The sequence below is a fragment of the Hordeum vulgare genome, chromosome 7H (genome assembly GCF_904849725.1).
Source record: "Hordeum vulgare subsp. vulgare chromosome 7H, MorexV3_pseudomolecules_assembly, whole genome shotgun sequence".
In the NCBI taxonomy this organism is placed as follows: Eukaryota; Viridiplantae; Streptophyta; class Magnoliopsida; order Poales; family Poaceae; genus Hordeum; species Hordeum vulgare.
Window position 1 is genome coordinate 582,857,995 of NC_058524.1, and position 144,179 is coordinate 583,002,173.

Consider the following 144,179-nt stretch of genomic DNA (forward strand, 5'->3'; position numbering starts at 1 on the left):
GCAATTATACAACCCACGACAAACTTGCCCGGCAAATTGCATTTAAGAACCTCAAGTTCCTTAGCTATGCATATTATCTCATGAGCTTGTTCCAATACAGAACGGTTGTCAACCATCTTGTAATCGTGGAACTGCTCCATAACATACATCTGACTCCCAGCATCGGTGGCCCCAAATTTAGATTCGAGCGCCTCCCACAAGTCCTTGGCAACATGCATATGTAAATATGCATCAACCAGCTTATCTCCGATCACACTAATGACTGCTCCAAGGAATAGGACGGTGGCCTCCTTAAACATCTTCTCCTGTTCAGGAGTGATAGTTTCCGTAGGAGTGACACCGGCTACCCAGAACACGTTCATAGCCGTGAGCCATAAGGTGGTTCTCGTTTGCCAACGCTTGAAAAAAGTACCGGTAAACTTATCCGGTTTCAGTGCAGCAGCAAAACCATTACTCGAAAAATTCCTACAGACATTAGGTTTTTGGATTGTTGAGTAAATAGGCAATTTTCCGAGTAGATTAATCCATGAAATAATTACTAACATGGCATTGACTAGGTTCATGACATACTGATCACGGAGTATACTAGCAAGTACTACACATATAGGCAGTATTACTAGTGCAGACAGAAACATGAGAGAGGTACACATATCATACCCTCCGATCGGCCAGAGCAGCGGCGGCAGTATCCTCTGCCGTCTTCCTTGCGGAGACGGTCAGCTTCGCTTGGTGAAGACATGGCGATGACGAAGCAGACGGACGGAGGCGAGCAGTCGCGTGATCGCTCCCCAAAAACCTAATCGCCCCTCTCCCGTACACGAACCGGAGAGGCGGGGTTTCAGAGGCCTGCTCTCCCGTCGACCGTGTACGCGGTAAACGGGACGGAGTCAACCCACGAGGCGAGGCGAGGCGAGGCGAGGCGTGGCGTGGCGGGCGGCGGAGGAGGAGTGCGCGAGGGCACCTTCTCTTCTCACTCTCCAATAGCATGTGGAAGAGAGACCCTTATAAAGGGGTCCAAACTCTCCTCCACTAGCGGGGTGGGACTAAACTCCCACCACCTTGTCATGCCACCACCTACATGGGCCCTTGGAGATTTTTCTGAAATTCTCTAATGGGCCTAAAGCCCACCTCCAAATTTCAACAAAAAATACTTATCTGCAATTTGCAGACATCTTGTCGATGCTCTACTAGCCAGGAAGAGAACCTAGGGGGAATGCAGCTATGGTATAGACCGGAAACAAGCCACCAATGACCAGTGGCGTAGCTAGGGGGTGGTCCGGGTGGTCCATGGACCACCCTGAGATTACTCTACAGCCTATATATTATAACAAAACATGAGTAAAATCTAATTTGAGTAATTAAATACAAATGAAAGTTTTACTATTGGACCATCCTGGATTATTGAACTGGCTACGCTACTGCCAATGACCCATGAGAAGTGGTAGCTTCATCACTGTACCACTACATCACAGAGACCAACCCAACTAGAGGATCGACATCTCAGGCTATAGAATATGTAAGCAATGGTACCATTGTAGACTTGTAATCCCGCCTACTATCATTCATCTTAAGGATGTACCATCCATGATGAAACCATGTATAAACTATATCTAGAAATATGTTCTCATGCAAAATCAAAAACGTGTTCAACAACCTGCATACAAGTTTAAACCCCGTTGGTCATATGTAGCTCTTGTAAAGGGTATTCATATGATTACATATAAAGCAAGGCGATTTTCCGTAAAAAAAACTTATCACGTCGGCACTTGACAGGCAGACCCCGTCGGTCAGATACACCGTCAATACACCGGTTTTAGTTTTTTGCAACATATCGCCCCAGACTTGGTACTGACCGGTAAAAATTACCAATCTTGGTACCAATCTGCTTCTAATGCCCTAATTGTGATACTTCTGTGCAATTTACTCGTGGGGTATCATCCTTTTTTGTCCAATTCGTTTTTTTAAACCTTCAAATTCGATCTATGAAGTTCATTCTTGAGCTTTATCTGTATTCCAAGTCTTCTTTAGTCCATACATGAAACAACTACCCCCAGGTTTGTTTTTCTACCTCTGATTCATGCTGAGTATCGATTGAGCACGGTTATAATGCAGACAGTTTCTGGTATAACAACGCCAGTGTAAGAAAGTCTTTTCAGTGTTCTCTTTTCTGCAGCCTGATGAAAGGAGTTTTTTTTGTGAGCATCATGAAAGGAGTTCCAGTGAATGGAAGTTACACCCTTGCAATAATATTATGAACTGAAGCAAACTAGAGTTCAACTAAACTACTATTTCCACTCACTCAGTTATTTCAAAAAAGCATACACAACATGAACCCATTTATTTTTTTTGTGACTACAACATGAAACCTAGCTGCTATGTTTATTCAGCCAAAAGCTAAAACTTTAAACTATACACAACACGTATGTAAATTCACTGCCCCATGAGAAAGCATGCTCATATCTTCTTCAGCCTAATTTGAGCACCGTGCTGCGGCTGCAGGGTTATCACGGTGTACGGCGCGTGGATGTAGGACGGCGAGAGCTCGAACGAGAAGCGCTGGAGGATGGTACTCAGAGCCATCTTTGCTTCCTGCAACGCAAAGTTCTGGCCGATGCAGATTCGAGGCCCCCCTCCAAACGGAAAGAACGCCGCCGGATGCTTTGCCGCATTCGAGATGCCATCAGCAAATCTCTCTGGATTGAATTCTCTTGCATCTTTTCCCCAAATATCGGGATCATGGTGGATAAAGAGAATGGGCAACATAAGGTTCACTCCTGCCGGATATTTGATGCCACCAAGTTCCATTGCCTTGTATGTTCTTCTCGTAAGGAAGGTTATTGGCGGGTACAATCGAAGAACCTCATAAAAAATCATTGTTACCTGCAAAACAACAGTATACAAGATCAAGAACATTACTCGGACCATTCTAGACTTAAGACATCACATCATCCTGTTTTGCTCCAGAAAATCATTTTAATTCATGAGTATTTGTTTTCACTCACATGCATATGCAGACATGTACTAGTAGAATGTAGTGCAATTTTTAATGGCATGGGAACCTGATAGGTTTTATTCTTGGACTCTTATTATGTCATTTTGGTTATTGGGGGTGGGGGTTAATTTAATTAATTTTATCCTTCAATATGTGCACAAGGCATCAATTTTGCACTTACAATCTTCAGGCGACTCAAGCTCTCAAAATCTGGTGTGGTTCTTCCAAAGTAATGCAATACTTCCTCCCTTGCCTTCTCTTGCCACTCTGGGTGCATGCATAGCACAATTAGTGTCCATGTGAGCAAGACTGATGTTGTCTCCATACCTGCAAAGTAAAATAGCTTGCATTCCTGAATAATATCTTCAATACTCAGTCCTAGATCCGCCTTCCCATTTGATTGTTGCATATTTGACTCCAAGAGCAGTCCTAGCAAGTCATCACTGCTAGCTTCACCATTTTTAATAGCTCTTTCCTTTTTGCCAATAATGCCTCGCAGAATCATGCGGATCTCACGATCAATTGCTCTCATCCTTCTATTGTTCTTTGTTGGGAAAAACCTGAAAATGTTCTGATATGTTAGCATTGAAAAAAAAATCTTGATTGCTACTCCCTCCGTCCCATAATATAAGAGCCTTTTGGGATAGAGGGAGTACTATTTAACTTTACCAAAAAGAAAGGTCCTCTGATCAGCCTATTATTTTCTTCGGTGAACTCTTTTAAAAAATTAAGTCTAGTATTTTCCATTCAAATTCCATTTGATCGCCTCTAAGCGGAATTAAACTTCATGTGCCTAAAATACCCATTATTTGTCAAATGCCACAGACCATCACTACTCCATTTACTAGCAACGTGATGACCTTGTGATATAATTTTTGTAAGTACTCATGTATCCAAATCAAAGTTTTTTTTTTTTTTTTTTGTGCACGAGAAGAACTTACCAATAGCCTGGGATGAAAAGTGTCTGAAACGCCTGTATTAGCCGTTCACTTAACTCCCCTTGTAGCTGGAATATCTTCATGCCCTCCTGAAAATTGCTACCAAATGCTGTTCTCGAGATGACATCTCCGGTAAGATTCTGGAACTCTGGACAGACGTCGACCTCACACAATCCTTGAGCGGACATCGAATTCTCCCATCTTGTAATCATCTCTTCGCAGCAGGCAGAAAAAACTGGCAGCATCCTCTGCAAACGGAACATTACTTTATCAGCCTATGCAGAGGGCGCATTATTATCCTGGATTAAACCCATGCATGTTTCGATTCAAATTGAGAAAATAATGGAAGGCACTAGGAATTTTCATTGAACAGGCACCTTTATCTTCTCATGGTGAAAGGCAGGGTTGAGGATTCTTCGGTGCTTTGCCCATTTCTCTCCTTCATGATTTGCAAGCCCGTTGGCCAGCAGCCGTCCGATACGGGTGCTCCTTTGTTTCCCGAAGTGGCCAAACTTGTTGGACAGGATTTCTCTAACTAACTCCGGGTCTGGAACCATCACCCTTGGTGTTGGGCCAAACCAAGTGAAGGACACTTTCCCTGCATTCGTAAAAAGATAGTATTTCGTTAGAAAAGATTGCGAGTAGGATATTTTGTGATATAACAATTGAAGTGCATGATGTAGCTTGTTAGTAGCTCCTGTCTAAAAAGATGCATGCCCACCAATATCCCACACATATGACTTTTGTCTTTCATACTGAGCATTATGTATATCAGCTCAGAGCATATCCCTGGAAGAAAAGAAAAAAAAGAAATTGCACAACTACACTAGTTTTTTTTGTCTTGCGACAAACAAGTACACTAATTTTTAGGGTTGTGTTGAACCACAAAACCACAACTCTTGGACTAGTAAGAGCATGGTTAATAGTATAGCCAACTGCCGGCTATAAGCCATCTTATAGCTCATCTTATAACTATCTTGTATAATATTTAGCTATAAAAGAGTACTATTTTTATCATATATGACCTATCTTTCATTATCACAAAGCACCTGGGAGCACGTGCTAGAGCTAGCCCGCTTCCCTTCTCTCCTCTCTTCTCTCATCCAACTCAGCAAAAATATAGTATTTTAATTCTTACAGCCTGCTGACTGTACCTTATTTTACTTGCTCTAACAAAAAAAAATGTTTTCATTAGTCATCAGTTATTAAGTAGACTTGAGACATGGGGTCCCATGTTGACTGACTCTAGCGATGGCATGGCTTGAGCACATGTTTTTCTATGAGAAGAAGTTCAGAGTTCCGACAACTGTGAACTGTTGGTCTGCAACCCAGCTTAGTTAATCTCCAAACAAACGCGAAGTGACGCTGGATCAAAGCGCAAGCACTACTCGTTCTGACGTAACAGAAACGAAGAACTTCTCGATTTCGGGACTGAAGAACTTACCGTGCTCCTTAATGGCGTTGGTGAACATGGGCAGCACGCGAGGGGTGATGTGGTGGGAGCCGGGCGGCATGGGCTGCGACCGGGCCTCCGCGTTGAACCGGGAGTTCTCCGGTATGTCGCCGGTGAAGAGCCGGTACCGGGTGCCGCCGATGCCCTGGGCCCGCAGGGCCCGGCCCAGCCGCCGCGGCGTCCACCACGCCCACTCCAGGACCCAGGCGGCGAACCACAGCAGCGCCACGGCCGCCGCGGCGCCGGAGACGCTCCACGGCGAGGCGTCCGCCAGCAGCAGCATCCGGAGGCCGCCTTCAGTCGCCATCACTGGAGAGGAAAACCAACCAGGGGAGGGGAGGCACGCACGGGCCGCTCGTAGCACATGTGTGGACTGCGGCGGTCGGGGTTAAATACACGTCGGCTGGCGTGACACGTACTACCACTACTACTATTCTACCAGTTGATTACAATTATCCTTCTAGAATCCAGAGGCGTTGAAATTTGAAGCGCTGAGCTGAGCTGAGCTGAGCTAGCAGTGCCGGTGTGGTCTGTCGATCAAATCTACAATAATCCGGCGGGTCTCATTCATGCGGTCACGCGTTACGTCAAGGGAGGCACCGGGCCAAGGGGAAGCTCGCCTTGGCCTGAAAGTTCTCCGCGGGGATGATGGGTGCGCATGCGTAAGACGGGAAGACCTCCTTGTTGTCCTGTTATATGTCTTGTCGAGCTCGTTGGTGGCGCATAACACAACCGTTCATGTACGTACCTGAGAAACGCTTCGATACCATGTTTGCATTTACAAATACGTAATGTATACGGTCATGCATATGCCAGCCGATTAGGGTTATCACGACCGAACCTCGCTTATAATGTTAATGTAAGAAATTTAGGGTTTATGGTCTATCCCTTATTTTCTGTGCTTATCTGAGGTGCCGTTCACGATTCACATATCTGAAGCTAGGGGTAGGGACCTTCCGTCTTTTCAAAGAGTCTATCTCTTATACAGAAAAGATTCGTAGTCTTTTAACTAATTTTCTAAGATAGAGTCATGATCAAATTATCAACCACGATCATATTTATTTTTAACGGAATCTACCCGTTATGTTCGTGGAGCACACGCTTGTGAGCAACGCGTCATATTAAAATGTAAATTACTCTAATTATGTAGATCAATATTAGGACCATAATCTAATTATATGATCTAGCTCCTTTCAATCATCAGTGTATCCGGATAGTCTTTTTAATATAAATAGTACTCCCTCCGTCCCAAAATAACTGTCTCAACTTTGTACTAGCTCTAGTATAAAGTTATACTAAGCTTGAGACACTTATTTTGAGACGGAGGAAGTATATTGTATTCCACCGATGATCGATCAGCTTCCTTAAGTATATAACTTAAGTATGTAAAGTAATTCCACGTGTGTGTATATATATATATATATATATATATATATATATATATATATATATATATATATATATATATATATATGTATAATTTCATAATAAGGTATTTCGAATATTAGTAATTCTTATTATTTAAATATAGTTGTAGGACACATAATTCCAACAGTCACGACGACTAGTGCCTGCCCACGAGCCATCTGGTCTGCTTCCCTCACCTCCACGCCTCCCTAGCCGAAGCGTTGTAGCGCCATTGACAGTTTTTTCAGATACAGGCTCGGCCTAGCTAGTGTAATTTGCACTACAGAGAGGATGCGAGTTGAGCTTGATGCAGTCAATCAAATGACATGCAGATGCAGATGAAACATGCTCCACTGGCCAGGCTCCCTCGAAAAAGTAACCAAATGTGTCCTGAACATCTAATAAGCAAAGTAGTAGACTTCTCTTAGAGTTTGACAAGGGTCCTTGATTTTACCGGCCCGGCCGTGGAGCCAATGCACCCCGTCACCGCCATCCTTTTTGCCGTTCTTTCTGTCATCCATGGAGAACTTTCAGGAAAGGTGAGCTTCCTTTGGCTTGGGGTTTCCCATGACGTAACCCGTGACCGCATGCATGAGACCGGTCGAATTATTATCGTCGTGATGGTTCAACCTCCTCGCAAGAAAGAAAAAAAACATCGCACGATCCCACCTTTCCTTCGTTCGACCTCCTCTTCTCACGCCCACGTAAAGAAAATCTTTACTAATAAAGAAGGATCTGCCGTCGTCGTGATGGTTCAACCTCCTCACAAGAAAGAAAAAAAAAACATCGCACGATCCCACCTTTCCTTCGTTCGACCTCCTCTTCCCACGCCCACGTAAAGAAAAACGGTAAGAAAGAAAATAAAAACTTCGTCGACCTCCTCCTCCCACGTCACACGTCCCTCTCCCAGTCTCCCCCACCTCTCGCCCCAGATCCGTCCTCTCTCTCGATCCTCTCTCCCAGGCGGTCCACGCCGAGCAGTTCCTCATCGCCAACGCCACTGCCGCCGGGGAGCCCGCGCTCCGCGTCATCGCCGTCTCCCACATGCCCTGCGGCCACTGCCCGCAGTTCCTACAGGAGATCTGCGGCGCCACCGGGATCCCCATCCTGGTGACCTCCGACGCCGTCGACGGCTGCGCGGCCGAGTGGCGTACGCTGGCGTCGCTCCTGCCCCGCCCCTTCGGCCCCCACGACCTCCTCCCCAAGGACGCTCCCCTCGTCCTCGAGCCACACGACAACCGCCTCGGCGATCCCGTCGACGCCGTCGCCAATGGCTTCGCCGTCGGCGACCTAGAGGGGTGCTTGAAGGACGCCGCGGAGGCTGCGGTGCACGCGCCGTACAGCGGGTGCCCGTCGAGGTTCGCGTAACATAGCAAAGCTATTTGAATCACCGCGACACGGGGCTGCTGCCTGCTGGACTGCCGGTGCTCCCCATTCTCCAATTCGCCACGAGGCGCGCATGGAGGACTTCCCCACCGCACCGCCACCGCGGCACCGGGCGCGGAGGCACCGGAGGAAGGCGTTGGACTCGGCCACGTACGGGGACGTGTTCGGCGGGGGCCCGCGGTTCTCGCCCCCTCTCGCAGGGGCCCCGGCGGATTACGCGGACGTGTTCGGCGGCGTCGCGGCTTCCTGCTCCATCCCGTACCTCGACCTTCCCCCGGCGCCCGCCGAAACCAACGGCGGCGCGGGGAGGTATGGCGAGATCTTCACGCGGGTCGGCTTCGGGGAGTACGTGTCGCCGTACGAGGACATGTTCGCGGAGGCGGAGGGAATGGCGGACGAGATCGAGTCGTGGAGCGCGAGCTCGAGGTATGGATTCTGTGCCCATTCTAGGATTTTGCCCTTTCTTCTTCTCCATATGACCCTCGTTGTGCCACTGTTGCGTGCTCAGTGTTTTGGGGGATAAGAATGCTGCCCTCCCACGCCATTTTTAGGCCATGTGTTTGCTCGTGGTTTAGAGGCGACGAGCCGTGGGATGGACACTAGACAGCATAAAGCCATTCCTCGTGTAATGTATCCCCTCAATGTTTCCTACGCAATATATGACGCGTCAATGCCACCGTTTTTAGGATAAATGTTGCTATACCTACACATGACCACTTCGTAGCTTTATTTTTCCTTTATAAGATTTTATTCAATTTCTGCTGGTCTTTCGGTGAGTGTGGTGGCATGTCATTTGCGAGCTACGTGTACTGTAATGTGACTCTGCTGGGTAGGAATGCTAACTTTTGTCACCATTTAAGCTCCATGCATGTCGTGGAACTATGCGATTGGATAGCTTAGCTACGCTATGTACCTCTGTTTGTTTTGGATGCAATTCTTTTGCAGAAAGGTGATTCCTTTTGGGCCAAGTGGTGCCTTTTCTCCTCACCTTTCCAGTTGGTTTGAACTAGAAGAATTTGGGTGGTTACCCAGAAACCCATAACTCCACCTTCAGATCTTATTTCAGATGCTCTTGTTCAGGGTTTATTATACTGGTTTCTAGATACGAGTGATTAACCTCTCCAGTAATCCCCAGCAACTGAGACAGGGTTTCTTTGGTGTAAACTAATTGTCCCCATTTCTTGTCCTGCAGGGTATTGGTATTTCTTAAAAGGTGAGCTCCTTCCCTATGGGTTTTCCTTATGACAACTAAGGATATTCTACGAACGGATTTTCTCATGCCAAAGTCATTCATCAAAGTGGTGGGAAGCTCTCAAAATGATTGCTAGAAGCCTAGATCATATTGTGGAATTATTACTTTTTGAAGTGAAATATGTTAAACTGGTCTTCTTTTTGCTGCATATAATAATCCTAAAGGAAATCAACATGCACTAATTGTTCAGATTCCTAAGGTTGCAGGTTCATTGCCAGTTTTCTTTTACTCTCAGTGTGCTCCCTCCTTCCTACTAGGTCACCCTGAGATGACGCTACATACTCCTTTTGTTGTAATATAAAGACCAGAGTTGGTAATGTGATAGTTTCCTTTATTGCCTAATATAGCAAGCAACTACCAGTGGTTTCATATTCATGATTCTTACTTTCTATAATATTGGTTTCCCAATGGCAGAATATGCTTCTGGAGTAATGTGAATTGTTGCTTGTGTTACTCAGTGCCTTCAATGCTTGGTTCATCACCAAGGGGGTCATTTGCACAATTTCATCTTTGTAGTTTCAGTTGTTGCTGCTCTACAAGAATTTCAACTGGTAAGATATAACTTCACTACATTAAGCGAGTGAAATGTGGATCTATTTTGTGCTTTGTGTTTATGAGTTAATGCACAATATGCTTCTGGCAACGTGCAACATTTCAGAGGTCTATTCTTTGCTTAGTTCTTTCGGCGGATATTCGTATGCTCGACTGATGGTCAAGACATCAATTTGAAAATTACTATCTTATCCTATTTTGCTGATGCATGCGATGTTAGAACTACCACTTTTTCTTTTAATAAAAAATGTGTAGGGTAGTAATAAGATTTTTTTTAGGAATGTAAAACTAATAAGCATATTAATCTAGCATGGCAGCTATCTCTACTATTAAAGGGGATCTGCCGTCGTGATGGTTCGACCACCCCCACGCTATCGATACCTCCTCCCACCCCCGTCGCCCAGTGGTTTTTTCAATACCCTCCAAAAACCAACGACAATTAAACCGACAATTAATCCTTCGATACCTCCTCCCACCCCTGTCGCCCCACTAGATCCTGATCCCCTCCATCCTCGTGACGCACCCACGATCTCCACTCTCTTGTGCCCACGATCTTCCATCAAGGAGCAAGAAACCGGAATCGAGGCAGAAGGGATGCGCGGGCGCAGATCTCGCGGCCCGGCGGCTCACCTTGTCCTGCACGCAGGCTTTGGCGGCGGCGTCCTCCGCAGCGACGACCTCGGTGGCCTCGTCGTGCTCGTCGTCCTCGAGGAAGGCGAGCGGGGTGTCCGGGCTGGCGACGCCCTCGCTCCTGCCGCTATCATCATCGACCGCCGCGGCGGGCTTCTCGGCCGGCGGGGACGTGGGGGCCCTCCGCGGCCGGCGCCGGCCCCACGAGGGGATCTCCAGCCGTGCATTCTGCTTCTGCTGCTGGCGGTGGCGGCAGTTCCTGTTGGGGAACGTCGCATGGGAAACAAAAAATTTCCTACGCGCACGAAGACCTATCATGGTGATGTCCATCTACGAGAGGGGATGAGTGATCTACGTACCCTTGTAGATCGTACAGCAGAAGCGTTAGTGAACGTGGTTGATGTAGTGGAACGTCCTCACGTCCCTCGATCCGCCCCGCGAACAATCCCGCGATCAGTCCCACGATCTAGTACCGAACGGACGGCACCTCCGCGTTCAGCACAAGTATAGCTCGACGATGATATCGGCCTTCTTGATCCAGCAAGAGAGACGGAGAGGTAGAAGAGTTCTCCGGCAGCGTGACGGCGCTCCGGAGGTTGGTGATGACCTTGTCTCAGCAGGGCTCCGCCCGAGCTCCACAGAAACGCGATCTAGAGGAAAAATCGTGGAGGTATGTGGTTGGGCTGCCGTGGAAAAGTCGTCTCAAATCAGCCCTAAAACCTCCGTATATATAGGTGGGAGGGAGGGGACCTTGCCTTGGGGCTCAAGGAGCCCCAAGGGGGTCGGCCGAGTCCAAGGGGGGAGGACTCCCCCCCCCCAAACCGAGTTGGACTTGGTTTGGTGGGAGGGAGTCCCCCTTCCTTCCCACCTCCTCCTTTTTTTCTTCTGTTCTCTTGATTTTCTCTTCTTGGCGCATAGAGCCCTTTTGGGCTGTCCCACCAGCCCACTAAGGGCTGGTGTGCCACCCTCAAGGCCTATGGGCTTCCCCGGGGTGGGTTGCCCCCCCGGTGAACTCCCGGAACCCATTCGTCATTCCCGGTACATTCCCGGTAACTCCGAAAACCTTCCGGTAATCAAATGAGGTCATCCTATATATCAATCTTCGTTTCCGGACTATTCCGGAAACCCTCGTGATGTCCGTGATCTCATCTGGGACTCCGAACAACATTCGGTAACCAACCATATAACTCAAATACGCATAAAACAACGTCGAACCTTAAGTGTGCAGACCCTGCGGGTTCGAGAACTTTGTAGACATGACCCGAGAGACTCCTCGGTCAATATCCAATAGCGGGACCTGGACGCCCATATTGGATCCTACATATTCTACGAAGATCTTATCGTTTGAACCTCAGTGCCAAGGATTCATATAATCCCGTATGTCATTCCCTTTGTCCTTCGGTATGTTACTTGCCCGAGATTCGATCGTCAGTATCCGTATACCTATTTCAATCTCGTTTACCGGCAAGTCTCTTTACTCGTTCCGTAATACAAGATCCCGCAACTTACACTAAGTTACATTGCTTGCAAGGCTTGTGTGTGATGTTGTATTACTGAGTGGGCCCCGAGATACCTCTCCGTTCACACGGAGTGACAAATCCCAGTCTTGATCCATACAAACTCAACTAACACCTTCGGAGATACCTGTAGAGCATCTTTATAGTCACCCAGTTACGTTGCGACGTTTGATACACACAAAGCATTCCTCCGGTGTCAGTGAGTTATATGATCTCATGGTCATAGGAATAAATACTTGACACGCAGAAAACAGTAGCAACAAAATGACACGATCAACATGCTACGTCTATTAGTTTGGGTCTAGTCCATCACGTGATTCTCCTAATGACGTGATCCAGTTATCAAGCAACAACACCTTGTTCATAATCAGAAGACATTGACTATCTTTGATCAACTGGCTAGCCAACTAGAGGCTTGCTAGGGACGGTGTTTTGTCTATGTATCCACACATGTAAATGAGTCTTCATTCAATACAATTATAGCATGGATAATAAACGATTATCTTGATACAGGAATTATAATAATAACTATATTTATTATTGCTTCTAGGGCATAATTCCAACAGTCTCCCACTTGCACTAGAGTCAATAATCTAGCCCTCACATCACCATGTGAATTACATTGTAATAAATCTAACACCCATACAGTTCTGGTGTTGATCATGCTTTGGCCGTGGAAGAGGTTTAGTCAGCGGGTCCGCTACATTCAGATCCGTGTGCACTTTGCATATATTCACGTCCTCTCCCTCGACGTAGTCGCAGATGAGGTTGAAGCGTCGTTTGATGTGTCTGGTCTTCTTGTGAAACCGTGGTTCCTTTGCTAAGGCAATGGCACCAGTGTTGTCACAGAACAAGGTTATTGGATTCAGTGCGCTTGGCACCACTCCAAGATCCGTCATGAACTGCTTCATCCAGACACCCTCCTTAGCCGCCTCCGAGGCAGCCATGTACTCCGCTTCACATGTAGAATCTGCTACGACGCTTTGCTTGGAACTGCACCAGCTTACTGCACCCCCATTAAGAATAAATACGTATCCGGTTTGCGACTTAGAGTCGTCCGGATCTGTGTCAAAGCTTGCATCGACGTAACCTTTTACGGCGAGCTCTTCGTCACCTCCATACACGAGAAACATCTCCTTAGTCCTTTTCAGGTACTTCAGGATATTCTTGACCGATGTCCAGTGATCCACTCCTGGATTACTCTGGAACCTACCTGCCATACTTATGGCCAGGCTAACATCCGGTCTAGTGCACAGCATCGCATACATGATAGAACCTATGGCTGAAGCATAGGGGACGGAGCGCATATGCTCTCTATCTTCATCAGTCGCTGGGCACTGAGTCTTACTCAATCTCGTACCTTGTAGAACTGGCAAGAACCCTTTCTTGGACTATTCCATTTTGAACCTCTTCAAAACTTTATCAAGGTATGTGCTTTGTGAAAGTCCTATCAGGCGTTTTGATCTATCCCTATAGATCTTAATGCCTAGAATGTAAGCAGCTTCTCCTAGGTCCTTCATAGAGAAACTTTTATTCAAGTAATCCTTTATGCTCTCTAAAAACTCTACGTTGTTTCCAATCAGTAATATGTCATCCACATATAATATTAGAAACACCACAGAGCTCCCACTCACTTTCTTGTAAATACAAGATTCTCCAACCACTTGTATAAACCCAAATGCTTTGATCACCTCATCAAAGCGTTTGTTCCAACTCCGAGATGCTTGCACCAGTCCATAAATGGATCGCTGGAGCTTGCACACCTTGTTAGCATTCTTAGGATCGACAAAACCTTCGGGTTGTATCATATACAACTCTTCCTTAAGGAAACCGTTAAGGAACGCCGTTTTGACATCCATCTGCCAGATTTCATAATCGAAAAATGCAGCTATTGCTAACATGATTCTGACGGACTTAAGCATCGCTACGGGTGAGAAAGTCTCATCGTAGTCAACTCCTTGAACTTGTGAAAAACCCTTTGCCACAAGTCGAGCTTTATAAACGGTCACATTACCGTCAGCGTCCGTCTTCCTCTTAAAGATCCATTTGTTCTGAATGGCCTTGCGGCCCTCAGGCAGTACCTCCAAAGTCCACACTTTGTTCTCATACATGGATCCTATCTCGGACTTCATGGCTTCCAGCCATTTGTTGGAATCTGGGCCCACCATTGCTTCTTCATAATTCGCAGGTTCATTGTTGTCTAACAACATGATTGATAAGACGGGATTACCGTACCACTCTGGAGCAGCACGTGGTCTCGTCGACCTGCGTGGTTCGATAGAAACTTGAACTGGAGTTTCATGATCATCATCATTAACTTCCTCCTCAACCGGCGTCGCAATGACAGAGGTTTCCCCTTGCCCTGCGCCACGATCCAGAGGGATGAGAGGTTCGACAACCTCGTCAAGTTCTATCTTCCTCCCACTCAATTCTCTCGAGAGAAACTCCTTCTCGAGAAAAGCTCCGTTTTTAGCAACAAACACTTTTCCCTCGGATTGAGATAGAAGGTGTACCCAACTGTCTCTTTTGAGTAACCTATGAAGACGCACTTTTCCGCTTTGGGTTCCAGCTTTTCAGGCTGAAGCTTTTTGACATAAGCATCACATCCCCAAACTTTAAGAAACGACAACTTTGGCCTCTTGCCATACCACAGTTCGTATGGTGTCGTCTCAACGGATTTTGATGGTGCCCTATTTAAAGTGAATGCAGCTGTTTCTAATGCATAGCCCCAAAATGATAACGGCAAATCAGTAAGAGACATCATAGATCGCACCATCTCTAATAGAATACGATTACGACGTTCGGACACACCATTACGCTGTGGTGTTCCAGGCGGTGTTAACTGTGAAACAATTCCACATTGTCTTAAGTGAGCACCAAACTCGAAACTCAGATATTCACCCCCACGATCAGACCGTAGGAACTTGATCTTCTTGTTATGATGATTTTCCACTTCACTCTGAAATTGCTTGAACTTTTCAAATGTTTCAGACTTGTGCTTCATCAAGTAGACATAACCATATCTACTTAAATCGTCAGTGAAGGTGAGAAAATAACGATATCCGCCGCGTGCCTCCACGCTCATCGGACCACACACATCGGTATGTATGATTTCCAACAAGTCACTTGCACGCTCCATTGTTCCTGAGAACGGAGTCTTAGTCATCTTTCCCATGAGGCATGGTTCGCACGTGTCAAGTGAATCAAAGTCAAGTGACTCCAAAAGTCCATCAACATGGAGTTTCTTCATGCGCTTTACACCAATATGACCTAAGCGGCAGTGCCACAAAAATATGGCGCTATCATTGTTAACTCTAACTCTTTTGGTCTCAATGTTATGTATATGCGTATCGTTATCAAGATTCAATATGAACAATCCTCTCACATTCAGTGCATGACCATAAAAGATGTTACTCATAGAAATAGAACAACCATTATTCTCTGACTTAAAAGAGTAACCGTCTCACAATAAACAAGATCCAGATATAATGTTCATGCTCAACGCAGGCACTAAATAACAATGATTTAAGTTCATCACTATTCCTGACGGTAACTGAAGTGACACTGTGCCGACGGCGATTGCATCAACCTTGGAACCATTTCCTACGCGCATCGTCACTTCATCTTTCGCCAGCCTTCGCCTATTCCGCAGTTCCTGTTTCGAGTTGCAAATATGAGCAACAGAACCGGTATCGAATACCCAGGCACTACTACGAGAGCCGGTTAAGTACACATCAATAACATGTATATCAAATATACCTGATTTTTCTTTGCCCGCCTTCTTATCTGCCAGATACTTGGGGCAATTGCGCTTCTAGTGACCCATACCCTTGCAATAGTAACACTCCGTTTCCGGCTTAGGTCCAGCTTTGGGTTTCTTCGTCGGATTGGCAACAGGCTTGCCGCTCTTCTTCGAATTGCCCTTCTTGTCTTTGCCGTTTCTCTTGAAACTAGTGGTCTTATTCACCATCAACACTTGATGCTCTTTACGGAGTTCAGACTCTGCGACTTTCAGCATCGCAAACAACTCGCCGGGAGACTTGTTCATCCCTTGCATGTTGTAGTTCAACACAAAGCCTTTATAGCTTGGCGGAAGTGATAGAAGGATTCTGTCAGTGATAGCTTCTTGCGGGAGTTCAATCCCCAGCTCAGCTAGACGGTTTGAGTACCCAGACATTTTGAGCACATGTTCACTGACAGATGAGTTTTCCTCCATCTTGCAAGCATAGAATTTATCGGAGGTCTCATACCTCTCGATCCGGGCGTTCTTCTGAAAGATAAACTCCAACTCCTGGAACATCTCAAATGCTCCATGACGCTCAAAGCGACGTTGAAGTCCCGGTTCTAAGCCATACAAGACTGCACATTGAACTATTAAGTAGTCCTCCTTACGTGCTAACCAAGCGTTCTTAACATCCTGATCAGCCGTAGCGGGTGGTTCATTTCCTAACGCAGCATTAAGGGCATAATCCTTCTTCCCAGCTTGTAAGATTAGCTTAAGATTACGAGCCCAGACTACAAAGTTGCTTCCATCATCTTTCAACTTAGCTTTCTCTAGGAACGTATTAAAATTCAGGATGACTGTCGCGTGAGCCATGATCTACAACACAAATATATTCAAAGTGGACTTAGACTATGTTCAAGATAATTAGAGTTTAACTTAATCAAATTATTCGCTAAACTCCCACTCAAAAAGTACATCTCTCTAGTTATTTGAGTGGTTCATGATCCACTTACACTAGCTCAAGTCCGATCATCACGTGAGTTTAGTATAGTTTCAGTGGTAAGCATCCCTATGCTAATCATATCATCTATATGATTCATGATCGACCTTTCGGTCTCATGTGTTCCGAGGCCATGTCTGCACATGCTAGGATCGTCAAGCTTAACCCGAGTGTTCCGCGTGCGCAACTGTTTTGCACCCGTTGTATGTGAACGTTGAGTCTATCACACCCGATCATCACGTGGTGTCTCGAAACGACGAACTGTAGCAACGGTGCACAGTCGGGGAGAACACAATTTCGTCTTGAAATTTTAGTGAGAGATCACCTCATAATGCTACCGTCGTTCTAAGCAAAATAAGGTGCATAAAAGGATTAACATCACATGCAATTCATAAGTGACATGATATGGCCATCATCACGTGCTTCTTGATCTCCATCACCAAAGCACCGACACGATCTTCTTGTCACCGGCGCCACACCATGATCTCCATCAACGTGTTGCCATCGGGGTTGTCGTGCTACTCATGCTATTACTACTAAAGCTACATCCTAGCAAAATAGTAAACACATCTGCAAGCACACACGTTAGTATAAAGACAACCCTATGGCTCCTGCCGGTTGCCGTACCATCGACGTGCAAGTCGATATTTCTATTACAACATGATCATCTCATACATCCAATATATCACATCACATCATTGGCCATATCACATCACAAGCATACCCTGCAAAAACAAGTTAGACGTCCTCTAATTTTGTTGTTGCATGTTTTACGTGGTGACCATGGGTATCTAGTAGGATCGCATCTTACTTACGCAAACACCACAACGGAGATATATGAGTTGCTATTTAACCTCATCCAAGGACCTCCTAGGTCAAATCCGATTCAACTAAAGTTGGAGAAACCGACACTTGCCAGTCATCTTTGAGCAACGGAGTTACTCGTAATGATGAAACCAGTCTCTCGTAAGCGTACAAGTAATGTCGGTCCAAGCCGCTTCAATCCAACAATACCGCGGAATAAGGAAAAGACTAAGGAGGGCAGCAAAACGCACATCACCGCCCACAAAAACTTTTCTGTTCTACTTGAGAAGACATCTACGCATGAACCTAGCTCATGATGCCACTGTTGGGGAACGTCGCATGGGAAACAAAAATTTTCCTACGCGCACGAAGACCTATCATGGTGATGTCCATCTACGAGAGGGGATGAGTGATCTACGTACCCTTGTAGATCGTACAGCAGAAGCGTTAGTGAACGCGGTTGATGTAGTGGAACGTCCTCACGTCCCTCGATCCGCCCCGCGAACAATCCCATGATCAGTCCCACGATCTAGTACCGAACGGACGGCACCTCCGCGTTCAGCACACCTACAGCTCGACGATGATCTCGGCCTTCTTGATCCAGCAAGAGAGACGGAGAGGTAGAAGAGTTCTCCGGCAGTGTGACGGCGCTCCGGAGGTTGGTGATGACCTTTTCTCAGCAGGGCTCCGCCCGAGCTCCGCAGAAACGCGATCTAGAGGAAAAACCGTGGAGGTATGTGGTCGGGCTGCCGTGGAAAAGTCGTCTCAAATCAGCCCTAAAACCTCCGTATATATAGGTGGGAGGGAGGGGACCTTGCCTTGGGGCTCAAGGAGCCCCAAGGGGGTCGGCCGAGTCCAAGGGGGGAGGACTCCCCCCCCAAACCGTATTGGACTTGGTTTGGTGGGAGGGAGTTCCCCTTCCTTCCCACCTCCTCCTTTTTTTTTCTCTTGATTTTCTCTTCTTGGCGCATAGAGCCCTTTTGGGCTGTCCCACCAGCCCACTAAGGGCTGGTGTGCCACCCTCAAGGCCTATGGGCTTCCCCGGGGTGGGTTGCCCCCCCCCGGTGAACTCCCGGAACCCATTCGTCATTCCCGGTACATTCCCGGTAACTCCAAAAACCTTCCGGTAATCAAATGAGGTCATCCTATATATCAATCTTCGTTTCTGGACTATTCCGGAAACCCTCGTGACGTCCGTGATCTCATCCGGGACTCCGAACAACATTCGGTAACCAACCATATAACTCAAATACGCATAAAACAACGTCGAACCTTAAGTGTGCAGACCCTGCGGGTTCGAGAACTATGTAGACATGACCCGAGAGACTCCTTGGTCAATATCCAATAGCGGGACCTGGATGCCCATATTGGATCCTACATATTCTACGAAGATCTTATCGTTTGAACCTCAGTGCCAAGGATTCATATAATCCCGTATGTCATTCCCTTTGTCCTTCGGTATGTTACTTGCCCGAGATTTGATCGTCAGTATCCGTATACCTATTTCAATCTCGTTTACTGGCAAGTCTCTTTACTCGTTCCGTAATACAAGATCCCGCAACTTACACTAAGTTACATTGCTTGCAAGGCTTGTGTGTGATGTTGTATTACCGAGTGGGCCCCGAGATACCTCTCCGTTCACACGGAGTGACAAATCCCAGTCTTGATCTATACAAACTCAACTAACACCTTCGGAGATACCTGTAGAGCATCTTTATAGTCACCCAGTTACGTTGCGACGTTTGATACACACAAAGCATTCCTCCGGTGTCAGTGAGTTATATGATCTCATGGTCATAGGAATAAATACTTGACACGCAGAAAACAGTAGCAACAAAATGACACGATCAACATGCTACGTCTATTAGTTTGGGTCTAGTCCATCACGTGATTCTCCTAATGACCTGATCCAGTTATCAAGCAACCACACCTTGTTCATAATCAGAAGACACTGACTATCTTTGATCAACTGGCTAGCCAACTAGAGGCTTGCTAGGGACGGTGTTTTGTCTATGTATCCACACATATAAATGAGTCTTCATTCAATACAATTATAGCATGGATAATAAACGATTATCTTGATACAGGAATTATAATAATAACTATATTTATTATTGCCTCTAGGGCATAATTCCAACAGTTGCAGGCCCGCACGATGGACGACAGGTCGGCGAGATTGGCGGCCACCTCGAGCTTGCGCTCGCCGAACCCCTCCTCCGCCCGTGCCGGCACGCCCCCGCCCGTCACGTCCGCCATGGATCTCGGCGAGCGAGGGATTGGGCAGGGTTCTGCATGCGGAAATCCACTTGCTCCAAGACGTCTTCCGCGGCCGGCGGTTTCCAAGACGTCTTCTTCGCAGGCGGCTACGGCAAGGACGTGCGGCGGAGCAGATGGGGTATGAGGATGCATGGAAGACCAACAGCTCGGACTTCGACGCCCTTTTCCTTTGTCAAGGACATTGTCGGAGGTGCGTAGATCTCCATCTTTTCCTTCGTTGTCGTCGTCTTCATGCCCGTGCAAACCAATATTCTACCTGTCCGGTGCTTTTGGTCGATGGCAAAACGAACACAGCAAACCCGGCTTGCCTTCAGATGTATTGAATCAACTATAACAAGTTAACAACGCAGCTAGCTAGCTTTCTCTCTAGATAGATCGGATCAGTGGATTGATTGATCGACTAGATGGTGGATTTTATTGATCGACTAACTAGCAACACGCGCACAAACAATGGCATCTAAAGCATTTGCTTATATACCTTTTCAACTCACGATGATAATGTACAACCTAGGAGCTACATGTATCACCTGACTAAGTAGATTTAGGATTTCTATACACCGGCATCTAAAGCATTTGCTTATATACTTTTTCAACTCACGATGATACTGTACAACCTAGGAGCTACATGTATCACCTGGCTAAGTAGATTTATGATTTCTATACTACTTGGACATGAATCGTTGCTCAACTCTTACAATCTGTTCCAGTTGTCAGTCAGCTTGAGTAGTAATTATTTTTATTGTCCCAGTTGTTATTTGTTTCATATAGTCTACCTTGCTATGCCGTATATATAACAACATCATGTTAATCAAGTTGTCATGTTATTTTCCCTGCTTCAAAATGCCCCCTGAGGTGTTAGTTAACAGTTTTTTAACAGAATTTGACTATTTCTGCACCATATATATAACCTCTCCTTAACTTGCCTAACAAAAATGACGGTACCAAAATTAGTTTTAGGAGGATAATACTAAGACTGTTGTGCCATTTAAAACGAAACTATTGTGCAATTTTTATTTATTGTGTAGTGCAAGCGAAAAATAATAATTAATTCACCACATGGAGAACCCAACAAGAACAATTGTTTTCGACTTCTGTGGTACTCTCAAGTGAGGGGTCTTTTTGTGGCCTTGCTGATATATATAAACAATAACCATATTTTGTATAATTGTCAACATCCTTGGTGTGGAAGACAGTAACTGCATAATGAAGTTTAAATCATACTTCATTTGCTTGTTTCAGCGATGAGCTTTCCTTTTATTTATTTCTTTGATCAGTTTGGAACCAGCCTTTTGGATCAGAGTAATTGAAAATTGATGTGTAATGTCAGGTCTGTCGCCGCAATGTAAAAAATGGGCTTATTTTATTTGACTCTTGTCGTATAAATGTGTATTTATAATTTTATAAATGCCCTTATCTTATGAATCATGAACAAATGTGGTTCAGGTATTTTAAAGTGGGATGCGCTATTGTTGTTTCGTTCTTTTTTAGTTGTTTGCCACATCATTTGTTTCAGGATGAGATAATACCTAAGAATCATTTTTTCTTGTAGGTACCAATACCAATGCCACCAAGTGCACCCATATTGACGATTTGCCAGTGAAATATCCTTGCAGAATGGACTACAATAAAACATAGCAAGCATTATGGCGTGCCTAGATATGATTGAAAGCATGCTTGCTATGTACTGTTACTACACCAGCCGAAGTACGAATGTACAATTCCTCCTGAATTTAGACACTACTAGCTTTTGCAATTGACTCTGCCTATCGAGAGGCTGGCAACAAGATCTGATGTTCAATAACTAGAGGAGCAACACTCTGACCAAGGAAACTATGAGCATGCGTATCATCAAGTTAGCTCGGTTCCACATTTTACTCTTTAGCCAACTATCTACTTCCTGTTGGAACTAATTAATCTGGTTGTTAGTGTTAGGTTCAGATTATTTCTTGTTTTTAGAGTCATGCATGCAGCTTAGATCACCATAGGTTTAGTCATGCCAAGTTGTGTATGCGCATGATGTCTTGAATGTGTGTGTGTGCCATTGAATTAGGAAGTAGTCTACCACATGGATGAATATGTGTTAGTCAGCAGCTGCATGCGTCCATATAATGCGGAGCTGGAGCAGCCGAGTCGCGTTGACAGATCAGTATGGAGCAAGAATCGGGAGCCATTAGTTGTGACTTGGTCCTCAACATGGGCATTCAAAGGTTCTGCAGACTTGGTTGTCACTCAAGTTGTACATGCATCCAGCGGTTAGTGGAGGGTTTAGTGGGTTAAGTAGTTAGTGCCTTGACCATTTGTATGTGCATGCAGTTAGTGGGTGAGTGACTACCTGATGGCCGTGTATCTCTGGCTACTTAAGCCCATGTCGTTGCATTGTCATTTGAGACGAGAGAAAAGAGTAAGAGAAAAGACATAGGTGCGTTGCCGGAAAACTTTGTCTGCTTTTGTGTCCAATATGTACTGTGTGAGAGTCTTCTAATACTCTAGCATGCAATTAATTAACTTCCCAAAAAACAACATGGAAGGGAAATATGTTTGATTGGTTTTGAATTGATTGCAATAAATACATCTATAGTACCCACAACTCTGTTCTCGAAACATATATGCATGGAATTATATTTGGTTCCTTTTTATCAATCTCTCATTTTAAGTTTATTATTTCGTGGCAATAGCTTCCACCAAGGTATGTGCTCTTTTTATTCATTTTCAGATCTATTTTTCACATGGGCATCAGTAAAAAGTTGGGATCAACAAATTTATCGCTGGAAGTACTGAGCATACATATTCTTTCTTATGCTTCAAGGCTGGAAACATGGTTTTGTTATCAGCACAAGGGATTTTTGGTGGTCAAGGTCAACCCATTACCTGTCAGCCAATGCCCTCATGAACTGCAGGTGTACTTGCACGTTTTTTCGGATGAAGGCAGTAGCACTGCTTTAATGAGAAGATTTACAAAATTTGAGTTGCTTACACTTGATCTATGCATCTTTGCCCAGATTTGAATAACTTTGAGTCTGTGACCATCGCAATTGGCATCTTTTCTGATGTATTATTTGTGTTGTTAGGTCAAGCAGTACCTGTGAAAAGACTTTGGGAATGTGATGGTTCACCGGGGTAATTAGCGGTAGCACCTCATCCTAGACATGGAGTGTGAGAGGTATGAATTTTCAGCTTGTTAATCACGGTCAAGTGGAATACAACATAAATATTCTTTGCATGACGAGTCACAACTGATCGCCACGTCCACTTAATACATTTTATCCATGTTTAGTTCCTTAGATTGCTTACCCTGTATTATTCGAGTGGTAAAATTGCATCGCTAATCGCTTCAAAGGACAAGTGAATATGTAGGTTGTATCCCTCTTAGTTTGTAAACAATCTGTTCACCGACTCGCTACTCCATCTAATAAGACACATAGATAAAGGTCAAGAATTTATCATCTGTAGTTATCCCTTCTTAATTATGATGAACTTGCTTTCTTCTCTCAGCATTTTAGAAATATCATTTTATTCAGTTGATTTCTCATCCTGTTACCCCATGTACGTATAGGTTCTGGAAGATCGTTCACTGTCCCATGTCTTCCGCCCGTCGAGAAAGAGGGAGAGCTAGGAGAGAGGGAGGAGCGCAACGGCACTGCTGGAACTAATCGCCCATAGAGAAAGATGTGGCGGCGAGGTAGTCGCTGGCGGCGGTGCCTCCGGTGACCAGTGAGCGGGCAAGGCGGCGAGCTCCTGTTGAGGCGGCGGGGCTCGGTGCGTGCTGGTTCCTCGGGATCGAGTCTTGGCTCTCCCTAAGCGGGCGGTTGCGAGCTTGGATCTGGATGATCCCGATGGAGAGCTGGGTGGCGACGCTAGGTTCCAGGCGCCTCCAGAGTCCTACATCCCCGAGCTCGACAAGATTGCTAGCCACCTTTTGAGGTCCTCAGCACTCGGCGGGCTTCTCATCTTGTTCAGGTTTTCTTCCATGTTATGGGGTTGTGCTCCGGCGGCGACATACGATCAAGGAGGACGGGGGTATGATGCAGTGAGTCCAATCTGTTCCGGAGGACAAGTGATGTGTATGGCGTGGTGCAAATTTGCCGTTCTGGACAGATTCCCAATTTCCAAAATCTGGTATGCGTATGCCTGAGTTGCTTCTTGGCCCTGTTTTTTGCTTCTTTTTGTTGATTGACCGTGAAGTCTAAAGTTCCAAATGACACGTCTACTGTCTACTTCTCTAGATTCAGTCTACTTCTCTAAATCCAGGATCTGCATATATAACGTGATTCCCATCTACTGCATTTGCTTGGCTGCTCAACTAGAGAACCGCAAGTTTATCTATGTTTAGAAAGTACTTAAATTTCAGTCGAGTAATCATCAAATCATTTGCTTATCTTGTTGGTACTACCTCTTCTAACGTACTAAATTTTTAGCTTGCTACTACCTCTTCTTCTATTACCTGTTCACTTGCTAATACATGTTCTACTTCTGTGCTATTTTTTTAGTGAAGACAGAGAATATGCGTGCTTGTAAGTCTCCAACTGTGCTATCTTGTCTTGGTTCGATCTCCCTGTTCTGGTGGATGCCAAGCCTTCAGCTGCAGGGTAAACTAGATCGTTGCATGTACTGAAGCCCTGCCATGACTCCGACCATGTCTCCGGCAAGGCGGAGACTACAATACCAGAGCACCACCCTACGTGACCTCTGCAATGACGAAAGGCGCAAACCAAAGGCCTCCTGGAGGGTGGAGGGCTCGCTGGAGATTTGTTGGTACGCTAGATACAGAAATGAAACTGAATATTTTTGCGTAAAAATAGTTGCAGCCTCTTGGACATGTAATTGTACTACCTACTCACGAGGAATCTCTTATTTTATGATTAGTACCACAATAACCTTTTAGAAGATCTGATTACTAGAAATATGGAATTTCCTAGAAGATATTTGGAAAGGAGAGTTCATGAAAACAAAAGTCAGTCCTTTTATTTTCTGAAAAGCTCTCTTCATTATTTTTCTCGTCTATTCTTACTGCTTGAGAATTGTTGCAGTCCGTACCATGCATCCATTGTTCCCTAATCAGAGTGTTCCTATGCTAAAAATTGTTATTTTGTCCTTTGCAGTATTTTTCTATGAGATTTATGCATTCTAAATAGTATTTTATTAGTTTTCTGGAAGGATGCAAAAGTCATACCGGGCTTCCTGTGTATAGTGAATGCTAAAGGATGCAATATTATTTGTACAGTCGGGAAGTGTCATTCTCTATGTTTACCAACTGGACTCACCCTCTTGAGAGATCTAACCCTTGTCACCGTAAGGAAAAAAGCAAAGAGTATTATGAGGCCATAAAGTTTGAATTCAGAGAAGCATATGCTAAAGAACACCAGAATTAGTCTTCATGAACCATTATCGCCTTGTTGATGATGCTTCACATGTAAGTTTTTGGTCCATTGAGACAAGGTCTTTTAATTATTCAGAAGCGATGTCAAATGGTACGTACCACTGTTTATTTAAAAAAAAACAATATTAAGTTGAGAACGTATTATTGCATTTCCATTTGGGAAAAGGAGAGGAGAAAATGATGGATTGGAGCTTTGGCGGAACATTATTACTGTCTTGAAAATTCATGGCAATAAGGCCAATGGTTGAACATATAAATCTTTTTGAATACATTCTTTTGTATCTCTCAATCAGTACTACATTGTCGATTTTATAATTAGAGGACCAGAGGGCAAAATCCAATGCAAGGCCCTACACATACCTGCCCATCTAGCGCATGGATGTGATTTGAGCAATTTTAGGCCATTAAGCATCATCTTCGTGCAGTCCCTACCCAAAAGGAGCAACTATATTTTGTTTTCTCGAATGTGATATAGTGATATGTATTCACATATTGACAGGTGCATTGATGTATTTGTATATATCTAATTCAAAAACCACAAAATTAATCTAGAATAAGTTAATTTTGTGTTTATAATCGTGCATCCATCTCGGAAATTACTTTTCCATTCACGATGAATGAGTCTTCCATTGGGAAAGGCAGAGTCTCATTCTTAAGCCTCGCGGGAGGGTGTAGGCATTTTTCTCTCCCGTTGCAACGCATGGGCCTTTTTGTCCGTGTGACAATCTTTATAGAAGCTATAAAGATTTTTTCTTAAAATTTGATACTATACAATCAAATTAGATTTCATCGTAAATTTTAATCTCTCGCGAGACACAGGAATTGAAGATTTCCTCTCGAGAACAGGGAGGGGAGAGGATGACGATGAGATGTATTTATCTACCATTTTAAGACCATGAAATATCATATGTGCATAGTCTATTCCTCATCTTATATTACATTTTTCTTGATACACACATTTTGTTATCCCGTGGCAATGCACGGGTACTATACTGGTAGTACTACTAGCAGAGTTGATGGGTTGACGAGTGCGACCATACTAGTGAGCTGATCAGCTCATTGCTTCGTAGCCGGCACCGCCGGTGCATGGGCCCAACCAAATCTGAGCAGCGGTCATGCAAGGAAATCTTCAGGGTGCCACGCAAGTTCCTGCGTGACCGTGATCGCCAGGGCCGCTCGGTTCTGGCTTCTAGTAGAACGATAATACCCTCTCCATTCTTAGATATTTTATTTTTAAAAGTTTTATTAAAAGACTATATACGGATATATATAGATATATTTTAAAATGCAAATTTACTCATTTTACTTCGTATGTAGCCCTTTAATAAAAAAATTTAAAATTATATTTGAAAACGAAGGGAGTAATCAGCTGTAGCATGGCTACGCGCCGCGTCAAGCTAACCGGTCTGTATGTGCTTAACTCCAACCACAGTCCACACATGGACGCCTGGCTTTCCTCTCCTTCACTGCGCTGGATGATGGCGATCCGAGGTCTTCGGATGCTGCTGGGGGACGCCTCTCCGTCGAACATCGCCGGCACCGCGGCGGCAGTGACGCTGCTGTGGTTAGCCGCCTGGGTTATTGAGTGGGCCTGATGGACGCCTCGACGGCTGGGCCGGGCTCTACGGGCCCAGGGCCTCCGTGGCACCCGGCACCGCCTCTTCACCGGCGACGTGCCGGAGAAGGCCCGGCTCAGCAGAGAGGCCCGATTGCAGCCCATGCCGCGCGGCTCCCACGACATCACCCCTCGTGTGCAGCCCATGTTCTGCAACAAGGAGCACGGTAAGTTCTTCCGGAAAATCCTATTTGCCGCTTTGTGCGAGGCAGTGTCGAGGCTTCACACAGAGCTGGCGGGATATCGGGCTGGCTCAGGTAGCGAGGGTGCAGTGCCCGGTTTTGGAAACCTTCTAGAGGTTCCAACCGGCTTTGGGAAACTTCTAGAAGGTTCCTGAACCGTTTTTTTTCTTTTTCATTTTCTGTTTTTCTTTTTGTTTTTTTCGTTTCTGTTTTAAAATTGTTCTGGAATTAAAAAAATGTTCTAGAATTTGAAAAAATGTTCAAGATTTTGAAAAAATGTTTCGGAATTTGTAACAATGTTCGGAATTTTGAAAAAATGTTTCGGAATTTGAAACTTGTTTTCAGAAATTAAAAAATGTTCCAGAATTTAAAAAATGTTCTGGAATTTAAGAAATGTTCCGGAATTTTCAAAAATGTTTCTAAACTTGATTTTTTTTCATGAATTTGAAAATATGTTCCTAAATTTTAAAAAATGTTTTGGAATTCGAAAAAATGTTCTAGAATTTTGAAAAATGTTCTGGAATTTGAAAACATGTTCCGAAATTTGAAAACATGTTCTGGAATTTTTATCTAAATGTTTTGGGTTTTTCATAAAAATATTCTGAAATTTTACAAAATATTACGGAATTCGAAAACATGTAGAATTTTCGAAATCGTGAAAACCGTTTTGAAATATACAAATAAGTTTTGAAAACATAACATTTTTCAAGTTGTGAATAAATTTTATTATCTCTAATAGTTCAAAACAGCAGACGAAACTGCAGAAACGCGCGCGCGGCTCATAAAGCTCGTCAGACAGGGACGATTCTGGGGGGGGGGGGCTAGACCCCCCTAACAAATTGATTTTTCTACTATAATAGTGGTTGTTGTAGCTAATTTTTTTACTTCATATGAACTTTGTCCCCCTTCATGAACAAACTTGCCCCCCCTATGCTTGCATGTTGGCTTCGTCCCTGCCGTCAGGGACACGCCTCTGTGCGAAAGGGTAGCAACTTGACGCACAACGCGTCATATAGGAGCTCCCAGTTCTTCCATGGCGACTTCTTCATTTTTGTCTCAACTTGTTTTGAGACGCTTCCAGCTTTGTCTTTCTTCTGGGGAGTGGGGATGTGCTCTTAATAATCTCTGATGCACAGCATGTTTTTTCTTGTTCTTTTGAGAGGATAGGTACACATGTTCGGTATACAAATCAAAAGTTGAATGTGCGGGATATTTGTCGAACTGTGGGCATGTATCTTGCTAGACAGGAACATGCACTTCACTTGGTTTGGCCCAACGCCAAGGGTGATGATTCCTGACCCGGAATTGGTGAGAGAAATTCTGTCCAACAAGTTTGGACACTACGGGAAATAAAGGAGTAGCCGTTTTGGGTAGCTGCGAGCCGACGGAGTTGCAAGTCACCAAGGCGAGAAATGGGCAAAGCACCGAAGAATCCTCAATCCTGCATTTCACCATGACAAGATAAAGGTACCTGTTCAATGAAATTTTCTCGTGGCTATTTTTCATTTTAAATCGCAGCGCCATGGGTGATGTGGGATAATGCACTCTTTGTATTTTCATTAATTAAAGTAAAGTTATATACTCCTTTCGTTCCTAAATACTTGTCTTTTTAGAGATTTCACTATGAACTACATACAGATGTATATAGACATAACTTAGAATATAAATTCATTCATTTTGTTTTGTATGTAGTCCATAGTTGAATCTCTAAAAAGACAAATATTTAGGAACGGAGAGAGTACAGAACAAAAGAAAACATGACTCTTTGTATAGATCGATAAGTAATGTTTCATTTGCAGAGGATGTTGCCTGTTTCTTCTACCTGTTGTGAAGAAATGATTACACGATGGGAGAATTCCATGTCCACTGAAGGATCATCTGACATTGACGTCTGCCCTGAGTTCCAGAATCTTACTGGAGATGTCATCTCGAGAACAGCATTTGGTAGCAATTACGAGGAGGGGATGAAAATATTCCAGCTGCAACGGGAGTTGGGTGAACGCCTAATACAGGCTTTTCAGACACTTTTTATTCCAGGCTATTGGTAAGTTCTTTTCTTACACAAGGTCATATTATTTCAAGCAAATGAGTAGTGCAGTACATACATGGTCTCTGACATTTGAGTATTTGAAGAAAAATAGATATTTTAGGCACATGCAGTTTAACTGCTTAGAGGTGATTAGATGGAATTTGAAAGGAAAATACTAGACTTCTTTTAAAAGAATGAAGGAGTTTATTGACGAAAATAGTAGGCTAATCAAAGAAACTTTTGCCTTTTCGATGGTAAACTTAAACAGTAGCAATCAAGATTATCTTTCCTATGCTGACATGTCAAAATATTTGCAGGTTCTTACCAACAAAAAACAACAGAAGGATCAGAGCAATTGATCGTGATATCCGCATATTCTACATGGCATTATTGGGTAAAAAGAAAGAGCTATTAAAAACAATGAAGCTAGCAGCGATGATTTGCTGGGATTGCTGTTGGAGTCAAATACGAACAAGCAAATGGGAAGGAAAATCTTGGAATGAGTATTGAAGATATAACTGAGGAATGCAAGCTATTTTACTTCGCAGGTATGGAGACAACATCAGTCTTGCTCACATGGACACTTGTTCTCTTAAGCATGCACCTAGAGTAGGAAGGAGAATTATCTCTTGTGTATTGATCCTTCCTCACCCCTCTCTTATATACACATGAGTTGGTTACATGGTCCTATCTAGGTGGCACGCAGGCCAGGGCATGGTAGTAGTGGATGCTATATACATGGAGGGTAGTTACAACACGTAGTGGCACATCATGTGTTAACACTCCCCCTCAGCCGGAACTCCATGGGGATGGATGTTGAGGCTGGTACGAAACTCCTGGAATAGCTGTGATGGGAGCCCTTTCGTGAATACATCAGCATATTGGGAGCTTGAGGGGACATGTAGTATGCGAACTTCACCAAGGTTGACACGGTCACGCACGAAATGAAGATCTATTTCAATGTGCTTCGTGCGTTGATGTTGCACTGGGTTTGTAGCAATGTATGACGCGCTCACATTGTCACAATAGACCAACGTGGAACGTGTGGGAGGACGGTGTAGCTCATGGAGGAGTTGGCGGAGCCAGCATGATTCGGCAACACAGTTTGCAACGCTGCGATACTCCGCTTCCGCGCTGGAGCGAGAAACCGTGTTTTGCCGTTTAGATGACCAAGAGAGCAAGTTTTGTCCGAGGAAGACGCAGAACCCCGAAGTGGAACGACGGGGGCCCGGGCAGCCAACCCAATCTGCGTCCGTGTAGGCGAGGAGATCATGCGATGATGATTTGTAGAGTTGCAACCCGAAGTGAGTAGTGCCGCAAATGTACCATAGAATGCGTTTAACCAGCTGCATGTGAGAATCGCGCGGCGCATGCATGAAGAGACATGCTTGCTGAACGGCATAAGAGATGTCAGGGCGTGTTAGAGTTAGGTACTGGAGGGCACCGGCAAGGCTGCGGTAGAGGGTGGGGTTGTCGAGTAGTTGACCAACATGGGCGGAGGCTTTGGATTGTGTGTCGACAGGTGTTGAGACGGGTTTGCAATTGAGCATCTTAGCACGCTCAAGGATCTCTAGGGCATACTGTTGCTGGCAGAGAAAGAGGCCAGAGGAGTTGGGAGTGACGTTAATGACGAGAAAGTGGTGGAGCTCACCGAGATCAGTCATGGAGAACTCCCGTTTGAGGGAGTTGATGACATGGTGTAGAGCCTGTGGTGTGCTGGCGGTGAGGATGATATCATCGACATAAACCAATAGGTAAGCAATGGAGCTGCCGTGGTTAAGGATGAAAAGAGAGGAGTCAAATTTGGAAGAGTGAAACCCAAGAGAGAGCAAGAATGACCGAAAGCGATGAAACCAAGTGCGCGGGGCCTGCTTTAAGCCATAGAGAGACTTATGCAGAAGGTAGACGTGATCTGGTTTGGTTGGGTCGACAGAACCAGATGGTTGAGCGCAATATACCGTTTCCTTGAGACCTCCGTGGAGGAAGGCGTTTTTGACGTCGAGTTGGTGTATCGGCCACGAGCTGGATGTGGCGATGCTAAGCACAGCCCAAATGGTGGCCGGTTTGACAACCGGGCTGAACGTTTCGTCGTAGTCGACCCCTTCCTTTTGAGTGAAGCCACGAACCACCCATCGTGCCTTGTAGCGCACCAAGGAGCCGTCGGTGTGAAATTTATGACGGAATATCCACTTGCCAGTAACCACGTTGACACCTGCAGGTTTGGGAACCAAAGACCAAGTCGAGTTTTTGATTAAAGCATCATATTCATCACACATTGCGTGTTGCCAATGGGGGTCCTTGAGGGCCGAGCGGTAAGTGGGAGGAATGTGCGAGATGGTGCTGGTCGTGTGGGATAGAAAGAGTCGACGTGGTTGGCAAAAACCAGACTTAGCACGAGTGCGCATTTTATGTGAATTTTGCGGCGGTGGAACAGGCTGAGCGTTAGCAGGGAGACGTGGCGGACGAGGAGTGGATGGCGCAGGAAGCGAGGGAGATTGCGTGGGACCAGGGGCGGCAGAGGAAGGTCCGGGATCCGAGGTGGGTGCGATGGCAGAGGCGACAGGGGCGGACGGCTGGCGCGGGGACGGTGTGGGTTGGTTGGTGGCGGCAGATTCGGTCGGATGGGGGCGATCCGAGGTGAGTGGGGTCAGCGCAGATGGCGAGGGAGATTTGGTGGGTGGGCGCGCATCGGGAGGCGACCGAGGTGAAGGCGGGGCAAGTGCAGGCTGGCGGCCCGGGATTGGCTTGCATGGGGGTGTAGCACTGGTCAGGGGCGGGAAGGCCGGGTACGAGGTAGGTGGGATCGCATGAGATATTCGGGCGGGATTTTCTGTGGCAGGTGAGGGAGCAACCGAAGATGTGTTTGTGTGATCGTATGGAAAAACTTGCTCGTCGAAAACAACGTGACGTGAGACGATAACTCGACGGGAGGATAGGTCGTAGCATCGGTAGCCCTTGTGCTCGAGGGGGTAACCGAGGAAGACGCAACGGGCTGAACGGGGAGCGAGCTTGTGTGGCGACGTGGCGTAAAGATTTGGAAAGCATAAGCACCCAAACACACGAAGGTGATCATAGGTGGGGTGCACGCCGTGGAGGAGGAAGTATGGGGTGTGATCGTGAACAGCACGGGACGGTCGACGGTTGAGGAGATACGTGGCGGTGTGGAGGGCTTCGACCCAAAAGGGAGGGGGAAGATGAGCTTGGAGGAGAAGGCTTCGAACAATGTCATTTGTATTGCGAATGAGCCGCTCAGCTTTGCCATTTTGTGGCGAGGTGTGGGGGCAAGAGAAGCGGTAGGTGATGCCATTGGTGGAGAAGAACGAGCGTAGGGTGGAGTTGATGAACTCGCCACCATTGTCACATTGCAAGGCCTTGATGATCACGTTGTATTGGGTGCGTATGTAGGAGAAAGAGTGAAGAAGGGTGGTCGATGTGTCGGACTTGTTGCGGAGGGGAAATGACCAGGAGAAATGCGTAAAATCATCCAACACAATTAAGTAATATTGATAACCAGAGAAGCTTACGACGGGACTTGTCCATAGATCACAATGAAGGAGCTCAAAAGGAGCAAACGTGCGGCTATGAGAAGAAGGGAAGGGAGGGCGAGGTTGGCGGCCTAATTGGTATGCCTGGCACGGTGAGTGCATGGGTTTATTACAAGGAGAAAGAAAATCATGCGACGCTAAGGAGGAAATAACATGGGGGCTTGGGTGGCCGAGCCGACGATGCCACACGTCGGCAGTGGAGACGGTGGTGGAGAGGGCGGTGCGCCAAGCCTTATTGTTGCCGAAGAAGGGATAGAGGTCGCCGGAGCTAGCGGAGATCATGATGACCCTCCTGGTGCGAAGATCCTTCACAAGAAAACCAAAGGGATAAAATTCAATGGAGCACGAATTATCTTTGGTGAATTGCCGAACAGAGATGAGGCTAGTAACAATATGGGGGGAAAAGAGAACATCTTTAAGGTGGAAGTTGTGGGGCGGAAGGGTGGTGGAGCCAGAGGTATGGATGGGTAAGTGTGTGCCATTGCCAACAACAATGCTAGAGGAATGATGCTTTAAAGAAGAGCTCGAGAGGTCGATGTTACCAGGGTTGCCGGTGACGTGGGACGAAGCGCCGCTGTCGAGGTACCATTCGTGCGGTGCGGATTGGCCGTTGGAGAAGTTGTTGGCGCTGTAGGCAGCTTGCAGCATGGCGAGATGATCCCACGACGGCTGCTGCGGGAAAGGTGGTGCGGTGTAGCCGGGCACGCGCATCGGATACGCGTGGGCGTGGGAGCCGGGAGCAGGACCGAGCACGCCGGCAGAGTTTGGAGGAACCCAGCCAGGGCGCGGGTTGGGAATGGCCATGCCATATGGAGCGAAGAACCCCATGTAGGGGTTGTAGGGCCTCGGAGGAGGAGCGCCGCGGCCCCCCTGATCGCCGCGTCCACGGCCACAGCCGCGGCAGCGCCCGCGCCCACGTCCACCCGAGTCGGCGCCGTCCTGACGATTGTCGGAGCCACGCCCCGGTTGAGAATCAGAGCCGTGATCGTTGGGGCGGAAGCCGGAGGAGCCGCCGGAGGTTGGAGTGGGACCGGAGGGAGCACCGCTCCCGGTGACGGCGAGGACGGTGACGGGTTCGTCGGCGACGCATTGGGCGAGGTTCTCCTCGGCGAGCTTCAGGCGTGAGAAGACCGTCTCGAAGGGGGGAGAGGAACGGTGTCCCCGAGGACGACGCGGGTAGTGTCGAGGTGCTTGTCGATGCCGTGAAGAAATTGAGTGGAGAGATCCACCTCAGTGATAGCATGATCGATGCCAGCCAGCCCGGTGGTGAGAAGCTTCATGCGACGGGCGTACTCGGCGACGGAGAGGTCGCCCTGCCGGAGATTGCGGTACTGCCGGTTGAGCATCATGTATCGGGCGGCGCAGTTGGCCAGGAAGTAGTCACGGATGCGATGCCAGAGATCGAAGGTGGTGGTAGCCCCGACGACGTGGTCGACGAGGTTGTCGGCGAGTGTGGCATAGATCCAGAGGACGATGTGGGCGTCGAGCTCGCGCTGTTGGGGGGTGGCGGTGGCGGGTAGGGGCTGTTCGATGAACTGGGCGACACCTTAGCGGATGAGGACGAGCAGGAAGAACGACTTCCATTTGTGGTAATTATGGTCATCGGGGTTGAGGAGGAACTTGATGTGGTTTTGAATGTTGTCGAGGAAGATGGGATGACGCGGAGCCGGCGGTAAGGAGGACGACATGGAGGCGGGGGGAGATGAGAAGAGGGGCGCAAAGTGGGAGGGTGGTGAGGCGCCGCTGTGAGCCGAGGGAGCGGTGCCGAAGATGAAGGGGGAGGCGGCGGCGGCAGTGATGCCGTCGCTGGTGGCCGAACTGGAGGAGAGCGCCGGCGAGGGGCAGAGCTGGTGCCCTCGGAGGCGGCAGCGGCGGGATCGGCCATTGGAGTGGAATCTGATACCAAGTAGGAAGGAGAATTATCTCTTGTGTATTGATCCTTCCTCACCCCTCTCTTATATACACATGAGTTGGTTACATGGCCCTATCTAGGTGGCACACAGACCAGGGCATGGTAGTAGTGGATGCTATGTTAAAGCCGTAGATCAACTAGGCATAGATCGATCCGGAGTTACCATGTACTCACCTAATCCCGAGCCCGATGAACTCCCTGCTCCGGCCATCGGTGCCGGTGTAGTCGTCGGTGGCGTGAGGGAGGAGGTGTGGTCGTGGGTGATGCTTCCCGTGAGCACCGCGCTAACCCTAGATTGGAAGGGGATTTAGGTGGGGAGTCTGGCGGCACGGTGAACCTCGTACCGTGCGCCCCGGCCCCCACCACTTTATTTATAGCGCAGGTCACAGGGGCCCACCAACCATAACGGGTTGGGCGCCCCCGATCAGGGCGCATAGATCAAGGGCCCGGTGGGCCGTTGGGCCCACGCGGAAGAGATCAACCTAACATTCTCCCCCTTGATCTCAACTTTCACTTTGACTTTATACTTTTATTTGTTCCATCACATATAGGCTTGTAGAGCATGTCTCATCGTCACAGCTTAATTGCCGATAGAATCATACAGCCAAAACACACCTTTTGTTTTGAAACAAATTCATTTACTTCTGGGCCTCTTATTATCCAGGAATCATAGGCTTTCCATCAAACCCATGCCGGCTAAGTGTTCCTTGAACACAATGGGTGGTAAGCCTTTCGTTAGCGGATCCGCAAGCATATACTTCGTACTTATATGCTCGAGACTTATAGTTTGATCCTGGATTTTATCTTTCACAACATAATACTTTATATCTATTGTCTTGGCAGCATTGCTGGACTTGTTGTTGTGAGCGTAGAATACTACGGGCTGGTTGTCGCAGTATATCTTTAGTGGTTTGTGGATACAATCTACCACTTTCAAGTCGGGTATAAATTTATTTAGCCATATCACCTGCCCGGTGGCTTCAAAACATGCTATGAACTCTGCTTGCATCATAGACGATGCAACTATGGTCTGTTTAGAGCTTTTCCATGAAATAGCTCCCCTTGCGAGAGTGAACACGTACCCAGACGTGGATTTTCTATCATCTCTATCTCCCGCAAAATCGGTGTCTGAGTACCCTTTTATCTCGAGGGAATCAGATCGCCTATATGTCAGCATGATTTCCTTTGTGCCTTGCACATAACGCAAAGCTTTCTTTGCCATCTTCCAGTGCTCTTGGCCTGGATTTGCTTGATATCTACCGAGTACTCTGGTGATAAAAGCTAAGACAGGGCGTGTGCACACTTGTGCGTACTGTAAACTTCCAACAGCCGAAGTATACGGTACTGTTTTCATTTCATTGAGCTCATACTGATTCTTGGGACATTGATATTTCCCAAAACTATCGCCCTTGACTAGGGAGCAGGTGTGGCTTTGCTCTTATGCATATTGTACTTTTGGAGAACTTTCTCTAAATATGCTTTCTGTGAGAGTCCTAAGACTCCATTCTTCCTGTCTCGGTGAATTTCAATGCCCAAAACATATGAAGCTTCACCAAGGTCTTTCATGTCGAAGTGTGAGGATAAAAACTTCTTTGTCTCTTGTAGTAGACCAATACCATTGCTTGCAAGCAAGATATAATCCACATACAAGATTAGGAAAATATATTTCCCATGTTTAAACTTAGCATAAATGCAATTATCCTCAACATTTTCTTGGAATCCAAATCTTTTAATGGTATCATTGAACTTGATGTACCACTGTCTAGAGGCTTGCCTTAGCCCATAAATGGATTTCTTTAGACGGCAACCTAGATCTTCCTTGCCTTCCATGATAAAACCCTTGGGTTGTTTCATGTGTACATCTTCTTCTAAATCACCGTTTAGAAACGCCGTCTTTACATCCATTTGATGCAGCTCTAAATCAAAATGAGCAACTAGTGCCATTATGATTCTGAAGGAATCCTTACAAGAGACCGGAGAAAAGGTCTCATTGTAATCTATCCCTTCTCTTTGTGTAAATCCTTTTGCCACAAGTCGGGCTTTATACTTGTCTACATTCCCATTAGAGTCATACTTTGTTTTGTAGACCCATTTGCAGCCTACTGTCTTTGCTCCTTTAGGAATAATCTCTAAGTCCCAAACATGATTGGAACTCATCGATTTCATCTCATCTTCCATTGCCTCTATCCATTTTGATGAGTGAGGGCTTTTAATGGCCTCCTCATATGTGGTGGGATCACCTTCCATGTGGGCCATTTCTGTATTGTATACTTTATAATCAGTAGAAATAGCGGGTCTTCTTGTTCTATTAGACCTTCTAAGTGCCTCATTGTCGGGCACACTTTCTACTATTTCTTGCTGCACTTCCAATTCATGATCAACAACGGGTTCAGTCGGCTCCTGAAGGACAGGTTCCGGGTCTTCTCCCGCAGTTGTCATGGTTGGAGTTACAGCGGGTAGTGAGAAAAATGGCTCTTGAATCATCGGAATGGGTGCATGCACCCTTTTCTCCTCAAGATCAATTTTCCGAACTACCCGGCTCCCCCCTCATCATCTCGTCCTCTAAGAAGACATCATGTCTCGTTTCCACAAACTTTGTGTATCTGTCTGGACAGTAGAAACGAAAACCTTTTGACCTATCAGGGTAGCCAATGAAATGGCAACTCACTGTCTTCGGGTCTAACTTTCCAAGATTTGGATTAAACATTTTGGCCTCAGCAGGGCATCCCCACACTCTTAAGTGTTGTAGGGATGGCACTCTTCGTGTCCAGAGCTCGTGCGGTGTTTTGGGCACCGACTTGCTTGGAACTCTGTTGAGAATGTGAATGGCGGTTTTGTTGGAAATATGCACTAGAGGCAATAATAAAATGGTTACTATCATATTTCCTTGTTCATGATAATCGTCTATTGTTCATGCTATAATTGTATTAACAGGAAACAGTAATACATGTGTGAATAAATAGATCACAAGATGTCCCTAGCAAGCCTCTAGTTGGCTAGCTCGTTAGTCAATAGATGATCATGGTTTCCTGATCATGGGCATTAGATGTCATTGATAACGGGATCACATCATTGGGAGAATGATGTGATGGACAAGACCCAATCCCAAGCATAGCACTAGATCGTATTGTTCGTATGCTAAAGCTTTTCTAAATGTCAAGTATCGTTTCCTTCAACCGTGAGATTGTGCAACTCCCGGATACCGTAGGAGTGCTTTGGGTGTATCAAACGTCACAACGTAACTGGGTGACTATAAAGGTGCACTACGGGTACCTCCGAAAGTGTTTGTTGGGTTGGTACGAATCGAGATCGGGATTTGTCACTCCATGTAACGGAGAGGTATCTCTGGGCCCACTCGGTAGAACATCATCATGAGCTCAATGTGACTAAGGAGTTAGTCACACGTGACGTGCTACGAAACGAGTAAAGAGACTTACCGGTAACGATATTGAACAAGGTATTGGTATACCGGCGATCGAATCTCGGGCAAGTTCTATACCGACAGACAAAGGGAATCGTATACGGGATTGATTGAATCCTTGACATCGTGGTTCATCCGATGAGATCATCGTGGAGCAAGTGGGAGCCACCAAGGGTATCCAGACCCCGCTGATGGTTATTGGCCAGAGAGGTGTCTCGGTCATGTCTGCCTGTCTCCCGAACCCGTAGGGTCTACACACTTAAAGTTCGATGACGCTAGGGTTATAGGGAATTGTTATACGAGGTTACCGAAAGTTGTTCGGAGTCCCGGATGAGATCCCGGACATCACGAGGAGCTCCGGAATGGTCCGGAGGTAAAGATTGATATATAGGACGGATGGTTTCGGATACCGGATGTGTTTCGGGCATCACCGGTAACGTACCGGGACCACCGGGACAACCGGAGGTGGCCCCGGGGGACCACCGAAGGGGGGCAACGACCCCGGGAGGTAAGGTGGGGAAGTGGGGGTGGGAACAAGCCCCTAGGTGGGCTGGTGCGCCTCCCCACTCAGCCCAATGCGCAGGGGAGAGAAAGGGGGGGGGCAAACCCTAAGCCAGGTGGGCCTAAGGCCCACGAGGTGGTGCGCCACCCCCTCCTCCCCCCTCTGGCTGCCGCACCTCCCATCTGGGGGGGCTGCCGCACCACCTAGGGTGGGAACCCTAGGGGTGGCACCCCCTCTCCCCTCCCCCTATATATAGTGGGCACTTTTGTCCATTGGGGATCAGACTTTTGCCTCTCCCTCGGCGCAGCCCTGCCCTTCTTCCTCCTCCTCTCTGCCGGTGCTTGGCGAAGCCCTGCCGGGAGACCTCGTCTCTCCATCGACACCACGCCGTCGTGCTGCTGGAGTTCTTCCCTAACCTCTCCCTCCTCCTTGCTGGATCAAGGTGCGGGAGACGTCACCGGGCTGCACGTGTGTTGAACGCGGAAGTGCCGTAGTTCGGCACTAGATCGGAATCGCTGCGAGTACGACTACATCAACCGCGTTCTAGCAACGCTTCCTCTTAGAAATCTTCAAAGGTATGAATATGATCTTACCCCTCTCTCGTTGCTGGTCTCTCCATAGGAAGATCTGAATATGCATAGGAAAATTTTGAATTTATGCTTCGTTACCCAACAGTGGCATCCGAGCTAGGTTTTCTATGCGTAGATTCTATGCACGAGTAGAACACAAAAGTTGTGGGCGTTGATTTGTCAATTTGCTTGCCGCTACTAGTCTTATTCTTTTCCGGCGGTATTGTGGGATGAAGCGGCCCGGACCGACTTTACACGTACGCTTACGTGAGACTGGTTCCACCGACAGACATGCACACCGTGCATAAAGGTGGCTAGCGGGTGTCTGTCTCTCCTACTCTAGTCGGATTGGATTTGATGAAAAGGGTCCTTATGAAGGGTAAATATCTTTGGCATATCATCGTTGTGGCTGCCACGTAGGTAAGAAGGCGTTCTTGCTAGAAACCCAAATCAGCCACGTAAAACTTGCAACAACAATTAGAGGACGTCTAACTTGTTTTTGCAGGGTTTGACATGTGATGTGATATGGCCAAAGTTGTGATGTTGCATGTATGATGTATGAGATGATCATGTTATTGTAATAGGTTTCACGACTTGCATGTCGATGAGTATGAAAACCGGCAGGCGCCATAGGAGTTGTCTTAATTTATTGTATGAGATGCAACGCCATGTGCTTACTACTTTTACTTCATTGCTAACGGTTAGCTATAGTAGTAGTGATAGTAGTAGTTGGCGTGACGACTTCACGGAGACACGATGATGGAGATCATGATGATGGAGATCATGGTGTCACGCCGGTGACGATGATGATCATGCGATGCCTGAAGATGGAGATCGAAAGAGCAAAGATGATAATGGCCATATCATGTCACTATATGATTGCATTGTGATGTTTATCATGTTTTTCATCTTATTGCTTAGAACGACGGTAGCATAATAAGATGATCCCTCTTAAAATTTCGAGAACATATTCCCCTAAGTGTGCACCGTTGCGAAGGTTCGTTGTCTCGAAGCACCACGTGATGATCGGGTGTGATAGATTCTAACGTTCGCATACAACGGGTGTAAGCCAGATTTACACACGCGAAACACCTAGGTTGACTCAACGAGCTTAGCATGTACAGACATGACCTCGAATACAAGAGACCGAAAGGTCGAACATGAGTCGTATGGTTGAATAGGATCAGCATGGAGTTGCTCACCATGGTGACTAGTCCGTCTCACGTGATGATCGGACACGGGTTAGTCAACATGGATCATGTAACACTTAGATGACTAGAGGGATGTCGATTTAAGTGGAAGTTCATACTTAATTTGATTAAATGAACTTAATTGTCATGAACTTAGTCTAAAAGTTGTCTTTATAAATATTGTAGATGGCCAACGTCAACCTCAATTTCAACGCATTCCTAGAGAAAAACAAGCTGAAAGATGATGGTAGCAACTATGCGGACTGGGTTCACAAATTGAAGCTCATCCTTGAAGCAACTAAAAAGGCTTATGTCCTTGATGCGCCGCTAGGTGACCCTCCCGCTCCCGCAGCAGCCCAGGACATTCTGAACGTCTGGCAAACACGGAGTGATGACTACTCTCTGGTTAGGTGTGGCATGTTATAGAGTTTAGAAACGGGGCTCCAAAGGCGTTTTGAGCAACACGGGGCATATGAGATGTTCCAGGAGCTGAAGCTAGTTTTTCAAGCTCATGCCGTGTCGAGAGATATGAAGTCTCCGACAAGTTCTTTAGCTGTAAGATGGAGGAGAACAGTTCTGTCAGTGAGCACATACTCAAAATGTCTGGGTTACACGGTCGTCTGACTTCACTTGGAGTCGAACTTCCGGATGATGCTATAATTGACAGAATCTTCCAGTCTCTCCCACCAAGCTACAAAGGCTTTGTGCTTAACTACAACATGCAATGGATGGAGAAGACCATTCCGAGTTGTACTCGATGCTCAAGTCTGCAGAAGTAGAAATCAAGAAAGAGCATCAAGTGTTGATGGTCACCAAGACCACTAGTTTCAAGAAAGGCAAGGGTAAGAAGAACTTCAAGAAAGACGGCAAAGTTGTTGCCGCACCCGGTAAGCCAGATGCCGGGAAGAAGAAAAAGAACGGACCCCAGCCTGAGACTGAGTGCTTCTATTCCAAGGGAAAGGGTCACTGGAAGCGGAACTGCCCCAAATACTTAGCGGACAAGAAGGCCGACAACGTTAAAGGTATATGTGATATACATGTTATTGATGTGTACCTTACCAGCGCTCGTAGTTGTTGGAGAACGTCGCATGGGAAACAAAAATTTTCCTACGCGCACGAAGACCTATCATGGTGATGTCCATCTATGAGAGGGGATGAGTGATCTACGTACCCTTGTAGATCATACAGCAGAAGCGTTAGTGAACGCGGTTGATGTAGTGGAACGTCCTCACGTCCCTCGATCCGCCCCGCGAACAATCCCGCGATCAGTCCCACGATCTAGTACCGAACGCACGGCACCTCCGCGTTCAGCACACGTACAGCTCGACGATGATCTCGGCCTTCTTGATCCAGCAAGAGAGACGGAGAGGTAGAAGAGTTCTCCGGCAGCGTGACGGCGCTCCGGAGGTTGGTGATGACCTTGTCTCAGCAGGGCTCCGCCCGAGCTCCGCAGAAACGCGATCTAGAGGAAAAACCGTGGAGGTATGTGGTCGGGCCGCCGTGGAAAAGTCGTCTCAAATCAGCCCCAATACCTCCGTATATATAGGCGGGAGGGAGGGGACCTTGCCTTGTGGCTCAAGGAGACCCAAGGGGGTCGGCCGAGTCCAAGGGGGGAAGGCTCCCCCCCAAACCGAGTTGGACTTGGTTTGGTGGGTGGGAGTCCTTCCCTTCCTTCCCACCTCCCTTTTTTTTCTTTATCTTTGATTTTCCTTTGTATGGCGCATAGGGCCCTTTTGGGCTGTCCCACCAGCCCACTAAGGGCTGGTGCGCCACCCTCATGGCCTATGGGCTTCCCCGGGGTAGGTTGCCCCCCCGGTGAACTCCCGGAACCTATTCGTCATTCCCGGTACATTCCCGGTAACTCCGAAAACCTTCCGGTAATCAAATGAGGTCATCCTATATATCAATCTTCGTTTCCGGACCATTCCGGAAACCCTCGTGACGTCCGTGATCTCATCTGGGACTCCGAACAACATTCAGTAACCAACCATATAACTCAAATACGCATAAAACAACGTCGAACCTTAAGTGTGCAGACCCTGCGGGTTCGAGAACTATGTAGACATGACCCGAGAGACTCCTCGGTCAATATCCAATAGCGGGACCTGGATGCCCATATAGGATCCTACATATTCTACGAAGATCTTATCGTTTGAACCTCAGTGCCAAGGATTCATATAATCCCGTATGTCATTCCCTTTGTCCTTCGGTATGTTACTTGCCCGAGATTCGATCGTCAGTATCCGCATACCTATTTCAATCTCGTTTACCGGCAAGTCTCTTTACTCGTTCCGTAATACAAGATCCCGCAACTTACATTAAGTTACATTGCTTGCAAGGCTTCTGTGTGATGTTGTATTACCGAGTGGGCCCCGAGATACCTCTCCGTCACACGGAGTGACAAATCCCAGTCTCGATCCATATTAACTCAACGAACACCTTCGGAGATACCTGTAGAGCATCTTCCCAATTACGTTGCGACGTTTGATACACACAAAGCATTTCTCCGGTATCCGTGAGTTATATGATCTCATGGTCATAGGAACAAATACTTGACACGCAGAAAACAGTAGTAACAAAATAACACGATCAACATGCTACGTCTATTAGTTTGGGTCTAGTCCATCACATGATTCTCCTAATGATGTGATCCCGTTATCAAGTGACAACACTTGCCTATGGCCAGGAAACCTTGACCATCTTTGATCAACGAGCTAGTCAACTAGAGGCTTACTAGGGACAGTGTTTTGTCTATGTATCCACACAAGTATTGTGTTTCCAATCAATACAATTATAGCATGGATAATAAACAATTATCATGAACTAAGAAATATAATAATAACTAATTTATTATTTCCTCTAGGGCATATTTCCAACAGTCTCCCACTTGCACTAGAGTCAATAATCTAGTACACATCACCATGTGATTCCAACACCCATATGGTTATGCGGTCTGATCACGTCTTGCTCGTGAGAGAGGTTTTAGTCAATGGTTCTGAAACTTTCAGATCCGTGCGTTCTTTACAAATCTTTATGTCATCTTATAGATGCTGCTACTACGTGCTATTCGAAAAAACTCCAAATATCTACTCTACTATACGAATCCGTTTCACTACTCATAGTTATTCGGATTAGTGTCAAAGCTTGCATTGACGTAACCCTTTACGACAAACTATTTAACCACCTCCATAATCGAGAAAAAATTCCTTAGTCCATTAGTTACTAAGGATAAATTTCGACCGCTGCTAGTGATTCAATCATGGATCACTCTCTGTACCTCTCAACATACTTTGAGTCAAGGCACACATCAGGTGCGGCACACAACATGGCATACTTTAGATTCTACGGCGAAGGCATAGAAGACGACCTTCGTCTATTCTCTTTATTCTGCCGTGGTCGGGTTTTGAGTCTTACTCAAATTCACACCTCACAACGCAACCAAGAACTCCTTCTTTGCTGATCTATTTTGAACTCTTTCAAAAACTTGTCAAGGCATGCATCTTGTTGAAACTTTTATTAAGCGCTTTCGATCTATCTCCATAGATCTTTGATGCTCAACGTTCAAGCAGCGTAATCCAGTTACTCCTTTAAAAACTTCTTTCAAACAACCTTGTATGCTTTACAGAAATTCTACATTACTTCTGATCCACAATATGTCAGCCACATATACCTATCAGAAATTCTATAGTGCTCCCACTCACTTCTTTGGAAATACAAGTTTCTCATAAACCTTGTACACACCCAAAATCTTTGATCATCTCATCAAAGTGCTTATTCCAACTCCGAGATGCTTGCACCAGTCCATTGAAGGATCGCTGGAGTTTGCATACTTGTTAGTATCCTTAGGATCGACAAAACCTCATGGTTGTATCTCATACAATGTTTGCTCAAGGAAACCGTCGAGGAAACAATGTTTTGACATCCTACGTGCAATATTTCATAAATAATGCAGCAACTACTAACATAATTCCAACAGACCTTTAGCATCGCTATGAGTGAGAAAGTCTCATCATAGTCAACTGTTTGATCTTGTCGAAAACATCTTTGCGACAAGTCGAGCTTTTCTTAATAGTGACTTATCACCATCATCGTCTGTCTTCCTTTTAAAGATCCATTTTACTCAATAAACCTATGACCATCAAGTAATTCCTCCAAAGTCTACACTTTGTTTTCATACATGGATCCTCTCTCGGATTTCATGGCTTCCAGCCATTTGTCGGAATCTGGGCCCACCATTGCTTTCTCCATAACTCGTAGGTTCACTGTTGCTCAACAACATGACCTCCAAGACAGGGTTACCGTACCACTCTGTAGTAGTATGCGACCTTGTCAACCTACGAGGCTTGTAGTAACTTGATCAGATGCTTGATGATCACCATCATCAGCTTCCACTTCAATTGGTGTAGGCGCCACAGGAACAACTTCCTGCGCCCTGCTACACACTGGTTGAAGTGATAGTTCAATAAACTCATCAAGTTCTACTACCCTCCCACTCAATTCTTTCGAGAGAAACCTTTCCTCGAGAAAGGATCCGTTTCTAGAAACAAACACTTTGCTTTCGGATCTGAGATAGGAGATGTACCCAACTGTTTTGGATATCCTATGAAGATGCATTTATCCGCTTTGGGTTCGAGCTTATCAGACTGAAACTTTTTCACATAAGTGCCGTAGCCCCAAACTTTCAAGAAACGACAATTTAGATTTCTCTAAACCTTAGTCTATACTGTGTCATCTCAACGGAAATACGCGGTGCCCTATTTAAAGTGAATGCGGTTGTCTCTAATGCATAACCCATAAACGATAGTGGTAATTCGATAAGAGACATCACATCATGCACCATACTAAATAGTGCGTGGCTATGATGTTGAGACACATCATCACACTATGATGTTCCAGGTGGCATGAACTGTGAAACAATTTCCACATTGTCTTAACTGTGTACCAAAAACTCGTAACTCAGATATTCATTTCTATGATCATATCGTGGACACTTCATCCTCTTGTTACGACGAACTTCACTCTGAAACGGATTTGAACTTTTCAATATTTCAGACTTGTGATTCATTAAGTAAATACTCCTGTATCTACTCAAGTCGTCAGTGAAGTAAGAACATAATGATATCCACTGCGTGCCTCAGCACTCATTGGACTGCATACATCAAAATGTATCACTTCCAACAAGTTACTTTCTTGTTTCAACTCAATGAAAACAAGGCCTTGCTCATGTGGTATGATTTGCATGTCACTAGTGATTCGAAATCAGGTGAGTACAAAGATCCATCAGCATGGAGCCTCTTCATGCAATTTATACTAACATGACTCAAGCGGCAGTGCCACAAGTAAGTGGTACTATCATCATTAACTCGTATCTTTTGGCACCAATATTATGAACATGTGTAACACTACAATCGAGATTCAATAAACCATTGAAGGTGATTATTCAAGCAAATAGAGTAACCATTATTCTCTTTGAATGAATAATCGTATTGCAATAAACATGATCCAGTCATGTTCATGCTTAACGCAAGCACCAAATAACAATTATTTAGGCTTAACACCAATCCCGATGGTAGAGGGAGTGTGCGACGTTTGATCATATCAACCTTGGAAACACTTCCAACACGTATCGTCACCTCGCCTTTAGCTAGTCTCCGTTTATGCCGTAGCTTTCATTTCGCGTTACTAATAACTTAGCAACCGAACTGGTATCCAATACCCTCGTGCTACTAGGAGTACTAGTAAAGTACACATCAACATTATGTATATCAAATATACTTCTCTCGACTTTTGCCAGCCTTCTTATATACCAAGTATCTAGAGTTGCTCCGCCTCAGTGACTGTTCCCCTCATTACAGAAGCACTTAGTCTCGGGTTTGGGTTTAGTCTTGGGTCTCTTCATTAGCGCAGCAACTGTTTTGCCGTTTCACGAAGTGTCCCTTCTAGCCCTCGCCTTTCTTGAAACTTAGTGGTTTTACTAACCATCAAGTATTGATGCTCCTTTTTGATTTCTACTTTCGCAGTATCAAAACATCACGAATCGCTCAAGGATCATTGTATCTATCCTTGATATGTTATAGTTCATCACGAAGCTCTCACAGCTTGGTGGCAGTGACTTTGGAGAACCATCACTTTCTCATCTGGAAGATTAACTCCCACTTGATTCAAGTGATTGTCGCACTCAGACAATCTGAGCACACGCTCAACGATTGAACTTTCCTCCTTTACTTTGTGGACAAAGAATCTTTTGGAGGTCTCGTACCTCTTAACAAGGGCACAAGCATGAAATCACAATTTCATCTCTTTGGAACATCACTTATGTTCCGTGAAGTTTTACAACGTTTTCGGCGCCTTGCTTCTAAGTCATTAAGTATCTTGCACTGAACTATCGTGTAGTCATCAGAAACGTGTATGTCGGATGTTCATAGCATCCACAGACGACGCTCGAGGTGCAGCACACTGAGTGGTGCATTAAGGACATAAGCCTTCTGCGTAGCAACGAGGACAATCCTCGGTTTTACAGACTCAGTCTGCAAAGGTTGCTACTATCAATTTTCAACTAAATTTTCTCTAGGAACATATAAAAACAGTAGAGCTATAGCGCAAGCTACATCGTAATTCGCAAAGACCATTAGACTATGTTCATGACAATTAGTTCAATTAATCATATTACTTAAGAACTCCCACTCAAAAAGTACATCTTTCTAGTCATTTGAGTGGTTCATGATCCACTTACACTAGCTCAAGTCCGATCATCACGTGAGTTGAGTATAGTTTCAGTGGTAAGCATCCCTATGCTAATCATATCATCTATATGATTCATGATCGACCTTTCGGTCTCATGTGTTCCGAGGCCATGTCTGCACATGCTAGGCTCGTCAAGCTTAACCCGAGTGTTCCGCGTGCGCAACTGTTTTGCACCCGTTGTATGTGAACGTTGAGTCTATCACACCCGATCATCACGTGGTGTCTCGAAACGACGAACTGTAGCAACGGTGCACAGTCGGGGAGAACACAATTTCGTCTTGAAATTTTAGTGAGAGATCACCTCATAATGCTACCGTCGTTCTAAGCAAAACAAGGTGCATTAAAAGGATTAACATCACATGCAATTCATAAGTGACATGATATGGCCATCATCACGTGCTTCTTGATCTCCATCACCAAAGCACCGACACGATCTTCTTGTCACCGGCGCCACACCATGATCTCCATCAACGTGTTGCCATCGGATTGTCGTGCTACTCATGCTATTACTACTAAAGCTACATCCTAGCGAAATAGTAAACGCATCTGCAAGCACAAACGTTAGTATAAAGACAACCCTATGGCTCCTGCCGGTTGCCGTACCATCGACGTGGAAGTCGATATTTTCTATTACAACATGATCATCTCATACATCCAATATATCACATCACATCGTTGGCCATATCACATCACAAGCATACCCTGCAAAAACAAGTTAGACGTCCTCTAATTTTGTTGTTGCATGTTTTACGTGGTGACCATGGGTATCTAGTAGGATCGCATCTTACTTACGCAAACACCACAACGGAGATATATGAGTTGCTATTTAACATCATCCAAGGACCTCCTCGGTCAAATCCGATTCAACTAAAGTTGGAGAAACCGACACTTGCCACTCATCTTTGAGCAACGGAGTTACTCGTAACGATGAAACCAGTCTCTCGTAAGCGTACGAGTAATGTCGGTCCAAGCCGCTTCAATCCAACAATACCGCGGAATCAAGAAAAGACTAAGGAGGGCAGCAAAACGCACATCACCGCCCACAAAAACTTTTGTGTTCTACTCGAGAAGACATCTACGCATGAACCTAGCTCATGATGCCACTGTTGGAGAACGTCGCATGGGAAACAAAAAATTTCCTACGCGCACGAAGACCTATCATGGTGATGTCCATCTACGAGAGGGGATGAGTGATCTACGTACCCTTGTAGATCGTACAACAGAAGCGTTAGTGACCGCGGTTGATGTAGTGGAACGTCCTCACGTCCCTCGATCCGCCCCGCGAACAATCCCGCGATCAGTCCCACGATCTAGTACCGAACGCACGGCACCTCCGCGTTCAGCACACGTACAGCTCGACGATGATCTCGGCCTTCTTGATCCAGCAAGAGAGACGGAGAGGTAGAAGAGTTCTCCGGCAGTGTGATGGCGTTCCGGAGGTTGGTGATGACCTTGTCTCAGCAGGGCTCCGCCCGAGCTCCGCAGAAACATGATCTAGAGGAAAAACCGTGGAGGTATGTGGTCGGGCTGCCGTGGAAAAGTCGTCCCAAATCAGCCCCTATACCTCCGTATATATAGGTGGGAGGGAGGGGACCTTTCCTTGGGGCTCAAGGAGCCCCAAGGGGGTCGGCCAAGTCCAAGGGGGGAAGGCTCCCCCCCCCAAAACCGAGTTGGACTTGGTTTGGTGGGTGGGAGTCCTTCCCTTCCTTCCCACCTCCCTTTTTTTTTCTTTCTCTTTGATTTTCCTTTGTATGGCGCATAGGAACCTTTTGGGCTATCCCACCAGCCCACTAAGGGCTGGTGCACCACCCTCATGGCCTATGGGCTTCCCCGAGGTGGGTTGCCCCCCCGGTGAACTCCCGGAACCTATTCGTCATTCCCAGTACATTCCCGGTAACTCCGAAAACCTTCCGGTAATCAAATGAGGTCATCCTATATATCAATCTTCGTTTCCGGACCATTCCGGAAACCCTCGTGACGTCCGTGATCTCATCCGGGACTCCGAAAACATTCGGTAACCAACCATATAACTCAAATACGCATAAAACAACGTCGAACCTTAAGTGTGCAGACCCTGCGGGTTCGAGAACTATGTAGACATGACCCGAGAGATTCCTCGGTCAATATCCAATAGCGGGACCTGGATGACCATATTGGATCCTACATATTCTACGAAGATCTTATCGTTTGAATCTCAGTGCCAAGGATTCATATAATCCCGTATGTCATTCCCTTTGTCCTTCGGTATGTTACTTGCCCGAGATTCAATCGTCAGTATCCGCATACCTATTTCAATCTCGTTTACCGGCAAGTCTCTTTACTCGTTCCGTAATACAAGATCCCGCAACTTACATTAAGTTACATTGCTTGCAAGGCTTGTGTGTGATGTTGTATTACCGAGTGGGCCCCGAGATACCTCTCCGTCACACGGAGTGACAAATCCCAGTCTCGATCCATACTAACTCAACGAACACCTTCGGAGATACCTGTAGAGCATCTTTATAGTCACCCAGTTACGTTGCGACGTTTGATACACAGAAAGCATTCCTCCGGTATCCGTGAGTTATATGATCTCATGGTCATAGGAACAAATACTTGACACGCAGAAAACAGTAGCAACAAAATGACACGATCAACATGCTACGTCTATTAGTTTGGGTCTAGTCCATCACATGATTCTCCTAATGATGTGATCCCGTTATCAAGTGACAACACTTGCCTATGGCCAGGAAACCTTGACCATCTTTGATCAACGAGCTAGTCAACTAGAGGCTTACTAGGGACAGTGTTTTGTCTATGTATCCACACAAGTATTGTGTTTCCAATCAATACAGTTATAGCATGGATAATAAACGATTATCATGAACTAAGAAATATAATAATAACTAATTTATTATTGCCTCTAGGGCATATTTCCAACAGTAGTAGCTCCTGGGTATTTGATACCGGTGTTGTTGCTCACATTTGCAACTCAAAGCAGGAACTGCGGAATAAGCGGAGACTGGCCAAGGACGAGGTGACGATGGGCGTCGGGAATGGTTCAAAGGTCGATGTGATCGCCGACGGCACCCTACCTCTACATCTACCATCGGGATTAGTTTTAAACCTTAATAATTGTTATTTGGTACCAGCTTTAAGCATGAACATTGTATCAGGGTCTTGCTTAATGCGAGACGGCTACTCATTTAAGTCAGAGAATAATGGTTGTTCTATTATATGAGTGATATGTTTTATGGTCATGCTCCGCTGGTGAATGGTTTATTCTTGATGAATCTCGATCGTGATGTTACACATATTCATAGTGTGAGTACCAAAAGATGTAAAGTTGATAATGATAGTCCCACATACTTGTGGCACTGCCGCCTTGGTCATATCGGCGTTAAGCGCATGAAGAAGCTCCATACTGATGGACTATTAGAGTCTCTTGACTTTGAATCATTTGACACATGCGAACCATGCCTCATGGGCAAGATGACTAAGACTCCATTCTCAGGAATAATGGAGAGAGCAACCGACTTATTGGAAATAATACATATTGATGTGTGTGGTCCAATGAACGTTGAAGCTCGTGGTGGTTATCGTTATGTTCTCACTCTCACCGATGATTTGAGTAGGTATGGGTATATCTACTTGATGAAGCACAAATCTGAGACGTTTGAAAAGTTCAAGGAATTTCAGAGTGAGGTTGAGAATCAACGTGACAGAAAAATTAAATGTCTACGATCTGATCGTGGAGGAGAATATTTGAGTCACGAGTTTGGCACACACCTAAGGAAGTGTGGAATCGTTTCACAACTGACGCCGCCTGGCACACCGCAACGCAACGGAGTGTCTGAACGTCGTAATCGCACTTTATTAGATATGGTACGATCTATGATGTCTATTACCGACTTACCGCTATCATTTTGGGGATACACATTAGAAACTGTAGCATTCACTTTAAATAGGGCACCGTCTAAATCCGTTGAGACGACACCGTATGAACTATGGTTTGGCAAGAAACCTAAGTTGTCGTTTCTTAAAGTTTGGGGCTGCGATGCTTATGTGAAGAAACTTCAACCAGAAAAGCTCGAACCCAAAGCGGAGAAATGCGTATTCATAGGATACCCTAAGGAAACTATTGGGTATACCTTCTATCTTAGATCCGAAGGTAAAACTTTTTTTGCCAAGAAAGGATCCTTTCTAGAGAAAGAGTTTCTCGCGAAAGAAGTAAGTGGGAGGAAGGTAGAACTTGATGAGGTAATTACACCCCCTCTCGAACATGATAGTAGCGCAGCGCGGGAAGTTGTTCCTGTGGCGCCTACACCGACTGAAGAGGAAGTTAATGATGATGATCATGAAGCTTCGGATCAAGTAACTACTGAACCGCGAAGGTCCACAAGGGCACGCTCCGCACGAGAGTGGTACGACAACTCTGTGATGGAAATCATGTTGTTCGACAACGGTGAACCTTTGAACTATGAAGAAGCGATGGCGGGCCCGGATTCCAACAAATGGCTTGAGGCTATGAAATCCGAGATAGGATCCATGTATGAGAACAAAGTATGGACTTTGGTGGACTTGCCCGATGACCGGCGAGCCATAGAAAATAAATGGATCTTCAAGAAGAAGACTGATGCAAATGGTAATGTAATCGTTTACAAAGCTCGACTTGTCGCAAAGGGTTTTCGACAAATTCAAGGAGTTGACTACGAAGAGACTTTCTCTCCCGTAGCAAAGCTGAAATCAGTCCGAATCATGCTAGAAATTGCCGCCTTTTCTGATTATGAAATTTGGCAAATGGACGTCAAAACAACGTTCCTTAACGGGAACCTTAAGGAAGAGTTGTATATGATGCAAACAGAAGGTTTTGTCGACCCTAAGGGTGCTAACAAAGTGTGCAAGCTCCAGCGCTCCATCTATGGGCTGGTGCAAGCATCTCGGAGTTGGAACATTCGCTTTAATGAGGTGATTAAAGCGTTTGGGTTCATACAGGTTTACGGAGAAGCCTGTCTGTACAAGAAAGTGAGCGGGAGCTCTGTAGCTTTCCTCATACTGTATGTGGATGACATATTATTGATGGGGAATAATATAGAGATGTTGGAGAGCATAAAGGCCTATTTGAACAAGAGTTTTTCAATGAAGGACCTTGGAGAAGCTGCATACATATTAGGCATCAAGATCTATAGAGATAGATCAAGACGCCTCATAGGTCTTTCGCAAAGTACATACCTTGACAAGATATTGAAGAAGTTCAATATGGAAAACTCAAAGAAAGGGTTCTTGCCAGTTTTGCAAGGTATGAGATTGAGTAAGACTCAGTCGCCGACCACGGCAGCAGATAGAGAGAAGATGAGTTCTGTCCCCTACGCTTCAGCCGTGGGCTCTCTAATGTATGCCATGTTGTGTACCAGACCTGATATAAACCTTGCCATAAGTTTGGTAGGGAGGTACCAAAGTGATCGAGGTATGGAACACTGGACAGCGGTCAAGAATATCCTTAAGTACCTGAAAAGGACTAAGGAAATGTTTCTCGTTTATGGAGGTGACGAAGAGCTCGTCGTAAAGGGTTACGTCGACGCTAGCTTCGACACAGATCCGGATGACTCTAAGTCACAGACCGGATACGTATATGTGTTGAATGGTGGGGCAGTGAGCTGGTGCAGCAGCAAGCAAGAAGTCGTGGCAGCATCTACATGTGAAGCGGAGTACATAGCTGCTTCAGAAGCGGCTCATGAAGGAATTTGGATGAAGGAGCTCATCACCGACCTTGGAGTGGTTCCAAGCGCGTTGGGTCCAATGACACTCTTCTGTGATAACACTGGGGCCATTGCCATAGCCAAGGAGCCCAGGTTTCACCGGAAGACGAAGCACATCAAACGCCGCTACAACTCCATCCAGGACTGATGGGGTCATAGTCCTAGGGTAGGGTCATAGGCCTGCCCTACATGTCCTACCCAAGGACTACCCCACATAAAGGATAGGACCTTAAGTCAACCCCGACTGAATTAAGGAGTCCCCATCATCCAGTCGGTAACATGCCCAGAATCATCCAGTCGGAGGCTAGCATTCGGATGGCACCAGGCCAACCGACTGGATACACTCGGTACGTCGTAACCTCTCTGGAGGGAAACTGCCGTACGTTTCCGGGTGCGTTTATTAGCATTTAGAGCATACGTTACCTGTAACGTATGCATTCAATCGTCACTACTCCACCCCTGAGTCAGAACCGTTGTGGAGGGCAGCACACTCTATATAAGCCGCCCTCCCCCACTGGTCAAGGGGTTAGCAAACATTGTACTCCATATTACACTCGGTGACAAGCTCCGAGAGCACTGAGACGTAGGGCTATTACCTCCACCGTAGAGGGGCCTGAACTCATACAACCTCGCCGTAGCTAGGACTCTGCCCATCTCATTCGTACCCTACACATCTACTGTCAGGCTTATACCCTCGACAAGGACCATGTCCAGAGTGGAGTGATAGATATTTGTAAAGTACACACGGATCTGAATATTCCAGACCCGTTGACTAAACCTCTTCCACGAGCAAAACATGATCAACACCATAATGCTATGGGTGTTCGATACATCACAATGTAACTAGATTATTGACTCTAGTGCAAGTGGGAGACTGTTGGAAATATGCCCTAGAGGCAATAATAAAATGGTTATTATCATATTTCCTTGTTCATGATAATCGTCTATTGTTCATGCTATAATTGTATTAACAGGAAACAGTAATACATGTGTGAATAAATAGATCACAAGATGTCCCTAGCAAGCCTCTAGTTGGCTAGCTTGTTAGTCAATAGATGATCATAGTTTCCTGATCATGGGCATTAGATGTCATTGATAACGGGATCACATCATTGGGAGAATGATGTGATGGACAAGACCCAATCCCAAGCATAGCACTAGATCGTATTGTTCGTATGCTAAAGCTTTTCTAAATGTCAAGTATCGTTTCCTTCGACCGTGAGATTGTGCAACTCCCGGATAGCGTAGGAGTGCTTTGGGTGTATCAAACGTCACAACGTAACTGGGAGACTATAAAGGTGCACTACGGGTACCTCTGAAAGTGTCTGTTGGGTTGGTACGAATCGAGATCGGGAATTGTCACTCCGTGTGACGGAGAGGTATCTCTGGGCCCACTCGGTAGAACATCATCATGAGCTCAATGTGACTAAGGAGTTATTCACACGATGACGTGCTACGGAACGAGTAAAGAGACTTACCGGTAACGAGATTGAACAAGGTATTGGTATACCGACGATCTGTAAGTGCATCTAGTGCCCCTTAGTGATTTTGGTGGTTTGAAGACTTATAGGTTAAGTATCTAATGTGTTTATAAGTGTACACAGGATCTATAAGTCATTGAGGAGTTTGAGATATTTGAAGAATATCGACCCCTAAAAATGTATATCTTCAGTTGATGAAATTGGTCTGAAGCTGAAGTAATGAATCGCGAGGAATCTGCGATGAAATTAATATTCCTCATGAAGACACTGATACTGAGAAGACCGGTGGTTCCTGAAGAAAATCATTCTGAAGAAATTGAAGTGTGAAGATTTACGTTTTCTGTTTTACTTTCTTCGCATTTGATGAATAGGAACACCGTACTGTTAAAGGGGGTCAAAGTAACACTATGGAATGGATTTCCTCATGATGCTCAACCCAGCCAAATCTTACCAAAAGCCTCAAGTGAGGAATATGTGTGACATGAGGACTCTCACAGTTGAGGGTCCCGACCGTTTCGATAACCACGCCAAGTCACTGGTCTTATCCACTCCAACGGTCATATTATTTAAGGGCATTAGTGTCAAATCATGTCGGGATGCTCCCAGGCTATAAATAGCCACCCCCCACAACCACTAGCTGGTTGGCTGCTCCGTTAGAAACTAACACTTGTCATAAGAGCAACCCAAATTCCTCAGAGCCTTCGAGAGTAATTTATCAGTGAGGAAATACATAACCCACCGAAACCACAAACCAAACCTAGTGATTGAGCATCACTGAAGAAGTTGTTCCTGTGTGGGACTGAGGCCTTTTACCTTTGAGGACTGTGCATCCTCCAGACGGTTAGGCGTCATGGTCTAGAGCAATCCAGCAGTCAATTGTGGATCGCCGGGTGACCGAGTTTGTGAGGGTTTGGAAGTCTGCCCTGAAGACTTACCACGAGTGTTGGGCGAGGACTGTGTGTCCTTAGCTCAAGGAGAATATGGTAGGGACTGGGTGTCCTTTGGTTTCAATACCAAGCCGCTCCAAACCAGATGTACAACTGTCACAGCAGTTGGAACTGGGTCATCAACGACCGTCGTCTCTGAGAATCGGGTTCTAATTCCTCAACTCTTTACTTTCTCTGTATTATGTGTTGATGACTTTCACTGTGACTGTTTGAAGAATTTGCTGAAGACTCTCTCTGAATTTCCTCAACCCAAATTCTTCACAATAGTTAATCATCATCTGTATTCTGCGTGCCTGCTTACTGTGCGATCTGTTCTCACATTCTTCACTTTGAAATATTGCTGGTGTGAACGTTTGCACGTCTGATCCTTTACTGTTTCCGCTGTAAGTTAGTCATCAGTGAGGAATTTCCTCAAAAGGAATTTCCTAAGTGATGAAATTCTAAAAATCTCCTATTCACCCCCCTCTAGTCGATATAACGCACTTTCACGATCGAATCTCGGGCAAGTTCTCTACCGACAGACAAAGGGAATCATATACGGGATTGATTGAATCCTTGACATCGTGGTTCATCCGATGAGATCATCGTGGAGGAAGTGGGAGCCACCATGGGTATCCAGACCCTGCTGATGGTTCTCGCAATCTCTTCAATCGCTTCAAGAGACATGACAATGAATGCTGCCAAGGCACCTTTGATCGCCTCACTGATATATCAATTGAACTGCAAGCACTGGGAGCTCGAGACATCACTGATCACGAAGTTGTGAAGAAACTGCTGAGATCCTTGGATCCTTCATTTGACACTCTAGTTCTGATGATTGAAGAAAGACCAGACTACAAGATGCTAGATCCAACTGATATTCTTGAAAGGCTAAATACTCATGAATTCCAGCAAGAAGAAAAGAGAGATCTGTATGGACCAAGCTATTCCAGACCACGTGCTCTGAAGGCTAGAGCAATTTCCTCATCTGAAGAAGAAACAGATGACAGCAGTTGTGACCCTGAAGAATTTGGACAGGAGCTCGCAATGCTTGTGAGGAAATTGCAGAGATTTACACGCCGAGGTCAGTTCGGTAAATATTCAAGAAGAGACATGAGGAAATCAGAATCTGCATCTGAGGACTACAAGAAACGGACCTGTCACAAGTGCTAGAAATCAGGTCATTACATTGCTGATTGTCCCTGCTGGGGAAAGGAATCAAAGAAGAAGAAATACAAGGATGACAGTTCTGATGACTCGAAGAAGAAGAAGAAATCTTCAAAATCCTCATCTTCAAAGTCCTCTTCACACAAGAAGACTAGCTTCAGAAAGGCTCGGGCACTTATTGGGAAGGAAATGGATTCCGAGGCAGAATCAGAGGAATGTGATGAAGAAGAAGGCTCTGGAGAAGACTCAGAATCCGGACAGGCTAGTCTTGCACTAGCAACCACTTTCGTCAGCAAGTCAATCTTCAATCTTGAAGAAAATGATTGCACCATCCATACCGATGACTATCTGATGACATCGCTCCAACCTATTGCTTCATGGCAAAAGGTTCAAAGGTATCAAATGATGCCTCCTCCTCCTCTGATTCAAGTGACTGTGAACATAATGATTATAAGAAACCCAGTTACAGTAAACTTGCTATCATTGCCACTAAACAACAAACTGCTATGGAAAAGCTTCAAAAACTGCTAGACAAAAGTGATGATCTGTTGAATGATGAAATGAATCTTAATCAAATCCTCGCTGATGACATGAAAAATCTTTAGTCTAGATTTGATATTCTTTAGGATCGTTATGATACTCTCCTCACTGATCATGAGAAGCTTTCCTACGAATTTCTTCAAAGGAAGCTTGATCTTGAGAAACTGAGGATGTCTCATGATGATCTTCGCATGGAAAATGATTCATTACTAGCTCAACAGATCAGCGCTAGTCAAGTTGAATTTATTCCTCCATGTCTTAAATGCATTGAACGAGAAACTGCTAATTCCTCACCAGAATCATCAAATGCTACAAATTCTTCAACTGCACCTGTTGTGTCTATTTCCTCACTTGAGGAAAACACAAATGTTACTGATGAAAATGCAGGATTGAAGGAATTGTACGTGACAGGCATGTACAAAAGCCTCAAAGGACACCAAACCCTTTGTGATGTGCTCAAAAAGCAGATCTTGAACAGGAACCCGAGGAAAGAAGGAATTGCCTTTGAGAGGAAATTAAATGCTGATGGAACTTACTGGAAACCTGAGCAGTATCCCAAAACCTCATGGGTTGCTGCTACTGGGCCTCCGTTTGATCCATCTAATCTAACTGGCTTCTCATGTGAATTATCGTATTCCTCGGATGAGTCATTTGACTCCAACTATAAACTGTTCAAAAATCAATCTGGTGAAGTATTTGCTAGATATGTTGGAACTAACTGCAGGAATGGCCGTCCTCTGAGGAAAATCTGGGTTCCCAAAAGTTGTCTTGAAAATCTTCAGGTGAATGTCCTCATAACACCACCTTTGAAGAATCTGAACCCCAGATCAAATTCCTCAGGAGGACCAAAGTCTTCAAGAGGATTAAAATCCTCAATTGGTCAAAACTATGCTCGTACCCATGCTTATGCGTCTAACATGCAGGGAAACTACAAGGAATATGAATATGAGCGCTACTCCTCAAATCATTATGTTCATAAATCCTCAAACCAGTTCTCTGCATACTCATATGAGTACTTTAACCCCCCTACTGCTAAAAGAAGTGCATTAGCTTCAATGCCACCTTTCTCATATGGTGCTCGCAGGATGATGAATGCTTTGCCACCCCTTCAGATGTGGGTGTTGAAGAAATCAAACTAATCACTTCTGCAGGACAGGTCTCCAGATGAAAATCATCATCTGAAGAATTTGCTGGAGACCTGAGAAACGCTTGATAGGACGCAAGCTAATGATCGATAGAATAGAAATATTTCACACGTCCTTACATTTCTGTTATGATGAAATCACTGAACTGATGAAATTAGTATCATATTCTTCAAATCTGAAGCATATGAGATGGTAAGCTGTACTAATTCATCTGCAGGATGACAAACCCAAAAATACTGAGTGGGTTCTCGATAGTGGCTGCACACATCACATGACTGGTGATAAAAGCCTACTGATGAATATGCCACTGACTCCATCACCTCTGAAGCAAATCACTTATGCTGACAAAGGTAAAAGCAAGGTATTGGGACTTGGCAAAGTAGCTATTTTCAAGGATAGGCATATGGACAAAGTGATGCTTGTTGAATCCCTTGGTTTTAACCTCATGTCAGTCTCGATGCTTTCTGATCTTGATATGATTGTTATCTTTGGTAGATATAGATGTGTAGTCATCATGGAATCTGACAGATCCAAAGTCTTCGAAGGCGTAAGAAGAGGGGATTTGTACATTGTCGATTTCTCTACAGGTCCTCAACCAGCCACTTGCTTACTAGCAAAAACCTCAGAAGGATGGCTGTGGAACCGAAGACTAGGTCATGCAGGCATGAGGAATTTGCACACGCTTGCAAAGAAGAAGCATGTCATCGGCATCGAATCAGTCAAATTCCTCAAGGATCATCTCTGCGGTGCTTGTGAATCTGGGAAATGACCAGAGCCAAGCATCCCTCTAAAACCATCATGACTACTACACGTCCATTCGAATTGCTTCATATGGATTTATTTGGACCTACTCGCTATGCCACACTAACCAATGCAGCATCTTTATATGGCTTCGTCATAGTTGATGATTATTCCAGATACACTTGGGTGCATATCATAGTGTATAAAACTGAAGTGCAGGAAATCTTCAAACGATTTTCTTCAAGGGCCTCGACGAACTTTGGCATCAAGATCAAACACATCAGGAGTGATAATGGAACCGAGTTCAAAAACACTGTCTTGATGATTATCTTGATGAACTTGGTATTACTCACGAATTGTCTGCTCCTTATACTCCTCAGCAGAATGGTGTCGTCGAAAGGAAGAACATGACTCTGGTTGAAATGGCAAGAACTATGCTTGAAGAATATCAGACTCCTCGTCGCTTCTGGCCTGAAGCAATTAACACTGCATGTCATATTATCAACAGGGTATATCTTCAGAAATTCCTCAAGAAAACCTCATATGAACTCCTCACTGACAAGAAACCCAATGTAAGTTATTTCAAAGTCTTCGGTGCAAAATGCTGGATTAGAGATCCTCACCATAGCTCAAAATTTGCACCTAAGGCACATGAAGGTTTTATGCTCGGTTATGGAAAGGACTCGCACACCTACAGAGTCTTCAACAACTATCACAACAAAGTTGTTGAGACTGTAGATGTGCGGTTCGATGAAACTAATGGCTCGCAAAGAGAGCAATTGCCTTCTGATCCAGATAAACTGTCTCCTGAGGAAGCGATAAAGCTTAAGCCTACTGAAGACATTGTCCCCACTGAGGAAATTGGAGAAGAAATAATCCCCATAGCTGACAAAAACCAAGAAGATGCTCCTGAGGGAATTGCAACAGCACCACTTCCTCAGCCCAGACAAAATCCTCAACCAGCTCATCCGAGGATTGCAAATGAAGTAGAACTTGACAAAATCCTCAACGACATCAATGCGCCAGGTCCTCTCACTCGCTCAAAAGCTTCACACTTAGTTAACTTTTGTGGGCATTTTTCCTTTGTATCCATCACAGAACCCTCAAAAGTAGCTGAGGCTTTTCTGGAATCGGAGTGGATCCAAGCCATGCAAGACGAACTTCTTCAATTCAAGCTGAATGACATATGGGAGCTCGTCAAACGACCAGATCCTCGCAAGCACAACATCATCAGCACCAAGTGGATCTTCCGAAACAAGCAAGATGAGGACGGTCAAGTGGTGAGGAACAAGGCACGACTTGTAGCCCAAGGCTACACCCAGGTTGAAGGAATAGATTTCGATGAAACTTTTGCACCATTTGCTAGACTTGAAGCTATTCGAATTCTACTTGCTTATGCTAATCATCATAACATCACCTTATATCAAATGGATGTGAAAAGTGCATTCCTCAATGGTAATCTTGAGGAAGAAGTATATGTTGCTCAGCCCCCAGGTTTTGAGGATCCAAAGAATCCAGACAAAGTCTTCAGACTCAAAAAGGCTCTGTATGGCCTCAAGCAAGCCCCTCGGGCTTGGTCTGATACATTGAAGGAATTCCTCATGAAGAAAGGCTTCAAACCTGGTTCACTCGATCCAACTCTTTTGACAAAATCTTATGATAATGAGCTGTTTGTATGTCAAATATATGTTGATGATATCATATTTGGCTGTACTGACAAAAGATACAGTGATGAATTTGCCTACATGATGAGTGAAGAATATCAGATGTCCATGATGGGGGAGCTAAAATTCTTCTTAGGTCTTCAAATTCGTCAACAAAGCAATGGAATCTTCATATCACAGGAGAAATACCTCAAGGATGTTCTGAGGAAATTCGACATGCACGAATGCAAAGGTGCCAAGACTCCAATGCCTACCAACGGTCACCTTAGCACTGATGAAAATGGTAAAGATTTCGATCAGCAGGTATACCGTTCTATAATTGGCTCTTTATTGTATCTATGTGCATCTAGGCCAGATATAATGCTTAGTGTTTGCATGTGTGCACGTTTTCAAGCAAAACCAAAGGAATCACACCATAAGGCTGTGAAACATATTCTTCGATACTTAGCTCACACACCAACACTAGGATTATGGTATCCCAAGGGCTCCAATCTTCATCTGGTAGGGTATTCTGATTCAGACTATGCTGGTGACCTTGTGGATCGCAAGTCAACTTCTGGCACATGCCATTTCCTCGGAAGATCACTAGTTTGCTGGTCCTCAAAGAAGCAGAACCGCGTATCACTCTCCACTGCCGAAGCTGAGTACATTGCTGTTGGTTCTTGCTGTGCTCAATTGCTATGGATGAAGCAAACCCTCAAGGACTACGGCATCAACATGAAGAATGTGCCTCTTTACTGTGACAATGAGAGTGCTATCAAGATTGCCTACAACCCAGTGCAGCACTCGAAGACCAAGCACATCCAGATTCGTCATCATTTTCTTCGGGACCATGTCCTCAAGGGCAATATCCTCATCGACCATGTGAACACTGATGATCAACTGGCTGATATCTTCACTAAGCCCTTGGATGAGAAAAGATTTTGCAAGTTGCGGTGTGAGCTAAATATCTTAGAATCTTCAAATGTTTTGTAAAAACATGCACACATCCTAACACTTATGCAAAGTTGATGACTTAGATGTGCAACACATGATGAAACGATTTTCTTCAACAGATGAAGAAAGTCACTCTGAATGTGAAGAAATTAACGAAGAAATTGATTCTCAGGGCCCTACGACAATTGTACGCGGCGTCTGTAATCAACATTCTTATATGGTGGGTAACGCCACCGCCCAATGTGAAATTCCTCAAGTTGATTTTCTTCAAATGATCAATTTCCTCACAATGCATTTTTCTTCGAAACAGCTGTTCTTCATTGTGATGATCTATTACAAAATCTTCAAAAACACTTGATGACTTTCATTTGCCTAGGTAGACTGTGATTTCTAGTCCTCAACAGCATTCACTTATTGCTAATTCTTCAAGTTGATGTTTCTGCTAAGTGAATGTGATCGGACCCCACTTTCCCTCTATGCTATACTTATCCAGTCTATTCAATTCTTCATATGCGTTCTACTTGAAACTTTGTTCAAAATCCTCACTGCATCCTTGTCAGCTGATGATTTTGTAACGAAAATCCTCAAATCTTCAAAAATTGTTTTCTTTAAAAGAACAGTAACTGAACCCCCACTTCCCACGATCGGATAACCACGATCTCCACTGTCTCCACCGCATCGTACGGGAGCTACACGTGTCCTACGGAGACGTAGAGGCAGGGACTATTTGGTCCGAAACTTTCACGCCAAACAGTAACTTTCGGGCTATAAATATGTCCTTATCCCCCTCGGCATCTTCTTCTTCGCCTCATCGCTCTCCTGCCATCACACTCTCCATCGAACCCTAGCGCCACCGCTGGTTGTCTTGTCGCCGGCAAGGAAGAGCTTCACTGCCTCAACCTTTTCGCCGCCAGGATCACGCTGGAGTCGGAACATCTACATCCGCCTCCGCCGTAGACGTCCTCTACTGCCAAGTTAGGGTGCATTGGACACTCGACCGAAGAGCTTCTCCAACACCACTTTCTGTGTTCTTCGCTCGCACTTTCTAGGGTAAATATACCCCATTTTTACAGCAGAATAGATCTAAAATTTTACCTCTCCCATGTGAAATCTGTTTTTTCCTCAAGATACGATGCACACATGATTCCTCAAACACTACCTATTACCGCAATCACTGATGAACTAGCTAAGCATCTAAGATTTTCACGAGATTCCTCAATTGTGCGAATTTTAGGATCTGTACAACTCTGGAACCCAAGAACAGTATGCTTAGACAAATTCCTCAACCACTGGTTATATTCCTCAAACTATCAAACTTTTTCATTTTCTTCAAATCTGAGAACGCATATGACCTCTCCAAATTCCTCGCAACTATACTCTGTTCACAGGTACACACATGTCAGCTGATGAATCTCTCAGTTCTCATCACATTAACTCATTTGCAGCGTTTCTGGAAGAAACTCTTTAAGGCTCATCAGAATCCTCAAGAGTTCAAAATCATCAGCAAATTCGTCGACTGAAGAAAATGGAGGAAGAGAGGAAACAGAAGGGAGGAAAGAAACTGGAACAGAACACAGCTGCAGATATTCCTGAGGACATATACATGGACTATTGCATGCCTGATGAAGAACCTGAGACAATGGCCAAGAGAAAGATTAGGCTGCAGAAAATTGAGCGCAGATGGGCAAAGGAGTGGAAGGAGTACAGGTTTGTGACTCCAAAATATGCGAAGAAATTCTCTTTGAAGCCTCCTGGCAGAAGGGCCCCACTTGAGGATCATCAAGTAGCACATCCCTCAAGTCTCATGACAATTTATGACTACCCAGATGAGAAAGAAAAGCATCTGGCCAAGCTCAAGAGGCAAGCAGAAGCAGCAGTGAAGAAATTTAATGAATCCTCAGCTGCTGCCTCCGGTGCTGCTCATTCCTCAGCAGCAGAAACCTCAGGCTCAGATATTCCTCAACCACAGTCAGTGCCAACAAAGCCAAAGGCTCCAAAGCCTCAAGAGAAGTCTACACAGGCTTCAGCTCCAAAACCCTCGGTTCCAAAACCGTCAACACCAAAACCATCAGCGCCAAAACCCTCAGCACCCATCTCATCTACGCCAAAATCCTCAGCTCCACCTCCAAAGCCAGTACAGAAGAATGTCGTGAAGCCTACGACAGCCAGCTCCAGCTCCTCACTCCCAGCTGCAACAAGCTCGAAGACAAAATCTTCAACACCTCTTGTGAAGACTTTGACAACTGCTCAACCTGCACCTCTGCCCAGCCCCAGCAAAATCATCGCAGTCCCGTCTGGATCAGAGGGAAGTGATGACTATGACAATGAAACCCTGCAAGCCATCATAAGAAACAAGCAAGAAAGGATAGCACAAGTATCAGGTAGTGCTATTCCTCTGGCCATGGACCCCAAGGTCCTTCTCGACTTCATCAATGTATGGTATGAAGACCCAAACACACCCATTGATGATTTGAAACTTCCTCCAGGCTCCAGTCACATGGTGGCCACCTTCATAAATGAAGCCAAGTGGAATGAACAGAAGGCCAGGCAGGCAAAAGTTGCAAAGGCCAAAAAGGAGAAATTCCTCAGGCAAAATCTCCTGAAGCTGACGCCTGAAGCATTGGTGTCAACCCAGGCAGAGCTGCAAGTCTTGACTGACAAGTGTGACAAACTGTCAGACCGCAAGAGCATCAAGCGCAATTTCATCAAGCTAGGCACTAGTGCTGTTGATGACTACAACAAACGTCACCCACCACCAGCACCAACTCCTCAGCCCCTGCTTGAGCAGCCAGAAGATGCATCTCCTGATGAGGAGAAAATTCCTCAAGCTGAGGAACAACACCAAGAGCGCCGTGCTGATGAGCCGGCCATTGAAGAAATCATCACCGAGACCGCTACTGATGAAACTACAACCCCTGATGCAACTGCTCCTGATCCAGCTGCTTCATCAAAGCAGGCTGATGACTCTGTTTCAGCTGGTTCCTCACTACCAGCTGAAGAATCTGTAGAAAGAACACCTTCACCAAAAGCTTCAAAGGTGAAGAAGATAATCCCGTCTGCATCAGACGCAAAGAAGACAAGAGCTGCTGAGAAGGAAGCAAAGAAGAGAAAAGCTTCCTCAGCAGAAGAAAAGATTGAGGCAAAGCGCCTCAAGGAAACTGAAGAATCTGCCCCTCTGGACCCGGTGCCTCTAAATGTTGCACCTTCATATGAAATGGTCATCATTGGTGACCAAACTACAAGGGCAGATGAGGAAATGAAGGATGTTGCCTCTGAGGAACATACTGATGAGGAGATCCAGATTGATGACAGTCCTAAACCTCATGTTCCTCAGACAAAGACTGCTCAAGCTTCAGCTGCAGCAGCTGATGAATCTGCTTCTGCCACAAAGCCCGCTGAAGAAAGACAAGCTGAAGAAAATGTCCATTCTGAGCAGGCTCCTCACTCTGAACAGGCTGACCAAACTCCTCAAGCTGAGAAGGAAGAAGAAATTTCTCAACCTGAAGCTCAGCCAGAGCAAGAAATACCAGCTGATGAAATTCCTCAACCTGAGGAAACTGCTGAAGAAAATGTTCCCGCCCCTGACAATGACTTCATTGTGCTCAACCCAGAGACTGCCATGGTTGTTTCCCCTCCCATTCCTCAGCACAATATCAAGCCAGTTCAGCGCCAGCCATTCTCAAAGCGGCCAAAGTTTTAGAAAGAAGATTTCTTTGAGGAATGCATGTATTTCATCGGAGAGAGCCCTTATGACAAGCCTCAAATGAGGCATCTGAAGTTTTGGACAAGGACTCAGATGAACTACTATGCTTCAGTGCTCTGTGGACGCAACAAGATATTCCAGCACAGGCATATTCCTCATGAGGAGCTTGAAGCAATACCCTGCCTGGAACCAGTCCTCAGTGTACTCCATGATGCAGGTTTGCTCCCTATGTGCTCAGATATATCAGACTAGAATAGTGAACTTATTCTTCAGTTCTATGCAACTCTGCACATCTCTGGCAACGTTGATGACATCAACACTTGGGTGTTCGACTGGATGACCCAAAACACTCACTACAAGGCTCCAGCGTCTGAACTCCTCAGAGAACTACCCGTACCAATTCCTTCAGAAGGGGCAGTGAAGCTTTATGGTGAGCGTGAGCTTCCAAATGGAATGATGGAAGTCCTCATGAAGCCTTTGGCTGCAGGACAACCCTCAAGAACCACATTCCTCGTCCATGAGCTCAAGTACACACCTCGGTCTGTCTACCACATTCTCTGCAGTGTGCTAGCACCAATCAAAGGCCATGACGATGAAGAAGATGTTGTCGGCCTCATGAAGAATATCCTCTTCAACATCATTCACGGTATTCCTATGAATATCCATGATTTCTTCTTGAGGACTTTGGCTGACAATGCAATGTGCCCCTATGATCACAAGATTTATGCACCATGGATCATGAGATTCCTCAGGACAAGGACATGCATCAACTTCCACGCTGATTTCCAAAACCATGTTGGTTATATGCCTCCTATCCGGGTCAACAAGAAGACTTTCGAGTCTATTGAGGGAAAAGGAAAGTCTGTGATTGACTAAGGCAGCCGGCCCCTTGATGGCCAGTTTAAAGAACCACGCTTATTCTTCATGGGACGATACTGAGACTCGTCCACCCAGCCCTGTTCCTCCTCGCGTGCTAAACACCAGAGAGCTTCTCCTCAGTCTTCATCAGAAGGTGGATCGCAATCACAAGTGGATCAAACGCCAGTTTGGTGCCATTGTGAAAACCCTCACTGAAACCCAGAACTCTGTGAAGATTAATCATCACTATCTGCATGAGGCTTTTGATCGCACCTGGGCTACACTTGCACATCTGAAGACCCAGACTGAGCTTGAAGAAATGAACTTTGAGCAGGACTTTGACTGGTCATGGCCCCCCAAGAAGAAGTTCAGGCCCATTCCAGTGCCAGATCTTGAAGACAACTCCTTCTCCTCATTCCGCACCGCTGAGTCTGATGAGGAACAACTCGACACTGCAACAGGCCCACGGAAGAAGACTACACCCAAGAAGCGTCAAGGATCTTCATCAACCGCCAAGAAATGAAGTCTTCGCGGGCGTTAGTCCTCAGTTTGTCCCTTTTTGTCACTTGATGGCAAAGGGGGAGAAACCTGAGAGTTAGTCTTCAAACGGGATTTATTTTTGGGGCATATGAACTATATTTAAGTTACAAACTCTTGGCACTTCTGAAGTTTTTATGTAATGAGTTGTAACTTAAGCCCGATGGTACTCTGACGCTTTTTGAACATTTTTCTTCGCATGCTTATTACTCAAAGTTTTAATGCACGCATGCTGGAATTCGTCAGATACCATTTGCCATCATGCATCTTCATTTTCTTCATATAATATGTTGTATGTATGCATGATTTACAAGATTCAGGGGGAGATCTCCATGATATAAATCATCAATGTGCATCTGCTATAAAAGCAGAATCCTCAAGGTATGCACATCTTCAGGGGGAGTCTCTGTGAATCTTGTCTTCAAATCCCTCAATTGAGTATTTACACTCCACATTTTTATTCCCTGTTGAAGACTTAACCTAATTGTCATCAACCACCAAAAAGGGGAGATTGTAAGTGCATCTAGTGCCCCTTAGTGATTTTGGTGGTTTGAAGACTTATAGGTTAAGTATCTAATGTGTTTATAAGTGTACACAGGATCTATAAGTCATTGAGGAGTTTGAGATATTTGAAGAATATTGACCCCTAAAAATGTATATCTTCAGTTGATGAAATTGGTCTGAAGCTGAAGTAATGAATCGCGAGGAATCTGCGATGAAATTAATATTCCTCATGAAGGCACTGATATTGAGAAGACCGGTGGTTCCTGAAGAAAATCATTCTGAAGAAATTGAAGCGTGAAGATTTACGTTTTCTGTTTTACTTTCTTCGCATTTGATGAATAGGAACACCATACTGTTAAAGGGGGTCAAAGTAACACTATGGAATGGATTTCCTCATGATGCTCAACCCAGCCAAATCTTACCAAAAGCCTCAAGTGAGGAATATGAGTGACATGAGGACTCTCACAGTTGAGGGTCCCGACCATTTCGATAACCACGCCAAGTCACTGGTCTTATCCACTCCAACGGTCATATTATTTAAGGGCATTAGTGTCAAATCATGTCGGGATGCTCCCAAGCTATAAATAGCAACCCCCACAACCACTAGCTGGTTGGCTGCTCCGTTAGAAACTGACACTTGTCATAAGAGCAACCCAAATTCCTCAGAGCCTTCGAGAGTAATTCATCAGTGAGGAATTACATAACCCACCGAAACCACAAACCAAACCTAGTGATTGAGCATCACTGAAGAACTTGTTCCTGTGTGGACTGAGGCCTTTTACCTTTGAGGACTGTGCATCCTCTAGACGGTTAGGCGTCATGGTCTAGAGCAATCCAGCAGTCAATTGTGGATCGTCGGGTGACCGAGTTTGTGAGGGTTTGGAAGTCTGCCCTGAAGACTTACCACAAGTGTTGTGTGAGGGCTGTGTGTCCTTAGCTCAAGGAGAATACGGTAGGGATTGTGTGTCCTTTGATTTCAATACCAAGCCGCTCCAAACCAGATGTACAACTGTCACAGCAGTTGGAACTGGGTCATCAACGACTGTCGTCTCTGAGAATTGGATTCTAATTCCTCAACTCTTTACTTTCTCTGTATTATGTGTTGATGACTTTCACTGTGACTGTCTGAAGAATTTGCTGAAGACTTTCTCTGAATTTCCTCAACCCAAATTCTTCACAATAGTTAATCATCATCTGTATTCTGCGTGCCTGCTTACCGTGCGATCTGTTCTCACATTCTTCACTTTGAAATATTATTGGTGTGAACGTTTGCACGTCTGATCCTTTACTGTTTCCGTTGTAAGTTAGTAATCAGTGAGGAATTTCCTCAAAAGGAATTTCCTCAGTGATGAAATTCTAAAAATCTCCTATTCACCCCCCCTCTAGTCGATATAACGCACTTTCACGATCGAATCTCGGGCAAGTTCTATACCGACAGACAAAGGGAATCGTATACGGGATTGATTGAATCCTTGACATCGTGGTTCATCCGATGAGATCATCGTGGAGCTAGTGGGAGCCACCATGGGTATCCAGACCCCGCTGATGGTTATTGGCCAAAGAGATGTCTCGGTCATGTCTGCCTGTCTCCCGAACTCGTAGGGTCTACACACTTAAGGTTCGATGATGCTAGGGTTATAGGGAATTGTTATACGAGGTTACCGAAAGTTGTTCGGAGTCCCGGATGAGATCTCGGACGTCACGAGGAGCTCCGGAATGGTTCGGAGGTAAAGATTGATATATAGACGGATGGGTTTGGATACCGGAAGTGTTTCGGGCATCACCGGTAACGTACCGGGACAACCGGGACCACCGGAGGTGTCCCCGGGGGACCACTGAAGGGGGGCAACGACCCCGGGAGGTAAGGTGGGCCAAGTGGGGGTGGGAACCAGCCCCTAGGTGGGCTGGTGCGCGTCCCCACTCAGCCCAATGCGCAGGGGAGAGAAAAGGGGGGGGCAAACCCTAAGCCAGGTGGACCTAAGGCCCACCAGGTGGTGCGCCACCCCCTCCTCCCCCCTCTGGCCGCCGCAACTCCCATCTAGGGGGGCTGCCGCACCACCTAGGGTGGGAACCCTAGGGGTGGCACTGTTGGGGAACGTCGCATGGGAAACAAAAAATTTCCTACGCGCACGAAGACCTATCATTGGTGATGTCCATCTACGAGAGGGGATTTCCGATCTACGTACCCTTGTAGATCGCACAGCGGAAGTGTTAAGAAACACAGTTGATGTAGTGGAGCGTCCTCACGTCCCTCGATCCGCCCCGCGAACCGTCCCACGAACCGTCCCGCGATCCGTCCCACGATCCGATCCGATCTAGTGCCAAACGGACGGCACCTCCGCGTTCAGCACACGTACAGCTCGAGATGATCTCGGCCTTCTTGATCCAGCAAGAGAGACGGAGAGGTAGATGATTTCTCCGGCAGCGTGACGGCGCTCCGGAGGTTGGTGGTGATCTAATCTCAGCAGGGCTCCGCCCGAGCTCCACAGAAACGCGATCTAGAGGTAAAACCGTGGAGGTATGTGGTCGGGCTGCCGTGGCAAAAGTTGTCTCAAATCAGCCCTAAAACCCCACTATATATAGGAGGGAGGGAGGGGAGAGGCAGCCTCAAAACCTAAAGGTTTGGCCGAAATTGGAGGTGGAGGAGTCCTACTCCAATCCTACTTGGAGTAGGATTCCACCTTCCCACTTGGAAACTCTTTCCACCTTGTGTTTTTTCCTTCTCAAACCTTATGGGCCTTAGTGGGAACTTATTCCAGCCCACTAGGGGCTGGTTTATCTCTTCCCATAGCCCATGAGACCCCTTTGGGCGTGACACCCCTCCTGATGGTCCCTGACACCCCTCCCGGCACTCCCAGTACACTGCCGATGAGCCCGAAACTTTTCCGGTAATGCACGAAAACCTTCCGGTAACCAAATGAGGTTATCCTATATATCAATATTCGTTTCCGGACCATTCTGGAAACCCTCGTGACGTCCGTGATCTCATCCGGGACTCCGAACAACATTCGGTAACCAACCATATAACTCAAATACGCATAAAACAACGTCAAACCTTTAAGTGTGCAGACCCTGCGGGCTCGAGAACTATGTAGACATGACCCGAGTGACTCCTCGGTCAATATCCAATAGCAGGACTTGGATGCCCATATTGGATCCTACATATTCTACGAAGATCTTATCGTTTGAACCTCAGTGCCAAGGATTCATATAATCCCGTATGTCATTCCCTTTGTCCTTCGGTATGTTACTTGCCCTAGATTCGATCGTCAGTATCCGCATACCTATTTCAATCTCGTTTACCGGCAAGTCTCTTTAATCGTTCTGTAATACAAGATCCCGCAACTTACACTAAGTCACAATGCTTGCAAGGCTTGTGTGTGATGTTGTATTACCGAGTGGGCCCCGAGATACCTCTCCGTCACACGGAGTGACAAATCCTAGTCTCGATCCGTACTAACTCAACGAACACCTTCGGAGATACCTATAGAGCATCTTTATAGTCACCCTGTTACATTGCGACGTTTGATACACACAAAGCATTCCTCCGGTGTCAGTGAGTTATATGATCTCATGGTCATAGGAACAAATACTTGACACGCAGAAAACAGTAGCAACAAAATGACACGATCAACATGCTACGTCTATTAGTTTGGGTCTAGTCCATCACATGATTCTCCTAATGATGTGATCCCGTTATCAAGTGACAACACTTGCCTACGGTCAGGAAACCTTGAGCATCTTTGATCAACGAGCTAGTCAACTAGAGGCTTACTAGGGACAGTGTTTTGTCTATGTATCCACACAAGTATTGTGTTTCCAATCAATACAATTATAGCATGGATAATAAACGATTATCATGAATAAATAAATATAATAATAACTAATTATTATTGCCTCTAGTCCATATTTCCAACAGTCTCCCACTTGCACTAGAGTCAATAATCTAGTTCACATCACCATGTGATTTCAACGAATCCAACACCCATATAGTTCTGGGGTCTAATCACATCTTGCTCGTGAGAGAGGTTTTAGTCAACGGTTCTGAAACTTTCAGATCCGTGCGGTCTTTACACGTCTTTATGTCATCTTATAGATGCTGCTACTACGTGCTATTCGAAAATGCTCCAAATATCTACTCTACTATACGAATCCGTTTCACTACTCATAGTTATTCGGATTAGTGTCAAAGCTTGCATCGACGTAACCCTTTACGACGAACTCTTTAACCACCTCCATAATCAAGAAAAATTCCTTAGTCTATTTAGTTACTAAGGATAACTTTGACCGCTGATCGGTGATTCAATCCTGGATCACTCGGTGTACCTCTTAACAGACTTGCTGCAAGGCACACATGAGGTGTGGTACTCGGTGTACCTCTCATACTTTAGAGTCTACGGCTAAGGCATAGAAGACGACCTTCGTCTATTGTCTTTATTTTTCCGTGGTCGGGTTTTGAGTCTTACTCAAATTCGCACCTTACAACACAGTCAAGAACTCCTTCTTTGCTGATCTATTTCGAATTCCTTCAAAAACTTGTCAAGGCATGCATCTTGTTGAAACTTCTATTAAGCGTTTTGATCTATCTCCATAGATCTTGATGCTCAACGTTCAAGTAGCTCAATTCAGGTATTCCTTTGAAAAACTCCTTTCAAACAACCTTTTATGCTTCACAGAAATTCTACATTACTTCTGATCAACAATATGTCAACCACATATACTTATCAGAAATTCTATAGTGCTCCCACTCACTTCTTTGGAAATACAAGTTTCTCATAAACCTTGTACAAACCCAAAATCTTTGATCATCTCATCAAAGTGTATATTCCAACTCCGAGATGCTTGCACCAGTCCATTGAAGGATCGTTGGAGCTTGCATACTTGCTAGTATCTTTAGGATCGACAAAACCTCCTGGTTGTATCACATACAATGTTTTCTCAAGGAAACCGTCGAGGAAACAATGTGTTGACATCCGATGTGCAATATTTCATAAATAATGCAGCAACTACTAACATAATTCTAATAGACTTTTAGCATCGCTACGAGTGAGAAAGTCTCATCATAGTGAACTGTTTGATCTTGTCGGAAACATCTTTGCGACAAGTCGAGCTTTTCTTAATAGTGACTTATCACCATCGTCGTTTGTCTTCCTTTTAAAGATCCATCTTTACTCAATAGTCCTACGACCATCAAGTAGTTCTTCCAAAGTCTACACTTTGTTTTCATACATAGATCCTCTCTCGGATTCATGTGCTCCAGCCATTTGTCGGAATCCGGGCCCACCATCGCTTCTCCACAGCTCGTAGGTTCATTATTGTTCAAAAACATGACCTCCAAGACAGGGTTACCATACCACTCTGTAGTAGTACGCGACCTTGTCGACCTACGAGGCTTGTAGTAACTTGATCCGATGCTCGATGATCACCATCATCAGCTTTCACTTCAATTGGTGTAAGCGCCACAGGAACAACTTCCTGCGCCCTGCTACACACGGGTAGAAGTGATGGTTCAATAACCTCATCAAGTTCTACCACCCTCCCACTCAATTCTTTTGAGAGAAACCTTTCCTCGAGAAAGGATCCGTTTCTAGAAACAAGCACTTTGCTTTCGGATCTGAGATAGGAGATGTACCCAACTGTTTTGGATATCCTATGAAGATGCATTTATCCGCTTTGGATTCGAGCTTATCAGACTGAAACTTTTTCACACAAGTGTCGAAGCCCCAAACTTTCAAGAAATGACAGTTTAGATTTCTCTAAACCTCAGTCTATACTGTGTCATCTCAACGGAAATACGCGGTGCCCTATTTAAAGTGAATGCGGTTGTCTCTAATGCATAACCCATAAACGATAGTGGTAATTCGATAAGAGACATCATAGCATGCACCATACCAAATAGTGCGTGGCTATGACGTTCACACACATCATCACACTATGATGTTCCAGGTGGCATGAATTGCGAAACAATTTCCACATTGTCTTAATTGCGTACCAAAACTCGTAACTCAGATATTCATTTCTATGATCATATCTTAGACAGTTTATCCTCTTGTTACGACGAACTTCACTCCTGAAACAGAATTGAACCTTTGAATATTTTAGACTTGTGATTCATTAAGTAAATACTCTTGTATCTTCTCAAATCATCATTGAAGTAAGAACATAATGATATCCACTGCGTGCCTCAGCACCCATTGGACTGCACACATCAAAATGTATCACTTCCAACAAGTTACTATCTTGTTTCCTCTCAATGAAAACAAGGCCTTGCTCATGTGGTATGATTTGCATGTCACTAGTGATTCAAAATCAAGTGAGTGTAAAGATCCATCAGCATGGAGCCTCTTCATGCAATTTATAACAACATGACTCAAGCGACAGTGCCACAAGTAAGTGGTACTATCATCATTACCTCGTATCTTTTGGCACTAATATCATGAACATGTGTAACACTACGATCGAGATTCAATAAACCATTGAGGGTAATTATTCAAGCAAATAGAATAACTATTATTCTTTTAAATGAATAATCGTATTGAAACAAACACGATCCAATCATGTTCATGCTCAACGCAAACACCAAATAACAATTACTTGGGTTTCACCACCAATCCCGACGATAGAGGGAGCGTGCGACGTTTGATCATATCAACCTTGGAAACACTTCCAACACGTATCGTCACCTCGCCTTTAGCTAGTCTCCGTTTATTTCGTGTTACCAATCACTTAGCAACTGAACCGGTATCCAATACCCTCGCGCTACTAGGAGTACTAGTAAAGCACACATCAACATCATGTATATCAAAATATACTACTTTCGACTTTGCCAGCCTACTTATCTTTTGGGGAACGTCGCATGGGAAACAAAATATTTCCTACGCGCACGAAGACCTATCATGGTGATGTCCATCTACGAGAGGGGATGTGTGATCTACGTACCCTTGTAGACCATACAGCAGAAGCGTTAGTGAACGCGGTTGATGTAGTGGAACGTCCTCACGTCCCTCGATCCGCCCCGCAAACTATCCCGCGATCAGTCCCATGATCTAGTGCCGAACGGACGGCACCTCCGCGTTCAGCACACGTACAGCTCGACAATGATCTCGGCCTTCTTGATCCAGCAAGAGATACGGAGAGGTAAAAGAGTTCTCCGGCAGCGTGACGGCGCTCCGGAGGTTGGTGATGATCTCGTCTCATCAGGGCTCCGCCCGAGCTCCGCAGAAACGCGATCTAGAGGTAAAACCGTGGAGATATGTGGTCGGGCTGCCGTGGCAAAAGTTGTCTCAAATCAGCCCTAAAACCCCACTATATATAGGAGGAGGAGGGGGGAGACTTGCCTTGGGGTCCAAGGACTCCCAAGGGGGTCGGCCGAGCCAAGGGGGAAGGTCTCCCCCTCCCAAACCGAAATCTACTTGGTTTGGAAGGTGGAGTCCTTCTTCCCTTTCCCACCTCCTTCTTTTTTTTTCTTCTCTTTGATTTTTCTTCCAACGCACATAGGGCTCTTTTGGGCTGTCCCACCAGCCCACTAAGGGCTGGTGCGCCACCCCCAAGGCCTATGGGCTTCCCCGGGGTGGGTTGCCCCCCCCCCCCCCGGTGAACTCCCGGAACCCATTCGTCATTCCCCGTACATTCCCGGTAACTCCGAAAACCTTCCGGTAATCAAATGAGGTCATCCTATATATCAATCTTCGTTTCCGGACCATTCCGGAAACCCTCGTGACGTCTGTGATCTCATCCGGGACTCCGAACAACATTCAGTAACCAACCATATAACTCAAATACGCATAAAACAACGTCGAACTTTAAGTGTGCAGACCCTGCGGGTTCGAGAACTATGTAGACATGACCCGAGAGACTCCTCGGTCAATATCCAATAGCGGGACCTGGATGCCCATATTGGATCCTACATATTCTACGAAGATCTTATCGTTTGAACCTCAGTGCCAAGGATTCATATAATCCCGTATGTCATTCCCTTTGTCCTTCGGTATGTTACTTGCCCGAGATTCGATCGTCAGTATCCGTATACCTATTTCAATCTCGTTTACCGGCAAGTCTCTTTACTCGTTCCGTAATACAAGATCCCGTAACTTACACTAAGTCACATTGCTTGCAAGGCTTGTGTGTGATGTTGTATTACCGAGTGGGCCCCGAGATACCTCTCCGTCACACAGAGTGACAAATCCCAGTCTCGATCCATACTAACTCAACGAACACCTTTGGAGATACCTGTAGATCATATTTATAGTCACCCAGTTACGTTGCGACGTTTGATACACAAAAAGCATTCCTACGGTGTCCGCGAGTTATATGATCTCATGGTCATAGGACCAAATACTTGACACGCAGAAAACAGTAGCAACAAAATGACACGATCAACATGCTACGTCTATTAGTTTGGGTCTAGTCCATCACATGATTCTCCTAATGATGTGATCCCGTTATCAAGTTACAACACTTGCCTATGGCCAGGAAACCATGACCATCTTTGATCAACGAGCTAGTCAACTAGAGGCTTACTAGGGACAATGTTCTGTCTATGTATCCACACAAGTATTGTGTTTCCAATCAATACAATTATAGCATGGATAATAAACGATTATCATGAACTAAGAAATATAATAATAACTAATTTATTATTGCCTCTAGGGCATATTTCCAACAGTCTCCCACTTGCACTAGAGTCAATAATCTAGTTCGCATCACCATGTGATTCCAACGAATCCAACACCCATATAGTTATGGGGTCTGATCACGTCTTGCTCGTGAGAGAGGTTTTTGTCAACGGTTCTGAAACTTTCAGATCCGTGCATTCTTTACAAATCTTCATGTCATCTTATAGATGCTGCTACTACGTGCTATTCGGAAATGCTCCAAATATCTACTCTACTATACGAATCCGTTTCACTACTCATAGTTATTCGGATTAATGTCAAAGCTTGCATCGACGTAACCCTTTAGGACGAACTCTTTAACCACCTCCATAATCGAGAAAAATTCCTTAGTCCATTAGTTACTAAGGATAAATTTTGACGCTGCTAGTGATTCAATCATGGATCGCTCTCTGTACCTCTCAACATACTTTGAGTCAAGCCACACATCAGGTGCGGTACACAGCATGGCATACTTTAGATTCTACGGCTAAGGCATAGAAGACGACCTTCGTCTATTCTCTTTATTCTGCCGGGGTCGGGTTTTGAGTCTTACTCAAATTCACACCTCACAACGCAACCAAGAACTCCTTCTTTGCTGATCTATTTTGAACTCCTTCAAAAACTTGTCAAGGCATGCATCTTGTTGAAACTTCCATTAAGCGCTTTCGATCTATCTCCATAGATCTTTGATGCTCAACGTTCAAGTAGCTCAATCCAGGTATTCCTTCGAAAACTCCTTTCAAACAACCTTGTATGCTTTACAGAAATTCTACATTAATTCTGATCCACAATATGTCAACCACATATACTTATCAGAAATTCTATAGTGCTCCCACTCACTTCTTTGGAAATACAAGTTTCTCATAAACCTTGTACAAACCCAAAATCTTTGATCATCTCATCAAAGTGTATATTCCAACTCCGAGATGCTTGCACCAGTCCATTGAAGGATCACTGGAGCTTGCATACTTTCTAGTATCTTTAGGATCGACAAAACCTTCTGGTTGTATCACATACAATGTTTGCTCAAGGAAACCGTCGAGAAAACAATGTTTTGACATCCTACGTGCAATATTTCATAAATAATGCATCAACAACTAACATAATTCTAACAGACCTTTAGCATCGCTACGAGTGAGAGAAAGTCTCATCATAGTCAACTGTTTGATCTTGTCGAAAACATCTTTGCGACAAGTCGAGCTTTTCTTAATAGTGACTTATCACCATCATCGCCTGTCTTCTTTTAAAGATCCATTTTACTCAATAGTCCTATGACCATCAAGTAGTTCTACCAAAGTCTACACTTTGTTTTCACACATAGATCCTCTCTCGGATTTCATGGCTTCCAGCCATTTGTCGGAATCTGGGCCCACCATCGCTTTCTCCATAACTCGTAGGTTCACTGTTGCTCAATAACATGGCCTCCAAGACAGGGTTACCGTACTACTCTGCAGCAGTACGCGACCTTGTCGACCTACGAGGTTTGTAGTAACTTGATTCGAAGCTCAAAGATCACCATCATCAGCTTCCACTTCAATTGGTGTAGGCGCCACAGGAACAACTTCCTGCGCCCTGCTACACACTAGTTGAAGTGATGGTTCAATAACCTCATCAAGTTCTACTACCCTCCCACTCAATTCTTTCAAGAGAAACCTTTCCACGAGAAAGGATCCGTTTCTAGAAACAAACACTTTGCTTTCGGATCTGGGATAGGAGATGTACCCAACTGTTTTGGATATCCTATGAAGATGCATTTATCCGCTTTGGGTTCGAGCTTATCAGACTGAAACTTTTTCACATAAGTGTCGAAGACCCAAACTTTCAAGAAACGACAGTTTAGATTTCTCTAAACCTCAGTCTATACTGTGTCATCTCAACGGAAATACACGGTGCCCTATTTAAAGTGAGTGCGGTTGTCTCTAATGCATAACCCATAAACGATAGTGGTAATTCGATAAGAGACATCATAGTATGCACCATACCAAATAGTGCGTGGCTATGACGTTCAGACACATCATCATACTATGATGTTCCAGGTGGCATGAACTGCGAAACAATTTCCACATTGTCTTAACCGCGTACCAAAACTCGTAACTCAGATATTCATTTCCATGATCATATCGTAGACAGTTTATCCTCTTGTTACGACGAACTTCACTCTGAAACGGAATTGAACTTTTCAACATTTCAGACTTGTGATTCATTAAGTAAATACTCCTGTATCTACTCAAATCGTCAGTGAAGTAAGAACATAATGATATCCACTGCGTGCCTCAGCACCCATTGTACTGCATACATCAAAATGTATCACTTCCAACAATTTACTATCTTATTTCATCTCAATGAAAACAAGGCCTTGCTCATGTGGTATGATTTGCATGTCACTAGTGATTCGAAATCAGGTGAGTACAAATATCCATCAGCATGGAGCCTCTTCATGCAATTTATACTAACATGACTCAAGCGGCAGTGCCACAAGTAAGTGGTACTATCATCATTAACTCGTATCTTTTTGGCACCAATATCATGAACATGTGTAACACTACGATCGAGATTCAATAAACCATTGAAGGTGAATATTCAAGAAAATAGAGTAACCATTATTCTCTTTAAATGAATAATCGTATTGCAATAAACACGATCCAATCATGTTCATGCTTAACGCAAGCACCAAATAACAATTATTTAGGTTTAACACCAATCCCGATGGTAGAGGGAGCGTGCGACGTTTGATCATATCAACCTTGGAAACACTTCCAACACGTATCGTCACCTCGTCTTTAGCTAGTCTCCGTTTATGTCGTAGCTTTCATTTCGTGTTACTAATCACTTAGCAACCGAACCGGTATCCAATACCCTCATGCTACTAGGAGTACTAGTAAAGCACACATCAACATCATGTATATCAAATACACTTCTTTCGACTTTTGCCAGCCTTCTTATCTACCAAGTATCTAGAGTTGCTTCGCCTCAGTGACTGTTCCCCTCATTACAGAAGCACTTAGTCTCGGGTTTGGGTTTAATCTTGGGTCTCTTCATTAGTGCAGCAACTGTTTTGCCGTTTCAGGAAGTATCCCTTCTAGCCCTTGCCTTTCTTGAAACTTAGTGATTTTACAAACCATCAACTATTGATGCTCCTTCTTGACTTCTACTTTCGCAGTGTCAAACATCGCGAATCGCTCAAGGATCATTGTATCTATCCTTGATATGTTATAGTTCATCACGAAGCTCTCACAGCTTGGTGGCAGTGACTTTGGAGAACCATCACTATCTCATCTGGAAGATTAACTCCCACTTGATTCAAGTGATTGTCGTACTCAGACAATCTGAGCACACGCTCAACGACTGAGCTTTTCTCCTTTACTTTGTGGACAAAGAATCTTGTTGGAGGTCTCGTACCTCTTAACAAGGGCACAAGCATGAAATCACAATTTCATCTCTTTAGAACATCACTTATGTTCCGTGACGTTTTACAACGTTTTCGGCACCTTGCTTCTAAGCCATTAAGTATTTTGCACTGAACTATCGTGTAGTCATCAGAAACATGTATGTCGGATGTTCATAGCATCCACAGACGATGCTCGAGGTGCAGCACACCGAGTGGTGCATTAAGGACATAAGCCTTCTGCGTAGCAACGAGGACAATCCTCGGTTTTACAGACTCAGTCTGCAAAGTTTGCTACTATCAATTTTCAACTAAATTTTCTCTAGGAACATATAAAAACAGTAGAGCTATAGCGCAAGCTACATCGAAATTTGCAAAGACCATTAGACTATGTTCATGACAATTAGTTCAATTAATCATATTACTTAAGAACTCCCACTCAAAAAGTACATCTCTCTAGTCATTTGAGTGGTACATGATCCAAATCCACTATCTCAAGTCCGATCATCACATGAGTCGAGAATAGTTTCAGTGGTAAGCATCTCTATGCTAATCATATCAACTATACGATTCATGCTCGACCTTTCGGTCTCATGTGTTCCGAGGCCATGTCTGCACATGCTAGGCTCGTCAAGCTTAACCCGAGTGTTCCGCGTGCGCAACTGTTCTGCACCCGTTGTATGTGAACGTTGAGTCTATCACACCCGATCATCACGTGGTGTCTCGAAACGACAAACTGTAGCAACGGTGCACAGTCGGGGAGAACACAATTTCGTCTTGAAATTTTAGTGAGAGATCACCTCATAATGCTACCGTCGTTCTAAGCAAAATAAGGTGCATAAAAGGATTAACATCACATGCAATTCATAAGTGACATGATATGGCCATCATCACATGCTTCTTGATCTCCATCACCAAAGCACTGGCACGATCTTCTTGTCACCGGCGCCATACCATGATCTCCATCAACGTGTCGCCATCGGGGTTGTCGTGCTACTCATGCTATTACTACTAAAGCTACATCCTAGCAAAATAGTAAACGCATCTGCAAGCACAAACGTTAGTTATAAAGACAACCCTATGGCTCCTGCCGGTTGCTGTACCATCGACGTGCAAGTCGATATTTTCTATTACAACATGATCATCTCATACATCCAATATATCACATCACATCGTTGGCCATATGACATCACAAGCATACCCTGCAAAAACAAGTTAGACGTCCTCTAATTTTGTTGTTGCATGTTTTGCGTGGTGACCATGGGTATCTAGTAGGATCGCATCTTACTTACGCAAACACCACAACGGAGATATATGAGTTGCTATTTAACCTCATCCAAGGACCTCCTCGGTCAAATCCGATTCAACTAAAGTTGAAGAAACTGACACCCGCCAGTCATCTTTGAGCAACGGAGTTACTCGTAGCGATGAAACCAGTCTCTCGTAAGCGTACGAGTAATGTCGGTCCAAGCCGCTTCAATCCAACAATACCGCGGAATCTAGAAAAGACTAAGGAGGGCAGCAAAACGCACATCACCGCCCACAAAAACTTTTGTGTTCTACACGAGAAGACATCTACGCATGAACCTAGCTCTGATACCACAGTTGGGAACGTCGGATGGGAAACAAAAATTTTCCTACGCGCACGAAGACCTATCATGGTGATGTCCATCTACGAGAGGGGATGTGTGATCTACGTACCCTTGTAGACCGTACAACAGAAGCGTTAGTGAACGTGGTTGATGTAGTGGAACGTCCTCACGTCCCTCGATTCGCCCCGTGAACTATCCCGCGATCAGTCCCACGATCTAGTGCCGAACGGACGGCACCTCCGCGTTCAGCACACGTACAGCTCGACGATGATCTCGGCCTTCTTGATCCAGCAAGAGAGACGGAGAGGTAGAAGAGTTCTCCGGCAGCGTGACGGCGCTCTGGAGGTTGGTGATGATCTCGTCTCAGCAGGGCTACGCCCGAGCTCCGCAGAAACGCGATCTAGAGGTAAAACCGTGGAGATATGTGGTCGGGCTGCCGTGGCAAAAGTTGTCTCAAATCAGCCCTAAAACCCCACTATATATAGGAGGAGGAGGGGGAGACTTGCCTTGGGGTCCAAGGACTCCCAAGGGGGTCGGCCGAGCCAAGGGGGAAGGTCTCCCCCTCCCAAACCGAAATCTACTTGGTTTGGAAGGTGGAGTCCTTCTTCCCTTTGCCACCTCCTTTTTTTTCTTTTCTCTTTGATTTTTCTTCCAATGCGCATAGGGCTCTTTTGGGCTGTCCCACCAGCCCACTAAGGGCTGGTGCGCCACCCCCAAGGCCTATGGGCTTCCCCGGGGTGGGTTGCCCCCCCGGTGAACTCCCGGAACCCATTCGTCATTCCCGGTACATTCCCGATAACTCCGAAAACCTTCCGGTAATCAAATGAGGTCATCCTATATATCAATCTTCGTTTCCGGACCATTCCGGAAACCCCCGTGACATCTCTGATCTCATCCAGGACTCCGAACAAGATTCGGTAACCAACCATATAACTCAAATACGCATAAAACAACGTCGAACCTTAAGTGTGCAGACCCTGCGGGCTCGAGAACTATGTAGACATGACCCGAGTGACTCCTCGGTCAATATCCAATAGCGGGACCTGGATGCCCATATTGGATCCTACATATTCTACGAAGATCTTATCGTTTGAACCTCAGTGCCAAGGTTTCATATAATCCCGTATGTCATTCCCTTTGTCCTTCGGTATGTTACTTGCCCGAGATTCGATCGTCAGTATCCGTATACCTATTTCAATCTCGTTTACCGGCAAGTCTCTTTACTCGTTCCATAATACAAGATCCCGTAACTTACACTAAGTCACATTGCTTGCAAGGCTTGTGTGTGATGTTGTATTACCGAGTGGGCCCCGAGATACCTCTCCGTCACACGGAGTGACAAATCCCAGTCTCGATCCATACTAACTCAACGAACACCTTTGGAGATACCTGTAGAGCATCTTTATAGTCACCCAGTTACGTTGCAACATTTGATACACACAAAGCATTCCTCCGGTGTCCGCGAGTTATATGATCTCATGGTCATAGGAACAAATACTTGACACGCAGAAAACAGTAGCAACAAAATGACACGATCAACATGCTACGTCTATTAGTTTGGGTCTAGTCTATCACATGAGTCTCCTAATGATGTGATCCCGTTATCAAGTGACAACACTTGCCTATGGCCAGGAAACCTTGACCATCTTTGATCAACGAGCTAGTCAACTAGAGGCTTACTAGGGACAGTGTTTTGTCTATGTATCCACACAAGTATGGTGTTTCCAATCAATACAATTATAGCGTGGATAATAAACGATTATCATGAACTAAGAAATATAATAATAACTAATTTATTATTGCCTCTAGGGCATATTTCCAACATTATCTACCAAGCATCTAGGGTAGCTCCGCCTCAGTGACCGTTCCCCTCATAACATAAGCATTAGTCTCGGGTTTGGGTTTAGACTTGGGTCTCTTCATTAGTGCAGCAACCGTTTTGTTGTTTTATGAAGTATCCCTTCTAGCCCTTGCCTTTCATGAAACTTAGTGGTTTTACTAACCATCAACCATTGATGCTCCTCCTTGATTTCTACTTTCGCAGTGTCATACATCACGAATTTCTCAAGGATCATTGTATCTATCCTTGATATGTTATAGTTCATCACGAAGCTCTCACAGCTTGGTGGCAGTGACTTTGGAGAACCATCACTATCTCATCTAGAAGATTAACTCCCACTTGATTCAAGTGATTGTCGTACTCAGACAATCTGAGCACACGCTCAACGATTGAGTTTTTCTCCTTTACTTCATGGACAAAGAATCTTGTCGGAGGTCTCATACCTCTTAACAAGGGCACACGTATGAAATCACAATTTCATCTCTTTAGAACATCACTCATGTTCCGTGACGTTCGAAAACGTCTTCGGCGCCACGCTTCTAAGCCATTAAGTATTTTGCACCGAACTATCGCGTAGTCATCAGAAACCTGTATGTCGGATGTTCACAACATCCATAGACGATGCTCGAGGTGCAGCACACTGAGTGGTGCATTAAGGACATAAGCCTTCTGCGCAGCAACGAGGACAATCCTTAGTTTTACAGACTCAGTCCGCAAAGTTTGCTACTATCAACTTTCAACGAAATTTTCTCTAGGAACATATTAAAAACAGTAGAGCTATAGCGCAAGCTACATCGTAATTCACAAAGACCATTACACTATGTTCATGACAATTAGTTCGATTAATCATATTACTTAAGAACTCCCACTCAAAATGTACATCTCTCTAGTCATTTGAGTGGTACATGATCCAAATCCACTATCTCAAGTTCGATCATCACGTGAGTCGAGAATAGTTTCAGTGGTAAGCATCTCTATGCTAATCATATCAACTATATGATTCATGCTCGACCTTTCGGTCTCATGTGTTCCAAGGCCATGTCTGCACATGCTAGGCTCGTCAAGCTTAACCCGAGTGTTCCGCGTGTGCAACTGTTTTGCACCCGTTGTATGTGAACGTTGAGTCTATCACACCCGATCATCACGTGGTGTCTCGAAACGAAGAACTGTCGCAACGGTGCACAGTCGGGGAGAACACAATTTCGTCTTGATATTTTAGTGAGAGATCACCTCATAATGCTACCGTCGTTCTAAGCAAGATAAGGTGCATAAAGGATTAACATCACATCCAATTCATAAGTGACATGATATGGCCATCATCATGTGCTTCTTGATCTCCATCACCAAAGCACCGGCACGATCTTCTTGTCACCGGCGTCACACCATGATCTCCATCATCATGATCTTCATCAACGTGTCGCCATCGGGGTTGTCGTGCTACTCATGCTATTACTACTAAAGCTACGTCCTAGCAATATATTAAACGCATCTGCAAGCACAAACGTTAGTTTAAAGACAACCCTATGGCTCCTGCCGGTTGCCGTACCATCGACGTGCAAGTCAATATTAACTATTACAACATGATCATCTCATACATCCAATATATCACATCACACCATTGGCCATATCACATCACAAGCATACCCTGCAAAAACAAGTTAGACGTCCTCTAATTGTTGTTGCATGTTTTACGTGGTGACCATGGGTATCTAGTAGGATCGCATCTTACTTACGCAAACACCACAACGGAGATATATGAATTGCTATTTAACCTCATCCAAGGACCTCCTCGGTCAAATCCGATTCAACTAAAGTTGGAGAAACCGACACTCGCCGGTCATCTTTGAGCAACGGAGTTACTCGTAGCGATGAAACCAGTCTCTCGTAAGCGTACGAGTAATGTCGGTCCGAGCCGCTTCGATCCAACAATACCGCGGAATCAAGAAAAGAATAAGGAGGGCAGCAAAACGCACATCACCGCCCACAAAAACTTTTGTGTTCTACTCGAGAAGACATCTACGCATGAACCTAGCTCATGATACCACTGTTGGGGAACGTCGCATGGGAAACAAAAATTTTCCTACGCGCACGAAGACCTATCATGGTGATGTCCATCTACGAGAGGGGATTTCCGATCTACGTACCCTTGTAGATCGCACAGCAGAAGCGTTGAGAAACGCGGTTGATGTAGTGGAACGTCCTCACGTCCCTCGATCCGCCCCGCGAACTGTCCCGCGATCCGTCCCACGATCCGATCCGATCTAGTGCCGAACGGACGACACCTCCGCGTTCAGCACACGTACAGCTCGACCATGATCTCGGCCTTCTTGATCCAGCAAGAGAGACGGAGAGGTAGATGAGTTCTCCGGCAGCGTGACGGCGCTCCGGAGGTTGGTGGTGATCTAATCTCAGCAGGGCTCTGCCGGAGCTCCGCAGAAACGCGATCTAGAGGTAAAACCGTGGAGGTATGTGGTCGGGCTGCCGTGGCAAAAGTTGTCTCAAATCAGCCCTAAAACCCCACTATATATAGGAGGGAGGGAGGGGAGGAGGTAGCCTCAAAACCTAAAGGTTTGGCCGAAATTGGAGGTGGAGAAGTCCTACTCCAATCCTACTTGGAGTAGGATTCCACCTTCCCACTTGGAAACTCTTTCCACCTTGTGTTTTTTCCTTCTCAAACCTTATGGGCCTTAGTGGGAACTTATTCCAGCCCACTAGGGGCTGGTTTATCTCTTACCATAGCCCATGAGACCCCTTGGGGCGTGACACCCCTCCTGATGGTCCCCGGCACCCCTCCCGGCACTCCCAGTACACTACTGATGAGCCTGAAACTTTTCCGGTAATGCACAAAAATCTTCCGGTAACCAAATGAGGTCATCCTATATATCAATCTTCGTTTCCGGACCATTCCGGAAACCCTCGTGACGTCCGTGATCTCATTCGGGACTCTGAACAACATTCGGTAACCAACCATATAACTCAAATACGCATAAAACAACGTCGAACCTTAAGTGTGCAGACCCTGCGGGCTCGAGAACTATGTAGACATGACCCGAGTGACTCCTCGGTCAATATCCAATAGCGGGACCTGGATGCCCATATTGGATCCTACATATTCTACGAACATCTTATCGTTTGAACCTCAGTTCCAAGGATTCATATAATCCCGTATGTCATTCCCTTTGTCCTTCGGTATGTTACTTGCCCGAGATTCGATCGTCAGTATCCGCATACCTATTTCAATCTCGTTTACCGGCAAGTCTCTTTAATCGTTCCGTAATACAAGATCCCGCAACTTACACTAAGTCACAATGCTTGGAAGGCTTGTGTGTGATGGTGTATTACCGAGTGGGCCCCGAGATACCTCTCCGTCACACGGAGTGACAAATCCCAGTCTCGATCCATACTAACTCAACGAACACCTTCAGAGATACCTGTAGAGCATCTTTATAGTCACCCAGTTATGTTTCGACGTTTGATACACACAAAGCATTCCTCCGGTGTCAGTGAGTTATATGATCTCATGGTCATAGGAACAAATACTTGACACGCAGAAAACAGTAGCAACAAAATGACACGATCAACATGCTACGTCTATTAGTTTGGGTCTAGTCCATCACATGATTCTCCTAATGATGTGATCCCGTTATCAAGTGACAACACTTGCCTATGGCCAGGAAACCTTGAACATCTTTGATCAATGAGCTAGTCAACTAGAGGCTTACTAGGGACAGTGTTTTGTCGATGTATCCACACAAGTATTGTGTTTCCAATCAATACAATTATAGCATGGATAATAAACGGTTATCATGAACAAAGAAATATAATAATAACTAATTAGTATTGCCTCTAGGACATATTTCCAACAGGCACCCCCTCTCCCCTCCCCCTATATATAGTGGGCACTTTTGGCCATTGGGGATCAGACTTTTGCCTCTCCCTCGGCGCAGCCCTGCCCTTCTTCCTCCTCCTCTCTGCCGGTGCTTGGCGAAGCCCTGCCGGGAGACCTCGTCTCTCCATCGACACCACGCCGTCGTGCTGCTGGAGTTCTTCCCTAACCTCTCCCTCCTCCTTGCTGGATCAAGGTGCGGGAGACGTCACCGGGCTGCACGTGTGTTGAACGCGGAGGTGCCGTAGTTCGGCACTAGATCGGAATCGCTCCGAGTACGACTCCATCAACCGCGTTCTAGCAACGCTTCCGCTTAGCAATCTTCAAAGGTATGAAGATGATCTTACCCCTCTCTCGTTGCTGGTCTCTCCATAGGAAGATCTGAATATGCGTAGGAAAATTTTGAATTTATGCTTCGTTACCCAACAGGTTTTAAGCGCCTCCATCCACAATCCCAACGGAAGGTCTGAGTAGCTCACCATGCTGCGTACCATATCCATGAGAGTACGGTTACGCCTTTCAGCTACTCCATTTTGCTGAGGCTCGCCCGGCATGGAATACTAGGCAACAATGCCAGTCTCTTGCAAGAATTTTGCAAAAGGTCCAGGGACTTGGCCATATGGGGTGTGTCGACCATAGTACTCCCCCCACGGTCAGACCTCACTATCTTAATCCTTTTATCAAGCTGATTTTCAACTTCAACTTTGAATATTTTGAATTTATCGAATGCTTCATGTCGGTCTTTGATTGGATAAATGTAACCGAAGCGGGAGTAATCGTCTATGAACGTTATGAATGAATCATAACCATCCACACTTTTCACCGGAAACGGTCCACAAATATCAGTGTGGACAATTTCCAGTGTTCCTGTGCTTCGGTTTGCTCCTTTCTTTATCTGTTTTACATATTTCCCTTTAATGCAATCCACGTTTTGTTCTAAGTCAGAGAACTCCAACTTTGGAAGAATATCCTTTTTGATTAATCTTTCTATTCTCCCCCTAGAAATATGGCCCAATCGACAGTGCCATAGTTTCGAGGAGTCGTGAGTTCTTTTTATTTTCTTTTGATCGTTTCGACGAAGTACTTTGTTCATTCACATTCAACACATAGGGCGCTTTTTCACATAGCAATAATAAATAAAGCTCATCATGAAGAAATGCATCCCCAACATAATCATTGGATAAATGTAACATGAGTCAATCCACCAAGTAGATTTCATAAACTTTGTATACAAGGATTCATTAACAAAAGAAACTATATCTTTACCTCTCTTCGCCATGAAGGTCTTTAGAAGAACAGGACAATCCTTCTTGTAGTGCCCTTTCTCCTTACAGTGGACGCAAGTTTCCCTGTCCACTGGAATGTGCCTATGCTGATAATAGACGGGAGCTTTGCCATTGCCATTGCCATTGCCCTGTGGCTTGGAGGGAGAAGCTTTGTTGGGCGGAAAGCCCTTCTTCTTTTCCTTCACATAGTTAATAGAGCCACCATGTGAGGCCTTAATCCTATCCTCCTCCTGAGTGCACATTGCGATGACCTTTTCTATGTCCCAAGTCTCGGGCTGCATGTTGTAGTTGACAACAAAGGTCTTGAACTCCTTAGGCAAAGAAGCCATCACCAGGTGGACAAGGAGAGCTGGTTTTATCTCCAGATCCGCATCCATAGGTTTGAGCTTAGCCGCCGTGTGGCTCATCCTAAGGATGTGCTCCCTTATGCCATGGCCACCACCATGGTAGCTCTCTGTCACCAGCTGTTTGATCAACTGGGTGGCATACGTCTTAGAAGAGCCAGTAAACTGACTCTTTATCTTGTTCACCATTTCTTTTGTCGTAGGGCAATCAGCAATTGATCCCACGATAGTGGTCTCAATGGTGTTCTTTATAAACGCCAAACATTTCTTGTTGGCATTTAACCATAGCATGTTGCTGATGGAGTGGGACATCACCTCTTTTTCATAATTTCCTTGCCTTTTGTTCCAGCTCTCATCATCCTCATCAGCCTCTCTGACTGGGTCTGCAGGTGCAGCTGGCTGTGGTTCCTCCAGAACCCAGTCCACCTCTGCAATGCAGAGGGCCATGTCCACCTTCTTCCTCCACTCAGAGTAGTTGTCCCCCGTGAGTGTCGGAATTTCCTTGAGATAGCTCATCAGATGGAAACCTCCTGAAATCACCAAATAAGCGAAGTCAGTGCCACAATCATATGCATTAAATAACGTTGGTTAACATAATCATATAATTGCCTATGCATATTAATCTACATTACCGTTGGGCAAATGATAGAAATAAATGCATCATTTTGCAATATGCAATATGACCGTGTGATTAAACAACGTCGGTCAGAATAACAACATGATCATATTCCACATTGCTTTTAGCAGCGGAAAACGTGAAATAAAATTCCATGTGCCTCTTAACTTTACAGAAAATAATTCTAACATTTAAAGTAAAATTCATGAACTTTATTAATGCTTTTATAAAGTTCATGAACTATTCCTTTTTTGAGAAAGCTATTTTATTCTCAAAATACTTTCTACTTTGCTTTACAGAAAAATTATATAACAATTCTGTAAATATTCACAGAAACTTTGAAAATTTTTACTTTCTATTTTTCTAAACATATTTTCATAGAAAAAACGTCTAGAAAACACTTTTATACCTGTCTAAATAGACAGAAAACTAAAATTCCTTAAAAAAAAGGAAAATGGCCGTCCTGTGGACCCTTTTACTTTCGGCCCGAGAGACTTCTCCCGCCGGCCTGAGGCGTTGCCTCGGCCCAACAGTCAACCGGCTCGGCCTGGGGGCCCGCCACTTCGGCCTGCTGTGGCCAGCCCGTTCGTTTGTGAACTAAGCAGCGCGCGATGGGGGCCGTCGGATTAAATCCGACGGTTGCCCGATCCTTTCGGTGGGATAAAAAAGGGTAGCCTCCTGGCCAAACCCTAATCTCAGTTCATTTTCCCCTCCACGGCGCCGCTCTATCCCTTTTCTCCTCCCTCTCTCTCCCTACAGAGAGATCGAGAGCGGTTCCTCCTCTCGTTGGCCATGGCCGACGGTGGGTCGGACCCTCCGCGCGGTGGCTCTAAGCCCCGCCGAGCGCTGGCCGGGCGGTGGCCGCCGGCTGTGGCGGCCGAGGGCCCCGCACCGTGCGCCGTCTGCCTCGCCGAGGAGGAGGCCGTCGGCCTCTCTTCTTTCTTTCGAGCGGCAGCTCCTCTCGGCGCCGGCCCCTTCTCTCCCAAGCATCCCGTGGCCAGGAATGGAGCCGGCCGCCGGCAGTGAGATCCATCTCTCCTACCGAGCGCGCCCTCTATCTACCTCCCGCGAGGTGCTTTGGAGGGGAGCAGCTGGTGCCGCTCCTCTTCCCTTTGCGCTCCACGCTGGCCGTGGCCTTCCCCTCGCCGGCTGCGCACATGCCTTGCGGTGGGTGCGCCGCCGTCGAGCGGTCGGCTGCGGTTCGTTTTCTTTTACCTTAGACCACCACAACCGAGAACCATGGCCTTGGTTGCGTGACTCTACGGCGCCGCCTCCGTCCCCTTTTCCGGCTGCGCGAGCACCTCTAGGGTGAGTGCGCCGCCGTCAAACGGTTCGGTAGTGGCGCCCTTTGCCTTTGTTTTGCATCGTTCCCCCTTTCTCTTTTTGTTGTCTTTTGTCGGTTTCAATCCGATCTTCTTTTTGTTTTTCCTTTCGGATCTTGATCCGTACTTAGCCCCCAAGGGGGTAGGTTCTTCTTCCCCGCACCTCGGCTTGCCGATGCGTGTGGGGATCGAGAGGAACAGGTGCGGCCTTGCGGCGGCGCTTCTTTTCCGACGAGGCCGTAGCCATCCTCGGTGCCTTGCCCATCTAGGTTCGTATGGGTAGGGAACAAATGCTTTCTTTTCTTTGTACCGAATAAATCTCTGCCTAGTGGCTCTGATACCAATGTTAAAGCCGTAGATCAACTAGGCATATATAGATCGATCCGGAGTTACCATGTACTCACCTAATCCCGAGCCCGATGAACTCCCTGCTCTGGCCATCGGTGCCGGTGTAGTCGTCGGTGGTGTGAGGGAGGAGGTGTGGTCGTGGGTGGTGCTTCCCGTGAGCATTGCGCTAACCCTAGATCGGAAGGGGATTTAGGTGGGGAGTCTGGCGACGCGGTGAACCTCATACCGTGCGCCCCGGTCCCCACCACTTTATTTATAGCGCAGGTCACAGGGGCCCACCAACCATAACGGGTTGGGCGTCCCCGATCAGGGCGCATAGATCAAGGGCCCGGTGGGCCGTTGGGCCCACGCGGAAGAGATCAACCTAACAGTGGATGCTATATACATGGAGTGTAGTTACAACACGTAGTGGCACATCATGTTTTAACACCTAGAGTGGCAAGAGCAGGCAAAAGAAGAAGTGTTGCATCAGTTTGGAAGAACCAGACCAGATTTTGAGAACTTGAGTCGCCTGAAGGTTGTAAGTGCGAAGCTGATGCCTTGTGCGCATATTGGGGATAAAATAAAATAAAATCACCCCGCCCCCCAATCATCAAAATGTGAAAGGAAGTAGCCAACACTTTATCAGGTTTCGCTACCCTTAAAAATTATGCTGCATGTCTGCATATGCACGAGTGAAAACAAATACTCAGGAATTGAAAGGATTTTTTCTAGGATGATGTAATGTTTTAAGTCTAGAATGGCCAGAGTAATGTTCTTGATATTGTGTATTGTTTTGCAGGTAACCATGATTTTGTATGAGGTTCTTAGGTTTTACCCGCCAGCAATCTTCCTTACGAGAAGAACTTACAAGGCAATGGAGCTTGATGGCTTCAGATATCTTGTGTTGCCCCTTATCTTTATCCACCACGATCCTGATATTTGGTGAAAAGACGCAAGGGAATTCAATCCACAGAGGCTTGCTGATGGCATGTCAAATGCAGCAAAGCATCCGGCGGCGTTCTTCCCGTTCGGAGGCGGTCCTCGGATCTGCATTGGCCAGAACTTTGCGTTGCTGGAAGCAAAGATGGCTCTAACCACCATACTCCAGCGCTTCTCGTTCGAGCTCTCGCCGTCCTACATCCACGCCCCGTACACCGTGATAACCCTGCAGCCGCAGCACGGTGCTCAAATTAGGCTGAAGAAGATATGAGCATGTTTTCTCATTGGGCAGTGAATTTAACTTAGGGAAAAGATTACATCCCACCGGTTGATCCCGCACGATCCATCCACCTTCCATTCATCCGTTGGATCTCGATCTGATCGCGCACCGTTTTCTGAAATTGGATCATTGTTTCAGAAAACGGTCATGAAGCTGAGCTCCTCACTTTTCCAACCCGCGGCTCTGCCTCGGCCCCGGCGACCTCGCCCGCCGCCTGCCTGTTGCCGCTCAGCCTCGCCGGAGCTGTCGTCGTTGCCATGGCCTTCCCTGCCCTGCTCCCGCGACCAGCGGGCAGCCGCCTCGCCTCACGCGGCCAGGGGCCAGCCGCCCGTCGCCCCACACCGCCGGAGTGCTGCTGCGTCCCAGCCCGCTCTCGGCTCCGCCGTAGCGCCTCTCGGCCACGCCGGCGAGCTCCCGCAACCAGGGGGCTAGCCGCCCCGCCGCCCGTCGCCCCGCACCGCCGTAGCGCCGCCCCATCCCATGTTGGCTTTTGAACGTGCGTATGCAGCTGTACACGCGTGCCTACGCGATTCTTGCTTCGGCCGGCTACTTGACGGAACTTGCGTAACTAGCGACACGAATAAAACTGATCGATGGATTTGATGGCTAAAGGCTCGTGTCGTGCCTTTGCTTTGTATTGCTTTTTGTTTTTCTGGTGTTACAATCGACACCCCTAGGGTGTCTTTTATACACGTCCACAAGGGACTATGAAAATAGACTAGGACTAGGAATCCTAATACTACTAGGACTCGGTTTGGCTTTCTTTCCTAATCCTAAAGAAACAACATGATTAACTTCTACATTCACCTCCTTAATCTTGTTGCTTGACTTCACTTCTTGCACTCCGACTTTCCTCCTCATCTCAATGAACTTCTGTCGATCGAGGGACTTGGTGAAAATATCGGCAAGTTGGTCTTTCGTGTTCACATGTTGAACCTCGATCAACCCTTCTTCAATGCACTCCCGGATATGGTGGAACCGGGTATCTATGTGCTTGCTCCTTTCGTGATGAACCGGATTTTTGCACAACGAGATTGCAGCTTGGTTATCGATCTTCAGTGACACCTTCTGCACCTCCCGCTTTGCAAGAATAGCTAGGAGTCTTCTCAGCCACACTGCTTGACAAGCCGCCGTGCTTGCCGCTATGTATTCTACCTCGCATGAAGACAGTGCCACCACCTTTTGCTTCTGAGAATTCCAGCTAATCGGATTCGGGCCAAGGTAGAAAACCATGCCCGTTGTGCTCTTTCGATTATCAACATCACCTGCCATGTCGCTATCTGAATATCCACGAAGGATCAATCCTTCCTTTCCCTTTCTGTACGTGCAACCAAGATTAATGGTGCCTTTCACATAGCGCAAGATTTGATTGAATGCGCTCATGTGCTCGGTTGTCGGATTCTCCATGAAACGACTCACGATCCCGACTGAATAAGCCAAGTCAGGTCGGGTATGCACCAAATATCTTAGGCTGCCCACAACGCTTCGATACATTGTGGTGTCCAGCGGCGGATTTGAGCTACGCTTGCTCAACTTGTGACGTTGGTCCATTGGAACTTGTGTCTCGTAGCAATCTGACATGCCACACTTTTCCAATAACTTGACCGCATAAGCCGATTGACATAGGGAAATCTCTCCAGAGCTTTGCTTCACTTCGATGCCCAAGTAATAGCTGAGTAATCCCAGATCGCTCATGCTAAACTTGTTCTTCATTTGCGCCTTGAAACGTTCAATTTCTTGTACGCTATCTCCGGTGATAATCAGATCATCGACATAAACTCCAACTAGCAGGTTTGAGCCTTTGGAGTTCTTTGTATAGACTGCGTGCTCGAGGGGACATCTCTTGAACCCGAGCGAGACCAAACTTTGGTCTAACTTTGAGTTCCAGGCTCTTGGCGCTTGCTTCAACCCGTAAAGTGCCTTCTTGAGCTTGTAAACTTTCCCTTCTTCGCCTTTCTTCTCGTAGCCGAGGGGTTGTTCCACGTACACTTCTTCTGTGAGATCGCCGTTGAGGAAAGCGGATTTAACATCCATATGATGAACCTTCCAATCCTCTTGTGCTGCCAAAGCTAGGAGCACTCTCACCGTCTCGATTCGAGCAACTGCTGCAAACACCTCATCATAGTCTACTCCTTGACGTTGTACGCAGCCCTTTGCAATGAGTCTTGCCTTGTACTTCACAATGGCACCCTCCGTGTCCTTCTTTAACTTGTAAACCCACTTCAAACCTATCGTCTTTTGGTTTGGAGGTCGGGTTACCAAAGTCCACGTGCCATTGCTCTCAATTGCCTTCATCTCCTCATCCATGGCGTGCATCCAGCTAGGACTTTTGCTCGCCTCTACGAAGTTCGCCGGCTCCTCAACTCCGAACAGACATAGTCCAGAGTACTCGAGCGTAACTGGCTTTGTGTACTTGTAGACTTTCTTGAGGGTCTTGTAGCGACGAGGCCCTGAGGAGTCCGTTGTGGCTTGCGAAGGAGGCGACACAAATTGTGTCGGTGTTGATGCACTTGAGGAAGACGGCTGAGACCTTGGTGTGTCATCGACATCCGTGTCGTCGGCGTAGTCATCGTGACCGTGACCATCATCTTGATTGTCGTCATCACTATGCGCCTCGTTGTCGATGTTGTCGTCGAGATCTCCGCCTGTGTCGTGCGCGGCGTTGTCGCTATCTCCTTGCGACCTATGCGCGTCGTCGTCGGTGTCGGCACCATGATGATCACTACCATTGTGGTCGCCTTGGTTGGGTGTCTTGCCAATCACCTGGACATCCTCCCCTGCATCATCATCAGTTGGAAATTCAACTGCAAATATGTTACTGTTTGGAGCATCGTCGGCTGCGGCGCTCCAATTCCACGCTTGGTTTTCTTCAAACACGACGTCGCGTGAAATCCGTAGACGCTTGGTTTGTGGATCGTAGAAACGGTATGCCTTGGTGCCAGAACTGCTCTCGTATCCAATGAACACCATCTTGGTGCTACGATCGGCAAGCTTTGAGAGATGTGGCTCCGCCGTCTTCACATGTGCCACGCACCCGAACGTCCGTAGATGAGACACATTCGGCTTACGTCCGTAAATTGCTTCATACGGAGTCTTGTCGATCACCGCCTTCGTTGGAGCCCGGTTGAGAAGATAGACCGCCGTCAAGACAGCTTCTCCCCAAAAAATCCCCGGCAGGTTCTTGCTCTTGAGTAAACTCCTTGCCATGTCAACGACGGTTCGATTGCGCCTTTCAACGACCCCATTCTGCTGCGGCGTGTAAGGTGCCGTGAGGAACCTCTTTATGCCAATCTTCTCGCAGTAGTCGTTGAACTCATTCGACGTAAACTCTCCGCCACGATCTGTCCGTAGAGCGCGAACCTTCAACTTGTGTTCCATCTCTGTTGCAGCCTTCAGCTTCTTGAACGCTTCAAACGCCTCATCTTTAGACCGTAGGAGAACGACCCACATATATCTCGAGTAGTCGTCTACCATAAGGAAGAAATACTTCTTTCCAGCGTGAGTTGCCGGGGTGATAGGGCCACATAGATCACCATGGAGCAGCTCGAGTGCATCACTTGCACGATAGGTAGACTGAGCAGGGAATGGCCTGCGGTGCTGTTTTCCAACCAAGCACCCGTCACATACTCGATCAACATGGTCGATAACTGGCATCCCGGATACCATCTGCATCTTTGACATCTTCTTCAAGGCGTAGAAGTTAACGTGTCCAAATCTAGCATGCCATAACCACGAATCATCATCACTCTTGGCAAGCCAACACTCCGGTTGAGATTGATCAAGGTTGAGGATATAGAGCCTATTCCGTGTGCGATTAACACGAGCTAGCACGTTTCGGAGGTTGTCGAAGATCGTCATCACTCCGCTCTCTATATTCACCTTGCATCCATTCTCGTCAAGCTTCCCAATAGAGATGATGTTGTTGCGCAGCCGTGGGATGTAGTACACTCCGGTGAGTATGCGATGTTCGCCTGTGAGACCCTCAAAGAGGACAGATCCTTGCCCGCAAATCTCCACAGCTGAACCATCACCGAACTTGACCGAGCCTTCAACATCGTATTCCAGCTCGAGGAATTTCTCCTTGCACCCCGTCATGTGGTTACTGGCACCTGTGTCGAGATACCACGACACGTTCTGATCACCGGATAACTTTGGTGTCACTTTTTCCTCATGAAGTAGCACCTTCCGGCTTGGTTTCACAACCACCGTTTCAGCGAGATCACAAACTTCGGCCATCAGAAGACCTGGACCTTCGTCTTCCTGCTTTGCCAAATTTGCCTTGATCTCCCGCTTGTTAGGCTTTGGACAATCCTTCGCAAAGTGACCCATCTTATTGCAGTTATAGCACTTGACCTCGGACAAGTCCAAGTTCCGTGGTTTCTGCTCTTTAGATTGGCCTGCCTTACCACGACCTTGTGGTTTGCCTTTTCCTTTGCCTTTTCCGTTTTGTCCATCGCCCTTCGTGTTGCTTGAGCCTTCGCCACCATCACGCCTTCCTTTGTTACTTGGGGCCTCCCAATCTGTGCGCGAGTACATGAGTTGGTCACTACCTCCTCCTTTGCCTTTCCGACAGCCACGAGCATTCTCTTCCCATGTCCGCAATCGTCCGATCGCCTCCGTTATGGTCATGTCGTCGATGTCGTAAAGCTGCTCGAGCGTGCCGATGATGTACGTGAATTTATCAGTGACATAACTGAAAAATTTCTCCACGATCTCGGTCTCATCGAGCTTTGCACCAAGCGCGCGGATCTCTCCCACCAAAGTAGTAAGACGCATGGCGTAGTCATTCACAGATTCAGTTTCCTCCATCTGCAACTTGTGAAATTGGCGCTTCAGCACTTGTGCCCGAGCCTTGGTGACGCGATCTTCTCCGATCCTCATCTCCTTGAGTGCGTTCCACGCCTCTCTTGCCGTCTCGAACTCCGCCAATGTCATCAGCACGGAATCCGGCACAGACTGGGCTATGGCGGCCATGGCACCTTCGTCGCGCTCCTCGTCGACGTCGTCGTCCGTGATGGCCTCCCACACTCGAAGGGATCGAAGAATAATCCTCATCTTCACCGCCCACACGCCGTAGTTGGCGTCGGTGAGCATCGGGTACTGGATGGGGATGTTGCGATGCGTCTGGACGTTAGCGCCGCTCGTTCCTCCACCACTGGTTGCTGACTTGACGCCCTTCTTCACCTTGTCGCCGTTCTTGTTCGCCTTGGCACCGCCGCTGCCGGACTTGACCGACTCAGCGTCACTGTCCGTCATCGTAGATCGTAGATCGTCGAGGCTCTAGATACCAATTGTTGGCTTTTGAACGTGCGTATGCAGCTGTACACGCGTGCCTACGCGATTCTTGCTTCGGCCGGCTACTTGACGGAACTTGCGTAACTAGCGACACGAATAAAACTGATCGATGGATTTGATGGCTAAAGGCTCGTGTCGTGCCTTTGCTTTGTATTGCTTTTTGTTTTTCTGGTGTTACAATCAACACCCCTAGGGTGTCTTTTATACACGTCCACAAGGGACTATGAAAATAGACTAGGACTAGGAATCCTAATACTACTAGGACTCGGTTTGGCTTTCTTTCCTAATCCTAAAGAAACAACATGATTAACTTCTACATCCCAGCCCGCTGAATTTTTTTTCCTGAAACATGACATTTGTTGCAAAAAGTTCTTCCGCAACAACACCTATGTTTGTAGAAAAGATGAACAATTTTTTTTGAAACAAGCAATTGCTTGTGAAACTCGACCGTTGTTTCAGGAATTAGTGGGTCCAAAGTTTATTTTTTGCAACAAAGCGATTGTTTCTGCAACTCGAACGTCGTTTCAGGAATTAAGTCCAGGAGCGGATCGGCGGCTACGCGCGAGATCGAACGGCTGTTCAGGTGACGGATGTTTAGTAAATATCCACCGGTGGATGCGTAGCAGCTCCCATTTACTTACGTGTTGTGTATAGTTTAAAGTTTTAGCATTCGGCTGAATAAAAATGCAACCATGTTTACATGTTGTGTAATTTTTTTTGAAATACCTGAATGAATGGAAATGTAGTTTCAGTTGAACTGTCGTTTGCTTCAGTTCATAACAGTTTTGAAAGTCTGTAATGTTGAGGCTGCCCAAGGAAGAAGAAGACTCACACACATAAAGATAGAAGAACACACAGAAAGGCTTGGCACCGCACACACTTGTATCACTTTTCTTGTATTCTCCATACTTGAGACAATGCAAATACATGGGCTTAAGTAGCCAGTGTTAAACGGCCAACACGCAGCCACTCACCCACTAACCCCACATGCACACACGCACGTACTAAACCCATAACTACTCCCGACTCCTACTGAACCGGCTAGCTTCACTTTGAGTAACAACCAAGTCTGCGGAACATTGGATATGCGCGTACAGGACCAAGTCACAACTGATTGATCCCGATTATTTCTCCTCGTCGATCTGCCACACGACTCGGCTGCTCCGGCTCCACAGCGAACGCAGCTAGCTAACCAACACATCCATGCAAACTGCATGTACGTGCATGGTAGTGATGAACTTATGCTAACTCAACTAATTAACCATGCCCTATTGGCTTGCATGTGTACGTCTCACACTTCTACGAGCACGGTCACTAATGCAGCCTCAAGCTTTTAGTTCAACTACATGCATGAACAAACTAATGCAATGAAATAACTATGATGAACACCTAAACAACATGGTTAACTCTAACAATCACCTCCTTAACCTTGTTGCCATTTATTCGACCACCTCAATGGTGACCTTCAAAGCAGCGCCGGCTCGTCGTCGGCGTCTATGGCGACGAGATGGGCCTGCTCCTTCCTTGGTTTGGTGCAGTCCCTCGAGAAATGCCCGTAATCTTGGCAGTTGTAGCAGCGCACCTTGCGTATGTCGAAGTTGCCCCTCTTCTTGCCGCCGCCACCACGCTCACCTTTCCGCGCCTCCCACTGCGCTGCCGTGAGCATGAGCTGGTTGCCGTCCTGTCCGCCGCTATCCTGAGTGCGTCGCCTCGTCCGCTCCTCGAACGCCTTCAGCCGCCCGAGCGCCTCCTCGAACGGCATGTTGTCGACGTCGCAGAACTGCTCAATTCCCGCCACCGCTGCGTACAACAGGTCCGGCACGGTGTCGAGCAGTTTCTTCACCATTGTCGCGTCGTCGAGCGTCGCTCCGAGAGCCGCGTACCTTGCCGCCATGCCGCTGATCCTCCCGGCGTACGCGTCCAGCTCGTCGCCACCCTCCATGCGCAGGCGATCGAACTCGCCGTGGAGAGTGGCTAGCCGCGCCGCCCTCACCCGATCCGCGTCGACGAACCTCGTCTTGAGGCTCGCCCACAGCTCTGCCGCCGTCTTCTTCGACGACACCTGCAGCAGGATGTCTCCGGAGAGCGCTCCGAGGAGGTATGCCCTCGCCGGCTTGTCCTTCTTCGCGATGACCGCCGCCGCCGAGTCCTCCGCCGGAACCACCGCTTCCCATAGCCCTTGCGCGTCGAGGTTCGCCTCCACCTTGATCGCCCACACGGTGTAGTTGTCACCGGTGAGCATCGGCACCGGGAGCGACACCGTGCTTCCTCCGGCGCCGTAAGGGACAAGGGCCATGGCCGCCGACAGGATCGCAACGAAGCTCTGATACCAGATGTTGGGGCTGCCCAAGGAAGAAGAAGACTCACACACATAAAGGTAGAAGAACACACACAGAGGCTTGGCACCGCACACACTTGTGCCACTTTTCTTGTATTCTCCACACTTAAGACAATGCAAATACATGGGCTTAAGTAGCCAGTGTTACACGGCCAACACGCAGCCACTCACCCACTAACCCCACATGCACACACGCACGTACTAAACCCATAACTACTTCCGACTCCTACTGAACCGGCTAGCTTCACTTTGAGTAACAACCAAGTCTGCAGAACATTGGATATGCGCGTACAGGACCAAGTCACAACTGATTGATCCCGATTCTTTCTCCTCGTCGATCTGCCACACGACTCGGCTGCTCCGGCTCCACAGCGAACGCAGCTAGCTAACCAACACATCCATGCAAACTGCATGTACGTGCATGGTACTGATGAACTTATGCTAACTCAACTAAGTAACCAGGCCCTATTGGCTTGCATGTGTACGCCTCACACTTCTACGAGCACGTTCACTGCCGCAGCCTCAAGCTTTTAGTTCAACTACATGCATGAACAAACTAATGCAATGAAATAACTATGATGAACACCTAAACAACATGGTTAACTCTAACATGTAACTGTCATTCAATGGAACTCCTTTCATCAGGCTGCAGAAACATATGAGATGACAGTGATAACTCTCTGAACCATACAGCTTATGCATCCTCCTTACATTTACTTCTTGAGCCGAAATAGGACCATCGACTCGCCGCCTTCAGACGTCAGCTCACGCCCTCCATCACCACGCTTTAGCTCTTCCCCAACGGATGATCCTCGGATGGTAGTGATCTAAAAAGTCTTATGTTAGTTTTTACAGAGGAAGTACATATTTATTTCCTCGTAGAAAGATAAGAGATACTCCATTTTTCCTGTTCACCCTTGAATCTAGGCGACCTCCTGCAGCCTCCTGCAGACATGATCGAGTGCAGCAGCGCTGATAGTTGCCGATCAAATGTGGTCCATGAACAACGATGATGCATATGGTTCTCTTTTCTAAGTTCACCGACCCATCTCTGTATATAATACTACTAATATAGTACTCTTTCTGTAAATTAATATAAGAGTGTTTACATAACTAAAGTAATGATCTAAATGCTTTTATATTAGTTTACGAAGGGAGTATCATACAACTGCAGGCAAATCTGAAATACAGTAGTGGTACTGCTGTATTGTACTCAAATCGATCCCTTTGAGTACAGCACATCAGTACAATACAGCAGTACTGAAATATAGTAATAGGTTGGTTAACATCCCTTTGTTAGTTCTCAAATCGATCCATATAAGATTTTGATTAATTTTAGATGCTGAGTTGGCCTTAAATTGTAGAGTACTCCCTTGGTAAAGAAATATAAGAACCTGTATAGACCTCAACAATCATTGACCAATTTTTTTGCTGACCTGCTCAAATAGCCGTAAAACTGAAAATAGCTGAAACTCATAGCTAAAAATCGGAGTTAATGGCATCGAAGTACCACACTTCGGCACGTCGTAACGAATTGGTGCCAATAATCACTTTTTTGCATGTCAGTACCAATTCTAAGGCTAAGTGTTGCAAAATGGTTTGACATCCGTCTAAGCACGTATTGACCACGTATGTGATGGAGCGGCCCACCTGTCGGGTGAAAAGCTGGCCTACCCGCCCGGCCCGCTCTGCCGACTCGGGCAAAGGGGGCTCGGTCACTCTCGCTCGTTCTATCTGGCTCGGTCGAACCAGGTCGAAACCCTACCTTCGTTTCCCCTATCACTCTCGCTCTCTGGCCATGGCGACGGCGACTCTCGGCGGCGGTGACCGTGCCTGTAGCATTGGTGGTGGTGTGGGCGGGTACAGATACCTTCCCGGACTCGGGAGCGAGGACCACGTTGGTCTGGATGACTCCAGTTCTTCGTCCTATTCCAGCTACGACGACGAGGAGGCGCCCCCTATCCATGGAGCAGCGGGTGAGGTTGGCAGAGATTTGGATGGCCAACCCTACCACAAGTCATCAATGGACCACTGGAGCTGGTGGCGTGTTGTAAGTCCTCCTCTCTTCGTTCTGCCTAGTACAATTTCAGGGTTAGGGTTAGTTTTACTGAAAATGTTCAATTTGAATGTCCATTTGTAGTTTTGATGATGTTGTTTGGGATGATGTAAGGATGCACTATGATGCTCAGCATAATTTGGATAGAAAGATTTGCAGCTGAGATGTAACATTTTTTAATCTATATGCACTGATGCAAACACAATGATTTTCTTTCTCTGGTGGAGTATACCACATGAAGAATTTTGGCATAGGAGAGGACATAGAGCATGGCTTAGATTTGATTGACACAAACATCAAATTAGAGAAACTAAAGGACTATGAGCATAGTCATGTTCTGAATTTCTTAGAGCGCAACAACACCTTTTCAGTAATGTATGTTAGAGAGAAGAAAAATTAGCAACAATAGTGTATGGACCACTTGTTGTGTATGATTTCAGTGGGCCAGATGTGCTTGGTGTTGATGAAGAAGGTGTTGGTTTTCATAGTCAGTGCAACATCAGCAGTACTACTCAACCTGCCGCTCTTTGCACATAGGAGAGCAGAAATTTCAGTAAGGGAAAGCTCAAAGTTGTAATGGAGGAAGAGCCATTGTTAGATGAGGCACATAGTAGTAGTGATGAATCTGAGGCTGCTTGTGATAGTGATAACAAGCTTTTTTGCATGGAGAAGTACATCATTTCAGAAGACACGGAGATAATAGAGGGGAATAGGCTACGAGAGCAAGAAGATGACGATCATAATGAAGATTCAGATGGAGATTTAGAATAGAAACAAGTACATTATGAGGGTGACACTGAGGTTAAGGATTTGTTTGAAATGGAGTAGGAGGAGTAGGAAGAGGAGGTCGTTGAGGAGGAGGAGCAGGAGCAGTAGATTGTAGAATAACCACCAATACAACAATTTGTAAAAAGGAGGAAGAAGCTGGCCGTTAGAAGAGCCCCCACTAGTATGTCACATTCAAGTGTGTTACACGATGTGAAACCTGATTTCATTCCTTCATCAGATGAACAAGATGATGGGTTGTTGTTTGAGGGTGAAGATGATGGACATGAGCTTGAATCATTTGTTCTAAGAAAAAGTAGGAAGAGTAGGGCTTTGAAAAGGAAACCTAGGATTTGGTACAATGAAAAACTTAATCAACCACATCAGCAGTTATGTCTTTGCATGTGCTTCAAGGATCAGCAAAATTTCAGAGATGCTTTGTTGAGCTTGCACATTACACAAGCCAAAAAAAATTAGACTTGTTCCAGGAAGCATCAATGTTGCAAATTAAATAAACATTAATGAACATCTCCATTGCTAACTAAACAATGAATATCATCAATACTACTAATTTATTAAACAATGAGCATCTACACTGCTAACTAAACAATGAGCATCTTCACTGCTAACTAAGCTCCTGGCCAAATATAATAGTACCATCTAGTGTCATATTTAACTACAGAGGAAATAACAGTGGCCATCATCACTACTAAATGACTAAAAGGTGTCCATCATCACTAGTACTAAACAATGACCATCATCATTACTAATAAACAATAACCATCATTAGTTAAACATAGCCTACACTAACTGACTAATTAAGCTTACTGCTAAACACAGGAGCCCCAAACTGATTAAACTATCACTATCATCAAAAGATCCTATAATGCAAAGTGCAAATAAAAAATGAATGATTCTTACAGGCTGAGAACAAACTAAAAACCTCCTGCCCGTCTCAAATCCTTCAAATGCTACACGACGCTCAGCCGGTAGCCGATGCTTCATGCAAAGATCCACGACTGACGTCTTGATGCTCATGTAGTCTTCGTCTTCAATGCTAGCAGGAATCTACAGAACCAACATAAAAAATACACCAAATCAAACAACCAAATCCCCAAATCCCCCAAAGATAAACCCGAACCCTAACCCTAGCTCTACCACTGAGCTGGTACTGTATGCCGTCGGCGGAGGAGCTGATATCTTGCAGGTTGTACAAGTCGTTACTGCTCTCATCCTCGAAAAACATGACGAGGCGGTGGTGGTGCGGCGGACTGCGCGGCGAGCGGCGGCGAATGGGACAGATACGAAGGCACGAGAAGAGACGGAGAGAGTGCGGCGGGTGGCTTGGTTCGACCTGGCCCGACATAGGGAGATAGAACGAGTGACTGAGCTAAACTAGTCCAAGTCAGCGGAGCAGGCCGCGCGTGTCACACAACATGTGGGGCCGCTTAGTCAGATATAAGATCAATACGTGCTTATACGCCTGTCAGACCATTTCACAACACTTAGCCTTAGAGTTGATACTCATATGTAAAAAAAACTATTGATATCAATTTCGTTACGATGTGTCAAAGTGTGATACTTCCATATAATTAACTCTAAAAACCGAAACTACAAGTAGTACAAATTTACTGCCTCGGTCATCTCCTAAATCCTAGCCACTAAAGTTCAGAACCAATCCAAATGAATAAACATATCTGTAAAATACAAGCAGAAGACCTTCTATTTCCAATCTCTGTCTGGAAACGCATGATAAGTCAACACCACATACAAGTTCACTCGGTGTGCCGCTGCCGTATGCATATGGTGCCCAGACCCACGCGACGAACATGCTGGCAACGTCGTCCCGGGTTGAAATTACTGAACCGTTATACCACCGCTAATAGCTAGCGTATAAAGAATTACATCATTAAATTAATAAGTATATAATGTCTTGCTAATAGCACCCTAATAACATGTTTTTAAGGACGATGCTATTTTGTAGAGCGCGTCGTTTTTTTAGTCGAAAGTCAAAATGGGCAACAAGCTTACATTACCACCGTACTACTAGAAGTTAATGGAAATAAGGCCCTGTGTAGAATCATTCAGATTATATAATCTGATTTTCATAATCTATTATGTCTCCAAACATGATATATTATATTGCAGTTCATAAAAACTAGATGACTAGATTATTAAAAACTCATAATCTACTCTACCCCAGCTAAGGCTCTGTTTGGAACCACCCAGATTATATAATCCAGTTTTTATAATCTATTCTGTCTTCAAACAGGACAGATTATGGTGTAGATTATAAAAACTAAATGAACAGATTATTAAAAACTCATGATGTACTCTACACCAACTAAAATCAGATTATGGATTGCTAATGACCCATTACTCTTGTAAAGTTGGAGATAATTACATTCCTACCACCGCCACCCTCCCTTTTTTATATAAAAACAGAGGGCAAACAGGTCATTATGCAATGTAAAACCTGGATTACAGTTTATATAATCTGGTCTCCAAACATGTCCACCTAGATTACTTTTATAAAAACCAGATTATATAATCTATCTTCATAATCCAGATTATCATAATCTATTGTGGTTCCAAACAGGGCCTAAAATTAGATTATGGATTACTATGACCCATTACCCTTGGAAACTTGAAGATAATTAACTACTGTCACCGTCACCGTCCTTCAAACATGCCCATCTAGATTATTACCTTTGGAGCTAATAAAGAGAGGGCAAACATGTCATTATACAATATAAAACCTGGATACCAGGGGCCGGCGGCGCGATATTGTCGGAGAAGTCCCCAGAGGCCGCGCGGGTGGAGTCAGGCCGCGGTGGCGGAAGTCGAGCGATGCGCTGGCTTAGGGATCGACGACGGAGGAGGGAGTTCGATTTGTGACACCGGCGGCGGGAGTAAACGTCAAGATCTGCCTTTTTTTTTCAAAAACATTGTCGGTGTGGCTTTTGTTTTTCCAAACGGCTGCACAAAAATCTGTTTGGTATAGCCATATAGGGTCGTGCTGGGCTAGCCTTGCGGGCCGTACGCTCCCAAGGAACAAGGCCGATCCAAGAGCCATGCAGGATACGACCTTTTTAATTATGGGTCGACATGGCACGACCTTGTCCGACACGTGTTCTGTTCAATTTGTAACTGCTTCCTTCATAATTAAATATAAAAAATTGCAGTTTAAATTGAATTGTTAAAACATCTTATGTTTAGATATAGAGGAAGATGCTTTTTTCTATACTTTTTATAATAAAATTAATTTATTTTGAAACTACTTAAAAAAAATTCTCTATTTTTCCAAGTTTTTATGTTTTTGCAAACGAAAGGCCCAGAAGGCTGAAAAGCAATGTAGGCCCGCCTTTATAACTGGCGTGACGGCCCTAATCCATGGCCACGCCTTCGGACATGACCATTTTATAAAAGGACCGGTAGTAATGCCTCGGAAAAAAGGGGGGCAATAGTTTTTCTCGGAAATTATATAGAAAGTCGAGCTGCAAGAGGTGGATTCAGATTCGACGCATGCAAATAATTATCATGCCTTTTGTTCGATCTGACGTGCTTTGTCTACTAGTTTATCTATCTACTACCATAAAAAAGCACGAGAAGGCAGATCCAACTCAGCATATTAGGTGGTGTTTCTTTGCCCTCGGACTAGACTAAAAAGTCCCTTTTAGTCCCTAGGTAAAGAAACAGGAGGGACTTTTGCTTAAGGGACTACAAAAAGACTCTATTAGAGGGACTTTTTTCTTTAGTCCGTGGGACTAAAAAAAGTCTAGTCTGTGGGAAAGAAACAGGAGAAATTAATAGCCGTTTATTTGGTGGGGCCGAATTATTACGGTGGAGATTAACTGGAAGGTTTATTTGGTGGGCCGAATTATTAAGGTGGAGATTAACCCATAGGAATCCTTTCACCCTAATCTTCCTTGCTCTTTTTTCCTCTCCCCACGATGGAAAGTATTCCATCCATCGATCTCTCCCCTGTGGGAAAACAAATATACAGCCCAACTTCCCGTATTCTCCATTATCTCTCTCTTTCCCCCATGGAACTAATATCTAGCCCACCGTCCCTTCCTCTCCGTTATCTCTCTCTCCTCATGGAACTATTTCACGGTCGTTTGTTCTCCCTAATGTCTCTCCCGCATAAAAATCAAAGCCATTATCTCTCTCAAACTAATGCAAAGTAAACGTGGGCATAGATCTGAGAAAACCAAGAGGGGCCATGGATCTGGCGTGGTCAAGAGGCTTACTGCTTCAGAATTGTTTTCGTGATCTAGATCAGGTTCCTTTTAAAACTATTTTTTGTTGAATCTTTTTCTTGCTGTTTTACCATCCTATATTATAATTTGGATTCGAATTAAAAAATTGTATCTCACTTTTGATCGTGGTGTGCTAGAATTCATCCTTATCAGGATTTGGATTTCACCCTAATTCTTCTCACGTGCAATTTTTGGGTGCCTCAAGGAGATGGCCAGATGGGTTCGGAGCACAACTATGACCGACAGGTGTACTTATAGATATATATCTTGCCATCTTGGTTATATTTGATTTCTCCGGGAAGCACAAGGTGTCCAACCCTCTAGACCTGGCCCCTGGGTTTCCCAGGACACATCTCCCACAGGAGCATGGAAGCCGTCACACAAACACAAGAGATGCTGGAGAAACAGAGTAACCCCAGCGCCTGCAGCTCACTATGTGTGGCATCCAGAAACCTGCATTAATTGCAGATGACATGCTCAGATCCATGTCATAGCATATACATCATGTACGTTGGGGATACATGCAAAAAATGTGTACAGTGTTTAAACCTGATCAGCCAGCTAGGTAAAATTTCATTTCAGACATTCGTTACAATACTTCAGTTCCGTCTCCTTGAGCTAGGATTAATACATTAATGGTCTGTATCCACTAGTGAAAAACGGGCCTTTGGCCGGTACCATTTAGTCCCAGCCTGCCTCTGGGCCGGGACTAAAGGCCCGGCCACGTCGCCCCAATTCTCAATGCCTCCCTCGAGGCTTTAGTCCCGGTCCGTAAGGAGCCTTTAGTCCCGGTTCGTGTCCCAAACCGGGACTAAAGGGCTACACGGCGGGCAGTGGTGGTGGCAACCGTTCGTATCCCCCTTTAGTCTCGGTTGGTGGCTCAACCCGGGACTAAAGGACTAACACGTGGCCTGTCGTAGTGGTGGCAACCGTTGGTATACCTCTTTAGTCCCGGTTGGTGGCTCAACCCGGGACTAAAGACCCAAACGGTTTGCATCCCGCGTCGTTTCGGGCGATGAAAAGCACGAACCGAAGCACAGCCGCCATTTCTCTGTTTCTTCTTCTCACTCGCTCTCCCTCTCTGTTCTTCTCCTCTCTTCTTCTCCTCTCTTCTTCCACCATGCCAACTAGCTTTCATAAGGTGCTCGCACATGGCACGACCATGCTCGATGTCGTGTACACGAACCTGAGCAACGAGGTGCCGTTTTTTCTTCAACAGTTGAAGGAAAAATGGTTTGACAACGCAGTGGATCATGAGAAGTTCTTGGGGCTTGATCTGGAGTACACGGCCGATCAACGCGGTGTTGCCGTCATCCAACTATGCTTCGCACGCCATGTCTTGATCTTCCAATGGCGAGGTAAGTTTTGAGGCTTTCTTTGATCCAAGATAATGACATTGTAAGTTTATTTGTTTCAATCATAGTTGGTTTCCTTCAAATAGTTGTAGTGATTTTTTTTGATTAGTTGAAGGGGAACACAATCTAATTGGAATAGTGTTCCATAATCTGAAAAATCATATTATAATCAACTAGTGTTTAATATGTTCCATTGGAATCATAGCTGGTTCCCTTCAAATAGTTGTAGTGAAACAATTTTGATTAGTTGAAGGGGAACATAATCTAATTAGAATAGTGTTCCATAATCTGAAAAATCGTATTAGAATCAACTAGTGTTTAATATGTTCCATTGGAATCATAGTTGGTTCCCTTCAAATAGTTGTAGTGAAACAATTTTGATTAGTTGAAGGGGAACACAATCTGATTGGAATAGTGTTCCATAATCTGAAAAATCATATTAGAATCAACTAGTGTTTAATATGTTCCATTGGAATCATAGTCGGTTCGCTTCAAATAGTTGTAGTGAAACAATTTTGATTAGTTGAAGGGAACACAATCTGATTGGAATAGTGTTCCACAATCTGAAAAATCTGATTGGTTCAGTATGTTCCATTGAAATCATAGTTGTAGTGATACAATTTTATGCGGTGTTCTTTAATCCAAGGTTATGAAAATTGAATATAGCTAGTGATCTCTCTAGGTTCCATTGGATAGCAATATGATATGTCATAGTCATGAAAATTGCATATAGCTAGTGATCTCTCTAGGTTCCATTGGATAGCTATAGTGATCTCTCTAGGTTCCATTGCATATGTTCTATTTGAATCCTAAAGATAATTTTCTCTTTAGTTGTAGTGAAACATGTTTCCTTATTGCAGCAGTATGTAACATTTGTTCCATTTTAATTTGTTTCTGTTGCAGGAGTGACAAGCATTGTCCAGAACTCATGGACTTCCTTCGCAGCGGCATCACTTTTGCTACCGTTGACATAAGGAATGACAAGCTGAAGATGAGGCACAGCTTCGGTATTGAGATACCAGCTGGTTGCCTCGTTGATCTCCAAACGGTATTCAGGCTTCGACATGACAGGACTTCGATGGCTCATATGGCAGTTGCCTTGATCGACGAGGGATATGGTGATATGAAGACCAGTTTCCCAAAGTATCAGCACAAACTTTGGGAGAAGGGCCCACTTGATGCTATCAACATTGAGTATGCAGAAAAAGATGCATACGTTTCATACGAGTTGTACCGCAAGATTCGAGTCGTCAACTATGGCCAGCGTCACCTCGAGGAAGGTGGACATTCTGATTCAGACGAGCAGTGGTCTCAACGTCGAACACTTGTATATATATCTATGGTAGCTATTATTATGTACTGTTTGGACTAGTATCATGTACTGCTTGGACCAATTTATATATGTCCAGTTTCTGTTTGTGCCATTATAGTTTCCAAATTTGAATGGTTTAGCCCTTTCTAACTTCATTTGCTACTTTTGAATGGTTTAGCCCTTTCTAACTTCATGGTATCATGCATTTCGATCACATATATATACAAAAAGTCTTCAGTTCAAATAAGTTCAAAAAATGAAATCCCTTTTGTAACAGATCTGTTTTTGATTAAAACAGTCATTTAAAAATGAAAGACCATTAGTCCCACGTGGCGTGCAGCGGAACCACGTGGCGTGCCGCGGAACCACTTTTGTTGTGGGGGTCGCTTCTCCTTCTTCTCCTTGTGCTAGATATTGGTTATGCACTAGGGGAAGTAGGAGTAGCGACCATCATCAACGGTTGAACAATCACGTAAATGCACGAAGAATACCAAATGAAGTCAGAAATTGTTGAAATTTTGTGATGTGCCTTTGAATGGTGCATTTTGAACACACAAAAAGTATGGAGTTCAAATAAGTTCAAAAAAATGAAATCCCTTTGTAAGAGATGAGTTCTCGTTCGAAACCCTGTTACTTCGAGAGAGATTGTCCGTTTTGTACACGAAGTGCATCCAGTTTTTGTCGTAGCCCTCTCTACTTTTTAACACATGCTATGTGGGTGAAATGCTGATAGCATGCCAACTTTCAACATTTTCAGAGTTCATTTGTAGTGCTTTTCAATTTCAGGATCAACTAGCTCAAAAAAAAAATAAGTAAATGCACGAAGAATACCAAATGAAGTCAGAAATTGTTGAAATTTTGTGATGTGCCTTAGAATGGTGCATTTTGAACACACAAAAACTATGGAGTTCAAATAAGTTCAAAAAATGAAATCCCTTTGTAAGAGATGAGTTCTCGTTCGAAACCCTGCTACTTCGAGAGAGATTGTCCGTTTTGTACACGAAGTGCATCGAGTTTTTGTCGTAGCCCTCTCAACTTTTTAACACATGCTATGTGGGTGAAATGATGATAGCATGCCAACTTTCAACATTTTCAGAGTTCATTGGTAGTGCTTTTCAATTTCAGGGTCAACTAGCTCAAAAAATAATAAGTAAATGCACAAAGAATACCAAATGAAGTCAGAAATTGTTGAAATTTTATGATGTGCCTTTGAATGGTGCATTTTGAACACACAAAAAGTATGGAGTTCAAATAAATTCAAAATAATGAAATCCCTTCGTAAGAGATAAGTTCTCGTTCGAAACCCTGCTACTTCGAGAGAGATTGTCCGTTTTGTACACGAAGTCAAAATAATTACTTTTGAAAATAGAAAATAGTTTTGCATTATTTATTCAATTTCAAACACTTTTCATTATCATAGTTTTGTCAAATTCTCAAATATGCAAAAAGAATTTTTAATAAACATAGTTTTTAATTGAAAATAACATAATAGATAATAGTTTGGATAGTCAAAATAATTAATTATGAAAATAGAAAATATTTTTGCATTATTTATTCAATTTCAAACACTTTTCATTATCATAGTTTTGTCAAATTCTCAAATATGCAAAAAGAATTTTTAATAAACATAGTTTTTTAATTAAAAATAACAAAATAGATAATAGTTTGGATAGTCAAAATTATTAATTATGAAAATAGAAAATAGTTTTGCATTATTTATTCAATTTCAAACTCTTTTCATTATCATAGTTTTGTCAAATTCTCAAATATGCAAAAAGAATTTTAATAAACATAGTTTTTAATTGAAAATAACAAAATAGATAATAGTTTGGATAGTCAAAATTATTAATTATGAAAATAAAAAATAGTTTTGCATTATTTATTCAATTTCAAACACTTTTCATTATCATAGTTTTCTCAAATTCTCAAATATGCAAAAAGAATTTTTAATAAACATAGTTTTTAATTGAAAATAAAAAATAGATAATAGTTTGGATAGTCAAAATTATTAATTATGAAAATAGAAAAAAATTAAAACTATATTCGAAATCATAGAGAAAATTCAATCTAAATTCTCATTTGAATTTAGATTGAATTTTCCCTATAATTTCTAACATAGTTTCAATTTTCAGTGAGTTTAGGCCCATAAGCATGCTTTAGAGAGGAGCTCGATGGAGAAGTTGCGACGGGGCTTATAAACTTATCGTGCAGACGAGGAGGGGCTTTAGTCCCGGATGGAGCCACGCCCCGTGACTACAGACCACCTTTAGTCCCGGTTGGAGCCACGTCCCGGGACTAAAGACCCCTTTTCGACAGGCGAGGAGGCGGGAAACGAGGGGCTTGAGTCCCGGGCCGTGGCTCCACCTGGGACTAAAGGGGGTCTTTAGTCCCGGTTCGAGCCACGCACCGGGACTAAAGATCCACATATATAAGTGGGACTTCGAAAAATTCCAACCCAAATCGTCCATTTCTCTTCTTCTTCCTCTCGTTCTCCTGCCCGGCGCGACACAGCGACGAGCTCGACGACGCCGTCAGGCTGCCCGACGTCGTGCTCGCCGCCGCCTGCCGTCCTCCTCGCCGTCGCTGTCGTCCTCCTCGTCGTCGCCGTCCTCCTCGCCGCGCGCCGCCCTCCTCGCCGCGCGCCGCCCTCCTCCTCGCCGCGCGCCGTCGACACCTCCGGCCGGTAAGCCCCCCTCCCCCTCCTCCCCAACACTCCGGCCAGTAGAACAAAAGAAGAAAAAGGAGAAGAAAAGAAGAAAAAGGATAAGAAAAGGAGAAGAAAAGAAGAGGATGAGAGGAGAAGAAGAGGAAAAATAGAAGAAGAAAAGAAGAAAAAGGAGAAGAAAAGAAGAAAAAGGAGAACAAAGGAAGAAAAAGGAGAACAAAGGAAGAAAAATGAGAAGAAAAGAAGAAAAAGTAAAAGATTTTTTTGTCATTTAATTCCTATTGTTTTAGGTTTGTGCTAGATTATTAGGGTTAGTAATATTTAGAATTAGGTTAGGGTTACAAGAAGAAGAAATATGAACAAAAATAAGAAAATAAGATTAGGAAAAATGAAAATAAGAAGAGGAGGAGAAGAAAAGAAGAAAAAGGAGAATAAGAAGAGGAGGAGAGGAGAAGAAGAGGAAAAATAGAAGAAGGGGAGAAGTAGAAGAAGAGAAAAAATTAGAAGAGGAGGAGAGGAGAAGTAGAAGAAGAGAAGAGGAGAAGTACTACAAGAAGAGGAGAAGTAGAAGTAGAAGAAGAAGTAGAAGAAGAGGAGACATATTGTATAGTGTCATTTAATTTTGCTATTGTATAGTGTATATGCTTAATTTTGCTATTGTATAGTGTATATGCTTAAGTGTTAATAGTGTTTCTTAGATTATTGCTTAATTTTGCTATTGTATATGCTTAAGTGTTAATAGTTTAATTTTGCTATTGTATATGCTTAAGTGTTAATAGTTTATTTTTAGCAATAAAAGTAATAGAACTAGTTTATTTTTTTAGTTCATTTTACGATGCCTATCCCGCATCCTCTTCGTCGACTCGACGGAGGACACCTGCTTGATCAGAGGGGCCCTGTCCGGGACTGGGCTTCGCCCGACTGGTATTGGGAGGTGCTACCTTCCGGGGGGCGTAGGTTGGTGAGGAGTCAGCCCGTCGTTGACCCGATCCTTGTTTGGTGTCGGTCGCGTGGGCCAGTGAGGGTGCCGAGGCTTCCGGACACCGCAGAGGTGGTACGTCACCGTGTCAGCGAGGAGGATGAGCACATCCGTCGCTACATGGTTGCGTTGGAGGGCAGGTTCGAGCATACCTGGCAGGTTCTTCGGGGATCTCACTGGAGCTATGATCCTGTGATGATTCCTTCTCTTTGGGTGTCCACCGCCCGCGCCGATACCCGTCGGGCGCTACGGTTCTAGATGTATCAGTGATGTTATATGTATGATAGTATTCGAGGAGTATTAGTGATAATATTCGACGATGTACGGACAAAAGTGATGATGTATTAGCTTATAATTGAATGCATGCTAATTTGAATACTACTTTATTTTACGATTTGGTTTTGCTTATCGAATGCTCAAATTGGAAAAGTACTCCTACTTTGAATACTACGCAGAAATCTAGGAGTCCCGGGTGGAGCCACGACCCGGGACTTAAGTTGTTTTGGAACAGAGTTCCTGATAGAATAATTCTTTTTTGGTACAAAGGTTAAGAGAATCCGTCTTTTGCAGAACTATGGATCCACATATCAGGAACCTCGAAGAGGAAGAACTTCTCGAAGATATAATCAAAGTCGGCCCCAACGTTGAACCAGCTGAATCTCCGTCGTCATATATAAACCAGGACGTTGGAATGGAGGTCGAGCGACACGAAGATGAAGTCGATGGGGCAGGAGATAGGTCCAATGACGGAGAAGGTGATAGCTCCATTGATGGAGAAGCCGGTGAAGAAATAATAAAGTCCGGCGACATATATATAACTTGTACTCTATTATGCAGAATGAAGATTCTGGATTGTAAAAGTAAGAGCATCCTAAATATTGGGTTTATTGACCCAGATAAAATACATATAGCGACGTTAACTGACAAACCCAAGGAGACGGAGGAAAACCTTCTAAGGTTTCTAATAGATCAAAATTTCTGTGACCACATACTGTTTCCATACAACTTCAGGTGAGGGTCTTTACTCTGTTGTGTCCATTCACTTATAAATGTAATTGATAAGTTACTGACACACACATATATATATATACATGTGCAGCTTCCATTGGATTCTGTTGGACATTCAAATTGATAAGGGAAGAGTTGATGCCTTCGACCCATTATCGAGACCCTTGGAACAGTTCCAAAGCCGGCAGGACATGCTCCAAGGGTAATTTTAATCATTTTTGCGCTCTATCGGTCTCTTTCGATGATTTTCTGATATATCAATTAATGAAAAACTTAGCAAATCATTATCCTTGTCGGGCAGGGTTTGGAAGCGGTTCAAGTGCGTGACTCCCGGTAACTTTCCTGAGAAGCTGACCTTTAGAGCCGCTCAGGTAAGTAGTAGTATGATATACTTCTATTAATTTTCAATACATTTATGATGCTAGATTATTATTTTGATTATATATATTCTATTCTCGTAAAGTGCGACCAGCAGCTACGGGAAACGCATCTATGCGGATACTATGTTTGCGAGACCATTCGCACGTTTACCTCTGAGTTGAAGGATCACAGATTCGACGTAAGCAATGAACACGCACACCTCTATTTTTACCCGTCATTCTTTGTTATCATGATTGATATTCATATTCATCTCATCTTCTTATATAGCACACGACCATGAGGACGAAGGTCCTACCAGAGCAACGCGCGATTGCTGTTGCAGAGGAGCTTGCGGGATTTCTGAGGATGGAAGTTATAGAGCTCAAAGGACGATTTAGTGTAGCTAAGGGCCATTACTGATGTTCGTTCATGTAATCGAATAGACGGACTCTAGTCCCGATAATTCAGATCTCCATATAATTGTATATATATGCTCGTTTGTAAGATAAGTTAATCTTATATATATATATGCATAATTATTTCTATTTAAATTATATGAAAACTAATTCCCGAACACCAAACGAGGCATCACGTTAATCTCCCGATCACCTAAACCCTAAAACCCTAAAACCCAAAAATAATTTCATTAAAAAAAACCCAAAAACCAGCAAAATCTGAAAATCTTTAGTCCCGGTCCGTGTAACGAACCGGGACTAAAGGGCCTGCCCCTGGGACGCTACGAGGCGCCCACGTGGAGCACCTTTAGTCTCGGCTTGTAAGAGGGCCGGGACGAAAGGTTAGGCGTTTAGTCCCGCCCCTTTAGTCCCGGTTGGTGAACCGGGACTAAAGCCCCTTACGGGCCGGGGCTAAAGGCCCCGTCCCCACTAGTGATCTCTAAATATTGTGTATCTAATAATTGATATTAGTACCTTTATCTTTAGGTGTTATAGAAAATACGATTATCCTTTGTGATATTTCTTTCCTTCGGATCGATCTATCTGTTAATAGTCGTCGGTTGGCCGGCCGGCGTTCTTATTGGTACACTTTCTATGTGCAGCAACGTGGTTAAGTCCATTAGAGAAATGCCGGTTCATGCTGATGATTGTCGATGGAGCTTAGATGTGGCCGTAGAAGCATAAAAGGCTCCACGGATGGCGTTCTTATTGGTAGACTTTCGATGTGCATCAACGTGGTTAAGTCCGTCAGAGTAATGCCGGTTCATGTTGATGATTGACAATGGAGCTTAGATGTGGCTGTAGAAGCATAAAAGGCTTGGTGATCAGACATGATTGATCAGGGTAAGGCACTAGCATGCAGTTTCTGTATTGGTTCATAATTTATTTGTTCTCAGCGGATATATGCTTGATTGGATTGAGGAGACTTTTGCGTAGTTTGTAATTTAATATGTTTGTACAAAAATGCAAGTAATTAGTGCAGTATAATATAAGTTGGCACAGCCGCACAGGTCACGGTCGTAGGTTGCTCCCAGTACTTCTTCCGCCACGAAGACAAACGCATATTATTTTCCCCACAGCCTACAGTGATTCTTTTTACAATGGGACACAAGTACAAGGATTTAAGCACATTGACTAATTCATGGAGGACGCACCGAACAAGGCTGGCTAGCTAATGGATCGACCGGCCGGAAGAACGGAACACACGCCCGCGAATGCCCATGTCCGGTCAAGACAAGGTCCCTAACTATATCCCCGTTAGCTCTAACAAGTAATTGTGCATGTGCTGTTCCTGATGTTATTTACTAACTATACTTAGGAACGCGAGAAAGGTCATGGTGTAATATGACTTGCTGGAGCCAGATTACATTGCTGGACCAAGGTCTGCATCTATATCATTTAAGTTTTTCACTTATGTTATTTTTGTCCTGTATATGCCTATTTTACCTTTATGTGATGTTTGATTTCTTACTTTCGAATTTTTCTTGAGTGTTGATTAGCTAGATGGTTGTGCTTGGATTGCAAGATTTCTATTTCCTGGTCAACGCTATATTCGTTTTATCTTATTTGAGAATGTACTAAGGCATTAAAGTTTCATTGCCCATATATTCACAAACCTTATATTTGACTTTGCAATACATCTATATGGGTAGACCTGCCGAGTCTATTAATACATAGCCCTACTTTACAGGATAGAATCCGACAAGAAAAAGTGAGAGATGCCCCGGAAAAGAACGGCTTTGATTTGCATAAATCTCAGGTATGTTCATTTAGCCAAATTGATATACTAAAGGTGGCCTTTTGTAGTTGACATTCTACAAGAACTTTTGTGTTTAGTTAGTCTTTGAACAACAGAAATTTTGTTTTGTTTTGCATCCACATATATAGGTAGATCTTTATAATAATTACGATTTCGATTTGGTGTAGATTAGCCAAAACTTTATATATTGATACAAACATATTTCCACTTCAAACTATATTTTAACATGGTTTTTATGCTTATTCGAAGTACAAGTAAGTCGAGAAAATGCATTATTTTAACGTGTCAATTTTTATTAATTATGTGATTCAGTATATTATCATCTCTTTCAGTTGATGCCTTTATACTAGAATACAATACGATGTGTCTGTTATGTATCCAAATCCATCCGTGTCTGAGAAAATTGTGGTAAGTCTATGCATTGTTGTTAAAGAAATATTCTATCATTCCTAGCGTAAGAAAAGAACGAGGATGATTTGAAAATTACAAAGAAGAAAATGTATCGAAAATATCCATGTGTTATTTCTTCTTCGCTACCCAGATTTTGCTGCATCTAGCATGTCATCCACAAAACATGGTCAATGGATGCTAAACCAGATATGCAAAGCTGTTGTTTGCAAAACATGATGTATACGATCTTTGCTGTTTGTAACTAAGTTAATTTATCAGTATATTTTGTTTGGCGTGAAACTTATCGTTTTGTTGTTGTACTCTATAATATAATCACTGTCTTGCTTAACTAGCATAATATGTTCTTTTTGGTACTATTTTATTTAATTCTCTCCCGGCAGTCTTAATTACATGCCTGCATCCTATCAACAAATTTTTCGTAAGCTACCTATAAAATCCATATAATATCGCTCTCACAGACATTGTCGTCATATAAAAGTTGTTTGGTCCCTTGGTCATTCCTATCATAATGGTCACCAAATTCAAAACTCAATGGTATATAAGCAATAGTGGACAGAATCACCAAGAAGTTACATTGATGAAGGCATCAAGGGTGCATGGTACACTTGAAGTTGGTGACTTGGCAACTCTACATCCTTACCTAGGAGTTGCGCCACTATCAGCATTAAAATGGCACATTATATCTAATGATTCTTTTCAACCTCTTTCTCAATTATATACATCCCCAAAAGTAATTGTTTCGTATTTATTATTCTAAACTTTCATGAGTGTTTGAAATAGGTATTGAAGTGTAACATTGAGTGCTAGCCCCGTGCGCATGCACGGGTTGGTGACTAGTTTCTCTAATCTATTTTGTTATATAAGCAACCACATAATTGAGAGGACTGACCTCCAACTTGAGTAAAATAAAGAATTGAGAAGATGCCTATCTTTTGTAGCATGGAAGTCAGATAGTCAACAAGTTCTGGATCGACAAGACCGTGAGCACGTCTTTACCCCTAATACGAAACAACGCATCCCAATTGATATAGGAAAAGGTAAACCAGGCACCTCCACTCATGCTTCTTTGAATTCCTACTTGCTAAATCCAGTACATGCTTCTATGATTTTTTCTACAACCTAAGTCCAGTACATGCTTCTCTGAATGTTTGCCTGCCAATTGGTACTGCGGATCTGAGAGTACTATGTGCAGTCCATTTGTGCCAATGGATTACCACATTTTTATGTTAGTTTTAGGCCATTTGATTGCAAGGACTATACGAAATCTCTATGACAATTTATGACAAATCATTTTGTGCCAATAAAATTCAGTACATGCTTCTCTAAATATCTGCAATACAATTAAACAAAAATAATCTTATATGTTGGCCTGCCAATTGGTATTAGGTACCATGCATAGATGTTTTTGAAATGCTTAATACAAGTGCCAACTTCTATGCTTAATAAGGTGAACTTTTGTTTAAATAACTAAATGTTGGTTTGCCGAAGTTTTCTTGTGACCGAATTCTGGAACTTACATTGTATGGTTACCAACATTACATATGGCCATGCAGTCATTTTGGCTATTTATGTAGCAATTCACCAGACTTTGTGCAACCAAGAGTATGTATGCATGTACGGGCACCTCAACTGCATTGATCACTATATACGAGTACCTCTATGGTTTTGTTTATTCAATTAGATAGAGTTAGCTATCACATGGGAATATAGTTCACATGTGTATTTGCCTGTTTAGGGGATTATGTTCGAGATTTCATTTTTATCTTACACTAGATTGGGGTGTTTATTAGGAAGCATTTTTATCCCAGCACTAGATCAAGCACTTCTAAGCGCAATTAAAGAGTAAGGTATGTATATTTTTTTTGTCCGTTTAATTCGTTCTTCCACATTGTATGGTGCCAAATTTTGGACATAGTTATATGATTTATAGTTGTATAGGTTGTAATGTTGGCAAGAAGACTGGCAATAGGAATTCAATGAATATCATGCCTTACTGTCAAGATGAATAAGGGCGGACTCGGATATTGTTTTGAGTACGTTTCTCCTAAAGCTAACTTATCAACATCTAAAGGACTCTGACTACTGCGTACAAGTCCAACTATATGCATCTAAGCACCGTGTGGAATTCTAAAAGGTCTTTTCCTATATTGTGAGACCCTGTTGAAACATGATGGTTTTCTGAATCAGCAAATACATGTTTTCTAATATAGTTCAGATATTTTTAGGATGGATTAGTCAGCATCTACGTCTTTTTTATCCATTGCGAGGCGTACGGGTGCTTAGATTTTGAGATTTTTTCCAGTTTGTGTCACGAATTTTTAGTGCAAAAGCTAACAGCCGTGGCCATATCACCAGGTTGCCCATTTTTTCTGCTCTTTATGATGCATCAACCACAAGTATAATCATATATGTGATCAATTCTTTCTGACAGATACACACCGTGGAGAAACCCACTGCGCAATCTGTTGTGACCCAACTACGGTACACAGCAGGCGTGAAAGGTGATGTTTTTAAGTTCAATGGATTGAGTTTATGAACCAAATGGTCGTCCAGTTGGTTCTGCTATTTGCAATATAAACATGTAGATCTACTATTATCAAGTGGTGGAGAAATCACTTTTCTGAGACAACACATTGATAAATACTCCCTCTGTCTCAAAATAAGTGACGCAAATTTTGTACTAAGTTAGTACACATTTTGTACTAAAGCAACAACACTTATTTTGGGACGAAGGGAGTACCATTTATCAAGCATCACCATAAAAGGTGATCAAACTCTTAAAAGGCTGTAGGCGAAGAGAATGTACCTCAGAATGGGGTTGCTTTCTATTATGAAAGTAAGGTGCATTTGGTGTGTATACATCATCCAGTGCATCCAAACTTGCTTCCGTTCACATACGCACAAGAAGATTTCACAAAAAAACTAGCAGTCAAGAAACATTTGACAACCACAATTAGCAGCTCCTCTGCTCTTGCTTTCCATTTGCCCTTTCTCTCAATAGTATTGTTTTCCTTGTTAGAAGAGGTCCTATGCTTGATTTCAATGAATTCTTCGAATCCTCTGGATTTCGGAAGCAGATGGTTGTCCCTGCTAATTTCTGTGAGACGTACAAGTTTCATTGGCATGATGTATGCTATAATCCCAGCCATATACATGTGACTTTGACTTGTAGAGATATGTACACGTTTAGTCATTCGTGTGCATGATAGAAATTCTTAAGAGAGTTATTTTATGTAATGATATAAATATTTAGGTTTCAACTACAACATGCTTTCAATCGTGCCGCACGTGCTGCTTACTAGTGGATAAAGACGGCTCATTTGCTAATCTGAATCCACCAACGACCAGATCAAGTAGAGGTAATTTTCTTACCCGGAGAAAAACATAGGAATAAATATCTCCATAGCAAAAAATATCTTTAGCAAAGCAAGATCCGTTTGCTGTGAGGAACCAAAACTTGTTACAGACTTTTTCTCAACCGGAGCCGTGGGCATGAAGAGCGGAAAGTGCTCGCGGATGGTGTCCTACATCTCCACGAACGAGGTAATTGAACACGGCGACGATCGGTATGCTACGCCCATGGGCAGGCCTTCGGACCGACGTATCTGTATGCGTGCGTCTCCCCGATGAGCCGCCAGACTCCTCGCGTCGTGCGCCTGAGTAACGGAACATCGCAGTACTTCTCTATACATAAGAACATCACGAGCTCCCACTCTATTCTACTACCTTTCTAAAAAAAATATAAAAACGTTTAGATCACTATTTTAGTTATCTAAATGCTCTTATATTTGTTTACAGAGGAAGTACCATTCTCCACATCCATGTCCAGCGGGATAGTATGCTATCTTCACAAATTTTCCAGAAATGTGAGCTAATATTCAAAATATTCATGAAATTAAAATCAAGATTTTAAATAATTTTCTGGAATCTAAAATATGCATGAATTTGAAAAGATTGGATGATTTTAATAATGTTTGCAAATATTTGGAAAAAACTGAATAATATTTCTGAATTAGCAAATTGTACCTAAATGAAAAGATGTTCATGAATTTCAAAAAGTATTCAGGGATATAAATAAATATGTGTTACTAAAATATATTCATAAATTTCAAAAAATATTCATGAGTTCGGAAAAAACCTCACACAACTGAAAAATGGTCACCAATTTTCAAAAACATTCATGAGTAAAATGTCTGCAAATTTAGAAAATTGTCACGAATTTGAAAATATTCAGAAGTTTTAATAAATTCCAGCAAATATAAAAATTCATGAATCTATTTATTTATTGTAAACTTTTATAATTTCCCTGCATTTGAATTTAACGTAATTTTCTTAGCTGTCCACAAATTCGATAAATGTCGAGAAATTTAATAAATTTTGAGTACACAGTTATTTTCGATTTTGTAATACTATTCATGAATTTGAAAACCAAATTATGAATTGAAGAACTATATGTGAATTTAAAAGGTCATCTTGAATTTAGAATATATTTATCAATTTCGAAAATGTTCATGAGTTGTGAAACATATTCAAAAAAGCTATAGATTGCTTCAAACTCTAAAAAATATTCATCATAAATTATCCATGAATTAAAATAAACTAATCAGGGTGGGTTGGTTACTTGGTTATAGATCCTTCATGAAAACAGATGGGGAAAGAACAAATAAGCCCGAATGGGCCTGAAGCTCCGCGCTTGCTCTACGTTCCCCACCCTATAGATGGAAAAGGAATCCTGGTTAACTAAAGAGATTTTGTTCCCTCGAAGAAAATACAGTGTTTTTGGTTCATAAAAAAAAAACTAGAGCACCCTCCTCTAAGGGTTCAACGGCAACAAGTAGACAACTATGGCACCGGGGCGCTTGTGCTTAGGCTGGCCATAGTGGGAGTAACTTAGGCTGGTTGTAATGGCTAGTATCATATACTAGTATCATCCATATGATACTAGTATATGATACCACATCCGTAATGCATAGTATCATAGGGTAATTCATTTATTGTGTAAAATATGGTCATTGCCATTAGAGAATAAGATTTCTTTTCTCCCGTTGCAACGCACGGGCCGTTTTGCTATATTAGTATCATCCATATGATACTAGTGTATGATACCACATCCGTAATGCATAGTATCATAGGGTTATTGATTTATTGTCGTGCAAGACACATTGTAGCACATCATTTAATATGATACGGTATCATGATATGATACTCAATCCTCTCTTTCTTCATTTAATTCTATGTCACCTCATCGAAATTACCTCCGTCCAAGTATATAGGGCATGCGCATAGTTCTAGGTTGTCAATTTAACTAACTAAATATATATTATATGTGATAAAAATTACATATTCAGAAACTACATTCTTACATGAATCTAATGGTATATTATTTATTACATATAATATATACTTAGCTAGTTAAATTAACAACCTAGAACTACGTGCATATCCTATACACTTGGACGGAGGTAGTACTCCCTATGATACTTTTGACGGTTTTGACAATTTAAGTCCTGCTTCGTTATAAGAGCGGCAACAATGACGCATTCTGGCGCTATCAATGGTAGTTTGATGGTCCAGGGGCCTTAATATTTTTTTAATTACCTTTGAGTACTTCTTGTGAATTGTTGTGCTACCTTTGCAAAGAGAAAAAAACATAGGAATTGATTTATCTGCAGCAAAAAATACCTTTAGCGAAGCCAGATCCGTTTGCTGTGAGGAGCCAAAACGTGTTTCAGACTTTTTCTCAACCGGAGCCGTAGGGCATGAATGAAGAGGGGAAAGCCCTGGCGGATGGCGGCCTCGATCTCCACGAACGACGTAAACACGGCGACGATCGGTATGCTATACGTGCTGCATGCGTCGTAAACAGACGTATCCGCGTGCGCGCGTCTTCCCGATGAGTCGCCCGACTCCTCGTGTCGTGCGCCTCGATCACAGTACGTACTGCTCTAGTACATAAGAACGTCCCTCTTCTGCCATTCATCATGTCCATGTCCACCGGCTAGCATGCTACCCATCACAGCACTAGTACTACTATTCTGCTTCTTCAGGCCCGCCACCATGTCCACCGGAGGCGGAGAGCTGTCACTGTCCGCGTCGGCCATCGTCGCCCCGGCGGTATCCGGGTCGCACGTCCTCCGCATCGACGGCTACTCCCTCACCAAGGGGCTTGGCAACGGCAAGTACATCGCCTCCGAGGCATTCGCCGTCGGAGGTCATCGATGGCGTCTGCTCTACTACCCCGACAGCCTCGACCCGAACGACTCCGACTGGATCTCCGTCATGCTGCATTGCGATCACGTCGCCGGTGGTCTCGATGATGTGAAGGCCAAGTTCACAATGAGTTTGCTGGACCAAGATGGGAACCCTGTGCCTTCCTACAGCAAGACCAGCCAGCTGTGCAGCTTCTCCGGCAGTCAATCTGCGCGTCTTGCCACTGGTTATGAGCTCATCAAGAGGAGCAAGCTCGAGGGATCGGTTTACCTGAAGGACGATCGTTTCAGTGTCAGGTGCGATGTCACCGTGGCAAAGGAGATGTTCACCAAGGCCATCCCGGTTGCAGACCGAAGGAAACGGCTGACCATCTCGCCGACCATGAGCAGCCTTATTCTTGTGCTTGCGTGCGTGCATTCTTTATCTGTCATTGTAGTGGTTCTCAGTGGGCAATAGTTGCAGATATATTGTACTCCGGCTAGTACTGCCCTAAGTGCCAGGTGCCATTCAAATGAAACCCAGTAGATCTCCTCGCCAATTAATTAATGAGATATATTGAGTTCACTATGACGTTCACTTAATAGTGGCTTTAAAGCTGAAAACTTGCACGGTAGATGTTCGCAAAAAAGATCGTTTTCGATTTGCATACTGCACGCATCACACTTTTTTAACCTTACAATCGTCCAAGCTGTTGATGCGTCGCATGCAGGGCCGGCCCTAGGGCATGGTGAGGAGTGCGGCTGCCTAGGGCCCGGCCAGAGCAGGGCCCATCTTGTGTGCATACCAGTGTAGATATATACACGTATAGGAAGAAAAAATGATAGAAAAGGTAACAAAACCAACAAATCTTTATGACGGATCAGAGCCACCACACAACACTGAGGTTTGACAGCAGCACCCAATCGATGCCACAACGTTTAAGTGCTGACTGGTGATACGTGTGGTGGTAGTCACAGCCATGGCCGGCAATGGAGTTCACAAGTTCGCACAAGGGCCTCTAAGAGCATCTTCAGTGGTTGTAAGATAGTTATTGGTAATTTTGACACATAAGATTTTTGATGATGTGTCATGCAATAAATGAGGAAAAAGAACAATGTTGTATGTAAATTAACCAACACCCTTGCACAAGCTCCAATGTAGAATGAGAGAGCATCTTATTTATTACCTCGCATCTTAGGGCATCTTCAATGGTCGTATGATCATCGTTGGTAAAATTGCCACATAGATGATTTTGATGACATGACGCGTAATAAAAAAAGAGAGAGAATGAAATCGTATGAACTTGAAGCAACGGTTCAAGCACAAGCTCCGAGGCAAGCATAGTTATTTCTTTAATATTTAGTGGACCCGCTTAGTTATTTTACATACGATTAAAGTGTCCACATCAACAACCAACAACACATCATACAAGCTCTTCAATAGAGTGTATGTTAATCGTATGTAAAATAACTAAGCGGGTCCACTAAACATGGAAGAAATAACCATGCTTGCCTCGGAGCTTGTGCGTGAACCGTTGGTTCAAGTTCATACGATTTCGTTCTCTCTCTTCTTTTATTATGCGTCATGTCAACAAAATCATCTATGTGGCAATTTTACCAATAATGATCATACAACCATTGAAGATGCCCTAAAACACTAGGGCCGGGCCTGGTCGCATGCGTCATGTGTACATGAAAGAATAATCCTCCTGGCCCGAGGTTGAGCTCTTTGGTGGTGGTGCGTTATGGCTGTGTAGAGAGTAGAGACATGATGATTTTCTTAATGAAAAAAGGGGGAAACCCCATAAAATAATACTTTCTCTGTTCCAAAATAAGTGTCTCAAGCTAAGAACAATTTTGTACTAGAGCTATTACAAAGTTAAGACATTTATTTTGGGACAAAGGAAGTATAAATGAAAGAGAGCCCAAGAATGCATGCGTCGGGCATTTCTTTCCTTTTTCCCATTTGAGAAGAGAAGGTTGAGGAGATAATTTAGCATCACCGGACGCTGCATGGAACACCTCCTATCACCGTCGCCGATCGGCATAGACAGCAACAAAGCTGAGCCTTTTGGGGCTGAATAATAATAGTTGTGTTGGTCCGTTAGTTGGTTTTGAGTGAAGTATTCTAGCCAAAGCACGTGGCTAAATTATCTATGGTTTTACGAAGAACCATGTTCTAAAACTACTAGGAATACTTCTAAGTTTAGTTAAACAGAAAGATTACTTCGAATTGTAGTTGAAAAAGGAATACTTCCAAACAAGACAATGGAACTCACAATGATAACAGAACTTTCAAACAAAAGTTTAGTACTTCCTCCGTCACAGTTTATAAGGCATCCACGTGTATCTAGATCGTTAATTTGACTTATATAAAATATATTATTTATCATAAAAATTATATCATTAAAAAATTGAACATCTAAAGTTTCTAATGATATATTTTTTGTAATATATGCCTCTCATTAAGTTGGTGAAATTAACAACCTAGATACATGTGCCGGACTTATAAACTGAAACGGATGGAGTATTTGAGCAAAAATATTTCAAACATATGTTGCTATCATTTTGAATTCACATAAGTGGGGAGCAAATACGACATATTATTTCAAACCTATGTTGCTACCTAGCTAGTTTGCTTGAAGTATTATTGTTTTTATGTCAATAGTAAACTATTGTTTTGATTCTTACGGATCTGAACATTCATGTCTCGTGAAAGAAGTTGCAAAGGACAACTATGCTAGGTAGCATTCCACATCAAAAGTTCATTCTTTATCACTTCCCTACTCGAGGACGAGCAGGAGTTAAGCTTGGGGATGATTGATTACGTCTCCAACATATCTATAATTTTTGATGATTTAATGCTATTATCTTGTCAAACTTTGGATGTTTTGCCTGCCTTTTATATATTTTTTGGACTAACTTATTGACTCAGTGCCAAGTGCCAGTTCCTGTTTTTTCCATGTTTTTGACCCCTTTCAGAGGAGATTTTGAAAGGAAGAAAATCTCCGAAAAGATTTTTTCCATAACGGAAGAAGATCGGGAAGCTTGGGAGCCAAGGCAGATGAGCCTCAGGGGCCCCACAAGCCCCCACCCCGCGGCCAGGGGGTAGGCCGCGGCCCACAGGCTTGTGGGCCCCCTGGGCGCCCTATGACCTAGGGGTTGCGCCTATATATTCCTAAAAATACCAAAAAAATCAGGAGATCATCGAAATCGCTTTTCCGCCGCCGCAAACTTCTGTCTCCGCAAGATCCCATCTGGGGCACGTTCTGGTGCCCTGCCGGAGGGGGGATTCGGACAAGGAGGGCTTCTTCATCAATACCATGACCTCTCCGATGATGCGTGAGTAGTTCACCATAGACGTACCGGTCCATAGTTATTATCTAGATGGCTTCTTCTCTCTCTTGGATCTTCAATACAAAGTTCTCCATAATCTTCATGGAGATCTATCCGATGTAATCTTCTTTTGCGGTGTGTTTGTCGAGATCCGATGAATTGTGGATTTATGATCAGATTATCTATGAATCTTATTTGAGTTTCTTTTGATCTCTCTTATTCATGATTTCATATCCTTGTAATTCTCTTCGAGTTGTGGGTTTTGTTTGGCAACTAGATCTATGATTTTTGCAATGGGAGAAATGCTTGGTTTGGATTCATACCGTGCGGTGACCTCACCCAGTGACAGAAGGGGTAGCGAGGCACGCATCGTGTTGTTGCCATCAAGGGTAAAAAGATGAGGTTTTCATCATTGGTTTGAGATTATCCCTCTACATCATGTCATCTTGCTTAAGGCGTTACTCTGTTCGTCATGAACTCAATACCCTAGATGCATGCTAGATAGCGGTCGATGTGCGGAGTAATAGTAGTAGCTGCAGAAAGTATCGGTCTACTTGTCTCAGACGTGATGCCTATATGTATGATCATTGCCTTAGATATCGTCATGGCTTTGCGTGGTTCTATCAATTGCTCGACAGTAATTTGTTTACCTACCGTGATATTTGCTATTTTGAGAGAAGCCTCTAGTGAACACTATGGCCCCGGGTCTACTCCACACCATATTTTCAGCCTTACACTTTTTACTTCGTTGCACTTTCCGCCTTCAAATCTCACTTTCCGAACAATCTTGAAGGGATTGACAACCCCTTTGATGCATTGGGTGGAAGCTCGTTTGTGTTTGCGCAGGTACTCTGGACATGACGAGACCCTCCTTCTGGATCGATACCTTGGTTCTCAAACTGAGGGAAATATTTACTGCTCCTGTGCTGCATCACCCTTTCCTCTTCAAGGGAAAAACCGACGCGAACTAGAGAAGTAGCAAGAAGAATTCCTAGCACCAAGGAAGGACTTTTGTTGCCGTAGCATAGTCTTGTATGGCTTAGAGTCGGGGCTTCAACGTCGCTTTGAGCGTCATGGAGCATATGATATGTTCCAGGAGTTGAAGTTTATCTTTCAGAACAACGCCCGGATCGAGAGGTATGAGACCTTCGATAAATTATATGCTTGCAAGATGGAGGAGAATTCGTGTGTTAGTGAACATGTGCTCAAAATGTCTGGGTACTCAAACCGTCTAGCTGAGTTGGGGATTGAACTCCCGCAAGAGGCTATCACTGACAGAATTCTTCAATCACTGCCACCAAGCTATAAGAGCTTTGTGTTGAACTATAACATGCAAGGGATGAACAAGTCACCCGACGAGTTATTCGCGATGCTGAAAGTCGCAGAGTCAGAACTCCGTAAAGAGCATCAAGTGTTGATGGTGAATAAGACCACTAGTTTCAAGAGAAACGACAAAGGAAAGAAGGGTAATTCAAACAAGAGCGGCAAGCCTGTTGCCAATCCGACGAAGAAGCCCAAAGCTGGACCTAAGCCTGAAACGGAGTGCTATTATTGCAAGGGTATGGGTCACTGGAAGCGCAACTGCCCCAAGTATCTGGCTGATAAGAAGGCGGCCAAGGAAAAATCAGGTATATTCGATATACATGTTATTGATGTGTACTTAACCAGCTCTCGTAGTAGTGCCTGGGTATTCGATACCGGTTCTGTTGCTCATATTTGCAACTCGAAATAGGAACTGCGGAATAAACGAAGACTGGCGAAGGATGAAGTGACGATGCGCGTGGGAAATGGTTCCAAGGTTGATGCAATCGTCGTCAACACAGTTTCACTTCAGTTACCATCAGGATTAGTTATGAAGTTAAATAAATGTTATTTAGTGCCTGCGTTAAGCATGAACATTATATATGGATCTTGTTTATTGCGAGACGATTACTCGTTTAAGTCAGAGAATAATGGTTGTTCTATTTCTATGAGTAATATCTTTTATGGCCATGCACCCAATGTGAGAGGATTGTTCATATTGAATCTTGATAGTGATAATACACATATACATAACATTGAGACCAAAAGAGTTAGAGTTAACAATGATAGCGCCATGTTTTTATGGCACTGCCGCTTAGGTCATATTGGTGTAAAGAGCATGAAGAAACTCCATACGGATGGACTTTTGGAGTCACTTGACTTTGATTCACTTGACACGTGCGAACCATGCCTCATGGGCAAGATGACTAAAACTCCGTTCTCCGGAACAATGGAGTGTGCAAGTGACTTATTGGAAATCATACATACCGATGAGTGTGAAGGCACGAGGCGGATATAGTTATTTTCTCACCTTCACTGACGATTTGAGTAGATATGGTTATGTCTACTTGATGAAGCACAAGCCTGAGACGTTTGAAAAGTTCAAACAATTTCAGAGTGAAGTTGAAAATCATCTTAACAAGAAGATCAAGTTCCTACGGTCTGATCGTGGGGGTGAATATCTGAGTTTCGAGTTTGGTGCTCACTTAAGACAATGTGGAATTGTTTCAGAGTTGACACCGCCTGGAACACCACAACGTAATGGTGTGTCCGAACGTCGTAATCGTACTTTATTAGAGATGGTGCGATCTATGATATCTCTTACCGATTTGCCGTTGTCATTTTGGGGTTATGCATTAGAAACAGCTGCATTCACTTTAAATAAGGCACCATCAAAATCCGTTGAGACGACACCATACGAACTGTGGTATGGCAAAAGACCAAAGTTGTCGTTTCTTAAAGTTTGGGGATGTGATGCTTATGTCAAAAAGCTTCAGCCTGAAATGCTGGAACCCAAAGCGGAAAAGTGCGTTTTCATAGGTTACCCAAAGGATACATTTGGGTATACCTTCTATCTCAGATCCGAGGGCAAAGTGTTTGTTGCTAAAAACGGAGCTTTTCTTGAGAAGGAGTTTCTCTCGAAAGAATTGAGTGGGAGGAAGATAGAACTTGATGAGGTTCTCGAACCTCTAATTCCTCTTGATGGTGGCGCAGGGCAAGGGGAAACCCCTGTTGCTGCAGCACCGGTTGAGGAACAAGTTGATGATGATGATCATGAAACTTCGGATGAAGTTACTATCGGATCAAGTTACTAGCAGGTCGACAAGATCACGTACTGCTCCCGAGTGGTACGGTAATCCTGTCTTGACGATTATGTTGTTGGACAACAATGAACCTGTGAATTATGAAGAAGCAATGGTGGACCTGGATTTCCACAAATGGCTCGAGGTGATACGTCCATTTTGCATCATGTTTTCACGTTGATATTTATCGCTTCTTTGGCTGTTATTTCACTTCTCGGTACTATTCTTATGCCTTTTCTCTCTTATTTTGCAAGGTTTACATGAAGAGGGAGAATACCGGCAACTGGAATTCTGGCATGAAAGTGGAGCAAAGTTGAGATACCTATTTTGCGCAACTCCAAACGCCGTGAAAATCAACGGAGATTTTTCCAAATATATAAAAAATACTGGGCCGAAGAAGTACCAGAGGAGGGCTAGGGGGTGGCCAAAAGCCTGCACGGCGCGACCACCCCCCAGGCCGCGCCATGGGGGCTTGTGGGCACCCCGTTGGCCCACTTGCCCCCCTCTGTTGCTATATGGAGGGTTTCGTCCAGTAAAAAATCAGAGGGGTTTTTTTTCGTGGTTTCGCCGCTGCCACGAGGCGGAAGTTGAGAAGAACCAATCTAGAGCTCCGGCAAGACGATCCTGCCGGGTAAACTTCCCTCCCGGAGGGGGAAATCGTCGCCATCGTCATCACCAACACTCCTCTCATTGGAGGGGACTCGTCACCATCAACATCTTCATCAGCACCATCTCATCTCCAAACCCTACTTCATCTCTTGTAACCAATCTCCGTATCGCGACTTCGATTGGTACTTGTAAGGTTGCTAGTAGTGTTGATTACTCTTTGTAGTTGATGCTAGTTGGATTACTTGGTGGAAGAGGTTATGTTCAGATCCTTGATGCTACTCATTACACCTCTGATCATGATTATGATTATGCTTTGTGAGTAGTTACTTTTGTTCCTGAGGACATGGGATAAGTCATGCTAATAATAGTCATGTGAATTTGTTATTCGTTCGGTATTTTGATATGTTGTATGTTGTTTTTCCTCTAGTGGTGTTACGTGAACGTCGACTACATAACACTTCACCATTATTTGGGCCTAGAGGAAGGCATTGGGAAGTAGTAAGTAGATGATGGGTGATACGTCTCCAACGTATCTACTTTTCCAAACTCTTTTGCCCTTGTTTTGGACTATAATTTGCATGATTTGAATGGAACTAACCTGGACTGACGCTGTTTTCAGCAGAATTGCCTTGGTGTTATTTTTGTGCAGAAATCAAAGTTCTCCAAACGTTCTGAAAATTTACGGGGAGCAGTTTTGGAAAATATCAAAAATACGTGCGCCAGAATCCACATGAGGGGGTGGGCTAGTGGGCCACAAGCCCATGCTCCGCCATCACCCCCTGGTGGCGGTGGGCAGGCTTGTGGGGCCCACATGCACCTGCCGCCCGCAATTCCGTCTCTATAAGTTGTCTTTCGTCCCAGAAAAAATAAAAAGAGAAGTTTTCGTCGTGTTTTCGATACGGAGGCGCCGCCACCACCTGTTCTTCATCTGGAGGGCAGATCTGGAGTCCGTCTTGGGCTCTGGAGAGGGGAAATCATCGCCATCGTCATCACCAACCTTCTTCCCTCTCCAATTCCATGAAGCTCTTCGTCGTTCGTGAGTAATCTATTCGTAGGCACGCTGGACGGTGATGAGGAGGATGAGATCTATCATGTAATCGAGTTAGTTTTGACGGGGATTGATCCCTAGTATCCACTATGTTCTGAGATTTGATGTTGCTACTACTTTGCCATGCTTAATGCTTGTCACTAGGGCCCGAGTGCCATGATTTCAGATCTGAAATTATTATGTTGTCACCAATATATGTGTGTTTTAGATCCGATCTTGTAAGTTGTAGTTACCTACTATGTGTTATGATCCGGCAACCCCGGAGTGACAATAACCGGAACCACTCCCGGTGATGACCATAGTTTGAGGAGTTCATGTGTTCACCAAGTGCTAATGCGTTGGTCCGGTTCTTTATTAAAAGGAGAACCTTCATATCCCGTAGTTTCCTTTTGGACCCCGCTACCATGGGAGGGATGGACAATAGATGTCATGCAAGTTCTTTTCCCTAAGCACGTATGACGACACACGGAATGCATACCTACATCACATTGATGAACGGGAGCTAGCCACATATCTGTCCGTGTTATAGCTGTTGCATGATGAATATCATCCAAACAAATCACCGACCCATTGCCTACGAGTTTGTCCTACTGTTGCTACTGCCGTTACTTGTCTTGCTCTGCTGCTACTACTGTTGCTACTGTCGTTACTTGTCTTGCTCTGCTGCTACTACTGTTGCTACTGCCGTTACTTGTCTTGCTCTGCTGCTACTACTGTTGCTACTGCTGTTACTTGTCTTGCTCTGCTGTTACTACTGTTGCTACTTCTGTTACTTCTCTTGCTCTGCTGCTAATGTTGCTACTACTGTCGCTCTCTACTGTTGCTACTTGCTACTGCTGTTCCTTGCCACTGCTATTGCTCGTTACACTGCCGATGCCCGCTACTTCTCTGTTACTACTTCGCTGTCAGTACTGAGCTTGCAGATACTAATCTTTCAGGTGTGGTTGAATCTAAGAAATTCAGCTGCTAATACTTGGGAGTATACTCTCACCTCCTAAGGCTTACCTACAAATTTGGGTCGAATACTCTACCCTCAAAAACTGCTGCAAACCCACGCGCTGGTGGGCCATCAACAACATTCTTCTAGTTTCATTGTCGGGGAGTGCTAGCAGCATTCTTCTAGTGCCGTTGCCGGAGAAGGTTAGTTGTTATAAGCATTCGTCTAGCTAACACTGTAGATTGCAGGATCATCACTTTTTTGGAGCCACTGCCAGGGAAGCACAGCTGACATCAACATTTTTCTGGCGCAGTTGCCGGGGAGGTATTGCTATATTCTCTGATTACTTGGGATTTATATTTGTTGATTACTATGAAGAATCTGAAGGATCCTAAGACCAAAGTCTTGCCCTCAACTATGAGGAGAGGTAAGGAATTGCCATCTAGCTCTACACTTGATTCACCTTCAGTTATGAGTAAGTTTGCGACATCACCTCCTGCTAGAAATCTTGATATGTCGCCTGTGCTTGATGATGCTTGTGATACTACTGCTAGAGATGCTATGCTTGATACTATGCCTGATGATGCTATGCCTGATACTATGCTTGATACTATGCCTGATGATGCTATGCCTGATGCTATGCTTGATACTATGCCTGATGATGCTATGCCTAATACTATGCTTGATGCTATATATGCTTGATACTGCTAGAGATGCTATGCTTGATACTGCTTTGCCTGATGATGCTAGAGATGCTATTTTGCCTGATGATGCTATGCTTGATACTGCTAGAGATACTCCTTTGCCTGATGTTCCACTGGGAGCGCTCCTTGATGCTCATATTGCTAGAGTTACTGCCAATGCTCGTGATGCTTCTCATACTGCCGATGCTATTGAGATAGAACCTGCTTTTGCTCCTGCTAGATCAAACTCTCCTAGATATGAATTGCCTGATATACTTGAGGATTACGTTATGGAGGGAGAGATAGCTGAGGATTTTCTTGCGTGTAAGGATGCCTATGACGCTGAGAAATTAGTTCTCAAGTGGAAGGAAAAATCTCGGGAAGTTAGGATGAAAAATGATCCGAAGGTTGCCACTTCGCCTATCTTTGTCACCGATAAGGATTATGAATTCTCTGTCGACCCTGAGATAATCTCTCTAGTCGAATCTGATCCTTTTCACGGTTATGAGTCTGAGACGGTCATAGCCTATCTTGCCAAACTATCCGAAATAGCCAACCTTTTCACTAATGAGGAGAAGATCCGCCACTACTATATCCTTAAGTTGTTTCCTTTCTCTCTAAAGGATGATGCTAAAGCCTGGTTCACCTCTCTTGCTCCTGGATGTGTGCGTAGTCCCCAGGAGATGGTCTATTACTTCTTTGAGAAATATTTCCCTGCCCATAAGAGGCAAGCTGCCTTGCAGTAAATATACAACTTTTCTCAACTCCAAGAAGAGAGTCTTCCACAAGCTTGGGGGAGGCTCGTCCAGCTACAGAATGCTTTGCCTGATCACCCTCTTAAGAAGAACGAGATACTTGATGTCCTCTATAACGGACTTACTGTTGCCTCTAGAGACTACCTAGATAGTTGTGCTCGTTGTGTTTTTAGGGAACGAACAGTAGAACAAGATGAGTCTCTACTGAATAACCTCTTGATCAACGATAATGCTTGGACTATTCCCGAACTACCTCCTAAGCCAACTCCTAAGAAAAGAGGTATTCTATTCCTCAGTCCCAAAGATATGCAAGAAGCTAAGAAATCTATGCAAGAGAAAGGCATTAGATCTGAAGATGTCAAAAATCTACCACCTATCGAAGAGATCCACAGTCTTGATAACCCGATACAGGTAGTAGAAGTGAATTCTCTGCTCAGGTTTGATGAAAGTGATATTCCTTTTGATAAACCTGCTAGCCTATGCTTTGATGAATTTGACAACTTTGTTGCCAAACAACAGAGTTTCAATGATTATGTTAGCAGACATTTGGAACAAAGTACTCGTATGCTTAGCCATCTAAGTGCTTGTGTAGACAGAAATGTCAATGCTCTGAAGCTTCTGAGTAAACATGCCTCTATGATTACTACTCAGGTAGAACAAGTACTTAAAAGCTCAGAATGACCTGCTCAATGAATTAAATGACAACTCTGTCAGAGTCATTACTAGAGGAGGCAAAATGACTCAGGAACCTTTGTATCCTGAAGGTCATCCTAAGATAATTGATCAAGATTGTCAACGAATCAATGCTGATACACCTAGTCATCCTAAGGAGAAGAAGAAGGATGATAGAAACCTGCACGCCAGTTCACCAAATACTATCACACCTGAAGAACCTAATGATATTTCTGCGTCTGATGCAGAAACACAATCAGGTGATGAACATGAACCTGGTGACAATGTGGACAGTGATGTTCATAATAATGCTCAACCTAGACATGATGAGGATGTGGAGATTGAACCTACGGTTAATCCTGATAATCCACAACCTAAGAAGTACGACAAGAATGACTCTACTGCTAGGAAGCATGGTAAAGAAAGAGAGCCATGGGTTCAGAGGCCTATGCCCTTTCCTCCTAAGCCATCCAAGAAAAAGGATGATGCGGATTTTGAGCGCTTCGTTGAGATGATAAGACCCGTCTTTCTGCAGATGCGGTTAACTGATATGCTCAAGATGTCTCCGTATGCCAAGTACATGAAAGATATCGTGACTAATAAACGGAAGATCCCAGATCTTGAGACCTCCACCATGCTATCCAATTATACTTTCAAAGGTGGAACTCCTAAGAAACTCGGTGATCCCGGAGTGCCCACTATACCTTGCTCTATTAAAGGAAACTACGTAAGAACTGCCTTATGTGACCTTGGAGCCGGTGTTAGTGTTATGCCGCTCCCTCTTTATCGTAGAGTTGAGTTGAATAAGTTGACACCCACTGAAATTTCTTTGCAAATGGCCGACAAATCAACTGCTTTCCCTATCGGCGTTTGCGAGGATGTGCCTGTTGTGGTTGCTAATACCACTATCTTAACAGACTTTGTTATCTTGGATATTCCCGAGGACGATGCCATGGCTATCATCCTCGAAAGACCCTTTTTAAACACTGCAGGGGCTGTTATAGATTGCAACAAAGGCAATGTCACTTTCCATGTCAATGGTAATGAGCGCACAGTGCACTTTCCAAAGAAATGATATCCAGTACATTGCATCAATGCTATCAAAAAACTTCATCGATTCTCATTGGGAGCTTTGAATGCCCTATTCCTCGTGTCAAGATGAAGTATGATTTGCTTGTTGGGGAGATACATATCCCCATTGAGGTGACATAGTGGCTATTCGAAAATTCTCCGTTCTCTCTAGCGATTCGAGAAGGTTTTGTCATAAGGACTTGATCAATCCCATTGACGAATTTCTTTCGATGACCATGAAACGGATGAATCAGAGAGTCACATACCTCTGTTTTGAGTCTTCATTTTCTGTTGCTTAGAAGAAAAATGATAGAATTAGTTTAGCTTTTCCTGTTTTCTGTTTTAGCGTCCCAGAGAAAAATACCTCGAAAATAAAAGTTCTCCGATGGTCCTGAAAATTTAGTGATTTTTTCTGGAATTTTTGAAAATTTCTGGGCCTAAGAGCTGGTTAGGGGGCCTGACCAGTGGGCCACAAGCCCCCCCACCGCCACCTACCCCCTGGTGGCGGGGTGCAAGCTTGTGTGGCCCACAGGCACTCCCTCCACTCACTCCAGCTCTCAGCCTCTTCTTCCACCTCCAGAAAAAATTGTTTCGCAGCTCAAACCCGTGTTCTTGCTCATTTGGTTGTGATTTCGATCTCCTTGCTCAAAGCACCATTCTCCGAACTGTTTTGTGGAAATTACTCCTTGGTAAGTGAATCCTCCATTGGTCCAATTAGTTTTTGCTCTAGTGCTTTATCCTTCGCGTATTCTTGCTTCCTTGGTGACCCTGTTCTTGAGCTATAAACGTTGATTTTAGCTGGTCCCAAGTAGTTTTAGCGCGTGATACGGTCTCTAGGCACTAGTAGGAGTAGTTGCTACAAGTTGGGTTGATCCTTGTTCACTTTTCTTTCGAAGTCTCTAAAAATCTCAGAATTTTTCAGAGCTAGAAAAAGGAAAAGATGAGGAGGTTCTTGAGAGGCTCTTCAAGCTGTAACCACAAGGAGGATGAGAAGAACCAACCCAAGTTCGAGCGTGTGAGTGGCCAAGTGATGAATTTTTGCGCGCCGCCGGACTTTATGAAGACTTTTATTACTTGGTGGAGAACGCAGGTCTTACTGCGTTCGTTGAAGATAAGTGCCCACAATATCTCCTCCTCACCAATATTTTCGTTCAAAGCTTCAACTTTTATCCGAGGAAGAATCCTCCCATGGTTGAGTTCATGATATATGATGTCCCCCAGTGCATGACGTTGCAGGATTTTTGCAATGTATGCAAATTACCTTATGTTGGGGATATCCGTGACCCTCGTCCTTGGGACTTGGAGGATTTCGTTGGTTCTATCTCCATAGGAGAGGCAGAGGAGTATGAGAGGGAGGCGACTGCTGCTCGACTTTGTGAGGCAGCTATTGAGGCAGTGGCTGCAACATTCCCGTATAACACACATTATGACTTTGGGTTTCGCCAGGATCATCCATGGGAGTAGACCAAGCTAGGGCAAAAGCCTAAGCTTGGGGGAGTACGTGTTCTCACCGACTTTACATTCATGCTTATGCTTTCACTTTGTTAGTCGGTGTTTACAGTTTGCCACTGTATTATCCATGCTAGTTTATTTTGGTTTTCTTGTTTTCTTGTTTTGTGTCCTTTTGAGAAAACCCAAAAAGATTTTTCTTTTTTCTTTTGCTTGTTGGGAGCTTTCCCGTGTAAATAGTTTTCTTTTTCTTTGTGTCAAGGTAGAAGATATTGGTTACAATGCTTAGTGGTTCTTGCATGCTTACCTATTTAGCTTTCAAAGAGCCATATTACTTTGTCTTCTCCTTTGTGTTTGCCTGCAGATCCAGCTTAGTCCAATGCGCTTATAATCGTTTTCACCGTTCGATCGTGCAAATGAAAGGCAACAATGATGATATATGATGAAGTGACTGAGACTGAAAAGCTGGTATGAACTCTATCTATTTTGTTTTTGTAAATATGACTAGCTTGTCAACCGAGATTTAGCTTTGTTGTGAGAGAATCATGTTTGCAATGACAACTTAGAGATCATAGTTTCTGATGCCATGCTTATTTAGCCGAGAGCTTATAATGGTTTGTCTTGATTGCCAACATAGATTTTGAGATGACTATGATGTAGTATGATAGGATGGTATTCTCCTTTGAATGTTTCAAGTGGCTTGACTTGGTGCATGTTCATGAATGTAGTTGAAACAAAATCAACATAGCCTCTATGATGTTCGTGTTCATGGTGATTTATATCCTGTTCATGCTTGCATTCAATGTTAGTCAAACTCATTGCATCTTGATGACTGTTGTCGCTCTCTAGTTGCTCGCTTCCCAGTCTTTTGCTAGCCTTCACTTGTACTAAGCGGGAATACTGCTTGTGCATCCACTTCCATCAACCCAAAAGTTTTTTCATGAGAGTCCACCATACCTACCTATTTGCAGTATCTACCTGCCGTTCCAAGTAAATTTGCATGTGCCATTCTCTAAACCTTCGAGAAATAAATCTATTTTGCATGCCCGAACCGCTCATGTGGTGACAGAGGGCTATTGGTATCTTCCATGCTAGGAGTGTTATCCTCGACATGTGTTTATTCACAGTCATTCACGAGAAAGGGGCCGGTATTTGGGATGCCCAGTTCCATGCTTAAATCGAAAACATAACTGTAAAATAAGACTCCCCCCGGATTGATGTTAGTATGGACGGTACCCGAGGATTCGGCTAGCCGTTGAGTGTGATTGATTGGTGGTGGGGGAGTTAAAACTTTACTTTTCTGTTTGGGAACCGCCTATAGCATGAGTAGCATGGAAGATATTGAGAACTCTTGGTCATTGCGTTGACAATGAAAGCATGCCACCCAAAATTATTATCTTTGTTTTCAAAGCTTGAGCTCTGGCACCTCTGCAAATCAATGCTTCCCTCTGCGAAGGGCCTGTCTATTTATTTTCCTGTCGAGTCATCCTCCTCTTTTATAGCACCAATTAGGGAGCACCTCTGTCATTTTTATGCTTTGCTTTTGATTGATATTGAGTATGACTATGACTGGATCTTCATTGCTATGAATTACAATGTTTAGTCAGCCCTTGATCTTTGAAAGTGTTGTGCATTTATGTTTTGCGGTCTCAGAAAGAGCTAGTGAGATACCACCTATTCATATTGCTTCATGCTTGTTTTGATTGAAGTGTTGGTATTTGAAACTCATTATTATTTGCTCGTTAGCTGATTATGCCATTGATACTAGTTTACCGTGACACCTTTGTGTCATTTGCTTATGTGGTTACTTGTGATCTTGCTGAAATTCTGGTTATGAGTTAGACATAGTTGCAACAGCAAGATCAAACAAAGTTTGTCAAAGTTTTTCTTTCTCTCTCAGTTTGTCAACTGAGTTGCTTGAGGACAAGCAAGGTTTTAAGCATGGGGGAGTTGATACGTCTCCAAGGTATCTACTTTTCCAAACTCTTTTGCCCTTGTTTTGGACTATAATTTGCATGATTTGAATGGAACTAACATTGACTCACGTTGTTCTCAACAGAATTGCCTTGGTGTTATTTTTGTGCAGAAATCAAAGTTCTCCAAACGTCCTGAAAATTTACGGGGAGCAGTTTTGGAAAATATCAAAAATACATGCGCCAGAATCCACTTGAGGGGGTGGGCCAGTGGGCCACAAGCCCCTCCTCCGCCACCACCCCCTGGTGGCGGTGGGCAGGCTTGTGGGGCCCACAGGAACCTGCCGCCCCTAATTCCAGCTCTATAAGTTGTCTTTCGTCCCACAAAAAATAAAAAGAGAAGTTTTCGTCACGTTTTTGATACGGAGGCGCCGCCACCACGTGTTCTTCATCTGGAGGGCAGATCTGGAGTCCGTCTTGGGCTCTGGAGAGGGGAAATCGTCGCCATCATCATCACCAACCTTCTTCCCTCTCCAATTCCATGAAGCTCTTCATCGTTCGTGAGTAATCTATTCGTAGGCTCGCTGGACGGTGATGAGTAGGATGAGATCTATCATGTAATCGAGTTAGTTTTGATGGGGATTGATCCCTAGTATCCACTATGTTCTGAGATTTGATGTTGCTACTACTTTGCCATGCTTAATGCTTGTCACTAGGGCCCGAGTGCCATGATTTCAGATCTAAAATTATTCTGTTGTCACCAATATATGTGTGTTTAGATCCGATCTTGCAAGTTGTAGTTACCTACTATGTGTTATGATCCGGCAACCCCGGAGTGACAATAACCGGAACCACTCCCGGTGATGACCATAGTTTGAGGAGTTCATGTGTTCACCAAGTGCTAATGCGTTGGTCCGGTTCTTTATTAAAAGGAGAACCTTAATATCCCATAGTTTCCTTTTGGATCCCGCTGCCACGGGAGGGATGGACAATAGATGTCATGCAAGTTCTTTTCCTTAAGCACGTATGACGACACACGGAATGCATGCCTACATCACATTGATGAACGGGAGCTAGCCACATATCTCTCGGTGTTATAGCTGTTGCATGATGAATATCATCCAAAAAAATCACCAACCCATTGCCTACGAGTTTGTCCTACTGTTGCTACTGTTGTTACTTGTCTTGCTCTGCTGCTACTACTGTTGCTACTGCCGTTACTTGTCTTGCTCTGCTGCTACTACTGTTGCTACTGTTGTTACTTGTCTTGCTCTGCTGCTACTACTGTTGCTACTGCTGTTACTTGTCTTGCTATGCTGCTACTATTGCTACTACTGTCGCTTCCTACTGTTGCTACTTGCCACTGCTATCACTACTGTTGTTCCTTGCCACTTCTATTGCTCGTTACACTGCCGATACCCGCTACTTCTCTATTACTACTTCGCTGTCACTATTGTTCTTGCAGATACTAATCTTTCAGGTGTGGTTGAATCTGACACATTCAGCTGCTAATACTTGGGAGTATAGATTCTTCTGGTGCGAATACTCTACCGTCGAAAACTGCTAAGGCTTACTTACAAATTTGGGTCGAATACTCTACCCTCGAAAACTTCTGCGAACGCACGCGCTGGTAGGCCATCAACAACATTCTTCCAGTTTCATTGCCGGGGAGTGCTAGCAGCATTCTTCTGGTGCCGTTGCAGGAGAAGGTTAGTTGTTATAAGCATTCATCTAGCTAACACTAGAGATTGCAGTGTTGGGGAACGTCGCATGGGAAACAAAAATTTTCCTACGCGCATGAAGACCTATCATGGTGATGTCCATCTACGAGAGGGGATGAGTGATCTACGTACCCTTGTAGACCGTACAGAAGAAGCGTTAGAGAATGCGGTTGATGTAGTGGAACATCCTCACGTCCCTCGATCCGCCCCGCGAACAATCCCGCGATCAGTCCCACGATCTAGTACCGAACGGACGGCACCTCCGCGTTCAGCACACGTACAGCTCGACGATGATCTCGGCCTTCTTGATCCAGCAAGAGAGACGGAGAGGTAGAAGAGTTCTCCGGCAGCGTGACGGCGCTCCGGAGGTTGGTGATGACCTTGTCTCAGCAGGGCTCCGCCCGAGCTCCGCAGAAACGCGGTCTAGAGGAAAAACCGTGGAGGTATGTGGTCGGGCTGCCGTGGAAAAGTCGTCTCAAATCAGCCCTAAAACCTCCGTATATATAGGTGAGAGGGAGGGGGCCTTGCCTTGGGGCTCAAGGAGCCCCAAGGGGGTCGGCCGAGTACAAGGTGGAGGACTCTCCCCCCCAAACCGAGTTGGACTAGGTTTGGTGGGAGGGAGTCCCCCTTCCTTCCCACCTCCTCCTTTTTTTTTCTTTCTCTCTTGATTTTCTTCTCCTTGGCGCATAGGGCACTTGTGGGCTGTCCCACCAGCACACTAAGGGCTGGTGTGTCTCCCCCAAGGCCTATGGGCTTCCCCAGGGTGGGTTGCCCCCCCCGGTGAACTCCCGGAACCCATTCGTCATTCCCAGTACATTCCCGGTAACTCCGAAAACCTTCCGGTAATCAAATGAGGTCATCCTATATATCAATCTTCGTTTCCGGACCATTCCGGAAACCCTCGTGACGTCCGCGATCTCATCCGGGACTCTGAACAACATTCAGTAACCAACCATATAACTCAAATACGCATAAAACAACGTCGAACCTTAAGTGTGCAGACCCTGCGGGTTCGAGAACTATGTAGACATGACCTGAGAGACTCCTCGGTCAATATCCAATAGCGGGACCTGGATGCCCATATTGGATCCTACATATTCTACGAAGATCTTATCGTTTGAACCTTAGTGCCAAGGATTCGTATAATCCCGTATGTCATTCCCTTTGTCCTTCGGTATGTTACTCGCCCGAGATTCGATCGTCAGTATCCGCATACCTATTTCAATCTCGTTTACCGGCAAGTCCCTTTACTCGTTCCGTAATACAAGATCCCGCAACTTACACTAAGTTACATTGCTTTCAAGGCTTGTGTGTGATGTTGTATTACCGAGTGGGCCCCGAGATACCTCTCCGTCACACGGAGTGACAAATCCCAGTCTTGATCCATACTAACTCAACTAACACCTTCGGAGATACCTGTAGAGCATCTTTATAGTCACCCAGTTACGTTGCGACGTTTGATACACACAAAGCATTCCTCCGGTGTCAGTGAGTTATATGATCTCATGGTCATAGGAATAAATACTTGACACGCAGAAAACAGTAGCAACAAAATGACACGATCAACATGCTACGTCTATTAGTTTGGGTCTAGTCCATCACGTGATTCTCCCAATGACGTGATCCAGTTATCAAGCAATAACACCTTGTTCATAATCAGAAGACACTGACTATCATCGATCAACTGGCTAGCCAACTAGAGGCATGCTAGGGACGGTGTTTTGTCTATGTATCCACACATGTAAATGAGTCTTCATTCAATACAATTATAGCATGGATAATAAACTATTATCTTGATACAGGAATTATAATAATAACCATATTTATTATTGCCTCTAGGGCATAATTCCAACAGTCTCCCACTTGCACTAGAGTCAATAATCTAGCCCTCACATCACCATGTGAATTACATTGTAATAAATCTAACACCCATACAGCTCTGGTGTCGATCATGTTTTGGCCGTGGAAGAGGTTTAGCCAGCGGGTATGCTACATTCAGATCCGTGTGCACTTTGCATATATTTACGTCCTCTTCCTCGACGTAGTCGCGGATGAGGTTGAAGCATCGTTTGATGTGTCTGGTCTTCTTGTGAAACCGTGGTTCCTTTGCCAAGGCAATTGCACCAGTGTTGTCACAGAACAAGGTTATTGGATTCAGTGCGCTTGGCACCACTCCAAGATCCGTCATGAACTGCTTCATCCAGACACCCTCCTTAGCCGCCTCTGAGGCAGCCATGTACTCCGCTTCACATGTAGAATCTGCTACGACGCTTTGCTTGGAACTGCACCAGCTTACTGCACCCCCATTAAGAATAAATACGTATCTAGTTTGCGACTTAGAGTCGTCCGGATCTGTGTCAAAGCTTGCATCGACGTAACCTTTTACGGCGAGCTCTTCGTCACCTCCATACACGAGAAACATCTCCTTAGTCCTTTTCAGGTACTTCAAGATATTCTTGACCACTGTCCAGTGATCCACTCCTGGATTACTCTGGAACCTACCTGCCATACTTATGGCCAGGCTAACATCCGGTCTAGTGCACAACATTGCATACATGATAGAACCTGTGGCTGAAGCATAGGGGACGGAGCGCATATGCTCTCTATCTTCATCAGTTGCTGGGCACTGAGTCTTACTCAATCTCGTACCTTGTAAAACTGGCAAGAACCCTTTCTTGGACTGTTCCATTTTGAACCTCTTCAAAATTTTATCAAGGTATGTGCTTTGTGAAAGTCCTATCAGGCGTTTTGATCTATCCCTATAGATCTTAATGCCTAGAATGTAAGCAACTTCTCCTAGGTCCTTCATAGAGAAACTTTTATTTAAGTAACCTTTTATGCTCTCAAAAAGCTCTACGTTGTTTCCAATCAGTAATATGTCATCCACATATAATATTACAAACGCCACAGAGCTCCCACTCACTTTCTTGTAAATACAAGATTCTCCAACCACTTGTATAAACCCAAATGCTTTGATCACCTCATCAAAGCGTTTGTTCCAACTCCGAGATGCTTGCACCAGTCCATAAATGGATCGCTGGAGTTTGCACACCTTGTTAGCATTCTTAGGATCGACAAAACCTTCGGGTTGCATCATATACAACTCTTCCTTAAGGAAACCGTTAAGGAACGCCGTTTTGACATCCATCTGCCAGATTTCATAATCGAAAAATGCAGCTATTGCTAACATGATTCTGACGGACTTAAGCATCGCTACGGGTGAGAAAGTCTCATCGTAGTCAACTCCTGGAACTTGTGAAAAACCCTTTGCCACAAGTCGAGCTTTATAAACGGTTACATTACCGTCAGCGTCCGTCTTCTTCTTAAAGATCCATTTGTTCTGAATAGCCTTGCGGCCCTCAGGCAGTATCTCCAAAGTCCACACTTTGTTCTCATACATGGATCCTATCTCGGACTTCATGGCTTCTAGCCATTTGTTGGAATCTGGGCCCACCATTGCTTCTTCATAATTTGCAGGTTCATTGTTGTCTAACAACATGATTGATAAGACGGGATTACCGTACCACTCTGGAGCAGCGCGTGATCTCGTCGACCTGCGTGGTTCAACAGAAACTTGAACTGGAGTTTCATGATCATCATCATTAACTTCCTCCTCAACCGGTGTCGCAACGACAGAAGTTTCCCCTTGCCCTGCGCCACCATCCAGAGGGATGAGAGGTTCGATAACCTCGTCAAGTTCTATCTTCCTCCCACTCAATTCTCTCGAGAGAAACTCCTTCTCAAGAAAAGCTCCGTTTTTAGCAACAAACACTTTGCCCTCGGATTTGAGATAGAAGGTGTACCCAACTGTCTCTTTCGGGTAACCTATGAAGACGCACTTTTCCGCTTTGGGTTCCAGCTTTTCAGGCTGAAGCTTTTTGACATAAGCATCAGATCCCCAAACTTTAAGAAACGACAACTTTGGCCTTTTGCCATACCACAGTTCGTATGGTGTCGTCTCAACGGATTTTGATGGTGCCCTATTTAAAGTGAATGTAGCTGTTTCTAATGCATAACCCCAAAATGATAACGGCAAATCAGTAAGAGACATCATAGATTGCACCATCTCTAACAAAGTACGATTACGACGTTCGGACACACCATTACGCTGTGGTGTTCCAGGCGGTGTTAACTGTGAAACAATTCCACATTTTTTTAAGTGATCACCAAACTCGAAACTCAGATATTCACCCCCACGATCAGATCGTAGGAACTTGATCTTCTTGTTACGATGATTTTCC

At 44.6% G+C, this 144,179-nt stretch overlaps 1 protein-coding gene and 1 pseudogene across 1 annotated transcript; one reads left to right on the forward strand and one right to left on the reverse strand.

Annotated features, from left to right (window-relative positions):
• Positions 1–2,220: 2,220 nt before the first annotated feature.
• On the reverse strand, positions 2,221–5,744 carry LOC123411806 (cytochrome P450 72A15-like). The gene is made up of 5 exons (XM_045104767.1): positions 5,375–5,744; positions 4,308–4,528; positions 3,934–4,178; positions 3,174–3,552; positions 2,221–2,880 (listed from the first exon to the last, which is right to left on the reverse strand). Exons 1-5 carry the CDS (start codon positions 5,688–5,690, stop codon positions 2,455–2,457), a joined length of 1,587 nt encoding a protein of 528 aa, XP_044960702.1. The 5' UTR covers positions 5,691–5,744; the 3' UTR covers positions 2,221–2,454.
• Positions 5,745–26,787: 21,043 nt separating this feature from the next.
• LOC123411488 lies at positions 26,788–91,433 on the forward strand (annotated as a pseudogene).
• Positions 91,434–144,179: the final 52,746 nt, after the last annotated feature.

Bases quoted from the DNA above. Each gene is read 5' to 3' on its own strand.
- LOC123411806 (XM_045104767.1), bottom strand. From the start codon at position 5,690: ATGGCGACTGAAGGCGGCCTCCGGATGCTGCTGCTGGCGGACGCCTCG. The intron at 4,179-4,307 runs GTGCCTGTTCAA...TTCCGTTTGCAG, and splicing joins TTCACCATGAGAAGATAAAG to AGGATGCTGCCAGTTTTTTC. The intron at 3,553-3,933 runs GTAAGTTCTTCT...GAACATTTTCAG, and splicing joins CTTTTCATCCCAGGCTATTG to GTTTTTCCCAACAAAGAACA.